This window comes from Nicotiana tabacum, chromosome 13 (assembly GCF_000715075.1).
Source record: "Nicotiana tabacum cultivar K326 chromosome 13, ASM71507v2, whole genome shotgun sequence".
Taxonomy (NCBI): Eukaryota; Viridiplantae; Streptophyta; class Magnoliopsida; order Solanales; family Solanaceae; genus Nicotiana; species Nicotiana tabacum.
The window spans coordinates 51265447-51409625 of record NC_134092.1 but is presented as its reverse complement, the minus strand read 5'-3'; positions in this window follow the sequence as shown (position 1 = coordinate 51409625).

The following is a 144179-nucleotide window of genomic DNA, read 5'->3' as shown; positions in this document are numbered from 1 at the left end:
ATTACATTAAATATGGCTATTTATTAAATTAATTCCAGCCCAAAACATACGCCCAATCCCACCTGACCTGGTCCGAAACTAACCCCTCTTGTCCACCTTGGCAATCCGCCCTAACCACTGAGAACCAATGAAATTGTGCCATGTAAACCACCCCACTCACTCGCAAAACAAACACACTCGATTTGGGCGTTGATCCAAATCATCGACGATCCACGTTTATTCTCCATTTTCCCTTTTATTTTAAACCCTGTGCTAGAGTATATCCCTACTGTTAGATAACACTGATCCAACAGTTCCCGATTTTCCTAAAAACTATATTTTTAAAATCTTAAGTCCTGAATTATCTGGGTCATTAATCAAATGATGCAACGGCCCATATCCCATCTCCTGTTTTTAACCAAAGGTCACCCCCAAAACCCTAATCATTCCCTCCCAGACCGGCCGCCTCTCTTTCCCAAATCCCTCTCATTTCTCTCATCCTCTCTGGAGCCATCAATCATGAAACTTGCACAAATCGGTGCAAGGTCACAAATACATACCCTATAACACCTAATTTGTTCCCTTATACCTGCGAATCAAGCCGATTTCACCATTTTTATCACTAAAATTCAAAATCCTAATCTGAAACCCTAGACCTAAAACATGTAACCTGGAATCCATCAATCCCTCGTATGTTCTTTCAAATCAGGCATGCATGGCCATCGATTCTCAGACTAATCATCATTATTCGTTGTCCAGAGGTCAAATGTAGTGACCTATGGACATTGAAGCTTTGACCGATGGTTTCTCTCCCTCAACGGTCGACTTCTCTCTTCTCAGGTAAAACTCGTTACTGATTTCCCCCTTTTTCCTTCTGATTTCACTCCCTCTCTATCGTCATCTACCATATTGTAACCTTTCACTACCAAATTTGAACTATCTGGAACCCTAAGGCTTCAACAAACCACTATAAATAGGAGCCTTAATTGCTTTCACCTAATAGACATAACAAAGATTGATAAATATCAATACACATACAAATACTAAGAAATCGAAAGTTCAAAACTTTCTTCTGCTACGTCTAAGTTTCATTAGTTTCTTCTCTAATTTCCTCTTTTCAATTTAAATTTATGGGCGAGTTCAATCACTATGGGAGAATTGGTGTGTGTTTTTGGGTTCAAATGGTTAAGAAAGAACTCTTTCTTGGTTTGCTACCCTGCAGAAGGTCAGTATACACTTACCCTCCCTCTTTCGTTGATTATTTGTGTTGTTTTCTATTTGCAATGTTTTCCCTAATACCTATCCTTGATTCATGATATATGTTGGCAGTTTGTGATTGTTTATTATGTTCTGTTGTTCTCATCGATTAAAGTAGATTGTTTTTCCTGATAATCTATGGTTGTTCTAGTACTACCGGTTAATCTTTGTTAATAATCCTCATGACTATACTGGATAAATAATTTCTATGATGAATGATGTGAATTTTGCTGAGCCTTTTTCATTATCTAGACGTCTTTTGATGATCTTATGTCTTCTCTGTCAGCTATGCTATTACATTTTGCTAGCTTAACTTAAGTTGTGTTCTTAGACTTTTCTTGATGTCCTATTGAGAGTTTATGTGTGCTACATCTGTGCTATATTGGTTCTTGGATTAGTAATGTTGTAGCTCCTATTAATGTACCTAAAATGATCTCCATCATCGTATCCATGTCATACACACTTAACTTGTCTGCTTGGACTAATTAATCTATTATTGAAACCATGTCTGCTCTACACATTTAAAAGTTCATATGTCCTTATGATCCGAACCTATGTAATGAATTCATTGGCCAAGTTATCATGCTATATGCTCATCTGATATATCATGTAATCATGTAACTCTTTTGAAACCTCATTGTGTATAGGTTTGAGTGATTTTTCCTAACCTCTATATTTGTGCTTGTTAAGTAGTGCGTGTGAATCCTTGCATGTGAGGAAGTTTTATACTTATACTACTATGTTCTTCAATTGAAACTGTCTTTGTCAAGAATGATATTGAGTCCTGCTAGCCTTAGTGACCCAATAGTTTAAATAATATAGAATCTGAGATTAGGGGTTTATTATTGCCACTTATACGCTCAAACCTATCCATTAATACTTGCTTATCCTATTAAAATTAACATTGTTCCATGCTTAGTTGATATCCTTGGCTATAAAGACTTAATTGTGAATCAGGACATTTTTGGAGAATCTAATAGGCTAAGAAACATGTTATTGAGTTTGAACTAGATTAAAACTAGCTTTCTTATTCATATGGATGCTTATGTTGATGTTGTTACCCTTTAGGGAATCTGAACAAAGATATAAGTACATGTATTTAGTAGAGTTAGGACTAAACCAAGTATAACAACCCAACCGGCCATTTAGAGCATTTGTACTTTGTTCGGTTGCTTGAGGGCATGAGTAGCTCCCTATGTTGTATTATGACTCGAGTGTATCGCCGGTTTTGGTTTGCGGGTGATTTAGAATTAGTTTGGAAGAATGATTTTTATGATCGAAGCTTTAAGTTGGAAGAGTAGAAAGTTTGATTTTTTAGTATTTTATCTCGTATCAGAGTTTTGATGGTTCGGTTAGGTCAGGATGGTGATTTTAGACTTGGACATATGGCCGGATTTGCATTTGGATATCTCTAGAAGGTTTCGGCACTAATTTGTGAAAGTTGAAAATTTGAAGGTTTGTAATGTTCATAAGTTTGACTGAGAGTTGACTTTGATTATATCGAGTTCGAATAGTTGTTTCGTGAGTTGGAATAGGTTCGTTATGTCATTTGGAACTTGTATGCAAAATTTGGGTTCATCCCGGATTGGTTTTGCTTGAATCAGATGCTTGGTTTGAAGTTTGAACTTTATGAACTCAAAAGATTGATCTTGATCAACGATTCATGGTTTTGATGTTGTTATGTGTGATTTGTGGCCTCGAATAGGTCTGTGTTATGTTTTTGGACTTGTTGGTATGTTCGGACGGGGTACCGAGGGGCTCGTGTGAGTTTCGGGGTGGTTTCAGATCATTTATAGGCCATTTTTAGTTTTTGGTTTTTGGCCACATGGGTGTGCATCGCGATCGCAGACATTGGGCACTGTGAATCGCGATCATGATCGCAGACATTGGCCAAATAGCAAATTTGCTGTTTGGGCACTGTGAATCGCGCTCGCGTAGAGGAAATTCTGTTGTCACTCACCCAACTTTGGAAGCTTATATTTTACAATATATAAGGCATTTTGGGATAATGCAAAAATTGTAGACCTTTGTGTGTAGTTTTCAAAAAATTAAATCGTCTACAATTTGAAGTTATATACAAAAAGTTATGGCTAATATACTACAGGCTGTCTGAGAAGAGATTGGGAAGGGTTAATGGAAGTTTGTTCATCGCGATCGCGTGGAAATGGCCACTATTGCATAGGTAAAAATTGTCCTGGAAAAATTTTGTAATTGCGTTCACGAGGTTTGTGACCGAGATCGCGACGGGTACCTCTGGAACAATGTATAAAGTACTCTATTACGAAGGTTTCAGACATTTTAGCATATTTTGAGCTATGGAGCTCGGATTGAGGCGATTATCATCACATGGATTAAGGTAAGTGTTTTATACTGGGTTTTGATTATATTTCATGAATGCATCTTTGATTTTGGCATTTGATTAATGATTTTGAAAGAGAAATTAAGGGTTTTTGTCTAAACTTTCATAAAGTGAATTTTTAAGTTTTGAACATCGATTCGGAGTTGGATTTGAGTAAAACTAGTATGGTTAGACTCGTAATTTAATTGGTTGACGGATTTTGTGTGTTTTGTCAAATTCCGAGGTGCGGTCTCGGTTTTGACTTTTTTGTTGACTTTGGGCTTTTTATTAAAGATTCCACCTTTATCGATTGGGTTTGTTTTCTTTTATATTATTTGATGTTCTTGAGTTCCTTTTAGCTAGTTTCGAGTCGTTCGGAGGTTGGTACGCGTGGGATGACATTCCTAGAGTATGGGTTGGCATGCTCGGTATTGGATTTGGCTTGTTCAAGGTAAGTAACATATTTAAACTTGGATTTGAGGGTATTTAACACTGGGAACTGGGTTATAAAAGATGTATTGAGGTGACGCACATGCTAGGTGATGAGCGTGTAGGCGTACACCGAGGAAATCATGATTTTAGTTGACTATTAGACTATGACCGAACTTGTTTTGATGTTATATCTTGTTACATCCATGTTCTCCTTACTTATTTGATTGTATGAGCTGTGAATTATGTTAGCAATCATGTTTAGGCAATATGCTTATTCCATTTGGACCCACTGAGGTCATCTCTATTGTTGTATTGTGACATTCGTGGCTGCACATGCACATTAACATGTAGGCATAGAGGTGTACTTTCCTCATGCTATGTGATAATGAAACATCTTATCTGTTGTTGAAAGTTTTTGGGAAAAATAACAGTTTTCTGATATACTCACATTTTGGTTATTTCGATGAAAGATTTGGGTTTTACTGTTATGCCTTAAAAGCATGTCTATTTTCCCGTAATTGTGAACGAGTTGAGAATCATATCTTTGTGTCATTACTTGTGCTACTTTTATTATATTGTTACGAGTTATTCTTGGCTATTGGTGTTGGATTCTGATCGTTGTCTAAGCTCGTCACTGCTTTCAACTTAAGGTTAGGTTTATTACTTATTGAGTACATGAGGTCGGTTGTACTCATACTACACTTCTGCACCTTACGTGTAGATTAGGGAGCTGATGTTGCTGTGTATGGCAGGAGTTGGAATTGAAGATGGAAGAGCTCGAAACACACACTTAAACTATTATCGCTAGTCAAAGATAGTATAGTATAATATTGTATCCACGGGGATTGGATTTAAATAGTATTTTCGTAGTTTCTAGCTTGATTGCTATCCAGGAGAATCGGCAATTGAGGTTTATATGATTTCAAACTAAAATTAACGAAGAGTCTAAACCTATTGACTAATGACCATCGCAACAAAGGTAAGCAAGGAATTTATCAGTGGGAGGAAATAGAGGTTGATAGGATAGGTGCGAGATAATTGTTTGGGATCTAACTCTAGATAATTCACTTATAATTTTCAAGTGAGTCTATCGAATTCACTCAGTTATTAGTTCAAACGTTCCGCAAAAACTCCTCTCTCGATTAAGTTTTAACCTCACAAGATGACCCAATTTAGGCACGTGAGAATGCGTAGTGGATTGGTCTTTAGGAGAACCTCTCTCGATTATCCTCCTAACTAGGTTTAATCAATGATTCAACTAGCCTCTTCCGATTACTAAGAAGAATTAATGAACTCAACCAAAAATATAATGCAAAGATATCACAAGTGCCTCTCTCGATTACATGAACCAGTGAATATAGAAGCAATAAATAAATCATCCAAAAATGCTTCATTATATAAAACTAGAGTTATAAGACATAAACAATCATCAATACACCAAATCCATCAAACCCTAAAGAGAACTACTCCATAGATATGGAGCAATTCATCACAAATAATATTAAAGTATAGGAAAACATAAATTCAATCCAAACTCGGGTCTTGAGTGAGGAAGGAATGATGAAATCCTTGTGCTTTTGCTCCTCCAACTCCTCTTTGGCTTCCTTAGGTCTAAAGTGTGTCAAAAGTCCAGAAAATAACGTTTTTTTTATGTATTTATACCAAGTAGGGTCGGGCCCAAACGAAATCCCCCTTTCCTAGCCGAAATAGGAAAACTTGCAAACTTATTGCTTTTCATGCGTCGCACTATGCATACCAGGGTGCATTGCATTAGTGCTTTTTCTTGTCAGACCACAGAAACCCAGCCTCTGAACTTTGTCCATTCCTCACACAAAATTACAATGTTGCATCGCTCAGTGCATTGCAAAGTGCATTTCTTCCGCTGTTGCTTCTTCCGTGATTTTTGACGTCCACAAGTGATCCTCGACCCCCGAACACAATCCCGGCTTAATCCTTTGGGCTTTTACTTAGACATCAAAGCTCCAAATAGCTCGAATTAGTTCCACAACATCTACATAACTCATAATCACTCATACAAGGCATAAAATACACAATAAGTTCAAAACACTAGCAATTAAAGCTCAACACACGTAAAGTACAGTGAATTAGAGTGCAATAAGCGACTAAAACACGAGATTATAGACTACCATCAACACCTCACACTTAAACCATTGCTCATTCTCGAGAAATCAAACGACACTTCATATAGACACGATATTTTTAAACAACTCTCCTAACTCATCACACCAAGAATATTTAAAAAGATTAAGTACAATATCGTAACATCCTCGCCTCAAGATTTGACTCAAAAGCATCATGCAATTTTCACAACCCGCTCACTTACTCTAACATAGAGGTCAACGACATTACCTTTCCTTTGTGAATTAGATTCCCTCACACAATAATAGATAGTAGTTCCACACATAATAGAAATAAAGAACAATCATGAACTCAAAATAAAAAACATTCACTCACTCTCAGAAACAACATTCATATGCCACAAATGACGTACCATAAGCTTGACTGTAGTGTACTACTCTACTAATAAGAGCCTCGAATCGATTAGGAGGAGGATATCCCTATTCATACTGCACCAGTTGGACCAGCTCAGGTCCCAGAGGGGTTCATAGCCACTCCCATACTTCAGGATGCTCTAGTCTGTCTGGTGGGCCTTATGGAGAGTGTGGCCCAAGATGGAGTATTTCCTATGGCACAAGTTGTCTCTCAGGCTGGGGGAGGAGCCCAAACTCACTCTACTCACACACCAGAGCATATGGCTCATGGATATCAGACTTCGGTGGTCCTAGCAGTTGGAGTAGTTCAGCATGTTATTGCTACTCAGCCAATAGAGAGGCCAGCTATGTCATCCGAGGGGCTGATGAGGTTTGAAAGTTCTCTAAGTTATTTCCTGTTCGCTTTGGTGGCACGCCTTCTAAGGACCCACAGGATTTTATAGACCGTTTCCATGAGGTGTTGCACAACATGGGTGTAGTGGGGTCCAATGGAGTTGACTTCGTGATATTTCAGATGCATGGCTTCACAAAGAGCTGATGGTAGAAGTATGTTCGGGTAGACCAGCAGATTCATTTCCACTCATATAGGATCAGTTCTTACAACTATTTCTGAAAAGTTAATTCCTTTTACTCTGAGAGAGGGCTATCGTAGCCAGTTTGAGCACCTCCAACATGGTAGCATGATTGTTACGCAGTATGAGACTAGGTTTATGGATTTATCTCACCATGTAGTTGTCTTCATCCCTACTAAGAGAGAGAGGGTGAGGAGATTTACTGATGGCCTTACTTATGGTATCAGTTTACAGACGGCCAGAGAATGAGGATGATATTCTTTCAATCAGGTTATAGAGATAGCTAGACGCATCAAGAGGTTTTGTGTTTAGGGTAGAAAGGCAACCTATGTAAAGAAGCCTCGTCATTTCGGTGATTTCAGTGGTCGTCCTTCTAGAGGCTTAGGTTCTTTTGGTAGAGATGTAACACCCTGGAAACTTTCGAAGTACTTAAGCTCTATTAAGAAAGTTGATGTGCGCTAATTATATTATTTTATGTGCGAATAAGGACTATTAATATGATGGATATCAATTGGATATGATAATAAGTGTACAAGGTATATTATAAGTGGTGTGGGCTCTAAGGAGAGCCCTATGTCTAAGTCAAGTTGGAAATTATTTGATAGACTAAAGGTTCAAATGAGTACGCACAAGACAAAACTTTGGACGTGCCTATATACTTATATATAAGGAGATATGTGATGAACAACCAATCAAATGAAAGATCTTCGAGTCTAGTTTCTAATACTAAAAACCGTTCGTCATTTGGACACTCCTACAAAAATTTGGCAGAATGGGACACTACCGCGCCGCCCCATGTGGCCGCCTATGGGGATTTCCAGAACACTTCGCAAAATCATTTTTGGGCACATTTGTCACTGCCGCGCGGCGCCCCATGCGTTGCGACTGTGCAATTTCTGGGTTTTTATAACCCGACCCCCCATTTCATTTATCTAATGTAAGGGTTCATTTTTGGGGGATTTTCTAGTGTTTTAGAGAGAGGGAAGGACGATTCTAGAGAGAGGAAAGGTAGGACTAATGATTTCACTACCTTACCTTGAATCAGACCTTGAAATTTCATCAAGGGGTTGCTAGGACTTCAAAGAAGTGAGAATTGCTTTCCCCAATCCTTCAATTTCGAAATTTAACTAAAAATGGGTAATTAGTAAGATAATTCTTGGGTATGTAAGTTAGCTATTTTGCATGCATGTGTTATCAAGGGGTGTAGGAAGATTGTTGAGCTAAAAAGGGTAAAGAATGGGTTGTGGGATGATGGAATCCTCCATGAAAGGACCTTGAAACCTTAAATGCACACCTAGTGTTTGATAAAATGCTCAAATGAGCTAGAACAGTGATCATCTTCCTCATATTGGTTCAATTTGTTATATTTCTAAAATAGATTGCAGTTGCTAAGAATTTCAGAACATTTTAGTGTTTAAGGAAGCTCAATTGAGGTATGCTGGCTAAACTCTTGTTTAAGAATTGAACCGCACATCACCTTTGTACTTTCAAAAATGTTTATCATAAATCGATTATTCTGAATAAGCTTGTGACAAAGATATATGTTCGATTCGTGTTTCAAGTGCTCTTATTATGTTGTACTATTTATTGAGGTATGTACCAACCGATGGATTTTGTATCTATATGTTGTGACTCCAATGACATATTTCATATAAAAGTTATTATGCCAAATTGTGTAAAGATTGTGATTGGGATTACACCTCCACCCGCATATATATTGGGGTGAGGCGGCAGGGCTGCTTTGTGTTGGATGTTTGTATTGTTGTTACACCACCACCCGCACATATTGGGGTGAGGCGGCAGATCCACTTTGTGTAGAGTTGTGGTATTGTGAGTACCCCTCCACCCGCATACATTGGGGTTAGGTGGCAGGGCCGCTTTGTGTAGGTTTTGGTCATGTGGTTCCACCTCCATCCGCATATATTAGGGTGAGGTGGCGGTGCCTCTTGAGTAGTGTTGTGGTATTGTGCTTGCACCTCCACCCGCACACATTGGGGGTGAGGCGGCAGGGCCGCTTTGCATAAAGATAGTTACAAAGGATCCCGTCTTACAATTTATATATGATATTGAAAGCTCTTGATAAATTTGCTTTGGCTTAAACTTCTATCTATGTTATTCCATTGTCACCCTGATTCATCATATTCATGTTGTATTTCCATGTTCTTGATTTGGTGTTTGGTTTTTATACTAGTACTATTCGATATGTACTGATGTCCCTTTTGCCGGGGGCTGCATCTTTAATGGATGCAGGTGGTTCTACTGCGGAGGATATTGACAAGTGATGCCGGTACTCATTTTTCCAAGCTGACGTGGTGAGCCCCATCTCATTCCGGGGTTATGTATCTTTGTTTCATATGTATTACTGTGTGGTATAGCTGGAGCCTTGTTGCCGACACTATCATTGATCTCTTTGGTATCTTTAGAGGCTCCGTTGACATAGCATGGGGTGTATATGGGTGTTGGGAATGTCAAACAAATTGTGTTGTGATTGAATCACTTGTTACACTTAGAACCATGGAGGTGTGTGTATGTTTTGAGACTTATTAAATGAAGTAATTAATGGTAATAAATTTGGTATTGTCTACATGATCTCCTTATTAGTTAATTAACAAAGTTATGTACACTCTTTAAATCATGGGTGAGTCGGGTGGAAAGTATTCAATAGGCTTGATTGACCAGGTCCACTCGGTTGAGCGCCGGTCGCGCTCCCCGAGTTTGGGGCGTGACAATAGGTCATCCTATTAGGCCGGTGCAGTCAGTATTTCAGGTATCACATGGAGCTTTGTGAAGTCGTGATTCTTATGGGTCCCGTCCTGAGCAGCTAGCCTAGGGTGCATCTTCAGTTCCCATTAGTGCACCATCGATTCAGATATATCACGGTGGTTATCCGGGTTAGTCCTCGATTGAACAGCCACACCAGCCAAGAAAGTGTTTTGAGTGTATAGGTAGAGGTCATTAAAGGAGGTCCTTTCCCAGACTTTAGAGCAGTGTGCAACAACATGGTTTGCATGCCATGATTATGGCACCAATTTCTCTATCATCCACTCAACCAGCTAGAGGCGAGGGTCAAGAAATGCGGGGTGGTGGTCAGGTTATTAGAGGTGGAAGCCAGCCAAGAAGAGGCCATCCGAGAGGTGGAGTTCATACTAGTGAGGCTCAGCCCTGTTTCTACGTATTTCCGGCTAGACCTGAGACAAAGTCATCTGATGTTGTCATCACATACATTATTTCGGTTTATCATAAAGATGCCTTAGTTTTATTTGATTCAGGTTTTACTTATTTGTATGTGTCATCATATTTTGCCCCATATTTGGATATGTTTTGTGATTAATTGAGTGCTCCTATTTGTGTGTCTACGCCTGTGGAAGATTCTATTTTGGTAAATCGTGTTTATCGCTCGTGTGTTGTCTTTATAGGGGGTTATGAGACTAGAGTAGACCTTCTTTTACTCAGCACGGTGGACTTTGATGTTATTTTTGGTATGGATTGGTTGTAACCATATCACGCTATTCTAGATTGTCATGCTAAGATCGTGACATTGGCGATGCCGGGATTGCCGCGATTAGAGTGGAGAGTTTCATTTGGTTATGTTTCCAGCAGAGTGGTGTCTTATTTGAAGGCACAACAGACGGTCAAGAAGGGATTTTTGTCATATTTAGCCTTTGTGAGGGATGTTAGTGCCGATACCCATACCGTTGAGTCGGTTCCGGTAGTGAGAGACTTTCTAGATGTGTTCCCACCAGATCTTTCACGTATGCCGCATAATTGGGACATCGATTTCAAACCACCTCACAACGCACATGGCACAATAGAGATTATATGGAATAGCTGATGACAGAAGTAACATCCAAGGCCCGAATACTCCTCCGTAAATAACGCTATGCTGAAATGAACCCATCCGACCTGATATAGAGCCCATATTCATATTTAGATCCATCCACAGACCTCAAGCCAATCTTGATCGCACCATACTAGGCTAATAACCTTTCAAGGATCTATAATAACCCTTTTTCCCATGACACACAAGAATAACCGTCAAATCCGGAACAAACATCCACAGTTCACAACCAAATGAATAGAGCGCCTTCCAGGCCTAAACTTTCACATTAGAGATAGTACCATAATCTCCATACATGGTTTCAATCTTCAATCAATCAAGTGACGATATGTCACACTTATACAATCTTCCCGTGGGACACGCCCCCATGACCTTCCGCACCAGGCAACGAGTCTGCACATCCATACCACCGGCCACACCAATGCTGTCAAGTAAATCAAGAATTTGCAATCAGTACGCAAAGCTTCTTACACAGGACACCGATCTCAAGTGACGCCCAAGACAATACCAGCTTACTCAGCCCATCTCTATTTTACCATATCGCATGGCACCAGTGTAATTGAAGGAATTAAAGGAACACCTTCATGAGTTTCTTTATAAGGGTTTCATCATACTGAGTATTTCGCCTTGTGGTGCACCAGTTCTATCTGTTAAAAAGAAAGATGGCACTATAAGGTTATGTATTGACTACAGGCAATTGAACAATGTTATAGTCAAAAACAAGTACCCACTACCGCGTATTGATGATTTGGTTGACCAACTTCAGGGTGCTAAGGTATTCTTGAAGATTGACCTGAGATCGGAATATCATTAGTTGAATATCCGGGATTCAGACATTCCAAATACGGCTTTTAGGACCCGCTATGGTCACTATGAGTTTTTGGTGATATCTTTTGGGCTGACCAATGCCCCATCAGCCTTTATGCACTTGATGAATAGTTTGTTCCACCAATATCTTGACTCTTTCATCATCGTGTTCATTGATGACATATTGGTGTATTGTCGTAGTCGGAATGATCAGAGCAGCACTTGAGGATCATGCTATAGATATTGAGGGAGAAGAAGCTATATGCTAAATTCTCCAAGTGTGAGTTTTGGATTGATTCAGTGGCATTCTTGTGTCATGTGTTGTATGGTGAAGGGATCAAGGTAGACTCGAAGAAGATTGAGGCAGTTCAAAACTGGCCTGGACCAGCATCAGCAATCGAGATTCCGAGCTTCTTGGGTTGGGCGGGTTATTATTGCCGTTTCGTGGAGAGTTTTTCATCCATTGTAGATTCTTTGACTAGATTAACCTAGAAAGGTTCTAATTTCAAATGGTTTTACGAGTGTGAGGTAAACTTTTGGAAACTCAAAACTGCATTAACTATATTGTTGCGTACCGGTTCGGGATCTTACACAGTGTATTATGATGCATTACGTATTGGACTTGGTGCGGTGCTATTGGAGGACGGTAGGGATATTGCCTATGCATCTCGTTAGTTTAAGGTTCATGAGATGAATTACCATGTGCATGATTTAGAGTTGGCAACAATTGCTCACGCGCTAAAAATTTGGAGGCACTATCTATACGGCATTCCATGTGAGGTCTTTACCGACCATTAGAGTGTCCATCACCTGTTCAAGCAGAAATATCTTAATTTGCGGTAACTGAGAATGGTTAGAGTTGCTAAAAGACTATGATATCACCATATTATATCGTCCGGGGTAGGCTAATGTAGTGGCTGATGAATTGAGGAGGAAGGCTGAGAGCATGGGCAATTTGGCATAATTACCGGTAGCAGAGAGGCCACTAGCAATAGAAGTTCGGGCTTTGGCAAATCGGTTTGTGAGATTGGATGTTTCGGAGCCTAGATGGGTTCTTGCTTGTATTGTGGAACAGTCATCGTTGTTGGAGTGTATCAAGGCTTGCTAGTTTGATGATTCTCACGTGTTGGTGTTGAAGGGTTCGGAGCAGCAGGGTGGTGCCAAGGAGGTTGTGATTTGGGATGATGGGGTTCTGCGGCTTCAAGGCCAGATTTGTGTTTCAAATGTTAATGGGTTGAGAGAGTTTATCCTTGAGGAGGCTCATAGTTCGCGCTATTCTATTCACCCAAGTGTCATTAAGATGTACTGTGACTTGAAACATCGCTATTAGTGGCGAAGAATGAAGAAAGATATTGTTGCTTATGTATCTTGGTGTTTGAATTGTCAACAGGTGAAGTACGAGCATCAGAAACTGGGAGGGTTGACTCAGAGATTGGAGATACCGAAGTAGAAGTGGGAGCGCATCATTATGGATTTTGTGGTAGGCTTACCATGGACCTTGAGAAAATATAACGCAGTTTGCATTATTGTGGACTGGTTGACTAGGTACGTATACTTCATACCGTTGTTGAATTCCTATTCTTCAGAGCAGTTGGCTCGAATTTACATCCAGGAGATTATCCGCCTGCATGGTGTGCCTATTTCCATAATTCCTGACCAAGGCACGCAGTTCACATAGCATTTTTTGAGATTCGTGCAGCCTGAGTTGGGCACACGGGTTGAGATGAGTACCGTGTTTCATCATCAGACATACGAATAGTCCGAGTGCACTATTCAGATCTTGGAGGACATGTTATGTGCCTATGTTATTGATTTCGGAAGTTCATAGGATCAGTTTCTACAGCTCGCAGAGTTTGCTTACAATAATAGCTACCAGTCGAACATCCATATGGCTCTATATGAGGCCATATATGATAGACGGTATCGTTCATCGATTTGTTGGTTTGACCTCAGAGAGGCTAGATTGTTGGGCACCGATTTGGTCTGCGATGCTATGGATAAAGTTAAGGTGATTCAAGAGTGACTTCGTACAACTCGGTCCAGGTAGAAGAGTTATAAGGATCGGAAGGTTCGAGATGTAGTTTATATGATGGGTGAGAAGGTTCTTCTCTGACTGTCGTCTATAAAGGCATGATGCGGTTTAGGAAGAAGTAAAGTTGAGCCCGAGGTTTATTGGCCCGTTTGAGATCATGGAGAGAGTTGGGGAGGTTGCTTACAAGCTTACATTGCCTCCTAGCCTAGCAGGGGTACATCCGATTTTTCACGTTTCCATGGTCCAAAGGTATCATGAGGACAAGTCACATGTTTTGGACTTCAGCACGTTGCATCTTGATGCGAATTTGGCCTACAAGGAGTCGTCGGTGGCTATTCTAGACCGACAGGTTCGAAAGTTGAGATCCAATAGTTTCCCTTCAATGAAAGAGCAATGGAGAGGTCAGCTGATTGAGGAGGCTACGTGGGAGTCTGAGTCTGCTATGCGTGCGTGGTCGTGTTACTTTTCGGAAAGTATTTACGTGAAAATTAAAGAACATGTGATTTTTAGCTTTAAAAATAACTTGAGTTGACCCTAGTCAATGTTCTTAGTAAACGATCTCAAATCGGTCTTTTGACGATTCCGGTAGGTTCTTATGACATTTTTGGACTTGCGCATGATTGGTTGGGCTCAGGGGTGACCTAAGTGTGTTTCGGCACATTATGTGGAAGATTGTAAAAATGAGTTTTCAAGTTGAAATCTTGAGTTTTGATAATTGATTCATGTTATTTGATGTTATTTTTATGATTTGAGGTAGCGAGCAAGTTTATATGATGTTATTACACTTGTGTGCATGTTCGGTTTGGAGCCCGAGGGGATCGGGTGAGTTTCATATTGGTTTCAAATTATTTTTGGACTTAGAGAACTACTGGTTTTTGCTTCTAGTATCTAGTGCTTCGCGATCGCGAAAAGGAAAAATTTGGGTTGGGGCTGGTACACTACACGAACGTGATAGGCGAATCACGAACGAGAGTGCCTGGGGTATTGCACTTTGCGAACGCGAATGGCCTCAGGCAAATACATAGCTTTGGTTGGCTGGGGGAAGGCATGGATTCCTTCTATCGCGAATTCGACCAGCGGGTCACGAACAAAGAGGCTTGTCTGGGGATGCCTCTTCAAACACGATAGGTCCTCCCTAACGTGAAGGCTAATGCTCCAGTGCTCTTCGCGAATGCGGCAGATGCTTCCCGAAAGTGAAGAACACCTGACGCCTAGTGATTTAGAGAGCCAAATGTCTGTATTTATTCATTCTACACCATTTTTGAAAGATAGAGCTCGTCTTAGAGAGGATTGTTAAGAGATTTTTAACCCTAATTGATTTGTTAGTTATTTGACGTATTTCCATAATCACCCATTGATTTTAACCTTTAATATATGAATTTCATGGTAGAAATTAGGGGTTTTGGAAGAATTTTAGGATTTTGCAAAATTGAGATTTCGACCGCAAATTGAGGGTGAATGGGTAGTCGGATTTTGGTCCGAATTTTGAATTTTGACCAAGCAAGATAGGGGTTGACTTTTGTTGACTTTTTTCAATTTCATTAAAGAATGAATCTTTTTCACTCGTGAGTAGTTTATAAAGATTATTTTGAATTGTTGAACTATATTTGGTTGGTTTGGAGGCTAATTCTAAAGGAAAAGCCGTTGTTGATCATTGATTTGGTTGCGAAAAGAGGTAAGTGTCATAGTTAACCTTACTTGAGGGAATTAAGACTTGGTTGATCTATTTGTTATATGATATGTGTGGGGATGGCATATATGCAAGGTGAAGAGTGTATATACGTAGTTATGGGTTAAGCATGCGGGTTGGGGTATTTATTTGTTGTCTTCAATTATTTTATACCTTAATTTAATTCATCTTAATACAAGTTAAATGATTTAATTGTTAATTGCTCTTACTTGTTAAATTCATGCCTTTATTCGTTATATGCTTTAATTGCTAATTGTTTCCATGTATTACATGCCTTAATTTTCTATTTGTTTTCATGTATCCGTGCATTTATTTATCGACTGTCTTTATTTGCTTTATGAATTTGTGTGTTGTTAGATAACTACTTTTATCCACTCTATGTCTTTAATTATGAAATCCATTATTGTGTTTTATTGTGAGATACATCGTAGTTGGTTGTAGTTTGTACATTTATTTTAATTTTCCTTTGGGATCGGGTTGTACGCTGCAACGGATGTTTATATAGTTGTGTGGGATTGTATTGAGAAAATTGAGCTTGTGATGTTATTTTGGGGCCCTCTATGCTGTATTTTCGGATTCCAGTTTTCATGTTATACTCGTTTTCTCTGTTCTGTTATTATTTCATTTATATCGTACAGGTTTATAGTGAGTGCCTTGTTATAGCATCGTAACTATTTCATCGAGGTTAGGCTCGGTTCTTACAGAGTACATGGGGTCGGTTGTACTCATACTACACTTCTGCACCTCTTGTACTGATTCTGGTGTTGGTCCTAGTAACAGTTAGTGGTGGCTCGCTTGGATTATCTTTTCACGGAAACTTGAGGTACACCTGCACGCCATTCGTAGACCCTGAAGTCCCCTTCTTATTTCTTGCACTGTTAGATCATTCAGACAGTTGTATTTTTATTTCAGACCTTGGTTGTAGTATCTTACTTTAGTAGCTCATGTACTTGTGACACCGGATTTTGGGAGATGATCAGACGGCATATTGGGAATTATTATATCTATTTTAAAATTCTACAGTCTTTATTTCTTATTTATCTGTTTTTTAAAATTGTTGAAATGAATAATGTGTAACTAATGTTGACTTGCCTAGCAAGGGAGCGTTAGGCTTCGTCACGGCCACGCTGTTTGGATTTCGGGTCGTGACATTTTATAACATGTGGGGACGGTTGGTTTGGTTCCGGAAAGGTTTTAGAGTGAATTGGAACACTTAATTCCATTGTTACAAGCTTAGGCTACAAAATAGTAATGACCCGGCCGGTCCTTGACTATTTTTGCGGTATTTCCCCTAGTTTATGCCTTACATATGTGTATTTCTGGTTACGTGACTTGCCGGGGTGGTTGGGTTGGCAATGGTGAGGTTTTGGAGTCAATTAGGATACTTAGTTCCAAGGTTGAATGCTTAAGTTTTAAGAGATAACCAGAGTTTCACTTCTGTGTAGACGACTCCGGAATGGTATTTTGATGGCGCCAATAGATTCATATGGTGATTTTGGACTTATTTGTATTTCTGTATTTGAATTTGGATGTTCCTAGGTTGATTCGGCTTGAATTGGAAAAAATTGGAAAGTTGAAGGTTGATAGGTTTGATTGAGAGTTGACTGATATTGGGTTCAGATTGTTGTTTCGGAAGTTGGAAAAGGTTTGTTGTGTCATTTGGGATTATGTGCAAAATTTGAGGCAACTCCGAGTTGATTTGATATAGTTCGGCATGAGTTTTTTGAAGTTGAAGTTTCTTAGTTCCTTAGGATTGAGTTAGGGCGCGATTCATAATTTTGACATTGTTTTGGGTGATTTGAGGCCTCGAGTAGGTTCGTGTTATTTTTTGGGATTGGTTGGTGTGATTGTACGGGGTTACGGGGGCCTCGGGTGTGTTTTGTATTAATTTTGGATCATTTTTGTACTTGGTTGCATTGTTGAAGATTTCTAGGCTTCTAGTGTTTTCGCATGTGCGGGGCGTTTGGCCATTGGTGTGGTCGTTGATGCGCGGGTGCGAGGCTGTTATGGCAATTGGGAAGTTCGCAGATGCGGATGGTTTCCACATAAGCGCTTTCACTTATGTGATAAGTGGCCGCAGAAGCGTAAGCGCAGGTGTGCTCGGTGAGTCGTAGAAGCAAAAGGTCTGGTGCTTAGAGGGGATTGTAGATGTCGTCCATTTACCGCAGAGGCGGCAACGCAGATGCAGTTAAATGTCCGCAGATGCGGAATCATTGGCAGATTTTATATTTCGAAGGATTTGGTTATTTTCTCATTTTGGGAGTTGTGGAGCCCGGCTAACGGCGATTTTTGCACAAACTCGAGTCAATAAGTAAGATCAGACACAACTAATGGCACATAGAAAACAACACAACAAAATGTAAAATGTATCACTCACACGAAGTAGGCACACTACTACACAAATATTATCAAAAACAATGCCCCCTACGCCATCACAATTCATCATAAATTATCCCCGACATAGCCCCCCTTATCTCCTGCACAACAATAAAGTAAATTTCCGCATTGTCTCGCCACACGCGTATAGTAATATTCCCGTCTTGTCTCGCCACACGCGCATAATAATATTTCCGTGCAAACACCCCGACAATTTTCTCAACAATATCTTGTGTGCCAAAAACATGATAGAACAATATAACAACTCGAACCACATATGCCCATATGCCAGAACATTTCCTCAAAACAGTTCCAATACAACAATCACACATAGCCCCTGGCTCAACAACGTTGAGTACAACAACAACAACATATAAGTTGTTTACACATTCGTCACCTTGTGTACACATCTTTCACGTAGTTCAGATCGTGCAAACAAACCAATCCCTATGTGGTATTTCCCCCACACAACGTTAGGCAAGACACTTACCTCAAAAGCCCTGAATAAATACTCTAAAATAGCTTTCCCTCTACAGTTCACCTCCGCTTTGCTCAAATCTAACCAAAATTGACTCAATAAAATCAAATAATGCCAGAGAAATAAATTCCAATAATTAAAGCTATGACCTTTACACAATTCCTCAAAAGTCAACCCCAGGCCCTCCCAGTCAAAACCCGGGTGTAAAGGTATATTATGACTACCCATAACCCCACGAGTCCATATATGTGTTTTGTTTCAAAATCCGAGTCCAAATCAACTCTCAAAACACAAATTCTCATTTTTTTCAAAACTTAGACAAAGTTTCTCATGATTTGATGCTAAAACACACATATAGTCATGAAAAATAGTCGGAAATTGAACAAAATCAAAATCCTACCGAGTCTAGGGTTCAAAGATGTGAAAATGAGACTAAAAATCCCGACCCTCGGCTTTTATGTCCAGTCGCAAATGCGAGGAAATTATCGTAAAAGTGAAACCCCTCCCATCCCTGCTGTCATCGCAAATGCGATGAATAGTTCGAAATTGCGAACATGGGACACTTCACAAATGCGACCGTCGAGATCGCAAATGCGAACACTAGATTTGCAAATATGAACCTAGAAGACTTAGCCTAATATCGCAAATGCAACGTATATCTCCCAAATGCGAGACCTGCAATACCTGATCACACCAGAAATTTCCAAAACTCTTTCAAACATTCCAAAACGCGTCTGAAACTCACTCGAGCCTCGGGGCTCCATACAAAACATCAACACAAGTCTAAAAACATAAGATGAACTTGCTCGCCTGAACAAATCATCAAAATAACTTCTAAAACCATGAATCGGATCTCCAAACACATGAAACTCAAGAACTTCTAAAAACACAACCGCGTGTCTGATTCTTATCAAATTAACTCGGAATAACGCCAAACTTTGCCGACAGGTTCCAAAATGACAAAAAGGACCTATTCCAAGTCTCGGAATATAAATCCAAACATGATAGCTATGAAGTTAACCTACGGTCAAATTTAAGAAAATTCTAATCCTTTAAATTGCCAACTTTCAGCAAAACAAAACAAACCAACCTACGGCCCTCCAAATTCGATTCGAAGCTTACTCCTAAGTCCCAAATCATGATACAAACCTATCGGAGCCATCAAAATACTGCTCTGAGGTCATTTCCACAAAAGTCAAACCTCGGTCAACATTTTCAACTTAAGCTTCGAAAGTGAGAATCACTCAACCAAATCATCTCGAAACATCTGTAAATCAAATCCGACCATGCATGCAAGTCACAATACACAATATGAAGCCATTCAAGACCTCAAACCACTGAACGGAACCTTAAAAGTCAAGACGACCAGTCGGGTCAGTACATTTTCCCCATCTGAAACAAACGTTCATCCTCGAACGTACCAAGAGTCTTTCCCAAGACATCAAATCACTGTATAAACCCACCATGCACATACACACAAGGTGATCCCACGTCACCCCAAACAACATAAGACCGACAAAATCATCTAAACCAAAGATTATTCCTTCTACTCATGCCGATAAGCCTTAAAATCAAATTTTCACATGTACCATGTGCCCTATTATCTCACAAACATACTGCTAAATCCTCAACTAGCTGCAAACGCCCATACATACACCCACAAGGTATAACCACATGACATAACACATCATCCATATGCCCATAGCAATAACGTTGACCACAATAGCTGCCTATTACCAAGCCCGGTACCATCCAATAGACTCATATCGACTAGAACCTTGTTCCATACCTTCACAACACTAACAATGATGCAAAAAACATGTGGAACTCATAACTACTCACCCGATCAATAATACACATCGAACGCCACTCGGGCACATACATCGCAATCTAAATCAAACAAGCACAGCTCAAATATGACTGAGTATGGAAAGAGGAACACGTGAGAGGACTATTAAACAAGCCAAACAGGCACAACTCCCCACCAATACCATACTACGGATCCAATCCACAAGGAAGAAGCAAGACACGTGCAATAACCACAACAATCTTACCTTAATATGACCTCAACGTGGCACATAGCCCAGCATAAAAACACATATCCACCAAGAACACTAGGTCCCCATCCTTAACTTGGAATCAAAAGTAAAATAAATATCTCATCAACTAAAACACTCTACTAAGTAAACCCCATAATACCAAAACCACGACACGGAGAAAACTTCTCATAACTGTAGAACACCCAGATAATAAATACTGGCCAAACCACCTAGAAATCACATCAAATCCTCTTGTATTGACTAACAAAAAGTTCGCCCAAACCTCAATAGCAACAAAACCAGGATGGTAGACATGGGCTATCATAATAGAATTCCCTAATTGGCATGAACACTTGAACATAATACAAGAATCGAAAAATACAAACATATTTGAGACAAGGTATGATGAATCTTATCATTCAATGGGACCGGATCGAAATAACACAAATACTTCTCCATAATCAATCGCAATCATACCTTTAATGACATTATCTAGCGCATTAGCCTCCTTAAACCAGGAAGAGCATAACAGTAGGCATGGCCTCCTCCTCTAGGTCGACCTCTACCAGCCTGACCTCCACCCCTAGCTGCCAGTGCATGTATAGTAGCAACTGGAGCAGAACTCATAGCCTTAATACCCCGATGTGACACATCTCCCCGAAAGCTGGGACAATCTCTCACCATATGTTTTGTATCTCCACACTCAAAGCAACCTCTCCGCTAATATGGTTGTAGAAGCTGTCCGGTATAGGTACTCTGGGACCCATGGATATATGAAACACTACGTGAAGCCTGAAATGCAAACTGAATAGGCTGACCCACAAAACCTCTACCATGACGTACCCTGCCTCCAAAATAGGGATCATTAGATTCTCCCGATCCACAAGGCCTCTTAGCCTCCCTGTCCTGTCTATCATGACCCCTCATACTCTCTAATCTGGGAGCGATCTCTATCACCTGCTGAAACAGAACATCTATCTCCAACTCCTGAGCCATGCTGAATTGGAACCATAAATGAGCCCCTCAATGAACCTGCGTACTCGCCCTCTAACTGTAGAAATCAAATTAGGTGCATGACGGGACAACTCGCTGAATCTGATGGCGTACTTTGATACTGTCACAGTGTCTTGATGCAACTGCTCGAACTTTGTATGTCATGTATCCCGGAGGTTCTAGGGAACAAACTCCCTCAAAAATATCTCTGAAAATTGATTCCAAGCGAGTGGCGCTGTATCCGCTGGCCTACCCTCTTAATAAACCTGCCACCACTTATATGTCCTTTTAGACAACTAAAATGTAGTAAAAGCAACTCTGCTCGTCTCCACAATAGTCATGGGATGGAGAATACAGTGGAAATTCTCTATAAAACCATGCGCATTCACGGTAGCTAAGCCACTGCAAGTAGGAGGACGATACTTCTGGAACCTCTCAAGTTTCAAGTGCTCCTCCTCAGATGCCCCTAACATGACCTCATGCTGAACCGAAATAATTGAATGTGCTGGCAAGACACCCGGAACCTGACCAATGTGGACCCGCTGCTCTCGAGTACGGGCAGTGGGAGTCTGAGCTCCTCCCCCAGACAGTGAAATAGTTGGTGCTACCGGAATCAACCGCGCTTGAGCCAATGTACCAAACATGCTCATGAACTGCATTAAAGTCTCCTAAAGTCCCGGGGAAGCAACAGGCGCATCCGTGCCTATCCCTCAACCGAAGCTATTGGTTGCTCCACCATTGTTGCTCTGGAAAGGCGCTCTATATGTAGCACGTGCTCCTTCTCGACCTCTGCCTCTACCTCTGCCCCAGCCCCTAGCAACACCGGCTTTGGGGGAAGCATCATTAGTAATTGCAGCTCGCGTTCTCACTATCTGTGAGAAAATAGAATGACAAAGGTTCAAACTATGAAATCAATAAACTCTCATGTTACGGATGAAAGAAATGAAGTTTCCTAATCATTTTGTATTCTCTCAAAGATAAGTACAGATATCTTCGTACCGATCCGCAAGACTCTACTAAACTTGCTTATGACTCGTAGCACCTGTGAACCTAGAACTCTGATACCAACTTATCATGACCCAAAATCCATCCTTATGAATCGTGATGGCACCTAGTCTCTAAGACTAGGTAAGCCTAACGCTTACTGAATTACTAACAAATTTAACCAAACAACTATTAAACATGAACCAGAATTTTCTATAATAAGCCAACAATCCCAAGTACAATATAGTATCCCAAAACCGATAGTATAAGTCATAAGCTTTACTAAGTTTGCTAGAGTAATCCCTAAGTACAACTACTCCGAAAAAGACATAAACAGTACAAGTAAATTTCAGAAGGTGATTTGAGGCCCGCGAACATGACATCAGGTATTCCTTGAAGTCTACACAGCAATACTCGATCCGCTATCTAATGACAAGCGCGCTGCGAAATACCTGGATCTACACAAAAATGTGCAGCATATCATTACCCAGTAAGTATCAAGACTAACCTCGGTGGAGTAGTGACGAGAAAAAGTCAAGACACCTACTAGACATTATAACCTATACAAGTATGAATTGAAACTAACAGTGAAACAATATAAAGCTACACATGGTAAAAATGATGTTACAATACTTGCAATAAGAACTAGAACGACAATTAACAAGAAGGAGAAACATGTAATAACGGCTTAAAGTAAGCAGAATACAGCTAAAGTCCGGTAAAACAAAGTAAAGGAATACAAGTAACAACTCGATAAAACAACCCGCTTTCACACAAGGTTTATACAAGAATTCGGTACCATACTTCATAATCACAAATGATGGGTCCCAAATCATGAACCCTAATAACTTGGCATCTTGTGCCCACATTACAAATCACGATCGCACAAACAACTCACGTGTTGCACGGACAACTATCGTCCCAATACTATTAATACCTCATAACTGCACGGACAATTCACGTGCTAAGAGAGTAACAATATCACACATCTGCACGTATAACTCACGCGCTAATAGTAAAACCATCTCATATCCGCACAGACAACTCATGTGCTAAAGGTGCAACTCACGCACAGAAGGAAGGTATACAAGAATACATGTAAACGATCAATAAACATCAGGGTTCATCTTCTTAGATTGATAATAGTGATTAATTATAGTGTATGATTGTGCAACTGTTCTATCATGACTCGAGTCAGCAAGTAAGATCAATGACAATGAATGGCACAAAGGAAACAACACAACAAAACGTAAAATGCATGGCTCAACAAAGTAGGCACCCCACTACACAAATATTATCAACAAAAATGACCCCAGGCCAGCACAAATCATCCCCGACATAGCCCCCCTCGTCTCGCCGTGTGTATAATAATAAAGTAAATGCGCACCTTTTCTCGCCACACACGCATAATAATATTCCCGCCTTGTCTCTCCACATGCACAACCCACATATATATAGCCCGTCTTGTCACGCCGCATGTGCAAATATCAATAATAACAATAGCACGGGCAACTCACACGCGAACACCCCGACAATCCTCTCAACAATACCACGTATGCCAAAAATATAAAAACACAATATAAAAACTTGCACCACATGTGCCCATATGCCACAACATTTTCTCAAAACAGTTCCAATACCACAGCCATGTATAGCCCTCGGCTCAACAATGCTGAATACAAGAGCAACAACGATAACACGAGAGTATGGCAAGTGAATAAACAAAAGAATTACTAAGCACCAAAAATGGAAGAACGGCTCACAATTAAAGACATAACAAGAAATAATGGTTTCAATCAAGAATAACTCAACAATGAGAGAGATAATGTGTGACAACGATATCAAATAAGAGTAACGCAACAATAGGAAAGATAACATATAACAATGATTTCAAATAAGAATAAGTCAACAATGGAAGAGATAACAATAACATTAATTAAGGATAATCTACTACGAAAGAGATAACATGGCAATAAAAGAGGCAACAACTTCAATTAAATCATATAAGAGTGTATTTGGCAACATAGGATAGAACATGAACCAGTCAACATCAAATAAGACATGTAAGGGTAAATTTAGCAATGGAAGATATAACATGATAAGCATTGTACACACTCGTCACCTCATGTACACGTCTTTCACATAGTTCAAATAGTGAAAACAAACCAATCCTTGCGGGGTAGTTCCCCTATACAACGTTAGGCAAGATACTTACCTCAAAGCCCTCAATCAATACTCTAAAACAACATTCCCTTTACACTTCACCTCTGCTCGGCTCAAATCTAACCAAAATAAACTCAATAACATCAAATAATGCAAGAGAAATCAATTCTAATAATTAAAGCTATGACCTTTACATAATTCCTCAAAAGTCAACAAAAGTCAACACCGGGCACGTCCGGTCAAAACTCGGGTCTAAGGGTAGATTCTGAATACCCATAACTCCACGAGTCCATATATGTGTTTTGTTTTCAAAATCCAAGTCCAAATCGACTCTCAAAACTCAAATTCTCATTTTTTCAAAACTTACACAAAGTTTCTCAAAATTTCACTTTGATTCTCATAATTTGATTGTAAAACTCACATATAATCATGAAAATAGTTGGAAATTAAACAAAATCACTTTCCCAATGATTGTATATGAAAATCCCTCTTCAAAATCGCCTCCTGCTGAGTCTAGGGTTCAAAAATGTGAAAATGAGATTAAAAATCCAATCACTCTGCTTTTATGTCTTGTCTCAGGTGTCACAAATGCGACCTGGGGTTCGCAAATACGAACCCTGATAATGCAAAGAAATTACCGCAAAAGAGAAACCCCTCCCATCCATTCTGTCATCGCAAATGCGATGAATAGTATGAAATTGCGAACATGGGACACTTCGCAAATGCGACCATCGAGATCGCAAATGTGAACCAGCTCACCAAGGCCACCCATCGCAAATGCGAACACTGGGTTCGCAATTTCGAACCTAGAAGACTTGGGCTAATCTTGCAAATGCGAGACCTACAATACCTGATCATACTAGAAATTTCCAAAACTCTTCCAAACATTCCAAACCGCGTCTGAAACTCACCTAAGCCCTCGGGGATCCAAACCAAACATCAACAAAGTCTAAAAAATCACATGGACTAGCTCGCATGATCAAATAATAAAAATAACATCTGAAACCATGAATCGAACATCCAAAACACATGAAATCAACATGACACTCAAGAACTTTTAAAAACACATCGACGCGTCCTATTCCTCTCAAATCAACTGGGAATGACGCCAAACTTTGTGGACAAGTTCCAAATGACAAAACAGACATATTCCAAGTGTCGAAACAGAATTCCAAACATGATATCTATGAAGTCAACCTACGATCAAACTTATCATAATTCTAAGCCTTTAAATTGCCAACTATCGACAAAATAACACATACCAACCTACGGACCTTCGAATTCGATTTCGGATATATGCCCAAGTCCAAAATCACGATTCGAAACTATCAAAGCCATCAAAACACCATTCCGGGGTAGTTTCCAAAAAAGTGAAATCTCGGTCAGTATTTTTAACTTAAGCTTCTAAAGTGAGAATCACTCATCCAAATTCATCCCCAAAACATCCGAAAATCAAATCCTACCACGCACGCAAGTCATAATACACAATATGAAGCCACTCAAGACCTCGAACAACTAAAGAAAATCTTAAAGCTCAAAACGACAGGTCGGGCCATTACATGATTACCATTAAATTATTACACATAATTTATATGAATTTAAGGTGGAATTTGATGGGTTTTACGACTATGATTTTGGAGAGGGAGAATTCATGATATGAGGTTCGATTTGAGGTTACAATTAGATGAAATAAAATATATTTGGACTCATATCGGAATTTTTGAGTTTTATCAGGTTCGGGGCGCGAGCCCGGGGTTGACTTTTGATTTTAGATAAAGATTGAAGATTTATTTTTTGGAATCGTTTCCTATGGGTTTTATTGATGATATTAAATTATTTTTGCTGATTTGATTCATCCCGAGGTTGATTCATGCGGGAAGGGATTCTTAGAGTACTTATTTAGCTTACTTGAGGTATGTATCTTATCTAAACTTGGTTGAGGCACTAGTCGCCTGAGTTATTAGTGATAGCTATGTGCTATGGGTGGTGTACATGTGTGGGGTTGAGCCCATGTGCATGCACCATGGTATTTATTTATGGCCGTGGTAGTGCTTATGCTACAATATGCCTTGAGTTGATTGCTAAGTTTTATGTTGTGATGTTCCTCCTATCTGTATACCTTTTGTGAACTATTTGTACCATGTTTGAGGTTACAGGAGGATAATCTCCTAATTAAACATGAAAAATTGCCACTTTTATGATGTAATTGCTTGATTGATCTGTTATAGCACACTTTGAACATGCATGCACCTTATCATGTCACTTATATCAATCCAGGACTATGAAATTTGATGTTTATTGATTATGTACATGTATTCTTGTGTATCTCCATTTTGTGTGATATGGATTGGACTGGTAGCTTGTGACCATGCCGGGCGGACTATGGACTAAGCATGTTACCATGTCGGGCAGATTGTAATATTGAGCTTGTGACCATTCTAGGAGGATTGTGATATTGGCACGTGAGTTGTCCGTGCGCATCCGAGATATCGATATTATTGGCACATGAGGTGTCCGTGCGATTGATATTATTGGCATGTGAGTTGTCCGTATAGCCTGTGAATATGGATCCATCCCCCTAGGGTCACCCACTTATGTTCCTTCTTGATAGTGTACACGCGGTTTAAGAAAACTGCTCATTGTTTTTGTTTGGTTATTGAAATACTGAGGAAAGGCTGGCCAGTGTTTGATTTGTTTAACCATTTCATCTTTACTTGCAATTTCCTTGGATGTTTACCTGCTTTGTTGCATATCTTCTTTATATACTGGATTGTTGACCAATCATAGTACGTTATGTTATTGTGTGCACCAAGGTGGTCTTATCGATGATTCATAACTTGATCATATTATTGTTCTGTACTTGTTAGAATTTATGAACAGTACAGATGATTAGCGGGTATCATTTATAATTCTTATTTCTATTACCTCGCCATAGTTAGTTATGATACATGTTAAGTATATGGGGTCATTTATATTCTTACTACACTCTGCAATTAATTGTGCAGATCCAACAACTGGACCAAGCAAAAGGTAGTTGAGACTTGTTGCTGAGTATCTTGGAGAGGCGAGGTAGAGCTGTATCTCGACACCAGTCTTGACGTCTCTTTTCATTTTGTATTGTTGTATTTCTTTCAGACAATATTGTTTGGTATTTTAGTCTTGTATGTCCATGTTAGAGATCATGACTCTATATTTACCAGTTCTTGGGGGATTTGTTATGTATCAAAACCTTTGTGTATGTTAATTTGACTTAAACTTGTACTATTTTTGTTAATTCAGTATCTTTATTTCGTTATTGTTATGTTGGCTTGCCTAGAAAGTGCGTTAGGAACCATCACGGTCAGTTGATGGTTTTGGGTCGTGAAAAGTTAGAATAAGAGCCCTAAAATCATAGGTTCGATAGGTCATGATCAAGTTTAGTAGAGTCTTGCATATCAATACAGAGACATTTGTACTTCTCTTCGAGAGGCTACCGAACTGTTAGAAAATATAATGGGGCTCAAAAATTAGCTAGAGAAATACTTGTGGAGCCATTATTTGCTCCAGTGGGGGAGCAGGTTCCGGATACTGTTGAGCTGGCGAGACCAGCTCAGACACCGACGGTACCTATTGTTATACCTGGTCTTCAAGAGGCCCTTGATCAGATCTTGACTATCTGAAACATCTTGGCTCAGGTGGGTATGGTCCCAGTTGCACCAGCTACATCACAGACAGGGGGAGGAGGCCAGACTCCTACCGCTTGTACACCAGAAAAGCTAGCTTAGGGTTATCAGACACTAAGGGTGTTACTGGTTCAGCCACTTGTTGCTGCTCGGGCTGAGGTTGGTCCACCTATGAAAAATGAGGAGCAGAAGAGGTTGGATCCATTTAAGAGGATTGATCCTCTCGAGTGTAGTGGAGGAGAGTCAGAAGATGCTTAGAGTTTCTAGATTGGTGTCATTGGATTCTTCACACAGCAGGTATAGTGGACATAAGTGGAGTTGTATTTATTACTTTTCAGCTAACAGGGGCAGCCTACAAATGGTGGTAGAATATGAGTCAGGAAGGTCGGCTGGTGCAGCACCACTTACATGGCATCAGTTCTTAGTTCTATTCTTAGAGATGTTTGTCCCACATACTCGCAGGGAGGAGTTGCGTAGGCATTTAGAGCAACTACAAAATGATTGTGACCTAGTACGAGATGACATTCGCATATTTGACATGTCATGCAGTATGGTTGGTTCCCACTGATATGGATACGATTAGAAGGCTCATTGATGGACTCAACTATGGTATACATTACACTTTGGATTGAGAGGCTGAGATGGATGCTAGGCTTGACTAGGTGGTTGACATTTCTAGGTGGTTGGGGCATTTTCGTAGTCTTGAGCAAGAGGAAAGGGAAGCAAAGAAGCCCCGTGGTTCAGGTGGTTTTAGCTGTTACGTGTCTGGAGGCCAGTCACATGACAGCAAAGGTCTTCCTTTTAGACACGCTCAGGCAGCTCGTCTTATTCCTCATGGTTCATCAGTTAGCCATAGCTCATATTGTGCTCGCCCGGTTTAGTCATCGTTTAGTGCATTGCCGGCACAGAGTTCTTACCATGCTTCATCTGCACTGTGTTCCACAGGCAATTATTCAGGTTATCAGGTTTAGCAGATTTGTTAGAAGAACGATTGCTTAGAGCGTGGAGACTTGAGTCATCTCTAGAGGGATTGCTCCAGACTTTTGAGTAAGGTCCCATAGCAGAGCTTGTAGTCTATAATTTCAGCACCAGTAGCTACACCATCCGTACAACCAGCTAGGGGGTGTGGCTCAGTAAGTTCGAGGTCACCCTAGAAGGGAAGGTCAGTCAGATGGTGGTCTGGCCACTTTCTATGCATTTCCCGCAAGGCTAGAGGAAGTTGCTTCCAACCCCGTGATCACATGTATTATTTCAATGTGCCACAGGGATGCTTCAGTGTTATTTGACCCTAGTTAACCTTACTCTTATATGTCATCATACCTTGCTCGTTATTTGGATATTCCTCATGATACTTTAGATTTACCTGTTCATGTATCTACAGCGGTTGTAATTCTAATGTGGTGGACCTTGTATATCGGTCTTGTGCGATGACCATTCGGGGTTATGAGACTAGAGTTGATCTCTTATTGCTCACCATGGTGGATTTTGATGTGATTTTTGGCATGGATTGGTTGTCATTCTATCATGCTATTCTAAATTTTCACGCTAAGACCATGAAGTTGGCTATGCGAGGTTGTTGAGGTTGGAGTTAAGAGGCCCCTTGGATAATGTTCCTAGTAGAGTGATTTCATATGGATCAATAGATGGTTGAGAAGGGGCATTTGGCTTATTTGGCGTTTGTGAGGGATGTTAGTGTTGATACTCCTATTGTTGAGTTAGTGCCAGTAGTGAGAGAGTTTCCAGATGCGTTCCCTACAAACTTGTCGGGCATCTCTATTCCACCATATCTCATGGCACTAGTAGAGTTGAAGTAGTTAAATGAATAGTTACATGAATTGATTGATAAAGGTTTCATCAGGCCCAGTGTGTCACCATTGGGTGCACGATACTATTTGTGAAGAAGAATGAGGGTTCTTTGAGTATGCGCATTGACTACAGGTAGTTAAACAAGGTTACTATCAAGAACAAGTACCCACTACTGCGTATTGATGGCTTTTTTAATAGGTTCAGGGTGCCAGGGTATTCTCGAAGATTTATTTGAGATCCGTGTACTATCAGTTGAAGATTCGGGCTTCAGATATTCCTTAGACGGCTTTCAAGAACCGCTATGGTCACTATGAGTTTCTAGTGATGTCGTTTGGGCTGACCAATGCCCCAGAAGCTTTTATGCACTTGATGAACATTGTATTTCAGCCCTATCTTGATTCCTTCATCATAGTTTTCATTGATGATATATTAGTGTATTCTCGCAGTCGAGAGGAACATGAGCAGCCTTTGAGGATCGTACTCCAGACTTTGAAGGAGAATAAGCTATATGCTAAATTCTCCAAGTGCAATTTTTGTTAGACTCACTGGCTTTCTTCAGCCACATTGTGTCCAGTGAGGGGATTAAGGTGGATACGAAGAAGATTAACGAAGTTCATAGTTGGCCTAGATCGTCTACTACTAATGAGATCCAGAGTTTCCTTGGGTTGGAGGGGTTTTCATCTATTGCATCCCCATTGACTAGATTGACGCAGAAGGGTGCCCCATGCAGGTGGTATGTTGAGTGTGACGAGAGATTTTAGAAGCTCAAGACTACCTTGACTGGAGCTTCAGATTTGGTTTTTCCTGCAGGATCGGTTCTTATACAGTCTATTATAATGCTTCATGGATTGGCATTCGATGTGTGTTGATGCAGGAGGGTAGAGTGAATTCTTATGCTTCACGTAAGTTGAAACCCCATGAGAAGAACTTCTCAGTACACGATTTGGAGTTGGCAACCATTGTTTACGTGCTCAAGATTTGGAAGTATTATCTTTATGTCATGTCTTGTGATGGGTTCACATATCACAGGAGTCTGCAACACTCATTCAAGAAAAAGGACTTGAACTTGAAGAATCGGATGTGGTTAGAGCTACAAAAGTACTATGATATCACCATTCATTATCATTTGGGGAAGGCCAATGTGGTGGTCGATGCATTAAGTAGGAAGGCTGAGAGTATGGGGAGCCTTGCTTATATTCCCGTGGGGAAGATACCATTAGCATTGGATGTTCAGGCTTTGGCCAATCGGTTCGTGAGGTTAGCTATTTCGGAATCTAGCAGAGTTCTTGCTTGTGTTGTATCACGATCTTCCTTGTTTGAGTGAATCAAGGTACGTTAGTATGATGATCCCCACTTTCTTTTCTTAAGGGACATAGTGTAGCACAGTGATGCCAAAGATGTTACAATTGGTAACGATAGTGTATTGAGGCTTCAAGGCCGGATCTGTGTTCCAAATGTGGATGGGTTGCGAGCGTTAAGTCTTAAGGAGGCCCATAGTTTTTGGTATTCCATTCATCCGGGGGCCGTGAATATGTACCATGCTTTCAGGCAGCACTATTGGTTGCGGAGGATAAAGACGGATATTGTTGAGTATGTTGCTTGGTGTTTAAACTGCCAACAGGTGAAGTACGAGCATCAAAGGCCGGGTGGTTTTTATCAAAGGCTTGATATTCCGGAGTGGAAGTAGGAGTGTATCACTATGGAGTTTTTAGTTAGGCTTCCACGAACCTTAAGGAGATTCAATGCAGTGTGGGTCATTATGGATAGACTGGCCACGTCTACACACTTCATTCTAGTCATGACTACCTACTCTTCGGAGCAGCTGGCTCGAAATTATATTTGGGAGATTGTTCACCTTTCTGGTGTGCCCGTGTCTATAATCTCGGATCAAGGCATGCAATTTTTATCTCATTTTTGGAGAGAAGTTCAGCGTGAGTTGCACACACATGTCGAGTTGAGTACGACATTTCATCCCCAGATGTACTGGCAGCTTGAGTGCACTATTGAAACTTTGGAGGACATATAACAAGCAAGTGCCATTAATTACGGAGGTTCATGGTATCAATTTCTACCATTATCATAGTTCGCCTACAACAATAGCTATCAGTCGAGTATCCACACGGCTCCTTATGAGGCCTTATATGGGAGGTGGAGTCATTTTTCGGCTGTTTGGTTTGAGCCTGAGAGGCTAGGTTGTTGGGCTATGATTTACTCCGTGATGCTTTAGAGAAGATGAAGTTGATTTAGGAGCGGCTTTGAATAGCGCAGCCCAGGCAGAAGAGTTATGCTGATAAGAAGGCTCGTGATGTTGCATACATGGTGGGTAAGAAGCTCCTACTCAGACTTTCACCCATAAAGGGTGTGATGAGGTTCGGGAAGAAGTGCGAGTTGATCCTTAGGTATATTGGTCCTTCTGAGGTGTTTGAGAGAGTTGGAGAGGAGGCCTACAGACTTTCCTTGCCACCTACTCTATCAGTAGTTCACCCCATGTTTTATGTTTCTGTGCTACGTAAGTATTTTGGGGATCCGTCACATATTTTGGATTTCAGCATGGTGCAGCTGAATGAGGATTTGACTTATGATGTGGAACCGGTGGTCATTTTGGATTGGTAGATTCGAAAGTTGAGGTCGAAGTATATAGCAAAAGTGAAGGTTCAGTAGAGAGGCTAGCCGGTCGAGAAGGCTACTTGGGAGACTGAGCAGGAGATGCAGAACAGATATCCTCACCATTTTGAGACTCCGGGTATGATTCTAGACTCGTTTGAGGACAAACATTTATTTAAGAGGGGGAGAAAGTAATAACTCGGATGGTCATTTTGAGTATGTATTCCCCGTTTCCCCTATTTAATGCTTTACATATATGTATTTTAGGCTGCGTGACTTGCCGGAGTAATTGGTTTTGTTTCAGAGAGCTTTTAGAGTGAATTAGGATACTTAGTCATAAGGTTGAATGCTTAAGTTGTAAGAGTTGATTGGAGTTTGACTTCTATGTAGACGGCTATAGAATAGTTTTTTGATGATTCTAATAGCTTCATATGGTAATTTTGAACTTAGGCGTATGTCTAGATTCGGATTTGGAGGTTCCTAGGTTTATTTCGCTTGAATTAGCGAAAGCTGGAAAGTAGAAGGTTCGGAAGGTTAATAGGTTTGATCGAAGGTTGACTTTGTTAATATAGGTTTCGAATTGGTGTTTCAAAACTTGGAAATGATCTGTTGTGTCATTTGGGGCTTATATGCAAAATTTGCGATCCTTAGGCTTAAATTGGGGTGCGATCCATAGCTTTGACATTGTTTTGAGTGATTTGAGGCATCAAGTAGGTTCGTGTTAGGTTTTGGGATTGGTTGGTGTGATTGTACAAGGTCTCGGGGCCTTAAGTGTGTTGAGAATTGATTTCGGATCACTTTTCGACTTGGTTGCATTGTTGAAGATTTCTGGCCTTCTAGTGTTTTCGCATCTACGGGGGGTTTGGTCACAGCTGTAGTCGTTGTTGCGCAGGTGCGAGGCTGGTCTAGCAAGGGGAAGTCCGCAGATGCGACCACATAACAGTTATGAGTGGCTACAGAAGCGCAAGTGCAGGTGCAATGGGTGAGCCGCAGAAGCGAAAGGTCGGGTTCTTAGAGGGGATTCTAGATGCGGTCCATTTACCACAAAAGTGGAACTGCAGATGCGGTCATGTGTTCGCAGATGTGGAATTACTCTAAGGTTTTATATTTCGAAGGGTTTGGTTATTTTCTCATTTTGGGAGTAGTGGAGCTCGGCTAGGGACGCTATTTGGGGGATTGAAGGGGTAAGTAATCCTTACTTGATTATGGTGTTATATATTGATTATCCATAGATTATTACATCTAATTTATATGAATTCAAGGTGGAATTTTGGGGGTTTTGCACTATGATATTGGAGAGTGGGACTTCTTGATTTTGAGTTTGGATGTAACACCCCGGAAAATTTCAAAGTACTTAAGTGTAAATTTTGCAAAGAAAATAATGTTTCGTGGTGCCGGACTAGGCTTTTGGGGTTGATATGCACCGGAAAGTAAAGGAAACATTTTGGCGGAACAGTGCATTTCTGCGGTCCATTATGCGACCGCATAATGGCCGCAGAGTGAGGTAGTTAATTGGGTCATTAGGAAGCAACTATGCGGTAGACTATACGACCGCATAACTGTTATGCAGTGCATTATGCGACCACATAACAGTTATGCGGAACGCATAGTGACCGCATACACAGACAATTCTTTTGGCTATTTTGTAACCAATTATGCGACCGATATGCGGTCCGCATATCGGTTATGCGATCACATACCTTGTTCCGGAGCTCCATTTTTGGGCTTTTAAAATCCGACCCTATTTCGTTAAATACACTCTTTGGGCCATTTTTGAGACATAATCTGATATTTTAGAGTGAGAGAGAGTGAGAAGGTGTTCTTCAATATTTTTTCTTCAATTCTTGCTCAAGTTTGGGAAGTTTAAGAAGGGAAGCTCACTAGGTCTTCATCCTAGAGGTAAGATTCTACACCCTAAACCCTAATTTCGAAATTTTCTGAAAATGGGCAACTAGCAAGATAATTTTTGGGCATGAGAGTTGTTTATTTTACATGCATGTGTTATCAAAGGGTATAGGAAGATTGTTGAGCTAAAAATGGTAAAGATTGGGTTGTGGGATGATGGAATTCTCCATAAAAGGGACATCGGAATCTTAATGCACACTTAGTGTTTGATAAAATGCTCAAATGAGCTTGAACCATGATCACCTTCCTAATTTTGATTCAATTTGTTATATTTCTACAATAGATTGAAGTTGCTAAGAATTCAGGAGCAATTAGAGTGTAAGGAAGCTCAAGTGAGGTATGTTAGCTAAACTCTTCTCTTAGAATTGAATCCCACAATATTTATGTAAATTATGTAAGTCCTGAGTGATTCATTATGAGACTAGCCATTCCGAGTAAGATTGGGTTGAAAGATATATATTCAACAAGCATCCTAAATGGTTTATTCATGTTATGTTACCAATTGAGGATGTGTTAAAATATAGGCTGTGCATTAATAATGTTTCGACTTTAAGTCAAGTTCAAATGAAGGCTATTATGCCAAATTTTGTGAAATATCTCTATGTGCCTTAGACTCTAAATTGCTCACATGTGTACTACACACCTTGATTTGAATTGTATTTGTTGTTGTTGATGATGATGATATTTGAAATTGAAAATGTGAGCATGAAATACTGGTTATGGCCAACGTGCCAAGAATGATCTTATAGTTATGGCCATTAGTGCCAAGGAAATGAAAAGATGTGAAAGTAATACGAAATGCGATGATTGATATAAAAAGGTTGATGTCTCAAATAAGACAGCCTAGCCGGTCGGGTCATGATCAGACACCATGCCGCACACATGGTGGTGATTGTGCTGGAAATTGTAATTGAAATGGTAATTGTGGTTGATGTCGTTAATGGATAGCCTAGCCGATCGGGTCATGATCGGACTCCGTGTTAAAGACGGTGGTATTGATATTGAGAGAAATTGTGGTTGATGTCTCTAATGAGATGGCCTAGCCGATCGGATCGTGATCGGACTCCGTGCTAAGAGTACGGTGGTACCGGTATTGTGAATAATGGTATTGTGGACAATGGTATATCGATACTAAGGTACCTGCGCTCACTGGGGGTGTGTACAGATTCCGGAGGGGATCCTTCATCCCAAATGCTATATCAAGCCAATCATGGCATAAATCAATGAGGCCATCAGCCTTATATCAAACATGCTGCAGCGTGCAGCCCAATCCCATAAATATCCTTACAAATCAGTCCCTCGGCCTCACTCAGCCATAAACCTCTCCAGCCTCTCGGGCTCTAAGAAACAAAGTATTTAGCCCAAACAACATTTATATGATGCATCAAAATAGAGTAATAGAGACTGAGTTATGCTGTAAATATGTATAAACATGACTGAGTATAGATTTTTAATGAAAAATAATGAAAGGATAGCAAGAAAAGACCTCTAAGTGTCCGTACAACACTGGCATAAGGCCTAAACATGTCATCCAGGAATGAATCTATTCACAATCAGTACTGAATCTATAGTACTGATTGTACCAAATTTACAATCGTTACTTACCTCAAACCGATCAAATCCCTACTCTGCGATGCTCCTGCCCCTCGATTCAGCCTCCAAATGCTCTGAATCTATTCACAATCAGTACAATACCATCAATTTAAGCTAAAGGAATGAATTCCACAAAAAAACTACCAATTTAGACCAAAACCCCGAAATTGGCTCAAACCCGGCCCCCGGGCCCACGTCTCGAAATCCAACAAAAGTTACAAAACATGAAAGCCCATTCACTCACGAGTCCATACATACAAAATTTATCAAAATCCAACATCATTTGGTCCCTCAAATCCTTAAGTTAAACTTTGCAAAAATCCCAAGCCCTAACCCCTCATTTTCACCCCTAATTTCCACTAATTAAATGATTAAACAACGGGAAATCACCATAGATAGGCGTATTAGATCTCAAGCAACTTACCTCAATGTAAACCCCATGAATCTCTCTTCAAAATCACTTCAAAAGCTCCAAAACCCGACTTGAAAATGGTGGAAATGAACCAAAATTCGCGAAGTGTTATTTTTATACTTTCTGCCCAGGGCTTTCACACCTGCAGCCAAATATGCACATCTGCGACCACGTAGGTGCGGAAAAGACCTCACACCTGAGGACGCCGCCTACTTCAACTCCGTCTGCACGTGCGAACTCCCGTGCGCACCTGCGACCTCACAGGTGCGGAAACTTCATCGCACCTGTGCCGTCTGCCCAGCTCCTCCAATCTCTCATCTGCGATCTGCCACGTGCTTCTGCGGGCTCGCACCTGCGATGAGACATCCGCAGGTGCGATTATGATAGCTGAGTTCAACTTCAACAATTCGTCCAATTTTTAAACTTGTTCTGTTAATCATCCGAAATCACCCCGAGGCCCTCGGGACCTCAACCAAACATACCAACATAACCCACAACATCATACGAACTTAGACAAATCATCAAATCGCACAAAACAACATCAAAATACCAAATTACCCCCGGATTCAAGCCTAAGAACTTCTAAACTTCTGAATTCCACCAACGATGTCGAAACTTACCAAACCACACTCAAATGACCTCAAATTTTGCACACGGGTCTGAAATGACGCCACGAACCTACTTCAAATTCCGAAAATCCAATCCGACCCCGATATCAAAATTTGCATTATCGGCCAAAATTGCTGAAATTCTAGCTTTCGCCAATTCAAGCCTAATTCTACCACAGACTTCCAAATCACATTCCAGATGCACTTCTAAGTCCAAAATCACCTAACGGAGCTAATGGAACCATTAAAATTCAAATCCAAGTTCGCTTACACATAGGTCAACATCTGGTTGACTTTTTCTAACTTAAGCTTCTACTTTAGAGACTAAGTATCTCAATCTACTCCGAAATCACTCCGGACCCGAACCAACTAACCCGGTATATCATAACATAGCTAAAAAGAACAAAAGGAAGTAGAAATAGGGGAAACGGGGCTATAACTCTCGAAACAACCGGCCGGGTCGTTACATCCTCCCCCTCTTAAACAACCATTCATCCTCGAACGGGTCTAGAAACATAACTGGAGTCTCGAATAGGTGTGGATATATGCTCCACGTCTCCCGCTCGGTCTCCCAAGTGGCCTCCCCCACAGGCTTACCTCTCCACTGCACCTTCACCGAAGCTATGTCCTTTGACCTCAACTTCCGAACCTGCCGATCCAAAATGGCCACCGGCTCCATATCATAAGTCATATCACCCTCCAACTGAACCATGAGGAAGTCCAAAACATTGGACGGATCACCAACATACTTCCGGAGCATGGAAACATGAAACACTTGATATACACTCGACAAGCTGGGTGGCAAGGCAAGATTATAAGCCACCTCCCCTATCCTCTAAAGCACCTCAAAAGGCCCAATAAATCGGGTGCTGAACTTGCCCCTCTTCCCAAACCTCATAACACCCTTCATGGGTGATACCTTTAGCAAAACCTTCTCCCCAACCATAAAAGACACATCACGGATCTTCCTGTCCGTGTAGCTCTTATTCCTAGACTACATCGTGCGAAGCCGCTCCTGAATCAATTTCACCTTATCTAATGCATCCTGGACTAAGTCTGTACCCAAGATCCTACTGGAAATCTACACCTCTTCCCATATAGAGCCTCATACGGAGCCATCTGAATACTCGACCGGTAATTGTTGTTATATACAAACTCCGCGAGCGGCAGAAACTGGTCCTATGAACCCCCAAAGTCATTGACACAAGCGCGCAGCATGTCCTCCAATATCTGAATAGTGCACTCGGACTGCTCTTCCGTCTTAGGGTGAAAAGTTGTGGTTAACTCAACCTGAGTACCTAACTCTCACTGCACGGCCCTCCAAAACTACGATGTAAATTGAGTGCCCCTATCTGAATTGATAGAAATTGGGACACCATGCAGGCAAACAATCTTTCGGATGTAAAGCTCAACCAACCTCTCTAAAGTGTAAGTAGTTCCAACTGGAATGAAGTGCGTAGACTTGGTCAGCCGATCCACAATCACCCAAATAGCATCGAACATCCTCGAAGTGCGTGGGAGCCCAACTACGAAGTCCATGGTTATTCACTCCCACTTCCACTCTGTGATCTCTAACCTCTGAAGCAAGCCACCCGGTCTCTGATGTTCATACTTAACTTGCTGATAGTTGAGACACCGAGCCAGAAACTCAACTATATCCTTCTTCATCTGCCTCCACCAATAGTGTTGCCTCAAATAATGGTACATCTTCGCGGCACCCGGATGGATGGAATACCGCGAGCTGTGGGCCTCATCAAGAATCACCTAGCGAAGCCCGTCTACATTAGGCACACATATCAGGCCATGTATCCTGAAGAACGAGCAAGTGGGGGTCAACATACTGACGCTCCCTAATATGTCCATAAAGAGAAGACCTAGAGACCACACAAGCCAACACCCGACTCGGCTCTAAAATATCCAATCTCACAAGCTGGCCCACTAAGGCCTGAACATCCAATGCCAAAGGTCTCTCTGTTGCAGGAAGATATGCTGAACTCCCCAAACTCTCCGCCCGGTGACTCAAAGCATCGGCCACCACATTGGCCTTCCCCTGATGGTACAAAATAGGGATAGCATAGTCCTTAAGAAGCTCCAACCATCTCCGCTGATGCAAATTAAGATCCTTCTGCTTAAATAGATGTTGCAGACTCCGGTGATTAGTATAGATCTCACAATAAACCCCATACAAATAATGACGCCAAATCTTCTAAGGCATGAACAATGGCTGCTAACTCAAGATCATGGACATGATAGTTTTTCTCATGGGTCTTCAACTGGCGCAAGGCATAGGCAATAACCCTACCCTCCTGTATCAGAACATAACCAATACCTACCCTCGAGGCATCACAATACACGTTGTAAGAACCTGAAGCTGATGGTAGAACTAACACTGGAGCTGTGGTCAAAGCAGTATTGAGCTTATGAAAGCTCCCGTCACACTCATCCCACAACCTGAATGGAGCACCCTTTTGGGTCAATCTGGTCAAGGGCGATGCAATAGATGAAAATCCCTCCACAAAGCGACGGTAATATCCCGCCAAACAAAGGAAGCTCCTAATCTCCGTGGCTGAGGACGGTCTAGGCCAACTCGGCGCCGCCCCTACCTTCTTCGGATCCACCTAAATACCCTCACTGGACACCACGTGCCCCAAGAATGCTACTGAACCGAGCCAAAACTCACACTTGGAGAACTTTGCATAAAGCTTCTCCTTCCTCAATCTCTGTAATACAATCCTCAAGTGCTGGGCATGCTCCTCCTAGCTACGAGAGTACACGAGGATGTCATCAATGAATACAATAACAAATGAGTCCAAATAGGGCTGGAATACACTGTTCATCAGATGCATGAACACTGCTGGGCATTGGTCAGCCCAAAATACATCGCCAAGAACTCAAAATGGCCATAATGGGTCTTGAAAGCTATCTTAAGAATATCCGAATCCCGAATCTTCAGCTGGTTATACTCGGACCTCAAATCAATCTTGGAGAACACCCTCGCTCCCTGAAGCTGGTCAAATAAATCATCAATACAAGGCAAAGCATACTTGTTCTTGACTGTGACCTTGTTCAACTGCCTGTAATCAATGATCATCCTCATGGAACCATCTTTCTTCTTTACAAATAGAACCGGTGCTCCCTAAGGTGACACATTCGGCCAAATAAACCCCTTATCAAGGAGTTCCAGAAGTTGTTCCTTCAACTCCTTCAACTCTGCTGGTGCTATACGATACGGTGGAATAGAAATAGGCTGAGTGCCCGCACCAAATAAATACCAAAGTCAATATCCTTGTCAGGCGGCATGCCCGGCAGGTCTGTAGGAAACACATTCGAAAAATCACGTACCACCGGAACAGAATCAATGGCAGGAGACTCTGCACTAACATCCCTCACAAAAGCCAAGTAGGATAGACAACCCTTCTCAACCATCCGCTGAGCCTTTAAATATGAGATCACCCTACTAGGTACATAGTCTACAGAACCACTCCACGCAACCCTCAAAAATCCCGGCATCGCCAACGTCACGATCTTAGCGTGATAATCTAGAACAGTATGACATGGAGATAACTAATCCATACCCCATATCACATCAAAGTCAACCATTCTAAGCAGCAAAAGGTCTACTCGGGTTTCCAGACCCCCAATAGTCACCACACATGACCGATATACGCGGTCCACAATAATAGTATCACCTACAGGAGTAGATACATGAATAGATGAAACTAAAGACTCATGGGGAATATCCATAAAATGAGCGAAATACGAGGAAACATATGAATAAGTGGAACTAGGGTCCAATAATACAGAGGCATCTCTATGACAAATGGAGACAATACCTGTAATCACAGCATCTGAAGCAGTAGCATCTGGTCTGGCAAGGAGGGCATAGAAATGGGCCTAGCCACCCCCTGATCTGCCTCCCCCTCTAGGGCGACCCCTAGCTGACTAACCTCTACCCCAAGCTCACTAGGCGGGTGGTGAAGTAACTGGTGCTGAAGTCGAAGGCTGACTCCTCTGCTGAGATAGACGTCCATGATGACGAGGACACTACCTCCACATATGCCCAAACTCCCTACACTCAAAATAACTCCTTGGTGCTGGTGGCGGGGACTGAAGGGAACCCCTAGCACCGGGATAACTGGTAGAAGAACTTGGCATGGAGAAGCCCTAAACTGATGGATCACGGGATGAACTCTGGGCTGGGAGGGCACTAAGTGATGATTGGCCCTAATGAGGGACTGAAGGGAACCCCTAGCACCGGGATAACTGGTTGTTTGATGTGATTTGACACTTCGAACGAGTTCGTATGATGTTTTAGGACTTGTTGGAATATTTGGCTGAGGTCCCAGGGGCCTCGAGTGGATTTTAGCTTTTAACGGATTGAAATGGGACATGGAGGATTGCTAAAGCCTGCTAGTGCGGAGTGTTCTGGTTTCCTTCTATACGATCGCGTGGATAGGTCCGCGATCGCAAAGGGTTTGTTGGTCACTGATGGAAATTTGTTCTATACGATTGCGAGGTGAGGTCTGCAATCGCGTTGCTGGAGCAGTTAATGTATCGGTAACGCATGGGCTAAGTGGCGTTCACGATGAGGAAATGAGGTAGGTGCTTGTCACGCACTTTGTTCTTCACGATCGCGTGAACAGGGTCGCAATCGTGTGGGTCTAAGTAGTAAGTGCATCGTGTTCATGTGGATATTTTCGCATTTGCGTAGAGTTAATTATATGGGAACTTAGTTTGTGCATCGCGATCGCGGGGCATTTTCTGCTATTGCGATTAAGGTCTTTTGGGCGGAATATTAAATCTAAAAAATGAGGGTTTGAGTTTATTTTATAATTTGATTTTGGGAGCTCGAATTGAGGCGATTCTTTAGGAGATTTTTAAAGGAATGATTGGGGTAAGTGATTCTAACTTGGTTTTGGTTAATTTACATGAATATATTCTTGATTTGATCATTTAATTAGTGATTTGGGTTGAAATTGTTGGAAAAAATGGAGAAACCTTCTTAAGCCGAATTTTGGGGATTTGAGTGGGATTTTGGTGTCGGATTTGAGTAATTTTGGTATGGTTGGACTCGTGGTTTAATGAGTGTTTGGATTTCATAAGTTTTATCGGATTCTGAGATGTGGGCCCGGGAGTTGACTTTTGAGTTGACTTTTTGACTTTTTATTAAGAACTTAGCATTTTCATATGGAATTTATTCCTATAGCTTGAGTTGATTGTATCGAATTGTTATGGCTGGATTTGAGGCATTCAGAGTCCGATTCGCAAGGCAAGGGCTTGTTGGCATAGAGATTTGTACGGTTTGAGGTCAGTAATACTTCTAAACTTGGCTATGAGGGTATGGATCCCTGAAATTACGTGCTATGTGATTCGTGTTGAGGTGACGCACATGCTAGATGACGGGCAAGTGGGCGTGCAATGTAGTAATTGTGATTTAGTCAATTCCGTGGAACCATGTAGCTATCTTATCTGAATATTATTACTGTAGCCTATGTGTTAGAGCACTTGAGCTGTGATTTATGTTAGAAATCATGCTTTGCCTATGTGTTGGTGCTATTGGGACACACTGTGGTTGTTCTTTGTTGTTGAGTTATTTGCTTAGTTGCAGTTATATACTCAGTCGCATTCGTCGTTGCATATCATATCTCAGTCTCTATTATCATACATTGTCACATCATGTATCATTGATTTGGGCTGCTTAGCATGAGTGTTGTGAGCCCGTGTGATTGGAGAAATTGATGATTGAGGGAGTCTGAGGGCCTGTTTTTGAGTGATATTTATGGGATCGGGATGCACGCCACAGAAGAATTTATTGATTTATGCCATGCTTGGCTTATTATAGAGCTTGGGCTGGATCTCCCCCTCCGGAGTCTTCACACCCATAGTGAGCGCAGTTGCTATTGATTCACGATGGGATCGGACTGCATGCCGCAGTATGAATTATTAGCGTTTGGGCTGGATTTTACCATATACAGTGCTAAGTGATTGAGTGTGATGAGTGAGATTTGAGACACTCAGGTTGAGTACTCTGAGAGTATGAGTACGCGTCGCTTTCATTATGTTGCATCACATACGACTTGCATATTAACATGTAGATATAGAGATGTAATATTCCTCATGTCATTCGGACTTAGCATATTTTACCTTTGTTAAGCTTAATTGTTAAACCTGGAAGCATGTCTACATTCATGTACTATAACCTGCAGATTATGAGTTCTCTGTGATATTATGGTCATATTTTCCGCAAAATTCCATACTGTTAATTTTGTGTGTGGTCTGTATTGTTCGAGCTCGTCACTACTTTCAGTCCAAAGGTCAGACCTGTTACTTACTACATTGGTTGTACTCACGTTACACCCTGCAGTTCGTGTGCAGATCCAGCTGATTCCGGGCACGTCAGTTTCTGATCTTGGAGTTTCAGTTGTTCGGAGATTATCGAGGTAGCTGCCTTGGTGTTCACATACCTTGACTCTCATTCCCTTATCTCTCCATTTTACTTATTATGTTCTACCTTCTTAGACAATGTATCAGACTTTGTTATCATATAGATGATCAGGTACTCAGTGACACCCAGGTTTTGGAAAATTCTGTATTGAGTTGCAGCGTCTTCATTTAGTTTTATGAGATTTTTACTACTTAAACATGTTTTTGTACATTTTGAATTTTTAAAAAAATATTGGTATGTGTGAGTTGTCGGCATGCCTAGTATCATGATAGGTGCCACCACGACATGTTGAATTTTGGGTCGTGACACATATACAACATGAGCATGTCAAAAAATATACAACTTGTAGCATGTGACAAAGAATATACGACTTGCAACACATGACTATGAATATACGAGTTGAAGCGCATGACAAAGAATACAAGATTTGGATCATATGACAAAGAATATACCGCTTAAAGCACAAAACAAAGAATAGACTACATGAAGCATGCGGCGAAGAATATATGACTTGAAGCAAAGAATATACAAAGTAAAGCAAAAAATATACAACTTGAAGTATGTGACATAAAGAATAGAAATTGAAATATTGGAGAACCTGTAATCCCCTAATGTAATTGATCAAATCTGTTGTGGTTAGAACCTGAAGTGTCCCTATCAGAGTTTCCATGCTGTTTCACCCGATTTTGTACAAGCAAAATTAACATACAACTTATAGTACTCTATAAGGTTATTTAGGGTTTAGAGTCGCCACCTAGTATTTAAGGTATACTATGACACCTATACTACAATATATAATATTCACTTGAATTATGGTCTGCGAAACTATAGAAATTGTGGGTAAGGATTCAAATTATCTTGAGGGGAAGGTGTTAGGCATCCATCAAGATCCACAAAATACGATTTTTTCACTATCTTTGTGGAAAAATCTTGAACAAAAGAATGATTGATTATGTGACAAGTAAATGAATAAAAATATAAATATTTATGTATATGTGTAGTAGTGGATGAATAAATAAAGTGTACAAAAGAGTATATTTTTTAATTAATGGGCAAGATCTAAAGAATCAATTTATATGGTATAACTTGATTTTTTGGGAGAAAGGAAAATAACGGGATAAGTAAATAATAAAATGATTAATATATAAAGATATTTGTCCAAAAATGACTGATTAAATAAATGTAAGAAAAAAAATATTATGGAAAGATCACAAGAAAATGTATTTAGCCGAAAGTATATTCGAATTATATTTTAAAAGAATTTTAATCACGTGGTATTAGAAAGACAACATGGAGATGAAATAAACGATGATATAAAATAATTACCATGTGAATAATAAACTAAGTTAAAGTATCTTAAGAGTATATACTTTATTGAAATTTTTTTATCTTTTTAATAAGTGCGACAAGTAAAATTTATAGAACATGTACCTAAAATTTAGGTGCAAAAGTGTAAGAAAGATATCAAGGATAACATGATACATAGTGTGAAGTGATGTATATATTTTAGTAGAAAAGATTGTATATCAACAAAATAAGAATTTGTATATGAACGTTACATTCACATATAAAGGATGGATACATTAACAATGAGATTACTAGTAAATTAGACTCGGCGGAATAAATGCATAGAAGAAGTCCGCCTAATATTTTATGTTAGCTAAATCAATAGCAAGTCACTCACAAATTGGCAAGTTCTATAAAAAAATCACGTAAGACCAATTGACAACTATTTACAAGTTTCCGTCTACTCAAGTTAAGTTAATTAACTCAAAATCCATTAGATATATAATAATAGAGTTAATCAAACAAATTATGAGAGCGAGTTCAAGGTTTAAGTATTAAAGTTTAGGCGATTAAATCAGTTATTACCTAAACATGATATTCTAGGTGTAAGGGATATCATAAATAAATAAATACGAAATGCTTCAAGTAAGGTACCTCGCAAAGGTACCTAAGAAGTGCGAAGCGGGGCGAGTTGGGGAATATGTATTTATCTTCAAGTTTATTCTTCGAAATGCTTCAAGTAAGGTACCTCGCAAAGAAAGAAGAAAACATGTTAGTAAAATCATATAAAGTGTAAATAAATCAGATATTACATATTTTAAAAATAATATTTATTTGATAATATTTTGGAAGTTTGTTTTTGAAAATGGTTTGTAAATGTTTTTGGAAAATTATTTTTGAAAAATAGTTTAAAAATATTATAGGAGGCTTGGAGCAGAAGCCATGCATCTAGTAAGGAGGTTGGTGGAGCAGTATAGGGAGAGAAAAAAGGATTTGCGTGTGATATTTATTGACTTATAAAAAGCCTACGATAAAGTCCTATGGAGGTTTTGCGGAGAAGTTTTGAGGTTAGCAGTGTTCCGATAGCGTACATTAGGGTGATTACGGACATGTACGATGGATCTAAGACTCGAGTGAGGGCTGTGGGAGGAGATTCAGATTTCTTCCTAGTGGTAATGGGGTTGCATCAAGGATCGACTCTTAGACCATTTTTATTTGCCCCGGTGATGAATGTGTTGACGCGTCACATTCAAAGAGAGGTGCCATATTGTTTATTATTTACAGATGACATAGTGCTGATTGACTAGATGCGTTGTCGAATTAATGGAAAGTTAGAGTTGTGGAGATAAACGCTGGAGTCTAAAGGTTTCAAGTTGAGCAGGACGAAGACAGAATACTTGGAGTATAAGTTTAGTGTTGGGGCTCATGAAGCAAAAGTGGACGTAAATATGGATACACAAATTATCCCCATGAGAGATAGTTTCAAATATCTTAAGTCTGTGATGCAAGGTAATAAGTTGGAGTAGGTCCGTTGTGTCATTTATGATTTATGTGTAAAATTTGTGGTAAATTAGACTTCATTTAATAAGTTTCGGCATCTCATGTAGAAGATAGAAATACATAAGTTCATTAGGTTTGAATCGATGCGCGATTCATGATTTTAGCGTTGTTTGATATGATTTGATGCTTCAAACGCGTTCGTATGATATTTTAAGACTTGTTGGTATATTTGGTTGAGGTCCCGGGGGCCTCGGGTAGATTTCGATTGTTTAACAGATTGAAATGGGACATGGAGGATTGCTGAAGCCTGCTAATGTGAAGTGTTCTGGTTTCCTCCTATGCGATAGCGTAGATAGGTTCGCGATCACGAAGGGTTTGCTGGTCACTGATGAAAATTTATTCTATGTGTTCGTGAGGTGAGGTGTGCGATCTCGTAGGTGGAGCAGTTAATGTATCGCGAACTCCTAGGCTAAGCCGTGTCCGCAAAGAGGAAATGAGACAGGAGTTGGTCATGCGCTTTGTTCTTCGCGATCGCGTATATAGGGTCGCGATCACGTGGGTCTGAGGAGTTAGTGCATCGCGTTCGTGTGGAGCTTTTCGCGTTTGCGTATAGTTAATTATAGGGCAGCTTAGTTTGTACTTCGCGATCGCGAGGCATTTTCCGCGATCGCGATTAAAGACTTTTGGGCTGAATATTAAATCTAAAAGGCAAGGGTTTGATTTTATTTCACAATTTGATTTTGAGAGCTCGGATTGAGGCGATTCTTGGAGAGATTTTCAAGGGAGTGATTAGGGTAAGTGATTCTAACTTGGTTTTGGTTAATTTACATGAATATATCCTTGATTTGATCATTTAATTAGTGATTCGGGTTGAAAATTTTGGGAAGAATGGAGAGAACGTCTTAGGCCGAAATTTGTGGATTTGAGCGGGATTTTGGTGTCGGATTTAAGTGATTTTGGTATGGTTGGACTCGTGGTTAAATGGGTATTCGAATTTTGTATGTTTCATCGGATTCCGAGATGTGGGCCCAGGGTTGACTTTTGAGTTGACTTTTTGACTTTTTATTAAGAACTTAGCATTTTTATATGTAATTGATTCATATAGCTTGAGTTGATTGTATCGAATTGTTTGTGGCTAGATTCGTGGCATTCGGAGGCCGATTCACAAGGCAAGGGCATGTTGGAGCAGTGATTTGCATGGTTTGAGGTAATTAATACTTCTAAACTTGGTTCTGAGGGTATGAATCCCTTAAATTACGTGCTCTGTGATCGGTGTTGAGGTGACACACATACTAGGTGACGGGCATGTGGGTGTGCACCATAGTAATTGTGATTTAGTCAATTCCGTGGAACTGTGTAGCTATCTTATCTGAATATTATTATTGTATCCTATGTGTTAGAACACTTGAGCTGTCATTTATATTAGAAATCATGTTTAGACTATGTGCTGGTGCTATTGGGACCCACAGTGATCGTTCATTGCTGTTGAGTTATTTGCTTAATTGCATTTATGTTCTCAGTCACATTCATCATTGTTTATCATATCTTAGTCTTTGTTATCAAACATTGTCACATCGCGTATCATTAATTTGGGTTGCTTAGCATGAGTGTTGTGAGCCTATGAGACTGGAGAGATTGATGACTGAGTGAGGCCGAGGGCCTGCTTGTGAGTGATATTTATGGGATCGGGTTGCACGCCGCAGTAAGATTTATTGATTCATGCCATGATTGGCTTATTATAGTGCTTGGGCTGGATCTTCCCCTCTGGAGTCTACACACCAATAGTGAGCGCATTTGCTATTGATTCACGATGGGATCGGGTTGCGCGCTCAACATGATTTATTAGAGATTGGGCTGGATCTACTCCTGTACAGTGCTAAGTGATTGAGTGTGATGAGTGATAATTAAGACAGTCAGGTTGAGTACTCTGAGAGGGTGAGTACGCCAGACTTTCATTGTGTTGCATCACATACGACTTGCATATTAGCATGTAGATATAGAGATGTCATATTCCTCATATCATTCAGACTTGGCATATTTTACATGTATTGATCTTAATTGTTAAACTTGGAAGCATGTCTACATTCCTGTACTGTTACCTGTAGATTATGAGTTATCTGTGATATTATGGTCATACTTTCCGCAAATTTCCGTATTGTTAATTCTGTATATGGTCTGTATTATTTGAGCTCATTACTACTTTTAGTCCAAAGATTAAACTTATTATTTATTGAGTTGGTTGTACTCACACTACACCCTGCTGTTCATGTACAGATCCAGGTTATTCCGGACACGTCGGTTGCTGATCTTGGAGTTTCAGCTGTTCGGAGATTATCGAGGTAGTTGCCTTGGCGTCCGCAGGCCGTGACTCCCCTTCCCCTATCTCTCAGTTTTACTTATTCAGTTCTACCTTCTTAGACAGTGTATCAGATTATGTTATCGTATAGATGATAATGTACTCCGTGACACCCAGGTTTTGGAAAATTCTGTATTTAGTTGAGTTGTTTTCATCCAGGTTTATGATAATTTTACTACTTAAACATGTTTCAGTACATTTTGAATTTTTAAAACGATGTTGATATGTGTGAGTTATCGGCTTACCTAGTATCATGATAGGCATCATCACGACATGATGTGTTTTGGGTCATGACAGATATACAACATGTGCATGTCAAAAAATATACAACTTGAAGCATGTGACATAGAATATACGACTTGCAACACATGACAAAGAATATTGTTTCCAAATAATTGGTCAAATCTGTTGTGGTTAGAACCTGAAGTGTCCCTATCGGAGTCTCCATATTGTTTCACTTGATTTTGTACAAGTAAAATTAACATACAACTTATAGTACTTTACAAGGTTACTTAGGATTTAGAGTCGCCACATAGTAGTTAAGGTATACTAGGACACCTATACTACACTATATAATATTGACTTGAATTATGGTCTGCGAAACTATTGAAATTATTGGTAAGGGTTCAAATTATCTCTAGGGAAAGGTGTTAGGCATCCATCAAGATCCACAAAATGTGGTTCCGGTGGACTCGATCAAATATACGAGGGATTAGGAAAAAGAAAGTTTTTTTCACTATCTTTATGGAAAAATCTTGAACAAAAGAATGATTGATTATGTGACAAGTAAATGAATAAAAATATAAATATTTATGTATATGTGTAGTAGTAGTGGGTCAATAAATAAAGTGTACAAAAAAAGTATATTTTTTATTAGCGGGCATGATCTAAAGATTCAATATATATGGTATAACTTGATTTTTTTGGAGAAAGGAAAATAATTGGCTAAGTAAATAATGAAATGATTAATATATAAAGATATTTGTCCAAAAATGACTGATTAAATAAATGTAAGAAAAACAATATTATGGAAAGATCACAAGAAAATGTATTTAGCCGAAAGTATATTCATATTAAGTTTTTAAAACAATTTTAATCAAGTGGTATTAGAAAGACAACATGGAGATGAAATAAACGATGATATAAAATAATTACCATGAGAATAATAAACTAAGTTAAAGTATTTTAAAAGTATGTACTTTATTGAAAAAGATATTTCTTTTTAATAAGTGCGACAAGTAAACTTTATAGAACATGTACCTAAAATTTAGGTGCAAAAGTGTAAGAAAGATATCAAAAATATGTATATGGAAGTTACATTAACATATAAAGGATGGATACATTAACAATGAGATTACTAATTAGACTCGGCAGAACAAATGCATAGAAGAAGTCCGCCTAATATTTTATGTTAGCTAAATCAATAGCAAGTCACTCACAAATTGGCAAGTTCTATAAAAAAATCACGTAAGACCAATTGACAACTATTTAGAAGTTTCAGTCTACTCAAGTTAAGTTGATTAACTCAAAATCCATTAGATATCTATTAATAGAGTTAATCAAACAGATTATGAGAGCGAGTTCAAGGTTTAAGTATTAAAGTTTAGGCGATTAAATCAGTTATTAATTAACACATGAATTCTAGGTGTAAGGGAAATAATAAATAAATAAATACGACATGCTAACTAATATTTTACTATACTTGTGATTTGAGTACATCCTAGAATAAGAAGTGCGAAGCGGGGCGAGCAGGGAATATGTGTTCATCTCCGAATTTATTCTTCGAAATGCTTCAAGTAAGGTACCTCGCAAAGAAAGAAGAAAAAATGTTAGTAAAATAATATAAAGTGAAAATAAATCAAATATTAAATATTTTAAAACTATTTTTTATTTGATAATATTTTGGAAGTTTGTTTTTGAAAATGGTTTGTAAATGTTTTTGGAAAATTATTTTTTAAAAATAATTTAAAAATATTATCGGAGGGTTGGAGCAGAAGCCATTCATCTAGTAAGGAGGTTGGTGGAGCAGTAAAGGGAGAGAAAGAAGGATTTGCGTATGATATTTATTGACTTAGAAAAAGCCTACGATTAAGTCCCTATGGAGGTTTTATGGAGATATTTGGAAGTTAGCAGTATTCCGGTAGTGTACATTAGGATGATTAAGGACATGTACGATGGATCTAAGACTCGAGTGAGGACTGTGGGAGGAGACTCGGATTACTTCCTAGTGGTAATGGGGTTGCATCAAGGATCAACTCTTAGCTCATTTTTATTTTTCCCTAGCGATGGATGTGTTGATGTGTCACATTCAAGGAGAGGTGCCATAGTGTTTGTTACTTGCAGATGATATAGTGCTGATTGACGAGACGCGTTGTCGGGGTAATGCAAGGTTAGAGGTGTGGAGACAGAACCTTAAGTCTAAAATTTTCAAGTTGAACAGGACGAAGACAGAATACACGGAGTGTAAGTTTAGTGTTGAGGCTCATGAAGTAAAAGTGGACGTGAAGTTGGATACACAAGTCATCCCCATGAGAGATAGTTTCAAATATCGTGGGTCTGTGATATAGGGTAATATGGAGATCGACGAGGATATCGCATATTGTATTGGAGAGAGATGGATGAAATAGAGGCTCGCTAATGGTGTTTTGTGTGACAACAATGTGCTACCTAGACTTAATGTCACGACCCCAATTTTCCTCCATAGGATATCTTGATGACACGTAGTCTCTACGACTATGTAAGCCTAATATTCAATATATCTTGACATGAATAATCAGCAAAATACTAAAATCAAGTTTGAATAACTGATATAAACTCCTGAAAATAGAATCAACAACAGCACACCTCCCCAAGACCGGTGGAACTGAGTCATAAACTCTATAGAGTCATACTAGAGTGTTTCCTGCATCACTTTCTGAATGAAAAATACAACAATAGTAAAAGTAAATGAAGGTGACTTCGAGGCCTGCGGATGCGAGCAGACGTACCTGGATCTGCACAAAAAGATGTGCAGAAGCGTAGTATCAGTACACCACAACGGTACCTAGTAAGTATCAAGACTAAACTCGGTAGAGTACTGACGAGGCCAGGTCAAGACACATACTAGGATATAAATAAACAATGTGAGAACGTGATAAGGATGAATAATGGAAAGCGGAGAAATAACTGATACGAAACAGTTAACAACATGAACTAATACCAGAATTGTAAGCACAGAAATAACACAAAGCAATCAGTTAGAGAGAACCACAATGATCATATAAAGATAATAACTGACAAAAACAAGGAAGTACAAAACAACAAGAGTCACAACAAGGTACCACCTTGAGTACAATAAGAATGACACCAAGGTACCGCCTCATTTATATATATAAGGGATTAGCACGGAGGTACTGCCGCGTATTCACAATCTCAATCACAATCTTTCCTTATACTGCTGCGTGAGCCTTAGATTTGAAATAGGTTTTGAAACCAGTTTTTTCGAAATAGCTACACGCACTTTAGCCTACCTTATGATGCTCCATGGCTTCACTTAGTTTCCTTACATGCAACACGCAGATAAGTTCTACCTTATATTGCCGCATCCACATTAACCCCAAGGCTTATACCGCTGCATGCGCGTAAATAACACATCACAATAGTAACTCGCACCACAAGTGCCCATATTTCACAACTTGCCAATAATTATCAATATCAATATTTTCAAAATAATAGCACATGGTTCCACCACAACGTGCACAAGAATATCGACCACAATAATGAATGTAAAATGCTCAACAAGGAAGATGTTTTAATAATAAAAATTTGGCCTCAAAGTGATAACGACTTTCACAACTTCAACACCAATAACTCAAAAGACAATGTATAACCACGATATAAAATAAGAATAACTCACAATGGAAGAGATATCGTGTATCAATGACGTAAAATAATGGAAATCATTAAGGAAAGGGATAACATAAACAATAACTTCATGTAATGATAATCAATAATGAAAGAAATAACATGAACAATAATTTCAAATAATGATAATCAACAATGAGAGAGATAACATGTAACATTATTAGAGGAAACAAGTTCAACTAAAGCATGAGAGCAATTTATCAATAAGAATGTAGAACAAGTGTTAACGAAATCATTTAAGGCATGTAAAGATAGACTAACACAAATAAGAATAGATTGACTTTGAGAATTTAGAACATGATACTATAATTCAATTAAAGAATGGAAATAGTCTAAGTAGCCTAAACCGATCAAATAACATGTACAACCCATGTACCCACTCGTCACCTTGTGTACACAACTTTCACATAGCACAAATGAATCAATTAATACCAGTCCTAAGGGGTAGTTCCCCCCCCCCTCCACAAAGTTAGGCAAAATACTTACCTCAACTAGGTCAGTTCAACCCTCGAAAATAGCTTTTCGCCTAAAATTCGCCGCAACACAGCTCAAATGTAACCAAAATCGACATTATATCAACAAACAATTCTAGGGAAATCAATTACAATAAATAAAGCTAAGATCTTTACACTTTTCCCAAAAAGTCAACCTGGGGCCCGCCTGGTCAAAACCCGGGTCCAATGGTAGATTCCGACTACCCATGATCCTACGAGTTCATATATGTGATTAGTTTTAAAATCCGAGTCCAAATCGACTCTCAATACTCAAATTCTTATTTTTCAAAAACTTGACAAGGTTTCACAAATTTTCACTTTGAATCACATGATTTTGATGTTAACATCTAAGATATATTGATGGAATATGATTAGAAATAGATTAGGATCACTTACCCAAAGTTTGTAGGTGAAAAGCCCCTCTCCAAGTTGCCTCATACAGAGTCTAGGGTTCATAAATGAGAGAATATTTTCAAAATGCCCGTCTCCAAGCACTTTGTACCAGTTGCAGATGTCGCATTTGTGGATCAGGGCTCATAATTGCGGACCAGGGCTAGCATTTGTAAACCCTGACATCCTGAGAAATCATCGTAATTGCGATAGAGGCTTCGCAATTGCGAGCTAGAGGGCATCGCCAAGGCGAACAAATGTTCGCAAATGCGAACAAAGGCAAAATCTGGCAATCTTCGCAACTGCGAAGGGGAATTCGCAATAACGACACCTAAGTCCCCACTGTCACCTTCGCAATTGCGATGCTGGTACTCGCACTTGTGATACATAAGCACTAGCAACACCAACAGTCCAATTTCAACTCAAAACCATTCCTAAACATGTACGAAACACATCTGAGCCCTCGGGCCCCAAACCAAATATCTACATAAGTCTAAACATATCATACGAACTCGCTCGCATGATAAAAACACAAAAATAATATTTAAACCTACGAATCGTATACCAAAATGCATGAATATCAAAGTAAAGTTCAAGAGTTTCTAAAGTTACAACTAAATATCGGAATCCTATCAAATCAACTCCAAATAAACTCCAAATGGTAAGTTCTAAATACCATAGCGGGCCTATTCTAAGTCACCAAAATCAAATCCCCAGCTCAATATCTAAAAGTCAACCTACAGGCAAACTTTTCCTACTTCAAATTGCCAAATTTCGGCAAATCAACACAAATCAACCTACGGACATCCGAAATCATTTTCGGGCATACATCCAAGCTATCTGAACCATCAAAATACAGTTCCAGGGTTATTTTCACAAAAGTCAAAGTTTGGTCAAAATTTTAATTTAAACTTCTATGTCAAGAATCTAAGGGTCCAAGTTAACCAAAACTAATCAACCCCGCAAGTCATAAAGTCATAAAGCCACATGTGTGAAGCATAAAAAGGGGTAACAGGGCGGAAGTACAAAAAATGACCGATCGGGTCTTTACGTTCTCCCTCTCTTAAAACAAACGTTCGTCCTCGAACATGCATAAGGACATACCTGAAGTTATGAATAGTTGAGGATAATGACTCCGCATGTCGTTTTCGGTCACCAAGGTTGCCTCCTCGACCGGATATCCTCTTTATTGAACCTTCACTGAAGCAATGATGGTTGTTCCTTATAAATCATGTATGTTTCTCGCCCATGGCAAATTGTGTATGTTTATCGCCCCGAGGAAGTGATGGTTGTTCCTTATAAAGGAGGAGAGGAGCAAACCGGACCTCAATTTTAACTTAACGTATTCCTCTCTATCTCATTCAATCTTCACCTCTTCTTAAGCCTCTTCTCACTCTTGAAAGAAATAATTCTTCTCTAAAATTCCTTGCCTTCATACTTTCATCGATACCATCTTGATGGATTCCCTTAACTGAACCCCTTCATTAGAGATGTATTCATCTTCATACATCATAATTTCACCGGAAAATATCCCCACCACCTCTAACGCCAGCGTGACCACGATGGAGCTGACGTCGCCATCGGTGAAGAAAAGGATGAGCGAGAAGGTCGAGTTGGTCCTTCAACCAGAACGGACTATTTCGGACATAGTGCAAAAATATTTGAGGAAGGATAGCGAGTTTAATGTCAAGGAGAATACTGAAAGGTAGGTCTCTGTGTACTATTTCCCAACCCTTATAACAAACCAGATCTGCCCTATTTTTCGAAAGCACTACGGGTGGGAGGGCTGATTGGACATTGTCCTTAGACTCCCTCGAGGGGAGAAGAGGATTACGCGTCACCGCCCTGGCCATTCGTTCATCAGTATGTATCCCTTATCTATGGGATTTCCCCTTCGGATGGACTAGTTCGTGGTGAAGTTTTACATCAACTACCAGTTGTGCCTGGAACAAATAAGCCCTCAAATATGGAGGCTGGTGACGGGCCTTCGACACTTAGATTCCAAGGCCGATGTCCCTTTTACTTACTAGAAATTTCTTTATTTGTATTCTCCCAAAATTTACCAAGGGGGAATGATAAATATGATGCAATAGGATTCAAAGGTTCCCATCTCGGACTGTGAGAGATAAATAGTCATCCAAACCAAATTCTTTTGTTGGATACCAAGATCCAATTTCTGGAGAAAATGGAACTTTTCTCATATGTCATTCTACCTTTTTCGCTTTCTTGGATTGAATTAGTGAGGACCATTTTATAACGCATTACATTATTCTACTATTACAATGGAGGTTGAAGATGTCCCAGACATAGGGGATTGAGTGTCTAATATCTTGGGGTTGTCCACCAATGTTCTGAGGACATGGAAGAACATCGCGGTCAAATTAGAAGATTTTCGAGCAAAGTATCACGGTGAGATTTTTTAAAGTTTTACAAATTAGATGTTATTCTTATTCTCGTTGGTTTTAACATATGTATATTCTCGTAGGTGTGGGTGTTGAGAAAAGCCCAAGCCTCGGGCTGGCTTAGTAGAAGAGGCGTGTCAGCTAAATCGAGAGTTGATTCCCATAGTTCTGAAGAGGGCGTATTCGAAACCATCTTCCTCTGGCTCATCGAATAGGAAGCGTGTTTTTGAGAAGAAGTCGTAACCATCTAGGTTTGGAGAGGGTGGCTCTCAGTTCATTCTCTCGGTTACGTAGGGCGGTGCTACTAGAGGGTCCACACACACCGACCCTATCTAGGTTGATTCCATAGAAGAAACCCTTATTCTTTCATCTATGGTGATTAGTTTAGAGGGATGTTTTGCGGTAGAGGCCACGACAGACATAACTCCATAAGAGGGTCTGCTGATAGGGCGAGTTGTCTTGCCTAAAGGGAGAGCTGAGGTTCCCCATGTTATCCCTTCCACCAAAGAGGAAAGTTCTGAGAAGGTGCTAATAAGGCGGTTACGCCGGCCCGTGAATGTCCCTCGTTCCAATGGAAAAAATTGTTGACTTTTGTCTTATTAATTTATTGGTTCCGAGTGGGATCAAAATATTCAAGGAGCCCCGGCACATGGCTGCTCATCTACCCCAGTTGGCGAGTTCCTAAGACTGGAAGCACATGTAGTCCATGAGCACTGATGCCTCAGTGACTCAAATAGCTTTTGAAGCTACAAGGGTACGTCTTTTTAAAACAACCATTCCCTATTAGTCTTTGTCGCATTGACATAAGTTATCTATTTTTGCAACTTGCGGTGCTTACTTCAAAGGCCTTCAATAAGGTCTGAGAGATACCTGTCAGGTCCAAGGAAGTAGTGAAGTATGATCAAGACTGAGAACATGAAGAGGAGTGCTAAAAAGGAAATAGCTGAGTTTTTAGAAAGTGAGGCAGCTCGAGTGGCTGAATGCGACATAGGCAATGATAGGCTTTTTGCTCTGAAGGCCGATCTGGTCCTAAAGGCCGATAAGGAGGTTCGGTTGAGGAAATAGTGTTCCCAGTTATCAGTTGAGGTTCAAATGCTATGGTCGGAGTTGGCCTTGGCTGACGAAATAGCTCGAGGAAACAATGTTGATCATGAGGTCCTTCAAGTGGACTTTGAGGACTTGCAAAAAGAAGCGTCAGTCACACGATCCTTGACCATCGTTGAAACCCGCTTGCATACTCTTCACGAGGTTCGCACTAGTCTAGTACATTTTAAGCTTGAGGTTCCCCAGCTAGAGGAAAAAGTGAGGACTCTAGTCTAGTACATGTTGAAGATGATGATGTAGAGGAAGTGTCTCTTTTCCCTTTTTAGGGCCTTATGGATAAATTTTTTATTTAATACGACTATTCTCCCTTTTCCGTCCCATCGAGTATTTTTTGCCTTAAGGACATTTTCTTGCAAATGTGTTCCTGGTCTATATTAACAATGTTGGCCATGAAAGCTTCGGAGCTTTTGAGCTTTGTTGCTTTAGGGATGGTAGCTCATTGCCTTGATATGACTCTTTTTTTGCGAGGAAGGATGATTTCTTATCCATACATGGGTGCAAGAGTGGGAGAATGGTCTCATGATAGTGAGAAGAAGATTAAAACTCTTGCTTTGTATAAAATCAGTCATTTTGCAATTATAACGAGCGCAAAACACACACTTAAATTATGCTCGCTAATTTAGACAGTATTCTCGTAGTTTCTAGCTTGATTGCTATCCAAGATGATCAACAGTTGAGATTTATAAGATGTCTAAATAAAATCGACTAAGAATCTAAAGCTTTTGACTAATGACAATCGAAATAAGGACTAAGCAAAGAAGGTTATCAATGGGAGAAGATATGGTTTTGATAGGATAGGTGCAAGATAATTGTTCGGGATCTAACTCTAAATAATTCATTTGTAATGTTCAAGTGAGTATCTCAAATTCACTCAATTATTAGTTCAAACGTTCAGCAAAATCTCCTCTCTCGATTAAGTCTTAACCGCACAAGATGAACCAATTTAATCACGTGAAGATATGCAAGAATGTGTAATGGATTGGTCTTTAGGAAAATCTCTTTCGATTATTCTCCTAACTAGGTTTAATTAATGATTCAACTAGCCTCTTACGATTACTTAGAAGAATCTATGAACTCAACCAACAATATAATAGAAAGATATCACAAGTTATGCCTCTCTCGATTACATGAACTAGTGAATATAGATGCAACAATTAAATTATCCAAAAATGCTTCAATATATAAAATTAGAGTTATAATCCCCAAACAATCATCAATACACCAAACCCATAAAACACTAATTGGAACTACTCTATAGATATGGATAAATTCATCACAAATAAAATTAAAGTATAGGAAAAGATAAATTCAATCCAAACTCGAGTCTTGAGTGAGGAAGGACTGATGAAATCCTTGTGCTCGTGTACTTCCAACTCTTCTTTATCCTCCTTAGGTCGAAAGTATGTCAAAAGTCCAGAAAATAACATTTTTCCATGTATTTATACCAAGTAGGGTCCGGCCCAGACGAAACCACCTTCTCCTAGCCGAAATACGACATTTGCTCTGTAAAGATTACACATGCGCGCCGCATGGGGCGACGAGCCATGTAGGGCTTTAGTGGGGAAATCCATAGAGCATCACGATTCACTAGGCTGCCCAACTACACTACTGCGGTGCACCACACGCCACAACATTGCGAATTTCTCAGGGTACGACTCCAAACTCGATTTTTGACGTCCAGACTTGGTCCTTGATCCCCAAAGTCGATCTTGGCTTAATCCCTTGGGATTTTACCCAGACATCAAATCTCCAAAAAGCTCGAATTCGCTCCATAACATAGACATCACTTGGAATCCCACATACAAGGCATAAAATACACAATAAATGCAAAACACTAGTAGTTAAAGCTCACAAACACTTAAAGTACAGTAAATCGTCCTCGAGCAATCTAACTACAGAGGTCAAATACATTACCATGACATCCTCGACTGAAGATATGACTCAAAATCACCACACATTATTAACAACCCTCTCACTTACTCTAACACAGAGGTCAAATACATTACCTTTCCTTCGTGCATCAAGTGCCCTCACACAATAATAGAGAGTCGTTCCACACACAATAAAATTTAAGAACAATTAGGAACTATTTATAGAAAGAATTCACTCACTCTCAAAAATAACATTCATATACCGTAAAAGACGTACCATAGGCTTGCCCGTATTGTACTGTCACGCCCCGACCACGGGGAGCGCGACTGACGCTCAACCAAGATTCCTCGACCGAGCAAGCCTGCTAGGTGCCTTCTACCCAACCTTGCCCATTAACAATATACGAATTAGTGCAAGTGATAGACATGAGAATCTTTTTCCATTACTAAAGGATATTCATTTATGATTTCCAAAATATTACAAGTTTATAGATATGATGAGAAACATGTTTTCCCAAATACAAACACTTACTAGTTTAATTCCCAACATCAAACACCACTCATAATCTGTCTACGGAGCCTCTAAGTACAACAGAAGAGAAGAATGGAAGTGCCCGCGACAAGGCCCCGACTATACCTCAAAACATAATGTACAACGTCAAATGACATGAAGCCCGGAACAGAGTAGGGCTCACTAAAATCTGCTGAATAGAGAGTAACTGCTAACGAGGATCAAAATCGCTCGCTGATGAACTACCTGCATCCATTGAAGATGCAGCGCCGCTGGCAAAAGGGATGTTAGTACATATGGAATAGTACTAGTATGTAAAGCTATATGTCCACTTTCAAAATAGAATGCCAATATCAGAATAGGAAAACCATAGAATTAGTGAGTCACAATCAACAATATCCAAATGACCAGTTAAAACATAGCAATTTTCAAGATACGAAAATAATATATATTTTTGGTTGGGAGATCATTAGCACCGATATACCACCGTGTTTATAGCACGGAGTCCGATCAAGCCCGATCAGCTAGGCCATCTCCTCACGAACAATGTGTTTTGACATGTGATGCGAAAAAAGTGTTACCAATAGTAGTACAGCCATGTTCACAACATGGCATCCGATCACCACCCGACCGGCTAGGTCGTCTCCCCACATATGTAGTCTAAGTCGACATTAAATCCAGGGTCATCAACAATCTCATCCCAATTAAGGGGAATAATTACAATCATATCAATATTTCAATCTCATCCTAAATAAGGGGAATAATCACAATCCACTCCTACACCGACACGTGTAGTTTCAGGTGTGGGGCTTACAATCCACCCTTACTCGGTCTGCTAATGATACTCCCAAAAATATTTTGTTTTGCACACAAGGGAAACAAAAGTACAAATATATTTTATATTTACCTTTTAACCTTTCACATTGTATATATAGCTTCGTTAGTACTTTCAACCATTCACAACAACATTATTTCCTTGGCTCTATTGGCCATACGTATGATTTTTCATTCATGGCACGGTGGCCGTATATCATCCTAAATATAAACAAATAGAATATTCCAGAAATCACAACGTTAGGTTTATTAGTAATGAAGACTTTAAACACAATGGATTGCTTTCCAAGAAATGGAGTAAAATGATTGGCAACCGAATCACAGGTTAAAATCATAAACGTGTAACACATAATTTGTTCTTGAAATACTTTTCCCCAACAAAGGGAAATACATAATTATAACTCATGAAGATATAAGAGCTCAGAACATATCGGACATACTTACAAAGCATAGCATTAGTTAAAACAACCACATTTGGGCATAACTTGAGTATATAAGCTTTTAGGCAAATCTATTTTCAAAGTAATTTTGGAATAGTTGAATCAAGGCCTATTTCATAACCTTTCGCACATCATTTTATTTCCTCGGCACCATTGACCACAAGTATAACTTTTATTCTTGGCACGTTGGCCACACTTTATATCTCCAACCCACTTCTTTCACTTTCAAGCATCCTTATAGATTATCAACAACAAGGTATTTCTACTCAAGACTTTAAATACACATTTGAGCAACTAACCAAATTAAGGGTCTTAGGCACATGTGATTTCTTACACAATTCGACATGCTAGTTTTCATTAGAATCAAGTTTTCAAATCATAACATATTAACACACAACCCATGCTTAATCACCTTCTCAAATGTTAACTCAACATACAAGAACATTTGAAATACAAATTGAACGCATAAATTTTTTTGACACAAGGCTTATTCGGAATAATCAATTTATAATGAGCAACACGGGACTTACAAGGACATTGTGGGGTTTAATTCTAAAAGAGGAGTTTAGCCAACATACCTTGTTTGAGCTTTCATCAAGTTACTACAATGTCCCAACACTTCTAGAAATAATAATCTATAGGAAGATAGAAGAAATCAGATAATAATTAGAAGGATTCTCACGGTGTAACTCTCTTAGGAATTTTATCAAACACCTAATATGCAAAATAGACTACAAAGTTCTTCAATGGTAATCCCTTCCTCCCTCAACCAATTTCAACAAAAATTACCCAAAATGGTTCTTTAACCCACTGATGATTAAAAAATGAGGTGATAGATGATGATCTGAATTATGAGAAAGACTATTTACTCGTTCAAAACAAGTAAATAATGATCCTGCACCAGTTCAATGAAAGTTATGAATCTATGATATCAAAAGAACGAATTTAGATCGAGAAGCGTGCTCTTGAAAGATCAAGAACTAAACAAGTTCCTATAGTCACCACTTGGAATCAATTAATGTGATAAAGAAACACCACACACAATTGAAAATAATATAAAGACTATCACCACCTTCATTAGAACCAAAAATAAGGATAAAGATGACAAAATAGAGAAAAACAATACATTGTAAAACTAGGCGAACTTTAAAAACATGAATTGCATTCTACAAGGCAAGAGAACCCTTTATATAGGCCTAGAGTATCTTCTTTGATGACTACAATTCCTATTCTAATAAGGAAATAAATTAACTAAAGACAAGGAAAGTAAAATCACTATTCTACGAGGAAAAGAAACTAGAATTCTACTAAAAGTAAAATCCTTATTCTAAAAGGAATAAAATAAATCCAATTTTAAGAAGGAAAAGGTCTTGGCTTCTTGAAATCAATCTTGGGCTTTTTGAACTTGAAGACACGTCCACACACCTATTCGTGGGTATATATGAACTTGTTTTTGGTGAGCTACATAATAAAAGGCTAATATAGCTTCTTGATTTGCATCTTTCTCCCCTCGTCCTCGAGTCTAAAGGCTCTATAAATGGCTCAAAGCCATTAACATTAAATATTGGTGACACCCCATAATCGTCCGGTAGATCCAATCTATAAGTATTGTCACCTAACTTTTGGTTGGTGACACCCCATAAATATTGCAACGTTGGATACTTTTGGTTAGGAAATCATTCTTTCCTCAAGTATACCTAGAATAAGTCTCCCACATTAAAGAATTGTTGTTTTCTCTTCTTGTCAACTTATTTCTTATATGCCTTTGTTTGTCTCTCAATCTCGTGTACTACTTTCTCATGCAACTTTTTTAATTGCTTAACCCTCTCATCAACATCTCCACTAAAATAATGAGTTTTAAGAAGAGGATATACGCTAATGGACCAAGAGGATTCTTACCATAAATCACTTCATAAGGACTTTTTCCAGTTGTTCGATTCACAGACTTGTTGAAAGCAAACTCAGCATGTGGGAGCAATGATTCCCATTCTCTTATGTTCTTCTTGATCAAACTTCTTAGCAATGCACCTAAATTTTGATTGACTACCTCTGTTTGTCCATTTGTTTGAGGGTGATAAGATGGGCTATACATCAACTCTGTACCAAGCTTAGCCCATAAAGTACGCCAAAAACGATTGAGAAACTTAGTGTCGCGATCAGAAACAATGCTTCTTAGAATGCTGTGTAACCTGACAATATTGTTAAAGAACAAAACAGCCACATGAGTTGCATCACTTGTCTTGTTACATGGGATAAACTGTGCCATCTTAGAGAATCTATCAACAAAAACGAAGATAGCATCCTTACCTCCTTGAGTCTTTGTCAATCCAAGCACAAAGTCCATGCTAATATGTTCCCACGGTGTTGTAGGAATTGGAAAAGGCTCATATAATCCCTTATTGCTCCCTTGCATTTTTTCCTTTCTACATGATTCACGACGCTCAATGAGCCTCAACACATCTTTGATCAATTTAGGAGAGTAGAAGTTTTCTTGAATCATCTTTAATGATTTAGAATGGCCAAAATGACCAGCTAATCCACCCATATGCGCTTCTCTCACAATGGACTCCCTTAAAGAGCTTTGTGGCATGCAAAGCTGCCTTCCATAGTAAAGAAACCCATCTCAAATTACAAACATTCTTTGTGGACCCTCCAAGTCTCTCTTACAAACATCTCCAGAGTCTGGATCAGCTTCAGAAAGCTCCTTGATATGGTCAAATCCAAATACACTAGTTAGCATCATAGAAAGTAAACATGGTCTTCTACTAAGAGCATCAATAACTTAATTGAGGTTTCAGTTTTGTGCTAAATTAGGAACTGAAATTTCTGAAGGAAATCTACCCATTTTCCATGCCTTGCGTTGAGATTTTGTTGGTGACTAAGATACTTTAGTGCCTCATGATCAGAATATAGCACAAAATCTCTTGGAAAGAAATAATGACTCCAATGCTGCAACACACGAACAATAACATAGAACTCTTTTTCATAGGTGGAGTACTTCAATTTAGATCCACTTAGCTTCTCGCTAAAATAAGCCGCGGGTTTACCTTCCTGGCTAAGAACTCCTCCAACAACAACACATGAACCATCACATTCTACTTCAAATAAATCATCAAAGTTAGGAAACCGAAGGATAGGAGCTTGTGTCATCTTCTTCTTTATCAATTCAAAACTCTTTTGAGCTTCTTCATTCCACTTGAACATTCCTCCTTTCAAACACTCAGTTATAGGGGCAACCAAAGTGCTGAAATTTCTGATCGATCGTCGATAGAAGGACACCATTCCATGTAAGCTCCGTATATCCGAAATTGGCCTAGGAATTGGCCAACTTATGATTGCCTCAATCTTGCTTGGGTCAGCTTGAACATCAGCTGTCACGACCTAAAATCAAATTAATCGTGATGGCACCTAACCCAACCCGCTAGGTAAGTCAACTAATAACTATTCAACTCCAATAATATTTTATAAGACAATTTAGTAAAAGAAATTATCTAAATCTTATACATTTCCTAAGGACTTGTAGTACAAAACATAATCTTCTAAAATTAGAATTTACAAACTGGTATGAAATAAATACATCATCTGTTCGAAATGTACATAAATAGATTTTTATGAATCTAATGATGCCATGAACAAGAGGCAGCTACAACGGGAACACAGGTACATCTTCAAATCCAGCTCACGTCGATCACAGCAACATCACCATCCAATATCTGCACGCAAGGTGCAGAAGTGTAGTATGAGTACAACCGACCCCATGTACTCAATAAGTAACAAACCTAACCTTAGGTTGAAAGTAGTGATGAGCGGGTACACAAGTCAAAGCCCAACACCAATAGCCGACAACAGCTAATAACAATATAATAAAAAAGGGTACCGAAAATAACTCAGAAATATAATGTTCAACTCGTTCACAATATCAGAAAATAGGCATGCTTTTCAAGTATATCAGTGAAAACCCAAATCTTTTACCGAAAGCACCAAAATATGAGTAAGTTTGCAAAATCGTGATTTTTCCTTCCAAAACTGTTTAACAGATAAATGTTTCATTAACAAATGACATGAGGAAAAGTACATCTCTATGCCTATATGTCAATGTGTATGTGAAATCATGAATGACGCAATACCGTATAACATGAGGAAAATGCATCTCTATGACTGTATGTCAAGTGTGCATGTCGATGCAATGCAACATAGTGAATAGCCATATGCATAATCTCAGAGTTTCAATCCACTCAGTCCTCCCAATCACACGGCACTCGCACTCAATAGGTACCTGCGCTCAAAATCAATATCTCAAAATCAGGCCCTCGGCCTTACTCAGTCATCAATCTCTCCTGTCTCTCAGGCTCACAATGTCATGAAACTAGCCCAAAATGATGATATGATGTATCAATAAATAAGAACAGAGACTGAGATATGATATACAATGAATGAACATGACTGAGTATGAACATGCAATGTAAGCAAATAACTTAATAGCAATAATGACCACAGTGGGTTCCAATAAGATAAGTATATATAGTCTAGACATGGTTTCTAACATGAATCACAGCTCGATAACTCTAGTACGTAGAGATTTCATGATTACAGATAAGCTTAGGTAACTACACAGTACCACAGAAATAATGGAGTCACAGTTCACACGGTGCATGCCCACACGCATGTCGCCTAGCATATGCGTCACCTCAACACCAAACACATAACACGTATAATCAGGGTTCATACTCTCAGCTTCAAGATTAGAAGAGTTACTTACCTCGAAAAAGCCGAGCTCAATATCGAGCAAGCTAAAAAATACTCTAGAAATTCCATTCTGTGCGTATCAACATCCGAACGGCTCGAATCTAGCCAAAAACAACTCAAATACATCAAATAATGCCAAAGGGTACAAGCCCATCGATAAATGTTGAATCTTTAATCAAAAGCAGAAAATCATCCAAATAATCCAACCCGGGCCCGCCCCTGGGAACCCAAAAAAACACAAAAAATCTGACAACGCATTCAATTATGAGTCCAAAACTCAAAAATTCACATTATGAAACTTTAGGCTAAAACCCCCAATTTCTCTTTAAAATTCATCAACCAATTTTCAAAAATGAAGATAGATTCATGAAATAAGATCAAAATCAAGTGTAGGATACTTACCCCAATCCTTGTGACGAAAATTGCTCCAAATATTGCCTCAATCCAAGTCTCACATCTCCAAATATGAAGAATGAACCATAACCTCAATTTTATAGCTTCTGCCCAGCATTTTTGCATATGCGGCCCAAATTTCCGCTTCTCCAGACACGCACATGCGGGTAACTCTTCGCTTCTGCGAAGAAACCAACTCAGTAGCCATCGCTTATGCGGAACATCACTTTGCACCTGCACGCACAAAGATGCGGTTGTACCATTGCACCAAACCTCGCTCCTTCTCTCCAAGGCACCGCTTCGGCAGGTGCGGTCCATTTCTCGCTTCTGCGGAGACCTTCCCCCAGTTCCTCTTCCCTCTTGTGACTCTTTTGCCGCTTTAGGGTTTCCACACCTGCGCCCATAGCTCCTCATGTGCGGTCATACCAAAACCAGCAATGAAATCATGAAGAAAAATAATCTGAAATCAATCTGAAGCACGCCCGAGCCACTCGGGTGTCACGCCCCAACCTTCGGAGGCGTGACCATTGCTCAACTGAGTGAACCCGGTCAAGCAAGCCATTTAGATACTTTCTACCCAACTCACCCATGATAAGAAAAGGCATGTTTTCATTAGCAATCCAGTAGAAAGACCATATGCATAGATATTACCAAACCATTTCATTTAGCTACTTCCTATTAAGTTTCAAAAAGGCATACATTTTGTGATTTAGTGAGACAAACATCCAAAAATACAACATAATCCGTTTGACCTTTCTAGTACTCATGCACAACCCACATAGCGTCTACAGAGCCTCTAAAGATATAAAAGAGAGTCAAGATGGTGCCGGCAATAAGGCCTCGACTATACCTCAAAAGTGACCACAATATAAACAAAAGGTACAATACATGCCCCCGGAATAAAATGGGGCTCATCGAGTCCGCTGAGAAGAGGATGCAACACTATCTGTGATCAATATTGTCTGCTCTATAACCACCTGCATCCATTTAAAGATGCAGCGCCCCCGGCAAAAGGGACATTAGTACCGTCGAATAGCACTAGTATGTAAAGCTAAACACCAACTCAACAAAATGAATAATAATACAAGAGGAACAGTCAAGAATCCAATAAGGGCTTCAAATAATATTAAAACAACAAGCTAAGGATCATATGCGTTTTAAAGTCAATTTTCATATTATTAAGTTGGGTGATCTTTAGTACCGATTTTCCACAATTCACAATACCTCCGTATTCTCACACAGAGTCCGATCTCGACCTGATCGGCTAGGTCATCTCATTTGAGACATTACCACAATTTTATCATAATTTCCATCACAGTACCACCATGTGTGCGGCATGGCATCTGACCACGGCCCGATCGGCTACGCCATCTTATTTGATATATTACCACAATTTCATCCACAATAACATCGTGTTCTTACACGGAGTCCAATCTCAGCCCGATCGGCTAGTCCACCTCATTTGAGACATTACCTTTTTCAGTCAATCATCTCACATTGTACGTCTTAACAATTACAAAGTCATTCTTGGCGATTGACCGTATTTCATAGTACCAGTTCCCTTCTCCACGTTCAAATATCATTATCATTATCAACATTAATAGGGCTTCCCATTCAAGACATTAATTCACATACGAGCAATTTAGTAAATCTTAGGCACATAGAGGCCTTTCACACAATTCGGCATAACAACCTTTATTTTGGTCTTAACATGAAATTTTAACATTCCTAACACATATTCCAAATTTTTAACATATTCTAAAATGATAAGATGACATGATGAAGGACTTAGAATAAACATTGAACAAACATCCTTCACACAACCACATTAGAAAAAGCCAATTTAATAATGATCAAGGACTTACTACAATTACATGAACACCGTGAGATTCGATTCTAAGAAGAAGGGGGTTTAGCCAACATACCTCAATTGAGCTTCTCAACTCTAAAATGATCCGTAATTCTTAGCAACTTCAATCTATTTTACAAATATAACAAGTTGAACCAAAAATTAGGAAGATGATCATTGTTTTAGCTCATTTGAGCATTTTATCAAACACTAGGTGTGCATTTTTTATATAATTTCGAAATTGAGAGCTAGGACATAGATTCTTACCTTTAGAGTGAACACTTTCTTTGTTATTCCTCGATGATTGAGCAAGAATTGATGGGTAATTGTTAAATATTGCTCATACTCTAAGAACTCTCCCTCCCACTCTAAATTATCAGAAATGTGCTCAAAATGGTCTATGGGTGTGTTTTAACGGAATTGGCTCAAAATGAAGTTCTAGAACGGGTTCTGCGGTCACATATGCGACCGCATAATGGTTATGCGGTCCGCGAAATGACCGCGAAACTGGGTGCCAAAACTAGAAAAAACACTTACCTAGTAAGCGGTCACTATGCGGCCCGCAGACCAGTTCTACGGTCGCATAATGCACCACAGAATAGTTATGCGGTCGCATGGTGCACCACACAACCTCCCTCCAAAAACTCCCAAGGCGGGATATACGATAAGAATGCGGCCCGCGAAATGGTTATGTGGTCGCATAATGGCCGCAAAATTATGCATCAAAAATGCCCCAGAAATCTGCCCCACTCTGCGACCAGTCTGTTGTCCGCAGAGTGGTTCTGCGGTCCACAGAGTGGTTCTGCGGCCGCAGAAATGCGCACTTCTGCCCAACGTTTTCCTTCAACTCCCCAACGTTTTCCTTCAACTCCCCGAAATCGGGTTTTTAGGAAAAATTTGACGGGGCCTTACATCCTCCCCCACTTAAGATTATTCGTCCTCGAATGAAGATCAGGGTCCATTATTAGCACCTTAAGCAACTCAGTTATCATACCCTACACAAGTAACCCCAAATTTAACTAACTCCCTAAATTTTCAAAAATATTTCTAGAGTTCCCTTTGTAACTAGGCCTATCTACCTACCAGAGAGCCCTAGAAACACATCTTACAAACATATGCACAACTCAATGACGTAACAAACTTATAACAGTACCAACCGTGGCCTCATAAGCAACACATAATCAAAAGGAACACCTTTACATTAACTGAACAAGTGATACTAAATTCATAGGTGACAAGTTCATAAAAAGAAAGGATTACACAGCTATTCAAACAAGTAAGGATACTTCTTCTTCATTTCTTCTTCGGCCTCCCACGTGGCCTCTTCAACCTCCTGGTTTCTCCATGATATTTTCACGGAGGCAGTTTCTTTATTCCTCAACTTTCGGACTTGCCTATCAAGAATGGCAACTGGAATTTCTTCATGTGACAATTCTTTATTAACCTCAATGGTCTCAACCGACACAATAGCTAACGGATCTCCAACTACCTTTTTCAACATAGACACATGGAATACCAGGTGGACTAATGACATTTCGGGTGGTAGCTCAAGATCTTACGCCACCTAGCCAATTCTCTGAATGATTTTGTATGGCCCGAAATACCTCAGATTCAATTTCCCCTTTTTCCCAAATCGCATAATACCCTTCATGGGGGAAATCTTTAAGAATACCCAATCATCTTCTTTGAACTTTAAGTCTCTGTAACAAACATCCGAATAGGATTTTTGACGACTCTGAGCAGTTTTCAACCGCTCCTTTATGATCTTACCTTTATCCATAACTTGATGTACAAGGTCTGGCCCTATCAACTATGCTTCCCCAATCTCGAACCACCCAATAGGAGATCTACATCTCGTACCATATAATGCCTCAAATGGTGCCATCTGAATAGTAGCATGAAAGCTATTGTTATAAGCAAACTCTATGAGTGGCAAATTATCATCCCATCTACCCTTGAAGTCAAGAACACAAGCACACAACATGTCCTCAAGCATCTGAATAGTCCGCTCTGATTTCCCTTCGGTCTGTGGATCGAAAGCTGTACTAAGATTCACCTGAGTTCCCAAACCGTGCTGAAATTTCTTCCAAATATTGGCTGTGAGCTGAGCCCCTCGATCGAAAATGATAGAAACTGGAGTACTATGTAGCCTGACTATTTCCTTGATATATAACTGGGCATACTGTTCTGCTGTGTAGGTAGATTAAACTGGCAATAAATGAGTTGATTTTTTGAGTCGGTCCACAATCACCTAAATTGAGTCAAACTTGCGCGGAGTGCGAGGTAATACTAACACAAAGTCCATATTAATCATTTCCCACTTCCACATTGGAATTTCTATATTTTGTGACAACCCACCAGGCCATTGATGTTCGTCCTTCACTTGTTGACAATTCGGACACCTTGCCACAAAGTCCGCCACATTCCTTTTCATGTCATTCCACCAATAGACTTCTTTGAGGTGGTGATACATCTTTGTAGAACATGGATGCACGGAATACCTAGAAGCATGAGCCTCGGTCATGATTCTTTCCCGGAAACCATCTACATTCGGAACACATAGTCTCCCTTGGTACCTTAGTGTACCATCATCCATGCCAAGAGCAAAAGCCATAGTTTTATGTTTTTGAATCCCCTCCTTCAATTGCACCAAAGATGAATTGTTGTATTGCTTCTCTTTGACTTCCACAACAAGCGATGATTCGGCCCTATTTTGCACAATTACACTAGAGTCCACAATTCGAACTCCTAAACTAGCTAAACGATGGACTTCCTTGGACAATGGCCTTTGATATACCTCCAAGTGTGCTAAACTACCCATAGATTTCTAGCTAAGAGCATCCGCCATAACATTGGCTTTCCCCGGGTGATATAGAATATCGATGTCGTAATCCATGAGTAACTCAACCATCTTCTCTATCTCAAATTCAACTCCTTTTGTTTGAAAATATATTGAAGACTCTTGTGGTCCGTGAATACATCCACATGAACCCCATACAAATAGTGATTCCAAATTTTCAATGTAAAAACTACCGCCGCAAGTTCTAAGGCATGTGTTGGATAATTCTTTTCATGATTCCTGAGTTGCCTAGACGCATATGGTATAACTTTGCCGTGTTGCATTAACACACACCCAAGCCCAATTATTGAAGCATCACAATATACCATAAATTCATTTGTACCCTCTGGCAAGGTCAACACCGGCGTTGTAGTCAATCTCGATTTCAACTCCTGGAAGCTCATTTCACAATCATCGGACCATTGGAACTTAACTTCTTTTTGAGTCAATTTAGTCAACGGAGAGGCAAGAGTAGAGAACACCTCCACAAACATCCTGTAATACCCTGCTAAGCCCAAGAAACTGCGAATCTCGGTTGGCGTTGTAGGTCTAGGCCAATTCTTTACTGCTGAAATCTTTTGAGGATCAACCTTGATTCCTTCTCTAGAGACAATATGACCCAATAGTGTAACAGATTCGAGCCAAAATTCACACTTTGAAAATTTCGCATATAATTGGTGCTGATGAAGAGTCTGTAACACTGCCCTGAGATGATCGGCACGGTCCTCCCGACCTCATGAATACACAAGAATATCGTCAATGAACATTATCACAAAAGAGTCGAGGAAAGGCTTGAAAACCCGATTCATAAGATCCATGAAAGCTGCTGGGGCATTTTTTAGCCCAAAGACCACCACCAAAAATTAAAAATGCCCATACTGGGTCCTAAAAGCTATTTTCGGAATATCCTGCTCCCTGATATTCAGTTGGTGATACCCGGTTCGTAAATCAATTTTGGAGAAGTATCTAGCACCCTATAACTGATCAAACAAATTATCTATTCTTGGCAGTGGGTATTTATTTTTGATTGTGACTTTGTTGAGCTGCCGGTAGTCAATACACATCCTCAATGTTCCATCTATCTTCCTCACAAAGAGAACCGGTGCGCCCCATGGTGACACACTCGGTCGGATGAAACCCTTTTCTAACAAATCCTTCAATTGTTCCTTTAGTTCCTTCAATGCTGCTGGTGTCATTCTGAAGAGCGAAATATATATAGGTTGCGTGCCTTATGACCACACACCGTGACAACGCATTCCCTATAAACCCGTACGACCACAATAGACTCGCCAACCGGAGTAGATATAGAGAATGGCTTAGGAAGCTGTTTCGGTTCTATCCCAAATTCCATAGCAACAAAAGGGGTAACATAGGACAAGGTGGATCCGGGATCAATAAAATCATATACATCATGAGTTTGGACAGTTAATATACATGTGATGACATTTGGAGAAGCCTCTGCACTCTAGCGACCACTCATAGCATAGAAACAGCTGGGTCCTCTTGAACTCCGTGCGCCACCCCTAGCTGCACCACGCCCTGTTGGTGCCGGAGGGCCTCGAACTGGAGGGGTGCTGAAGATGTAGCAGCTGCCAGACTGGATGGCTGTGTTGTGCCCCTGCCAGGACCCTAGCGGGATGAATGGCACTCCCTCTGAATATGACCCCTCAATCCGCACTCGTAATATATAGGTAAGTCCATGTAGCAGATCCCCGAGTGCATCTTCCCACACCTGGGGCATGAGGGCCTCTACTGCTACGGGAATCACCCTCCTGATCAGCCCTGATGGTGGGGTCCCCTGCTGCCCTTATTGTGCCTGAAGGGACTCTCCTGCTGCTGACTGTGCCCCGCTGGTTGTGCACTAGCTGAAATCTGAGCATGAGACTAGGTTGGCCCTGATGACCCTCCCCTAAAAGTTGATCTTCCCCTATCAAATGACTCCCAAACGTTGCCCGCCGATCGGGCCTTACTGGAACCCTCTCGCTCCCTTCTGTTCTTCAACTTATGGTCTTCTGAAGCTTGAGAAAATGATACCATCTTCCCATAGTTCATGTATGAATTCAAGGCAGTTGTAGCAGCCTCATTGATAACCAAGGGGCTAAGGCCCTACACAAACCGACGCACTCTAGCCTCAATAGTAGGTAACATGTGAATAGCATATTTTGATAGGCGCGCGAACTCTATGAGATACTCCCACACACTCCTACTCACTTGTTTAAGATTCTCAAACTCTGCGGCATGGGCTTCCCTAGTCTTGACAGGCAAGAAATGCTCTATAAAGGCATCTCGCTGGAGGGCTCCCCTCCTCCCGAGAGTCCTCCTATAGCTCAAACCAATAATATGCCAACCCTTTCAGGCGGTAGGTGACCAACTCAACTCCCTCCGTCTTAGTAGCGCGCATAGCCCGGAGAGTCTTATGCATCTTATCAATAAAGTCCTATGGGTACTCCTCGGGATTAGCACCAGTGAACACCGAAGGATCCAACTGATGAAACCTGTACACCTTGGAACCGCTAGAATCCCCTTGTTGGCTAGACGAAGTGGGTACAACATTTGATCTCTGGGCTTGAGAATCCACTATCCGTGTTAGCATCTGAATAGCACCCATAAGATCCCCATCAAGAATACTAGAACCGAAAGTTGGGGCTGGTGGTGGAATCGGAATATCGATTGAAGGAACCAATGCACCCTCAATAGGTGCATGAACTGTTGTGGCCTGAACATGTGTAGTGAAATTAGGTAGTGTAGCAGTCGGGGGATTATCCTCACCCCTCGGGTATTCACCCGCCTCTCGAAGTAAAGGGTCAACTGCCACTCCCAAGGCGGCATTGGCTCCTTGGCTAGTTCTTGCTTTCTTCTTAGGTGCCATATACTGAAAGTTAAAGGAATGTAGGAGTTAGAAGAGGAACAGTTGCACAATTAGTTTCATCGCATGATCCAGAATATCAAAGAAGGGTATTATTCCTAAATGTCCATGTAGCCTCCAACTTATTGATGTGGTCGACAACAATCCGATAAGAAGGACTCTACTAGACATGGCTCCGAGACATCCTATGACACTTTAAAACCTTAGGCTCTGATACCAAGTTTGTCATGCCCCAACCTCGAGAGGCGCGACCGACGCTCAACCAAGTGAACCCGGCCGAGCAAGCCTGTTAGATACTTTCTACCCAACTCACCCATCATAAGAAAAGGCATGTTTTTATTAGCAATCTAGTAGAAGGACCATATGTATTGATATTACCAAACCATTTCATTTTGCTACTTCCTGTTAAGTTTCAAAAAGGCATACATTTTGTGATTTAGTGGGACAAAAACCCAAAAATACAACATAACCCGTTTGAACTTTTTAGTACCCATGCATAACCCACATAGCGTCTACGGAGCCTCTAAAGATACATAAGAGAGTCAAGATGGTGGCGGCAATAAGGCCCCGACTATACCTGAAAAGTGACCAGAATATAAACAAAAGGTACAATACATTACCCCGGAATGAAATGGGGCTCACCGAGTTCGCTGAGAAGAGGATGCAACACTATCTGTGATCAACATTGTCTGCTATGTAATCACCTGCATCCATTTAAAGATGCAGCGCCCCGGCAAAAAGGATGTTAATACCGTCGAATAACACTAGTATGTAAAGCTAAACAACAACTCAATAGAATGAATAATAATACAAAAGGAACAGTCAAGAATCCAATAAGGGCTTCAAATGATATTAAAACAACAAGTTAAGGATCATATACGTTTTCATGTCAATTTCCATGTTATTAGGTTGGGTGATCTTTAGTACCGATATTCCTCAATTCATAATACCTTCGTATTCTTCCACGGAGTCCGATCTTGACTCGATCGGCTAGGTCGTCTCATTTGATACAATACCACAACTTCATTATAATTTCCAACACAGTACCGCCATGTGTGCGGCATAGTGTCCGATCACGGCCCAATCAGCTAGGCCATCTCATTTGAGACATTACCACAATTTCATCCACAATACCACTGTGTTCTTACACGGAGTCTGATCTCGGCCCGATCGGCTAGGCCATCTCATTTGAGACATTATCTTCTTCAGTCAATCATCTCAAATCATACTTCTTAACAATAACAAAGTCATTCTTGGCACTTGGCTGTATTTCATAGTTCCAGTTCCCTTTTTCACATTCAAATATCATTATCATTATCAATATCAATAGGGCTTCCCATTCAAGACATTAATTCACATATGAGCAATTTAGGAAATCTTAGGCACATAGAGGACTTTCACACAATTTGGAATAACAACCTTTATTTCGGTCTTGACATGAAGTTTTAACATTCCTAACACATATTCCACATTTTTGAACATATTCTCAAATGGCAAGATGACATGATGAAGCATTTAGAATAAACATTGAACAAACATCCTTCACACAACCACATTAGGAAAAGCCAATTTAATAATGATCAAGGACTTACTCCAATTACAAGAACACTGTGGGATCCGATTCTAAGAAGAAGGGGGTTTAGCCAACATATCTCTATTGAGCTTCTCAACTCTAAAATGATCTGGAATTCTTAGTTCATTTGAGCATTTTATCAAACACTAGGTGTGCATTAAGGTTCTACGGATCTTTTGTGGAAGATTCCATTATTTCCCAATCCACTCTCTACCATTTTTAGCTCACAATCTTCCCACATACTTCAAGGATACATGCATGCAAGACAACAACCCCCCACACCCAATAATTGCCTTTCTAATTACCCCATTTTTACAAATTTTCGAAATTGTGAGCTAGGACATAGATTCTTACCGTTAGGGTGACGACTTCATTTGTTAATCACCAATGATTGAGAAAGAATTGATGGGTAATGGTTAATGATTTCTCCCCCACTCTAAGAATTCTCCCTCTCACTCTAAAATATCAGAAATGTGCTCAAAATGGTCTATGGTGTGTGTTTTAACGGAATTGGGTCGGGTTTAAAAGCCACAAAAATGAAGCTCCGGAACGGGTTCTGTGGTCGCATATGCGACCCTATAATGGTTATGCGGTGCGCAAAATGACCGCGAAACTGGGTGCCAAAACTTGAAAAAAAACTAACCTGGTCTGCGGTCACTATACGGCCCGTAGACTAGTTTTGCGGGCGCATAATGCACCGCAGAACGGTTCTGCGGTCGCATTGTGCACGGCAGAACCTCCCTCTGAAAAATCCCAAGGCGGGATATGCGACAAGAATGTAGCCCGCGAAATGGTTATGCCGTCCGCAAAGTGGTTCTGTGGCCGCAGAGTGGGCCGCAGAAATGTGTACTTCTACCCAATATTTCCCTAAACTCCCCAACGCACTCTTCAATCCAAAAAGTCCGAACCGGGTTTTTAGGAAATATTTTATGGGGCCTTACATCGAGACCTCGTCAAAATGTACCGACAAGTCCCATAAAATAACATGGACCTAATCGAGGACTCAAATCACACCTAACACCATCGAAGTGACAAATCACACCTCTATACAAACTTGATGAACTTTGAACCTTTCAACTTCCATAACTAGTGCCAAAACATAGCAAATCAATCCGGAATGAACACAATTTTTGCATACAAGTCCCAAATGACATAACAAAGCTATTCCCAATTCCCGAAACCACAATCCGAATCCGATATCAAAAAGTCCACTCCCGGTCAAACTTTTCGAAAATCCAACTATCGCCATTTCAAGCCAAATTAAACTACGGACTTCCAAATTACAATCCGGAAACGCTCCTAAGTCCAAAATCACCCAATAGAGCTAACGAAACTATCAAAACTCCAATTCAAGATCAAATACTAAAATGTCAAACTTGGTCAACTCTTCCAATTAAAAGTTTCCTAGTTAAGAATCATTCTCCCAAATCATTTCCGAATAACCTGAAAAACCAAGACATATGATTCACATAAGTCATAATACATCATACGGAGCTACGCGTCCCATAGACTACCGAGCGAAGTGCAATTGCTCAAAACGATCGATCGGGTCGTTACACCAGCACTAGTTACTATGTAACCAAGAAAGCAAACATTGTTAGTATAAAAGATGCACTCCTTGAGTTGTGCATATAGCTTATATCTCCTTAAGGTTTAAAAAACCTTCTCCAAATGATTTCCATGTTCAATTTCCTCTTTGCTATAAATTAGGATATCATCAAAATAGACAACAACAAACTTCCCAATGAATGGTCTAAACACATGAGTCATAAGCCTCATGAATTTGCTAGGAACATTCGACAAACCAAAAGGTATTACTAACCATTCATACAAGCCTTGGCTAGTCTTGAAGGCAGTCTTCCATTCATCACCTTCTCTCATACGAATCTAGTGGTACCTACTCTTCAAATAAATCTTTGAACAATGTAATTGGTCAAATAGATCATCTAACCTTGGGATTGGGAAACAATATTTGATAGTGATCTTGTTGATTGCTCGACTATCAACACACATCTTCAAAGTGCCATTTTTCTTAGAAACAAGCAAAGAAGGTACGGCACATGGACTAAGGCTCTCCCTTATTAAACCCTGCTCCAATAGCTCTTCGACTTGCCTTTGGAGTTCAGCTTGTTGTGTAGGATTCATCCTATAAGCTACTTTGTTTGGCAATGATATTCTGGGTATAAGGTCAATTTGATGTTGAATATCGCACATGGATGGAAGTTCTAACGGAACATCTTCAAAGATCACATCATCAAACTTAGAAAATAACTTCTTGGCTTGTGTATCTAACTCATGATCCTCATCTTGGGAGTCTTCCATGGCTACTACTATGTACAATGGATCTCCTTTATTGATGTGGACAATAATCTGTGATATGGTCATTAGCGTATCAGACACGGTTATTGCCCTATTGGAAAGTTCTTTCGGGTGCAATGGCGTCAAAATGATCTTACGTCCATCAATTATGAATGAATAGGTATTGCGGTATCCATTATGAAAAGCACGCTTACCATATTGCCATGGTCTTCCAAGTAATAAATAGCAAGCATCCATCTTTGCCACATCACACCAAATTTTGTCTTTTTAGATCTTACCAATAGAATAAGAGACCAAGCATCATTTAGTGACTTTCATACCTCTACTATATTATAGCTACCCTACTTTGTAAGGTTTGGTGTGTACCTCAGTCTGCAAACTCAATTTAGTCACAATCTCTTCCAAAACATCATTAGTTTAACTTCCACCATCGATAATCACTGAACATACCTTGCCATGTGATGTACACCTCGTGCAGAACAGGGCCTCCCGTTGCGATGATTCTTCTTCTTCATGTTTAGTATGTAAGATCATTGAATAACAAGCATATCACCTTCATAAGGTTCTACATAGGCATCTTCAATTTCTTCATTAACTTTCTCAATTGGCTGGTTGTCTTTATGATTGGAATCATCTCCTTCATCAACCAACATAAAAGCCTTTCAGTTGGAACAATTAGCTTTCACATGCCCAAAACCTTGGCACTTAAAACATCTTCTCCTAGTCATATCCCCCTGAGGTTTCTTTTCATCACCCTTTTGTCACACCCCGAACTCGGGGGGAGCTCAGCTGAGATACCCCAGCCGAGCAAGACTGCATAATACCTTCTACCCAACTCGCCCATGATTAAAGAGAAGATACATTTATATTATTAATTAAACATCAAGAGGTCATGTGAATAACACTAGTTCACTTCCATTAGTTATGTTATTAACAAGTCCCCAAAAAAGTACACTATATATTCGTAGTTAAAGTGGGACAGATACTACACTTACAACAAGTTTAGTTCAACCTTCTCAAAATAGGAAACAATCCACACTATGTTTACGGAGCCTCTAAAAGAAACAAAAGAGTACTATTACAATGCCGGCAACAAGGCCTCGGCTTTACGTCAAAACACTATGTACATGGACCAAGAGATACAGGACCCCAGAATGAAGTGGGGCTTACCAAGTTAGCTCAGGAGAAGGTATGATGCTATCACTGATCAATACCACCTGATATGTAACCAACTGCATCAATTAAAGATGCAGTGGCCCCGGCAAAAGGGACGTTAGTACATGTCGAATAGTAGTAGTATGAAAACCAAACACCTATGCAAGGACTTGAAAATACAACATGAATATGATGAATCATGGTAACAATAAGAGGCTTAGTTAGCAGTTAAAGCCATAGCAAATTTATTAAGTGCTTTCCATAGAATTTATAAATTACAAAGTCGGGGATCCTCCATAACTACCTTTACACAAAGCGGCCATGCTAACTCACCCCAACGTATGCGGGTGGAGGTGCAATCACAATACCAGAAACTCTACACAAAGCGGTCTTGCCGATTCACCCCAATGTATGCGGGTGGAGGTGTATTCACAATGCCACAAACTCTGCACAAAGCAGCTTCACTGCCGCACCCCGATGTATGTGGGTGGAGGTATATTAACTATACCACAACTCTACACAAAGCGGCCCCGCCGCCTTACCCCCAATGTATGCGGGTGGAGGTGTGTTCATAATGCCACTTCTCGGATTCCCAAAATAATATTAGTTTGTACAAAAGAGTTTCCTTTTTAAATCAACCATTTGACACCTTTGGCCTTAGCACGTGTAAGTTCACAAGGTCTCATCATTTCAGAAATGAGTGTTTAATCACATTGAGTTCATACATGATCTTCTTCCCAAAAAAGGGTATAACATAATTAAGTCCAAAAATAGAGAATCATTAACACATGAGGGTTCCAACACGTTATGCGAATAGGGAATCAATTTTACTAGTTTTAATACCCCACGTCAATAGCATTTCAATTTTGACTACACATGATAGAATTTTATAATGATTCAGGAATTCCGATACTAGAAGAAGTGTTTAGCCTTCATACCTCAAAAAAGCTTTTCGTAGTGCCACAATAATGTCCCAACACTCCTAACAATGCTAATCTATAGAGGAGGAGAGAATTATAAGCACGGTTAGAGGAATTCGCATGGCAAGGGTTGTTACGATTATGACCCGACCTTTCCCTCAATTAATTTAAGAACAAAATCACCCAAGATTGTTCAAGAACCTCCCCACATTCTCTATTAGCTCATGCATGTGATAACTATTCCATCGTCACCCATAATCAACCAAAACCTAAAATTGAAGAATTGGGGGAAGAAATTCTTACCTTTTTGAAGCCCTAGCAAGTTCCCTTTGATGGAATTCCAAGGTTTGATCAAAGTAGAGTAGTGAAATCCTTAGTCCTCCCTTCCCACTCTCTAGAATAGCTCTCTCCTCTCTCTAAAATGTCAGGCCATCCCCCAAAAATGAACCCTTAGGCTAGATAAATAAAGTGGGGGTCGGGTTATAAAACCAGAAAATTGAAGCCTCGACACAAATATGCGGTCCCATAGGCGACTGCATAATGCTTATGCGGTCCACAAAATGGGCCGCATAATGGCCCTCCAAAACTGGGCACCCCTGCCTCACTTTGCGATCGATCAGCATTCTGCAGACTTATTCTGCTGTTGCATAATGCACTAGAGATCTGTCCTCCAGAAATTTTTGTGTTGGGTCTGCGATGGGTTATGCATCCCGCAAAGTGATTATGCGGTAGCATAATGGATCGCATAATTATCCAAAAATTTCTCAGATTTTCTGCCTCAGTCTGCGGAAGATCTGTGGTCCGTAGATCAGTTCTACGATAGCTCTACGGTCCGCATAATGGTCCAAAAACTCCCCAATTCACTGTTCAAAACTCGTTTGAGCTTGTGTCATCTTATTCTTTATCAATTCAAAACTCTTTTGAGCTTCTTCATTCCACTTGATCATTTCTCCTTTCAAACACTCAGTTATAGGGGCAACTAATGTGCTGAAATTTTGGATAAATCGTTGATAGAAGGACAATATTTCATGAAAGCTCCGTATATCCGAAATTGACCTAGGAATTGGCCAATTTATGATTGCCTCAATCTTGCTTGGGTCAGCTTGAATACCAGCACTAGTTACTGTGTAACCAAGAAAGATAACATTGTTAGTATAAAAGATGAACTTCTTGAGTTGTGCATATAGCTTCTCTCTCCTTAAGGTTTCAAAAACCTTCTCCAAATGATTTCCATGTTTAACTTTCCTCTTTGCTATAAATTAGGATATCGTCAAACTAGACAACAACAAACTTCCTAATTAATGGTCTAAACACATGAGTCATAAGCCTCCTGAATTTGCTAGGAGCATTCGACAAACCAAAAGGCATTACCAACCATTCATACAAGCCTTGGCTAGTCTTGAAGGTAGTCTTCCATTCATCACCTTCTTTCATAGGAATATGGTGGTACCCACTCTTCAAATAAATGTTTGAAAAGATCTTAGAACTATATAATTTGTCAAATAGATTATCTAACCTTCGGATTGGGAAGTGATATTTGATAGTGATCTTGTTGATTGCTCGGCTGTCAACACAAATCCTCTAAGTGCCATTTTTCTTAGGAACAAGCAAAGCAGGTACGACACATGGATTAAGGCTCTCCTTTATTAAACCCCTCTCCAATAGCTCTTCGACTTGCCTTTGGAGTTCAACTTGTTGTGTAGGAATCATCGTATAAGCTTCTTTATTTTGCAATGATACTCCGGGTATAAGGTCAATTTGATGTTGAAAATCACACATGGTTGGAAGTTCTAACGGAACATCTTTAGAGAACATATCATCAAACTTAGAAAATAACTTCTTGGCTCGTGTATCTAACTCATGCTCCTCATCTTGGGAGTCTTCCATGGCTACTACTATGTACAATGGATCTCCTTTATTGATGTGGCCAATAATGTGTGATCTAGTCATTAGCGTATCAGACATGGTCTTTGCCCTCTTGGAAAATACTTTTGGGAGCTATGGCATCAAAACGATCTTATGTCCATCAAATATGAATGAATAGGTGTTACAATATCCACCACGAAAAGCACGCTTATCACATTTCCATGGTCTTCTAAGTAATAAATAGCAAGCATCCATCTTTACAACATCAAACCAAATTTGGTCTTTATAGATCTTACCAATAGAATAAGAGACCAAGCATATTTTAGTGACTTTCATACCTCCACCATATTGTAGCCACCCGATTTTGTAAGGTTTGGGGTGTACCTTAGTCTCCAAACTCAATTTAGTCACAATCTTTTCCAAAACAGCATTAGTTCAACTTCCACCATCAATAATCACTGAACATACCTTGCCATGTGATGTATACCTTGTGTGGAAAAGGGCTTCTCGTTGTGATGATTTTTCATCTTCATGTTCAACATGTAAGATCCTCTGAATAACAAGCATATCACCTTCATCAGGTTCTACATAGGCATCCTCATCTTCCTCGTTAACTTCCTTAATTGGTTGGTTGTCTTCATGATTGGAATCATCTTCTTCATCAACCAACATAACAACCTTTCGGTTGGAACAATCACCTTGCACATGCCCAAAACCTTGGCACTTAAAATATCTTCTCCTAGTCATATCCCCCTAAGGTTTCTTTTCATCACCCTTTGAAGATGAATTCGAAGAATTACCTCTATAAATTGCCTTGGAATTTCCACCACTACCACTAATACTCCCCTAGTTGAAGTAATTCTTCTTGGAGTATAATTTCTTTGGCTCCTTTTGTTGTTGTTCGATGTTGATGGAAAGATTTCATACATCATTGAATATCCAATAAGGTTTTAGGTAAATTACATCGGAGATGGCACACCTTATGCTACTAATATATCTTGATATAGTATGTTCCTCAAGTTCTCGGGTATCACACTTAATCATGAGGTATTCAAACTCTCAACTATAGTCTTCCACGGTCTAGTCTCCTGGGCGAAAGTTATGAAATTTAAGATAATTCTCTTAATTATACATATCAAGAAGAAAGCGTCTTTGAAGTTCTCTCGTCATCTTCTCCCAAGTTCAATTCTTACCAAGACCTTCTCTTTCACTTTCTCACTTCAAATATGTCCCACCAAAGTGAAGCATATCCCTTAAACATGATGGCAGTGATCTTATCCCTTTTCTCCTCTAAAAAATCCATGAACTCAAAGATTCGTTATACGGTCAATAACCACTCCATAAACATATCCCCTTGTGCTTTTCCATCAAAATCAAGAACATCAACCTTCACATCATCCCTTTTCTCCTGAGTATGGTTCCTCCTTCTCCTTGGGGGATTGCAGTCATTGTCTCATTGACTCCTAGGATGATCCAAATTTTCACTAAAGTCATCACCATCAGCCATATGAAATGGGTTAATATCAAAGTCCCCTTCATCGTCTTCCTTAGGCTTTCTACATCGTTCTGGCCTTTCATAGTGTTGGAGTTGCCTCTCTAGTTTTTCTATTGACCTTCTCATCACTTACATCTCCATGTCACGATTGACTATTCTTCCTTCGCCTTCTTGAACCCAACGATATTTACTTGTTTGCATATTTGGTTCACCACCTGCTGCTCTGATACCAAATTGATGTGATTCTTCGAGTTAACAGAGAACCAACCGACCAGGATCAAGATCTTGAAACAAAACGTGGTTTGTGAGTTGATTTGATGAAACAACGTATCTCAAGTTTTAGGACACAGAATCTGATGATTTAAAAACGAGATAAAAGATGACGATCAGAATTATAAGAAAGACTATTTACTCATTCAATACAAGTAAATAATGATGTTGCACCAGTTCAATGAAAGTTATGAATCTATGATATCAAAAGAACGAGCTTAGATCAAGAAACATGTTCTTGAAAGATCAAAAACTAAACAAGTTCCTAAAGTCACCACCAAGAATCGATTAACGTGATAGAGAAAAACCACACGCAATTGAAAACAAGATAAACACTATCACCATCTTGTTTGGAATAAAAAAAAAGGATAAAGAAGATAAAATAGAGAAAACACTCTATTGTAAAACCAGGCAAACCTTGAAAACATGAATTGCCTTCTATAAGGCAAGAGAACCCTTTATATAGGCATAGAGAATCTTCTTTGTTGACTACAATTCCTATTCTAATAAGGAAATAAAGCAACTAAAGACAAGGAAAGTATAATCCCTATTCTACAAGGAAAAGAAACTAGAATCCTACTAAAAGGAAAATTCTTATTCTAAAATGAATAAAATAAATCCTATTTTAAGAAGGAAAGGGTCTTGGCTTCTTGAAATCAATCTTGGGCTTTTTGAACTTGAAGACACGTCCACACACCTATTCGTGGACATATATGAACTTGTTTTTGGTGAGCTAAATATCAAAAAGGCTAATATAGCTTCTTGATTTGCATCTTTCTCCCCTCGTCCTTGAGTCTAAAGGCTCTATAAATGGCTCAAGGCCATCAACATTAAATATTGGTGACACCCCATAATCGTTCGGTTGATCCAATCTGTAAGCATTGTCACCTAAATTTTGAACAACTTGAAATGGACCATCAGCTTTTGGTTGCAACTTTGGATACTTTTGGTTAGGAAATCTTTCTTTTCTCAAGTATACCGGGACTATGTCTCCCACAATAAAGAATTGTTATTTTCTCTTCTTATCAACTTGTTTCTTATATGCCTTTGTTTGCCTCTCAATTTCTTATACTAATTTCTCATGTAATTTTTTCAATTGCTTAACCCTCTCATCAGCATCTCCACTAAAATAATGAGTTTTAAGAAGAGAGGACAAGTCTAATGGACAAAGAGGATTCTTACCATAAACCACTTCAGAAGGACTTTATCCAGTTGTTCGATTCACAGACTTGTTGAAAGCAAACTTAGCATATGGTAGCAAGGATTCCAATTCTCTTATGTTCTTCTTGATCAAAATTCATAGAAATTCACCTAAACTTCGATTGACTACCTCTTTTTGTCCATCTGTCTGAGGGTGATAAGATGAGCTATACATCAACTCCGTACCAAGCCTAGCCCATAAAGTACGCCAAAAATGACTGAGAAACTTAGTGTCGTGATTTGAAACAATGCTACTTCGAATGCCGTATAACTTGACAATATTGTTAAAGAATAAAATAGCCACATGAGTTTCATCACTTGTCTTGTTACATGAAATAAAGTGTGTCATCTTAGAGAATCCATCAACAACAATGAAGATATCATCCTTAACTCCTTGAGTCCTTGGCAATCCAAGCACAAAGTTCATGCTAATATGTTCCCACGATGTTGTATGAATTGACAATGGCTCATATAATTCCTTATTGCTCCCATGCATTTTTGCTTTTCTACATGTTTCACAACGCTCAATTAGCCTCACCGCATGTTTTATCTTTTTTCAATTTAGGCAGGTAGAAGTTTTCTTGAATCATCTTCTATGTTTTAGAATGACCAAAATGACCAGCTAATCCACCCTCATGTGCTTCACTCACAATGGACTCCCCTAAAGAGCTTTGTGGTATTAAAAGCTACTTTCCATAGTAAAGAAACCCATCTCGAATTATAAACATTATTTGTGGACCATACAAGCATCTTTTCCAAACATCTCCATAGTCTGGATCAGCTTCATAAAGCTCCTTGATATGGTCGAATCAAAATATATTAGTTTGCATCATAGAAAGTAAACATAGTCTTCTACTAAGAGCATCAACAACTTGATTGCGGTTTCCATCTTTATGCTTAATTACGAACTGAAAATTCGGAAGGAACTCTACCCATTTTTTCATGCCTTGCGTTGAGCTTTTGTTGGTGACTAAAATACTTTAGTGCCTCATGATCAGAATATAGCACAAATTCGCTTGGTAATAAATAATGACTCTATTGCTACAACACACGAACAACAACATAGAACTCTTTTTCATAAGTGGAGTACTTCAATTTAGATCCACTTAGCTTCTCTCTAAAATAAGCCATGAGTTTACCTTCCTGGCAATGAACTCCTCCAACACCAACACCTGAAGCATCACATTCTACTACAAATAAAACATACAAGTTAGGCAACCAAAGCATAGGAGCTTGTGTTATCTTCTTATTTATCAATTCAAAACTCTTTTGAGCTTCTCCATTACACTAGAACATTCCTCCTTTCAAACACTCAACAATAGGGGTAACCAAAGTGCTAAAATTTCTGATAAATCGTCGATAGTAGGACACCATTCCACGAAAGCTCCTTATATCCAAAATTGACCTAGGATTTGGCCGACTTATGATTGCCTCAATGTTGCTTGGGTCAACTTGAATACCAGCATTAGTTACTATGTAACCAAGAAAGCAATCATTGTTAGTATAAAAGATGCACTTCTTGAGTTATGCATATAGCTTCTCTCTCCTTAAGGTATCAAAAACCTTCTCCAATTGATATCCAACGTTCAAATTCATGTTTCCTATAAATTAAGATATCGTCAAATTAGACAATAACAAACATCCCAATGAATGGTCTAAACACACGAGTCAGAAGCCACATGAATGTGCTAGGAGAATTTGACAAACCAAAAGGCATTACCAACCATTCATATGAGCCGTGGCAAGTCTTGAAGGCAGTCTTCCATTCATCACCTTCTCTTATATGAATTTGGTCATACCCACTCTTCAAATCAATCCATAAAAAGATCTTAGAACCATGTAATTGGTCAAATAGATCATCTAACCTTGGGATTGGGAAGCGATGTTTGATAGTGATCTTGTTGATTGCTCTACTGTCAACACACATCCTCCAAGTGTCCATTTTTCTTAGGAACAAGCAAAGCAATTACGGCACATGGACTAAGGCTCTCCCTTATTAAACCCCTCTCCAATAGCTTTTCCACTTGCCTTTGGAGTTCAGCTTGTTGTGTAGGATTCATCCTATAAGCTGCTTTGTTTGGCAACTATGCTCCGGGTATAAGGTCAATTTGATGTTGAATATCGCGCATGGGTGGAAGTTCTAACGGAACATCTTCAGAGATCACATCATTAAACTTCACAAGTAACATCTTGGCTCGTGTATCTAACTCATGCTCCTTATCTTGTGAGTCTTCCATGGCTACTACTATGTACAATGGCTCTCCTTTATTGATGTGGCCAATAATATGTGATCTGGTCATTAGCATATCAGACACACTTCCTTCTTTGAAAGTTCTTTTGGGTGCAATGGCGTCAAAATGATCTTACGTCCATCAATTATGAATGAATAGGTGTTTCGGTATCCATCATGAAAAGCACACTTATCATATTTCCATGCTCTTCCAAGTAATAAATGGCAAGCATCCATCTTTACCACATCACACAAAATTTGGTCTTTATAGATCTTACCAATAGAAAAAGAGACCAAGCATCTTTTAGTGACTTTCATACCTCCACCATATTGTAGCCACCCGACTTTATAAGGTTTGGGGTGTACCTAAGTCTCAAAACTCAATTTAGTCACAATCTATTCCAAAAAAGTATTAGTGCAACTTCCACGATCAATAAACACTATACATACTCTGCCACGTGATGTACACCCCGTGTGGATCATGGCCTCTTGTTGCGATGATTCTTCATCTTCATGTTCAGAATGTAAGATCCTCTAAATAACAAACATATCACCTTCATCAGGTTCTACATAGGCATCCTCATTTTCCTCATTAACTTCCTCAATTGGGTGGTTGTCTTCATGATTGGAATCATCTTCTTTGTCAACCAACATAACAACCTTTCGGTTGGAACAATAAGCAAAACATGCCCAAACCCATGGCACTTAAAACATCTTCTCCTAGTAATATCCCCCTGAGGTTTCTTTTCATCACCATTTGAAGATGAATTAGAAGAATTACCCTTATAAATTGCCTTGGAATTTCCACCACTACAACTAATACTCCCCTAGTTGAAGTAATTTTTCTTGGAGTATAATTTCTTTGGCTCCTTTTGTTGTTGTTCGATGTTGATGGCAATCGTTCATACATTGTTGAATGTCCCATAAGGTTATAGGCGAATAACATCGGAGATGGCATGCCTTAAGCCACTAATATATCTCGCTATAGTCTGTTCCTCAGGTTCTCGAGTATCACACTTAATCATAAGGTATTCAAACTCTCGACTACAGTCTTCCATGGTCTGGTCTCCTTGGCAAAAGTTATGAAATTTAAGATAATTCTCTTATCTGTACATAGTAGGAAGAAAACCTCTTTAATGTTCTCTCTTCATCTTCTCCCAAGTTCGAATCTTACCACGACCATCTCTTTCTCTTTCTCGCATTAAATTGTCCCACCAAAGTGAAGCATATCCCTTAAACTTGATGGCAGCAATCCTAACGACATTCCCTTGTGCTTTTCCATCAAAATCAAGAATATGCCCTTGTGCTTTTCCATCAAAATCAAGAACATCAACCTTCACATCATCCCTTTTCTTCCAATTATGGTTCCTCCTTCTCCTTGGGCGTTCACAGTTATCGTCTGGTTGTATCCTAAGATGATCCAAAATTTCACAAGAATCATCTCCATCAGCCATATGATAGGGGTTAATATCAAAGTCCCCTTCATCGTCTTCCTTGGGCCTTCTACATCATTTTTTCCTTTCGTATTGTTGGAGTTGCCTCTGTAGTTATTCTATTGTCCTTCTCATCACTTCCTTCTCCATGTCATGATCGGTTGTTCTTCCTTCACCTTCTTGAACCCAACGAAATTTTGTTGCTTGCATATTAGGTTCACCACCTACTGCTCTAATGCCAAATTGATGTGATTCTTCGAGTTAACAAAGAACCAACCGCCATGATCAAGATTTTGAAATGAAAACGTGGTTTGTGGGTTGATTTTATGAAGAAACGTACCTTAAGTTTTAGGGCTCGGAATCTGATTATTCAAAAATGAGGTGAAAGATGACGATCTGAATTATAAGAAAGACTATTTACTTGTTCAAAACAAGTAAGTAATGATGTTGCACTAGTTCAATGAAAGTTACGAAGTCAAAAGAAAGAATTTACATTAAGAAACGTGTTCTTGAAAGATCAAGAACTAAACAAGTTCCTAAAGTCATCACTAGGAATCAATTAACGTGATAAAGAAACACCACACGCAATTGAAAATAAAATAAAGACTATCACCACCTTGCTTGGAACCAAAAACAACGATAAAGAAGAGAAAATAGAGAAAAACAATCTATTGTAAAACTAGGCAAACCTTAAAAACGTGAATTGCATTCTAAAGGCAAGAGAACCCTTTATATAGGCCTAGAGTCTCTTCTTTGACGACTACAATTCCTATTCTAATAAGGAAATAAAATAACTAAAGACAAGGAATGTAAAATCCCTATTCTACAAGGAAATGAAACTAGAATCCTACTAAAAGAAAAATCCTTATTGGAAAAGGAATAAAATAAATTCTATTTTAAGAAGGAAAGGGTCTTGGCTTCTTCAAATCAATCTTGGGCTTTTTGAACATGAAGACACACCCACACACCTATTCGTGAGCATATAAGAACTTGTTTTTGGCAAGCTACATAACAAAAGGCTAATATAGCTTCTTGATTTGCATCAGGTAGATCCGAACACCGCGTTACATAGATATATTTGACTGCCTTAATTGGGCTTTATATTGACGAATACAATATGCTCAAGAGATCATTTATCATAAAGTTCTAGGAATACATGAATGATTTTCGAATTGAGTGTCCTAGTATCACGACCCAAATCCCTCCTTAGGAGTCGTGATGGAAATTAGTCTCCAAACTAGGTAACCCAATCACTTAACATTATTTAGAATAATAAAAGCATGATTTAAGGAAAACAGAATTTAAAATAAATGCAGAAATAGGAGTAATACATGCCAAAGCGGCAATACTCAACATAACTTCCTAGAACTAGGTGGTACAGAGTCACAAGCTCTAACTAAATACACGAGAATATCTCAAAAATACGGTACAGTCTGAAATACAAATATTGTAGAAATGAAAAAAGAGCGTGACTCCGAGGCATGCAGTACCTTGAAGTCTCTGGTGTATCAAATGCCTCACTGCCGATCAGTCCGGTCCGAAGTACCTGGAAGTGCACAAAAATATGTAGGATCATAGTTTGAGTATACCACAATAAGTACCTAGTAAGTATGAAGACTAACTTTGGTGGATTAGTGACGAGGTTCAACTCGCTTGATACTCACTGTGTAATAAATATATAGAAGAAAAATGATAACATAAAACCGTAACAACAACCCCCTTGGAGCATGCGATAACAACTCAAAATAATAAGCCCATTATTGATCCCAAAACATCAAATAGAAGCGAGGCATGTGATAACATGTCAAATGCAATCGTTAACTAAAAAATGGATAAAAAAGAAGCGTTTAGAAACAATTATGAAATGAAATTAAGAACCCCGTCTCAACACAATCACAACACAATAAGGACACCCTGAAACATCACATAACATTATCAACAATGCAACCCTTATTATGTTGCATGATCAACTAAAAATGATATGCCACCCTTATTTTGCCACATGCGCATATAGCCACCCTTATTTTACCACGTTGGCAGCTCGCGATAATTCCACCCATATTTCGCCCCACGCTCACAACAATAGACAAAATCACACGTTAAAACCCTCGAGTTGACACCCCCAATCAATCCGCTCAACATGTCCACAAGTGCCACAACATCTCAAAACAATAATACCAAGTGCCACAATATCGCAAACAATGATACCAAAGTTCCAGCATGATGTAAGCTCACAACTTTCAACAACAGTGCACGTGGACAAAACAATAATCATAATGTGGCGGGGTGTACAATAAATATAGCATGAAAATGGCTAAGTAAATGTAATGATCATAATCAAATAGTCATAAAAGGATCGCAACATTTTTCATATAAAATGCATTATCACAATAAGGCATATTAATAGCCTATAGTCTATTGCAGTCAAACTCACAAATAGTACTCGTATACACGCTCGTCACCTCATGTACATGTCACATCCACATCATAGAAATCAACATAGCAGGACTAGAACCTAAGGAATATTCCCCCATAGAAGGTTAGGCATGATACTTACCTCAAAGAAGCTAAATCAATACTCTAAGAAGCCCTTCCTGCGTGTAACATCCTCCGAACGGCTCGAATCTAGCCATAATAACTTAATATAATAAATAAAAGCCATATAAAATGATTTAAAATAATAAAGCTTCAATCTTTAACTAAAATCAAAAGGTCAACTCAATAAGTGAAACCCCGGGCTCGCACCCCGGAACCAGACAAAACTCTCAAATTCCGAACATCCACTCCAATGCGAGTGCAACCTTAACAATTTTATCCAATTCTAACCTCTATTCGGCCTTCAAATCATCAAGTTATGTTTTAGATAAGCTTTTACTAAAATCCCTAATTTTTTCAATTTCACTCATTAAACAATCGCTAGATTCAAGGTTGGAATCATGAAAATAAAAAAACATTCGAGTCAAAATACTTACTCCAATAGAAATCGTGAAAATCCCCTAAAAAATCGCTCGAATCCGAACTCTATAACTCAAATTGTGATAAAATAACAAAAGCCCACAAAATAGAGTATTAAATTGGTCTGCCCAGGTATACACATGGCGATCGCGGTAATACCTTCGTGATCGCGAAAAATAAACTCAACCCAGCTGCCAATTCTTCTTCGCGAATGCGACATCCCAATCGCGAACATGATGCCCATATAAACTATGCCTACGCGAATGCGACCTAGTCCCCGCGAACGAGGAGACCTGCTCGTGATCGTGAAGCACTACCTCCCCAATGATCCGTGAACACAAGCCTCTCTTCATGAATGTGAAAAACAAATATTCCTTCCTCCCAAAAATACTTCCACGAATGCAACACCTTAGTCACGATCGCAATGAAGAAACACCACAAACAACAATTCAAAACATAAGAAAATGGCCCGTAGCCCATCCGTAACACACCCGAGACCACCAGGACCCCGTCCAAACACACCAACAAATCTCAAAACATAACACAAACCTACTCGAGGCCTCAAATCACACCAAACAATAAGAAAACTATGAATCACACCTTAATTCAAGCCTAATGAACTAATGAACTTTAAACTTTTAAAACGCATGCCGAACCATGTCAAATCAACTCGAAATGGCCTCAAATATTTCATGCAAGTCCCAAATAATACAATGGACCTATACCAACTCCCTGAACTACAATCCAAATAGATATCAACAAAAATCTACCATCTGTCAAACCTAACAATCTTCCAAACCTTCAACTTTCCAACTGTCGCTAATTCAAGCCAAAACAACCTACGAAGATCTAAATTTAAATCCGGACATATGCCTAAGTCCAAAATCACAATACAAATCTATTAGAACCCTCAAAATATCAGTCCAAAGTCATGTACATAAAATTAAAACTCCGATTAACTCTTATAACTTAAGCCTCCGACCAATGGACTAACAGTTCTGAATCAATCCAAAACTCTCCCAAAGCTAACCAATCATCCCGACAAATCACGTAACCACAAATACACATATGTAAAGCATCAAATAAGAAAAATGGAGTTGCAATACTCAAAACGACCGGCCGGGTCATTACACCTAGATTGATCATATATTTTATGTTTAATATCTCTTTGTAAACTTAAAAAATTGATCATAAAAATTGATCTTTATGGACTTTACATTCAAAATGGGATGTTGCATCCAGTCTTCATAGACCTTGCTTTTGCCTATGGCATATAGTCCCCCCCCCCCTAGTGTTGGGTACGAAGCACCGATGATGATTAAAATATCCCTCAAGGGTCCTGTTCCTACAAAAGGAAGCGAAGGGACGAGGGAGTATACTATTTTTAGTTGAAGTCGGTAACCATACTCGGTTTGATCACATGGTTTGACCTTGCCATAGAACCACGAAGGTTCATATGTTTTACTAAAAAGGTTAGTATGGTCATCATCCAAGACCGGCCGATTTATTTCCTATCATCTAAAAATGTTAGTAGAGAATAATAAATTCTTAAAATAATTTCAAGTAATGAAATAAAACTGCTAAGGTTTATTAAGAAGTAGAACTGTTTGAGGTGTGCGATGTTCCAATTTTCCTTCACATGCATGTCATCCATTTCTTCAAGTTTATACAATCCTTTTTGTGTTACTTCGTCGATCCGGTAATGTCATTCCTAATTGGGTCCATGTTTTCCCACGTTTGGTTCTTGAGATGCAGAAAATACGCTTTAGAGCACGTAGTCACCTACTTTGAAACAGTGGAGATTGGCTTTCTTGTTCTGATACTTCTTGATTCATTGCTTGTGTGCATGTATTTGAACCAAGGCCATCTATCTACGCCCTTCCACTAAATCCAAGCTGCAAGCTACTGCTTCTTTATTTTAACTGGGACGAGAGCCTCATATCTATATTTCAGAGAGAGGGGAGTTTCTCCGGTGCTTGATTTTGTCGTTGTGTGTTAGCCTCTATCCATTTTCCTTTTGCTGCATCAAATCTCTTTTTTGGTAGTTGAGGAGGGCATTGTTTGAAGATTCAACTTGTCCATTAGCCCCCATATTATATGCAGTAGAGGTGACTCTTTTGACCTGCCATTCTTCAAAGAATATAGTGACCTTTGCTCCAAAATATTGCGGTATGTTGTCTCATGCAATTTCCTTTGGTGCCCTAAATATGCATATATTGTTCGCCCGACTGATGTAATTGGTGTGAGAATCGTTGACACTTACCGCATCATTTGATGAATCCGGTTGTGTCGTGTTCCATTCAGGGCAAGTAGTACCTGACCCTAATCAATTATGTTAAAGGTGCCCTGTCTTTGGAATGGTTTCCACAATGCCGTTCATGGACTTATTTCATCACATATTCTGCATCAAGCGGTCCCAAGCAGTTGGCTAACAGGACATTAAAAATTATCCGGTACAAATGCCCTTCAATTAGCCAATATCTTGCTTCCCTAAATCTGAGCCGCCCATATAGTCCCAAAAGTTTATTACCAAAATCATCCCGCTAGTCTAACCCCTAGCGATATGTATCCTCCTTAGGAAGAAGTCCTTGAATATATCAAAATGATCAGATCTGGTGATCCATATATCCTAGATCAGAAGAAGATCGACCAATAATGGTCTCATCCTGATAACGTACCTAAAAGAAAATGGTATGTTGCTACATATTCTCTTGAACAGAGAAAAGACTTCAGAAATTGCTGGATATCAGACATGAAAAGAATGAGATATGAAATCGATTTCTTTAAGTGGTTTGAAATATCTGGCAAATACGAACATCAGAAGGACTGCTTGCAAGTCCTTGTTAACAAATGGTATACATCCAACAACAAAGTTGTTGAATCTATCACTCCTCCTCTAGAAGGAATAAAAATCCCAGTTTCAAACGTTGTGATCTCTGCTTCCCCTTTCAAAATCAAAAGCGAGAAATCAACAAATATAGTTGCTTGTTCTGATCTCGATAGAGTTATTGAACAAAATAATTACTCTAATCAACTCATTCATGTCATTTCTAGACAAATAGAAGACTCTAAAGAAAAGTCTTTATTCAGTGGAAAGCCAACCTTTTCACAACCAAGTTCTAGTCAGAACATTGAATCAACGCCATTCTTCAAAATCACTGAGTTTTCTAAGGACAAATATCCAAAACTCAAAGATACCTTTGAAGTCAGTGGTAATGTTCTTGACAAAATCAACAAACAGTTGGCTGATCTTAATATTTCTAAGGAGATACCCAAAGATGGTAAAATATCCACCATCCAGGAAAAGGAAGATCTCCTCCATAGACTTACAAATGAACGCTTTCATAATTACAAATATTATCATAAGCGTCCCTCGTTTCCAGATATCCAATACGAGAAAAATTATTTTCTGGCCTCTACTTCTCACGAAGGAAGAAGCATAATCGAATGGAATATTGATGCTCTTGCAGAGCACCAAATATACCATAAACTCCATAAAATGGGAGTTTGCATTACAGCTTACAAGATAAGAGGATCTTCTGATAAAGAAGCCGCCTCTATGATTGTAGCTGGATTCACGGGCATGTTAAAACATTGGTGGGATAATTATTTCACTGATGATAATAGACAAGCTATCTATTCTGCTACGGCTGTTGAAACCGTAGTTAAAACAGAAGGAACTACCTCCACTGCTATGGTTATAGGTGGGACTGTTACCCCTATGGAAACTACCTCACAAATAACTAGAGAAGATGTCTGTGCTACCCTTCTCTACCACATAGCAAAACATTTCATCGGAGAGCCAAAACTCTTCCAAGACAGGAGTTTACAAATTCTGAATAATCTATCATGTCCATCTTTAGATGACTTTATCTGGTATAAAAACCAATTCATTAGCAAAGTTATGATTAGACCTGACTGTCATCTAGATTTCTGGAAAGAACGCTTCATCAGCGGTCTTCCTCCTTTATTCGCTAGCAAAGTCCGAACCAAAATCCAGGATCGTTGTGAAGGTAAAATTCCTTACCATCAGATGACCTATGGTGACATTGTTAGCATCATCATCGTTGTAGGGCTCGAACTCTGCATGGCCAACCAGTGCAAATCAGACAGGAAAAAGAAGAAAATCAGTCTTCTAGAAATCAGCAAAGATACCAAAAAGGAACTCTTCTCTATCTTAGAAGAACCCAATTCAGATTCTTCTCCTGACTATTCCTCAGATGAGTATAGCGATGAAGATGATATCAATATCGCCTATAACTCTGACTCAAGCCAATCTGGCAGTGAATGCCATTGTTCTGGAGCTTTTTGTACCTGCGATAAAACCCAGGCTTCTATCAAGGTACTGTCAGATAGCTCCAAAGAAGCTCTGTTTGATGTTGTTCAACACATCGCACATGATGAGTCTAGGAAGAAATACTTGTTTGAACTCAAGAATATTATTCTCACTCATCAGAATGAAATACCTAAGCCTAGGTCAGTTGTTGAACCATTCATCATGAAGCAAGTCATGGCTCGCTTCGATAAACCAGCTGAACCTTCAATCTCAGATCGGAGGCACGATGTCTCAGAACTAAAAGGAGAAATCAAAGATGTTAAATCTAGACTTGGAAAAGTTGAGGTTGATATCTTAACAGAACAGGTTCTCAAACAAGCTAAGACTTATGAATATAAGTCAGAAAATGAAGAAGAACCTAGTCCTCATCAAAGTGAATGTCATTCTAAAAATGAAGATTCTATTGACCTTTGTCTTACCAAAGATAAGATTTCCTCATCTCAAGCTCCAGGTCTTACGGTTATTACCAGTGTAAAACTCCAGAGCTGCCATATTCCTATCAAAATTGTTATTAGCAAACACTTCGCTATTAACAAAATCGCTTTGCTTGATAGTGGTGCAGATCGTAACTGCATCATGAAAGGCATTGTTCCCACTCAGTACTTAGAAAAAAGTACTTCTAAATTATACTCAGCTACGGGAGAACAACTTCGTATTAATTATAAGCTTTCAAAGGCTCACATTTTTAATAATGGTATTTGCTTGACAAATGATTTTATTATTACTGAAGATATTAATGAAGATAGCATTCTTGGAATTCCTTTTATCACTTTGATAAAACCTTTCATTACTGGCTTAGACGGTATTTCTACTCATATATTAGGAAAAGAATTACATTTTCCTTTTGTAAAAAGCCTTTCACAAGATGAAAGCAATTTCATTAGAAAAAACACTGTTTATCGTATAAACAAACTATCTCAGCATATCACCTTTTTAAAGGATGAAATAAATGTTAAGAAAATCGAGCAGATTTTAAAAACCACGGAGATAGTTACTAAAATAGCTAATCTTCAAAACATTTTTGAAAAAGAAATATGCTCTGATTTTCCTAACGCTTTTTGGGAAAGAAAAAAGCATTTGGTTGAACTCCCCTACATTGAAGGATTCAATGAACAGATCATCTCTCTCAAGGCAAGACCTATTCAAATGAATCATGAAATGATGGAAATCTGCAAAAATGAGATTTCAAATCTCCTCAAAAACAACATTATTCGCCCCTCTAAATCTCCTTGGAGTTGCTCTGTATTTTATGTTAACAAAAGTGCAGAGAAAGAGAGAGGTGCCCCACAATTAGTTATAAATTGTAAACCATTGAATGCTGTCCTTAAATGGATAAGATATCCCATCTCCAACAAAAGGGATCTCTTAAAAAGAATTTACAAAGCCAATATTTACAGTACGATCGATATGAAATCTGGTTTCTGGCAAATTCAAGTGGCTGAGAAAGACAGATACAAAACGCCTTTTAATGTTCCTTTCGGTCAATACGAATGGAATGTAATGACATTTGGGCTCAAGAATGCCCCATCTGAGTTTTAGAATATCATGAACTCCATTTTTATTGATTACAGTTATATGTCTATTGTTTATATAGATGATGTTCTTATATTTTCTGATAACATAGATTCTCATTTCAAGCATCTCAACACCTTCCTGAAAGTGGTTAAGAGAAATGGTTTGGTAGTTAGTGCTCAGAAGTTTAAGCTCTTCCAAACCTCTATTAGATTCTTAGGTCACGACCTTTACCAACGATCTTATAAGCCTATTTGCAGAGCCATCGAGTTCTCTTCTAAGTTCCCTGATGTAATCACTGATAAAATTCAACTACAGAGATTCTTAGGAAGCCTCAATTACGTTGCTAATTTTATCCCTAACATTAGATAGGTCTGTTAACCTTTTTACAAACGACTTAGGAAGAATCCTATCCCTTGGAGTCAGGAACAAACTCAGTCTGTCATCCAAGTCAAAAAACTTGTGCAAAACCTTCCTTGTTTAGGAATCCCTAACCCAGAAGCTTCTATGATAGTTGAAACAGATGCTTCAGATGTAGGTTACGGAGGTATCCTTAAACAAAAGATTTCCATTGAGTCTTCTGAACAATTGGTTCGTTTTACTTCAGGAATCTGGAATTCCGCTCAGAAAACTTATTCGACTGTTAAAAAGGAAGTCTTGTCTATAGTGCTATGTATCACTAAATTTCAGGATGATCTTATTAACAAAGAATTTTTGGTCAGAGTAGATTGTAAATTTGCTAAAGAAATTCTTCAAAAAGATGTTAAAAATCTTGTTTCTAAACAAATATTTGCTAGATGGCAAGCTCTACTGTCTAGCTTTGATTTTAAAATCGATTTTATCAAAGGAAAAGAAAACTCTTTACCTGATTTTCTAACAAGAGAATTCTTACAGGGAAAAAATGAGGCCCTTCAGTCCTAACGCCCCTTCCAAAGGAAAGGAGATCAGCAAACCTCAAATGGCCAGACCATTTGTCCCTCTTTCCATTACTCCTACCAAGATATCAGCCCCTCAAAGGCCACAACATTCTTTCCAAAACAGGTATACAGCTCTAGCTGAGTACCCAATATTACCAGCAACAATCCCAGTTCCCTCAGAGAAACTTACCAACCCCCAACCAAAGCCTTTAGAAAAAGGATCAGCATCTAGCTCTACAGTTCAAACAAAAGAGAGCTACGCCATGAAAGTCCCAGAGACTTTTCTAGAAGCAGTCAATCCTTCAGTCAGAAAGACACCGCAAGAAGATCTTCTTAAAGAAGAAAGGTTCGAGTATATTACCCTCCAAGTATTACCTATATTAGCTCTAGATAAGGAGTATGAAGGTCTTAGACTAGAAGACCTAATCAAACCATGTTAACACGGATTTCAATTATGTGGATACTGAAAGTCCATACAAAACGAGGAGATTTTACGAAGCCATCCTCATTGATACAGACTCCATTGAAGTAGAACATACTTTATGTCAAAATAGACCAGGATTTATTAATTATTCTAGGTTCACGATTAAGAAAATCTTATCACCTTTTGAGTGGTTTATAGATCATTTGCACACCCCAGTTGCACTCACCATGACACATCGTCCCAAGACTTATTGTTGGCATGATTACAAAGTAGCATGGTTTAATTTTATGTATCTTAGACAGGACATACTTGGTTTGTCAAGTATAGCTTAGATATTACTAAAGCTATATTTCCTAGATGGTTCTACGAGTGGTGGAACTTATTCGGAGGAAATAGAGAAATCCTCCCTCAACAATTCCTCAACAGGTTTGATGATTTTCAAACCAAGGAAGCCATTTCTACTCTACTAGAGCACATTAAAATGTGCAAATACTTTATCCAGAAGCGAATATCCTTCATTGTTAGGTGGAACTTCATTAAGGCAGAATTTGATAGAATCAAATATCTATCTAAAGAAGTCAAGATCAAGGGATGGACTCCTAAATAACAAGTCCCCAAAGTTCAAAAGCTCGTTCAACAAAGCTTCCAGAAAGCTTCACCTTCCAAGGCAGCCCTCTTAGAAAAGCTAAAACAAGCTTTACAAAACATAGACGACTTTAAAGAAAACCAAATCATGCAATTGATTAAATGCTGCTTCCACAGGAGAAAGCAGTAATGGTGACATGTGCGATCCAAAGGGAATTGCTTTGGCGTACATGGACCCAAATTACGACTAAGTCTGCACCGATAGAGTCTCCATCAGCAAAGACCGACAGAGTCTCCTTCAGCAAGGACCGACAGAGTCCCTACAGCAAAGGAATTCTATCCTTCCACTGTTCACCTTTTAAAAAGAAGACAACTTTTCACTGTTTGCTTTTAAAAAGATTGGACCACTCATTTCTGATTGTCGACCACTTTAGATTGGCGATTAAATCAGACCGCACAATTGAAGGCCTAAGACAAAAGGCATCTTTCCTTAGTCTATTTAAGACTCCCATCTCCCCTTGTAAGAGGCATTAGAAAATTCTCCAATTTTCAAAAGACATCTCCCCTTTGTTTTATTCTCTTATCTTCCGTTGCAATTTTTTTAATGTTCATTCAATCAATCTCTTGTAAGTTTTATATTAAGGGCTTTTTTAATACTATCTTTAATTAATTTTATACTGCACTTCGTTCCGTCTCCAGTTGGTAGGAAGTGTCATTCATCACTTGTGAGTATGTCATTCCAATTAAGGAGTCTAGGAATAAATACCATGCTATGGTCAGTATTTTCTTCCATAAGCATAGTGACTCCTTTGACACTTTCAGCTCGAGCTCTAGGTGCAAGAGTAGTGTCCATGAATCTGTAATAGACTCTGTGAATGGTAGCAACTTCACGATTATTAATTTTTCTATTCATGTTCTTGGTTTTGACGTTTAAGGTCAAAGTATCCATGACGTTAGGGTCATTGGGTAGAGATGACCTGTTCATTGAATCCTTCAATGTAGGGGAGTTCAACCAAATGCTTTTTTCTTTCCCAAAAAGCGTTAGGAAAATCAGAGCATATTTCTTTTTCAAAAATATTTTTAAGATTAGCTACTTTAGTAACTATCTCCGTGATTTTTTAAATCTGCTCGATTTTCTTAACTTTTATTTCATCCTTTAAAAAGGTGATATGCTGGGATAGTTTGTTTATACGAAAAACAGTGTTTATTCTAATGAAATTGCTTTCATCTTGTGAAAGGGTTTTTACAAAAAGAAAATATAATTCTTTTCCTAATATTTGAGTAGAAATACCGTCTAAGCCAGTAATGAAAGGTTTTATCTGAGTGATAAAAGGAATTCCAAGAATGATATCTTCATTAATATCTTCAGTAATAATAAAATCATTTGTAAAGCAAATACCATTATTACAAATGTGAGCCTTTGAAAGCTTATGATTAATACGAAGTTGTTCTCTCGTAGCTGAGTATAATTTAAAAGTACTTTTTTCCAAGTACTGAGTGGGAACAATACCTTTCATGATGCAGTTACGATCTGCACCACTATCAAGCAAAGCGATTTTTTTAATAGCGAAGTGTTTGCTAATAACAATTTTGATAGGAATATGGCAGCTCTGGGGTTTTACACTGGTAATAACCGTAAGACCTGGAGCTTGAGATGAGGAAGTCTTATCTTTGGTAAGATGAATGACAATAGAATCTTCATTTTCAGAATGACATTCACTTTGATGAGGACTAGGTTCTTCTTCATTTTCTGACTTATATTCATAAGTCTTAGCTTGTTTGAGAACCTGTGCTGTTAAGATATCAGCCTCAACTTTTCCAAGTCTAGATTTAATATCTTTGATTTCTCCTTTTAGTTCTGAGACTTCGTGCCTCAGATCTGAGATTGAATGTTCAGCTGGTTTATCGAAGCGAGCCATGACTTGCTTCATGCTGAATGGTTCAACAACTGCCCTAGGCTTAGGTCTGTCATTCTGATGAGTAAGAATAATATTCTTGAGTTTAATCAAGTATTTCTTCCTAGACTCATCATCTGCGATGTGTTGAACAACATCAAACAGAGCTTCTTTGGAGCTATCTGACAGTACCTTGATAGAAGCCTGGGTTTTATCGCAGGTACAAAAAGCTCCAGAACAATGGCATTCACTGCCAGATTGGCTTGAGTCAGAGTTATAGGCGATATTGATATCATCTTCATCGCTATACTCATCTAAGGAATAGTCAGGAGAAGAATCTGAATTGGGTTCTTCTAAGATAGAGAAGAGTTCCTTTTTGGTATCTTTGCTGATTTCTAGAAGACTGATTTTCTTCTTTTTCCTGTCTGATTTGCACTGGTTGGCCATGCAGAGTTCGAGCCCTACAACATCCTTGGTTTTGGAAGACTTTGAAGGTCTTCGAAATTTAGATTTCTTTCTAGGAGGATCATCAAAATTTCTCCTAGATTTATGGTGACGGATCTTTTTGGAAGACCTGCAAGCCTTGTCCTTTTTGGAAGAATGAGTAGAAGGAGCGACAATGTTGGTGTATCTGAAGTCTTGACAGAAACTTCCTAATTCCTTTCTTGAAGAGTGTTGCTCTTTTTTGAGCTAATTGTTTAGCTTAATGTCTGTGCAGAGTTCGAGCCCTACAATGTTGATGATGCTAACAATGTCACCATAGGTCATCTGATGGTAAGGAATTTTACCTTCACAACGATCCTGGATTTTGGTTCGGACTTTGCTAGCGAATAAAGGAGGAAGACCGCTGATGAAGCGTTCTTTCCAGAAATTTAGATGACAGTCAGGTCTAATCATAACCTTGCTAATGAGTTGGTTTTTATACCAGATAAAGTCATCTAAAGATGGACAAGATAGATTATTTAGAATTTGTAAACTCCTGTCTTGGAAGAGTTTTGGCTCTCCGATGAAATATTTTGCTATGTGGTAGAGAAGGGTAGCACAGGCATCTTCTCTAGTTATTTGTGAGGTAGTTTCCATAGGGGTAATAGTCCCACCTATAACCATAGCAGTGGAGGTAGTTCCTTCTGTTTTAACTATGGTTTCAACAGCCATAACAGAATAGATAGCGTGTCTAATATCATCAGTGAAATAATTATCCCACCAATATTTTAACATACCCGCGAATCCAGCTACAATCACAGAGGCAGCTTCTTTATCAGAGTATCCTCTTATCTTGTAAGTGGTATCTTCCATTCAATTATGCTTCTTCCTTCGTGAGAAGTAGAGGCCAAAAAATGATTTTCCTTGTATTGGATATCTGGAAACGAGGGACGCTTATTATAATTTTTGTAATTATGAAAGCGTTCATTTGTAAGTCTATGGAGGAGATCTTCCTTTTCCTGATGGTGGATATTTTACCATCTTTGGATATCTCCTTAGAAATATTAAGATCAGCCAATTGTTTGTTGATTTTGTTAAGAACACTACCACTCACTTCAAAGGTATCTTTGAGTTTTGGATATTTGTCCTTAGAAAACTCAGTGATTTTGAAGCCTGGGTTTAATTCAATGTTCTGACTAGAACTGGGTTGTGAAAAGGTTGGCTTTCCACTAAATAAAGACTTTTTTTAGAGTCTTCTATTTGTCGAGAAATGACATGAAGTAGTTGATTCGAGTAATTGTTTTGTTCAATAACTCTATCGAGATCAGAACAAGCAACTATATTTGTTGGTTTCTCGCTTTTGATATTGAAAGGGGAAGCAGAGATAACAACGTTCGAAACTGGGAGTTTTATTCCTTCTAGATGAGGAGTGACAGATTTAACAGCTTTGTTGTTGGCTGTATACCATTTGTTAATAAGGACTTCTAAGCAGTCCTTCTGATGTTCGTATTTGCCAGATATTTCAAACCACTTAAAAAAATCGATTTCATATCTCATTCTTTTCATGTCTGATATCCAGCAATTTTTGAAGTCTTTTCTCTGTTCAAGAGAATATGTAGCAACATACCATTTTCTTTTAGGTACATTATCAGGATGAGACCATTGTTGGTCGTTCTTCTTCTGATCTAGGATATATGGATCACCAGATCTGATCATTTTGATATATTCAGGGACTTCTTCCTAAAGAGGATACATATCGCTAGGGGTTGGACTAGCGGGATGATTTTGGTAATAAACTTTTGGGACTGTATTGGAGAAATCTACTCCCGTAACTTTCCCTTTGTTGTTACCAGTAGTTGGAACGGAAGTTGCGACATTTTCAAAATTTACGTCTTCTTCCGATTCTTTTTCAATCGGACGTGGCACGGATGTGGCAAGGATTGGGGCGTGATGGCCTTGCTGTTGGCCTATGCGGGAGCAAAACGATCATGCGGGACAATGGACGAGAAATATTGTCATGAGAACAAGTATTGGCCAAGGTCTTGAGACAGGCAAGATGGACTTGGCAAAGGCTTGATGAGGCAGTGCAGGCAAGTTTGGGCGACATGAAGCGGCATGCGCGCCAAAGACAAAGGTACGGGCAGTTCAAGTTGTGGGAGCACCAAGTACAAGCAAAGCTAAATTGCGGAGGAACGGAATGATGCCAAAGGGTTTCAATAGCTAAGGCAAAGCTATGTGAGACAAAAGACAAGCAATGGCATGGATGAAACAAGTGATGACAAAGACAAGGCAGAAATACGGCTAAGGTAATGTGCGGCCGACAGGTGTCAGGCGTGTGCAGTAAAATCATGGACAGCAGGCTGCGGACGAGACATTGGCGTGAAGCAATGTCAGAATCAGCCAAGCCTGGGTGCAATGCCAGACTTGGAGCGTGCAATAGCTGACCAAGAAAAAGGGCACATGTAGTGCACATGCCAAAGCAGTGGGCCGTTGTATTTTTGTAATGACTTGTATCCATGTCTGTTTAGTGCTTGTAGCTAATGTCATTTCGTGTAAGATAATGGCCTATGTAGTTGGGGGATGTCAACTACAAGATAGGATCAGATTTAGTAATGCTGTGTGTAAAGGCTTGGTTCAGTGGGAAGTGGGACCAGTGCTCCACCAGTGGGCTAAGTGCTCCACCAGAAGAGCTGAGTGTTCCACCATGAAGGCTGAGTGCTCCACAAATAGAAATAAGTGCTGGAGAGGGCCATTTCGTGGGTGAGTGCCTCATTAAATGGTTAAGTGCTTATCAGTGCTTTGACTGGGCAAAGCACAATGATGGAATTACCCCTTTGTATGTTGTCCCTTAATATCTGCCAGTGGAAGCCCCTATATCTATATATATGGGGGCATTTCGTGAAGAAAAGGCATCAAGACTAAGAGGGTCTTGTATCAGAAATCAAGACTGAAAAAGGGTCTTGTATCAAGGATCAAGACTGAGAGAGTCTTGCATCAGGCATCAAGTCTATGTCTTGAGCAGAAGGAGAGGGTCTTCAAATGAAGAAGAGGGTCTCCGAGACGAAGACGAAGATGAAGTGGTACTAAGGCTGGGCATGGGCAGGTCTTAGTGTGTCAAGATCGGCTTGTGATCTTGACTAAGTGGGCTATGAACGACTTGTGTTCATAGCAAAGAAACGAAAATAGGTTAGGAAGGTGATTCTTTTGAAGTGTTTCAAAAGTTGGGCTAGGGCTTGGCATGGGCAGGACTTAGTGAGCAAAGATCGACTTGTGATCTTTGCCAAGTGGGAAAACAAGAGAGAAACGTGAGGGTTTCTAAGTGTTTTCAAAAGTGGGCTAGGGCTTGGCATGGGCAGGTCTTAGTAGTTATGAACAACTTGTGTTCATAGCAAAATGGGAACCAAGAGGGAAACATGAGGGTTTCTAAGTGTTTCCAGAAGTGGGCTAAGGCTGGAGCGTTGGCAGGTCTTAGTGTGACAACATCTATTTATGATCTTGGCCGGACGAAGTGGGCTGTGAACGGTTTGTGTTCATGGCAAAGAGAGGTCCTTTGTATATTTTGTTATTAATACAAAGGTTGGGTTTTTCCCGTAAATGTTGGTGTTCTCTTTATGTTGCTGCTAAATCTTGTGCGAAGCCAAACTTGATGAAAAGTTGGCTAAGTGTTGGAAAAGGTTGAGTAACTTGAGTGTCAGGTTGCTGCCGCGCGGTGTCAAGTTGGGCGCGAAAAATTTGCCCAAAATGGCCCCGTGATAACTCTGCCCAATGCCCAGCCTTATAAAATTAATTAAAGACAGTATTAAAAAGGCCCTTAATATATAAAACTTAAAAGAGTTTATTGAATGAACATTAAAAACATTGCAACGGAAGATAATAGAATAAAACAGAGGGGAGAGGTCTTTTGAAAATTGGAGAATTTTCTGATGCCTCTTACAAGGGGAGATGGGAGTCTTAAATAGACTAAGGAAAATATGCCTTTTATCTTAGGCGTTCAATTGTGCGGTCTAATTTAATCGACAATCTAAAGTGGTCGACAATCAGAAATGAGTGGTCCAATCTTTTTAAAAGCAAACAGTGAAAAGTTGTCTTCTTTTTAAAAGGTGAACAGTGGAAGGATAGAATTCCTTTGCTGGTGGGGACTCTGTCGGTCTTTGCTGAAGGAGACTCTGTCGGTCTTTACTGATGGAGACTCTGTCGGTGCAGACTTAGTCATAATTTGGGTCCATGTACGCCAAAGCAATTCCCCTTGGATCGGACATGTTACCATTACTGCTTTCTCCTGTGGAAGCAGCATCTTCAATCAATTGTATAATTTGGTTTTCTTCGTAGTCTTCTATGTTTTGTAAAGCTTGTTTTAGCTTTTCTTTGAGGGCTGCCTTGGAAGGTGAAGCTTTCTGGAAGCTTTGTTTAACGAGTTTTTGAACTTTGGGGACTTGTTGTTTAGGAGTCCATCCCTTGATCTTGACTTCTTTAAATAGATATTTGATTCTATCAAATTCTACCTTAATGAATTTCCAGCTGACAATGAAGGATATTCGCTTCTGGATAAAGTATTTGCACATTTTAATGTGCTCTAGTAGAGTATAAATGGCTTCCTTGGTTTGAAAATCATCAAACCTGTTGAGGAATTGTTGAGGGAGGTTTCTCTATTTCCTCCGAATAAGTTCCACCACTCGTAGAACCATCTAGGAATTACATCTTTAGTAATATCTAAGCTATACATGACAAACCAAGTATGTCCTGGTCTAAGATACATAAAATTAAACCATGCTGCTTTGTAATCATGCCAACAATAAGTCTGGGGACGATGTGTCATGGTGAGTGCAACTAGGGTGTGCAAATGATATGTAAACCACTTAAAAGGTGATAAGATTTTCTTAATCGTGAACCTAGAATAATTAATAAATCCTGGTCTATTTTGACATAAAGTATGTTCTACTTCAATGGAGTCTGTATCAATGAGGATGGCTTCGTAAAATCTCCTCGTTTTGTATGGACTTTCAGTATCCACATAACTGAAATCCGTGTAACATGGTTTGATTAGGTCTTCTAGTCTGAGACCTTCATACTCCTTATCTAGAGCTAATATAGGTAATACCTGGAGGGTAATATACTCGAACTTTTCTTCTTTAAGAAGATCTTCTTGCGGTGTCTTTCTGACTGAAGGATTGACTGCTTCTACAAAAGTCTCTGGGACTTTCATGGCGTAGCTCTCTTCTGTTTGAACTGTAGAGCTAGATGCTGATCCTTTTTCTAAAGGCTTTGGTTGGGGGTTGGTAAGTTTCTCAGAGGGAACTGGGATTGGTGCTGGTAATTTTGGGTACTCAGCTAGAGCTGTATAACTGTTTTGGAAAGAAAGTTGTGGCCTTTGAAGGGCTGATGTCTTGGTAGGAGTAACGGTAAGAGGGACAAATGGTCTGGACATTTGAGGTTTGCAGATCTCCTTTCCTTTGGAAGGAGCGTTAGGTCTGAAGGGCCTCATTTTTTCCCTATAAGAATTCTCTTGTTAGAAAATCAGGTAAAGAGTTTTCTTCTCCTTTGATAAAATCGATTTTAAAATCAAAGCTAGACAGTAGAGCTTGCCATCTAGCAAATATTTGTTTAGAAACAAGATTTTTAACATCTTTTTGAAGAATTTCTTTAGCAGGTTTACAATCTACTCTGACCAAAAATTCTTTGTTAATAATATCATCCTAAATTTTAGTGATACATAGCACTATAGACAAGACTTCCTTTTTAACAGTCGAATAATTTTTCTGAGCAGAATTCCAGATTCCTGAAGTAAAATGAACCAATTGTTCAGAAGACTCAATGGAAATCTTTTGTTTAAGGATACCTCCGTAACCTACATCTGAAGCATCTGTTTCAACTATCATAGAAGCTTCTGGGTTAGGGATTCCTAAACAAGGAAGGTTTTGCAAAAGTTTTTTGACTTGGATGACAGACTGAGTTTGTTCCTGACTCCAAGGGAAAGGATTCTTCCTAAGTCGTTTGTAAAGAGGTTCAAAGACCTGTCTAATGTTAGGGATAAAATCAGAAACATAATTGAGGCTTCCTAAGAATCTCTGTAGTTGAGTTTTATCAGTGATTACATCAGGGAACTTAGATGAGAACTCAATGGCTCTGCAAATATGCTTATAAGATCCTTGGTAAAAATCGTGACTTAAGAATCTAATAAAGGTAATAGAGGTTTGGAAGAGCTTAATCTTCTGAGCACTAACTACCAAACCATTTCTCTTAACCACTTTCAGGAAGGTGTTGAGATGCTTGAAATGAGAATCTATGTTATCAGAAAATAAAAGAACATCATCTATATAAACAATAGACATATAACTGTAATCATTAAAGATGGAGTTCATGATATTCTGAAACTCAGATGGGGCATTCTTGAGCCCAAATGGCATTACATTCCATTCGTATTGACCGAAAGGAACATTAAAAGCCTTTTTGTATCTGTCTTTTTCAACTACTTGAATTTGACAGAAACCATATTTCATATCGAACTTACTGTAAATATTGGCTTTGTAAGTTCTTTTTAAGAGATACCTTTGTTGGGGATGGGATATCATATCCATTTAAGGACAACATTCAATGTTTTATAGTTTATAACTAATCGTGGGGCACCTCTCTCTTTCTCTGCACTTTTGTTAACATAAAATACAGAGCAACTCCAAAGATTTAGAGGGATGAATAATGTTGTTTTTAAGGAGATTTGAAATCTCATTTTTTGCAGATTTCCATCACTTCATGATTCATTTGAATAGTTCTTGCCTTGGTAGAGATGACCTGTTCATTGAATCCTTCAATGTAGGGGAGTTCGACCAAATGCTTTTTTCTTTCCCAAAAAGCATTAGGAAAATCAGAGAATATTTCTTTTTCAAAAATGTTTTGAAGATTAGATATTTTAGTAACTATCTCCGGGGTTTTTAAAATCTGCTCGATTTTCTTAACTTTTATTTCATCCTTTAAAAAGGTGATATGCTGGGATAGTTTGTTTATACGAAAAACAGTGTTTCTTCTAATGAAATTGCTTTCATCTTGTGAAAGGGTTTTTACAAAAGGAAAATATAATTCTTTTCCTAATATTTGAGTAGAAATACCGTCTAAGCCAGTAATGACAGGTTTTATCTGAGTGATAAAAGGAATTCCAAGAATGATATCTTCATTAATATCTTCAGTAATAATAAAATCATTTGTCAAGCAAATACCATTATTACAAATGTGAGCCTTTGAAAGCTTATAATTAATACGAAATTGTTCTCCCGTAGCTGAGTATAATTTAGAAGTACTTTTTTCTAAGTACTGAGTGGGAACAATATCTTTCATGATGAAGTTACGATCTACACCACTATCAAGCAAAGCGATTTTGTTAATAGCGAAGTGTTTGCTAATAACAATTTTGATAGGAATATGGCTGCTCTGGGGTTTTACACTGGTAATAACCGTAAGACCTGGAGCTTGAGATGAGGAAGTCTTATCTTTGGTAAGACGAAGGTCAATAGAATCTTCATTTTCAGAATGACATTCACTTTGATGAGGACTAGGTTCTTCTTCATTTTTTGACTTATATTCATAAGTCTTAGCTTGTTTGAGAACCTGTTCTGTTAAGATATCAACCTCAACTTTTCCAAGTCTAGATTTAATATCTTTGATTTCTCCTTTTAGTTTTGAGACTTCGTGCCTCAGATCTGAGATTGAAGGTTCAGCTGGTTTATCGAAGCGAGCCATGACTTGCTTCGTGCTGAATGGTTCAATAACTGACCTAGGCTTAGGTCTGTCATTCTGATGAGTGAGAATAATATTCTTGAGTTCAATCAAGTATTTCTTCCTAGACTCATCATCTGCGATGTGTTGAACAACATCAAACACAGCTACTTTGGAGCTATCTGACAGTACCTTGATAGAAGCCTGGGTTTTATTGCAGGTACAAAAAGCTCCAGAACAATGGCATTCACTGCCAGATTGGCTTGAGTCAGAGTTATAGGCGATATTGATATCATATTCATCACTATACTCATTTGAGGAATAGTCAGGAGAAGAATCTGAATTGGGTTCTTCTAAGATAGAGAAGAGTTCCTTTTTGGTATCTTCGCTGATTTCTAGAAGATTGATTTTCTCCTTTTTCCTGTCTGATTTGCACTAGTTAGCCTTGTGACCAGTTTTTCCGCAGTTCCAACAGATATCCTTGGTTTTGGAGGACTTTGAAGGTCTTCGGAATTTAGATTTCTTTCTAGGAGGATCATCAAAATTTCTCCTAGATTTGTGGCGACGGGTCTTTTTGGAAGACCTGTAAGCCTTGTCCTTCTTGGAAGAATGAGTAGATGGAGCGAAAATGTTGGTTTATCCCGAGTCTTGACATAAACTTCCTAATTCCTTTCTAGAAGAGTGTTGCTCTTTTTGAGCTGATTTTCGAGCTTAATGTCCGTGCAGAGTTCGAGCCCTACAACGTTGATGATGCTAACAAGGTCACCATAGGTCATCTGATGGTAAGGAATTTTACCTTCACAACGATCCTGGATTTTGGTTCGGACTTTGCTAGCGAATAAAGGAGGAAGACCGCTGATGAAACGTTCTTTCCAGAAATCTAGATGACAGCCAGGTCTAATCATAACCTTGCTAATGAATTGGTTTTTATACCAGATAATGTCATCTAAAGATGGACAGGATAGATTATTTAGAATTTGTAAACTCTTGTCTTGGAAGAGTTTTGGCTCTTCGATGAAATGTTTTGCTATGTGGTAGAGAAGGGTAGCACATGCATCTTCTCTAGTTATTTGTGAGGTAGTTTCCATAGGGGTAACAGTCCCACCTATAACCATAGCAGTGGAGGAAGTTCCTTCTGTTTTAACTATGGTTTCAACAGCCATAGCAGAATAGATAGCTTGTCTAATATCATTAGTGAAATAATTATCCCACCAATGTTTTAACATGCCCGTGAATCCAGCTACAATCATAGAGGCGGCTTCTTTATTAGAAGATCCTCTTATCTTGTAAGCTGTAATGCAAACTCCCATTTCATGGAGTTTATGGTATATTTGGTGCTCTGCAAGAGCATCAATGTTCCATTCGATTATGCTTCTTCCTTCGTGAGAAGTAGAGGCCAGAAAATGATTTTTCTCGTATTGGATATCTGGAAACGAGGGACGCTTATGATAATTTTTGTAATTATAAAAGCGTTCATTTGTAAGTCTATGGAGGAGATCTTCCTTTTCCTGGATGGTGGATATTTTACCATCTTTGGGTATCTCCTTAGAAATATTAAGATCAGCCAACTGTTTGTTGATTTTGTCAAGAACATTACCACTGACTTCAAAGGTATCTTTGAGTTTTGGATATTTGTCCTTAGAAAACTCAGTGATTTTGAAGTCTGGGTTTGATTCAATGTTCTGACTAGAATTGGGTTGTGAAAAGGTTGGCTTTCCACTGAATAAAGACTTTTCTTTAGAGTCTTCTATTTGTCTAGAAATGACATGAAGGAGTTGATTCGAGTAATTATTTTGTTCAATAACTCTATCGAGATCAGAACAAGCAACTATATTTGTTGGTTTCTCGCTTTTGAATTTGAAAGGGGAAGCAGAGATAACAACGTTTGAAACTGGGATTTTTATTCCTTCTAGAGGAGGAGTGACAGATTCAACAACTTTGTTGTTGGCTGTATACCATTTGTTAATAAGGACTTGTAAGCAGTCCTTCTGATGTTCGTATTTTCCAGATATTTCAAACCACTTAAAGAAATCGATTTCATATCTCATTGTTTTCATGTCTAATATCCAGCAATTTCTTAAGTCTTTTCTCTGTTCAAGAGAATATGTTGCAACATACCATTTTCTTTTAGGTACGTTATCAGGATGAGACCATTGTTGGTCGATCTTCTTTTGATCTAGGATATATGGATCACCAGATCTGATCATTTTGATATATTCAGGGACTTCTTCCTGAGGAGGATACATATCGCTAGGGGTTGGACTAGCGGGATGATTTTGGTAATAAACTTTTGGGACTGTATGGGAGAAATCTACTCCCGTAACTTTCCCTTTGTTGTTACCAGTAGTTGGAACGGAAGTTTCGACATTTTCAGTTACGTCTTCCTCCGGGGGTTTAGAAGAAGTTGGCAGTATGCGTACTTAGTATGAGCAGCTAAGTACATATACTGTCTAGGGCATGGCAAAAATACTTTCATATATGTTATTTTAAACTATATATATGTATATCTTACATACAGTTCTTTTATCTCTGGTTTTAATTGCTTCAAAGTTTTAGTATGAGGTGGTTACTTTCTCTATAAGTATGAAGTCACCGATTAATATCCGGTTCAGACGTTGGCAAGACTGATTGAGATAGGTCGTTGTTGCCGAAGCAGGCGTTTAGACCTTGCTAGCTGTTCCCGTCGCTAAGATGACTTTAGAGAAAAGGATGTAAAACCAAGAAGACATTACTGAAAAACCATTAGATCTAAGAGACTAAGGTACTGTATTCTGATATGCATATATACTGTTTAAATATATGTATTGAATAGTTATTTTTAGCCATATAAGCCCCTAGACTGTATTTTCAAAAAATATGAACTCAAACCAGCATGTTTTAAATAGTGTTAATTTATCTTCTGCAGCAACTAAGATTGCTAAATTAGAAACTGATTTACAAAATTGAAACATCCCCAGTGAAACTTTTAAAAAGATTTATGAATTAGGAAATTTCAGTTTCATTAAGAAGCATAACATTAAGACCTGTGAGTCCACTATTGCTATTAATAATTCTTTAGAAATTATTAAATTATTTTCTGAGCATGATTTAAATAGATATAGAAGTCAATTCAATTACTTGCATATTGGTCTTGTTCAGATTGCTGTCAAACCTCTCTTCAGGAAAGGTTTAGACGTACCCATCTGCGTCCTTCTAAGAGATGCTCGTCTCCTGAATTTTGACGATTCTCTCTTAGGAGTTCTTCAAAGTAACTTAGCTAATGGCCCGATATACTTTAATTGCTATCCTAATTTCTCGGTAGATATCAATGACCCTAACATCATGGATACTTTGACCGTAAACGTCAAAACCAAGAACATGAATAGCAAAATTAATACTCCTGAAGTAGCTAGAATTCACAGAGTCTATTACATACTCATGGACACTACTCTTGCACCTAGAGCTCGAGTTGAAAGTGTCAAAGGAGTCACTATGCTTATGGAAGCAAATACTGACCATAGCACGGTATTTGTTCCTAGACTCCTTATCTAGAATGACATACTCACAAGTGATGAATGACACTTCCATGCCATAACCCAACCTTCTACTTCGAATAATGAAAGATCTCAGATAGAACAGGTAATTCAATTCCTTGATGGATCTATTGATCTAAAATTCCTAGGATCAAGTTCTAATCTCTCAAGCAGAACTAGTTCCTTTAGAAGAAGGACTACTGTTCCTTCCGTACCTTCTTCTTTTAAACCCCTAGAACATAAGCACATAGCCTAAACATTATTTATAGCATAAATAATAGCTCAAGTAGTCATAGAGGTAGACAAAACACGGATATAATGAGGCATGATAGCAAAACAAGGCACATAATAGCTCATGGTCTACCTGAATAAGGAATAACCCAGGTGTACTCACATACGCATGTCACATAGCACGTGCGTCACCCCAACGTATCTCAAATATCATCATCGATGGGGAAATCATCCTCGAACCAAGTTTAAACATGCTCCTTACCTCAAAGCGCATGAATAAATACTCCAAAAAGCCCCTTCTATGCGAATCGACTCCAAACGACTCGAATCTCGTAAGAAACAATTCAATAACATCAAACACGACTATAAACATTTACTCCAAGTAATAAGGCTCCAATCTTTATCAAATTGTAAAAATCAGCTCAGGCCCACTTTCCAAAACAGGATAAAGTCACAAATTCTGACTACCCATTAAAATACGAGTCCAAGTCGATCAAGTTTCATCCAAATCCGACTCCGAAAGAGGGTTCAAATTCCATTTAATTATTCTCCAAAATTACTCACAAAAATCCCATTTTTGTCGTTTAGATTTCATCAACCAAAAGCCAAAATCGAAGATAAAATCCTGAATAATTGTCAAATCCAAGTTAATAACATTTACTAAATCCAAGTGAGTGAAAATCGCCTAAAACATCACCTCAATCCGAGCTCCCAATCTAAAAATATGATTAAATAAGCCAAACCCTCAGTTATAAGTGTTCCGCCTAGCGATTATCGCTTTTGCCGTCCAAATGTGGCTTCTGCGACACTACATCTGCGGACCTTGTAGTGCATTTGCACATGGTCCTTGTAGCGCTAACTTACCGCTATTGTGGAGCCACTTCTACGGACCTTGTAGTGCATTTGCACATGTGCATCTACGCAAGAGCCACAATATCTGCCAGCACCCCTAATCCCAGCCAATGTTGTATCTAGGACCTTATGTCCACTTCCGCAGACTTGCACCTGTGGACCACAACTTTCATGTGCGAAGACAACAGATCAGACTGCCTTTAAATATCAAAACATTCCGAAACTCATATGAAAGACACCCGAAGACCTTGGGACCCCGCACAATGATACCAACTAATCCCAATACATAACACGAACCTACTCGAGGAATCAAATCACACTTGGTAATATCAAACTACAAGCTCCACCTCAATTCAAGCTTAAAAAACCAATCAACTTCCAACTTTCCAAAACACATGCCATACCACGTCTAATAAACTCGGAATGACCTCAATTTTTTCACACATCCCAAATAACATAACGAACTTATTCCAACTTTTGGAACAACAATCCGAACTCGATAGCCTCAAAGTCAACTCCCGGTAAAGCCTATGAACGTTCCAGACCTTCAACTTTCAAACTTTCTCCAATTAGAGACAAACCAACCTAGGAACCTTCAAATTCCAATCCATACATACGCCTAGGTGTTAAATAACAATATGAACGTATTGGAACCATCAAATCACTTCTGAGCTCATTTCCACACAATCAAACCTTGGTAAACTCTTATAACTTTATCTTCCAACCATGGAACTAAGTTTTCCAATTCACTCCAAAATATTCCCCAAACCAAGCCAACCATCCCCGCAAGTAATATAATAACAAATACACATACGGGAAGCATCATATAGGGTATCATGGCTCAAATATACAAAATGACCAGCCAGATCGTTACATTATCTCCCTCTTGTCAATTTAGCTATCATTCCAACTCCAACACATTAATACGAACTTCATGTACCATTAAACATGAGGGATCAATCACAACCCGGTGCCTTTATAATAAATAAACATGCAAGAATCAAGAGTATCGCAGTAAATCATCAAGTATATCAAATCTCAGTACATGTATAGTGTCAGGCAAAATTGCCCCTTAATGAAAACACAAGACTATAATCAGCAATACACGGGTAGATGACACAAGTCCCTCACCAAAGCACATATATGACCATGTGCCTGCGCACATAGTTAATACCTAACTTCGGAGGAGCGGCTTCTTGTCCAAGCGCTGATCCAATCAAAGTTAACGATTAATATAAGTTAGCCCAATATGGGGCCTGGGGCACACGTCACCTCACAATCAATACCACTAAGCTAATTTTGGGGCTCGGCATACATGTCAACTCATAGTCAATACAAAATCGGCTCTATGGCCCAAGCTCAGTCATCGACCGCACAAGTCTCAAAGATTAAAATCTCACAGCGCTCAGCACAAACTATGTCACACATATAAGAGCATCGACATCATGCAAGATAACATATTGGAATGCATAGAGACAAAGATATAATACACGATTATACTATCATGACTAAGAGTATAAATACAATCAAGGCAAACGACTCAATATAGCAAGTATCATGTCTCAAACACATAAGCAAGTAGTCTAAACATTATTTATAGCATAAATAATAGCTCAAGTAGTCATAGAGGTAGACAAAACACGGATATAATAAGGCATGATAGCAAAACAAGGCACATAATAGCCCATGGTCTACCTGAATAAGGAATAACCCCGGTGTACTCACATACGCCTGTCATCTAGCATGTGCGTCACCCCAACGTATCTCAAATATCATCGTCGATGGGGAAATCATCCTCGAACCAAGTTTAAACATGCTCCTTACCTCAAAGCGCATGAATAAATACTCCAAAAATCCCTTTCCATGCGAATCGACTCCAAACGACTCGAATCTCATAAGAAATAACTCAATAACATCAAACACGACTATAAACATTTACTCCAAATAATAAGGCTCCAACCTTTATCAAATTGTAAAAATCAGCACAGGCCCACTTTGCAAAACACGATAAAGTCACAAATTCTGACTACCCATTAAAATACGAGTCCAAGTATATCAAGTTTCATCCAAATCCGACTCCGAAACAGGGTTGAAATCCAATTTAATTATTCTCCAAAATTTCTCACAAAAATCAAAATTTTGTCGTTTAGATTCCATCAACCAAATGCCAAAATCGAAGATAAAATCATGAATAATTGTCAAATCCAAGTTAATAATATTTACCAAATCCAAGTGGGTGAAAATCTCCTAAAACATCACCTAATCCGAGCTCCCAATCTCAAAATATGATTAAATAAGCCAAACCCTCTGTTATAAGTGTTCCGCCCAGCGATAATCGCTTCTGCCGTCCAAATTTCGCTTCTGCGATACTACATCTGCGAAAACTACCTCGCAGATGCGAAAATAACTCAAAGCACCAACTTACCGCTTATGTGGAGCCACTTCAACGGACCTTGTAGCGCATTTGCACATATGCATCTACGCAAGAGCCACCATATCTGCCAGCATCCCTGATCCCAGCCAATGTCGTATCTAGGACTTTATGTCCACTTCCGCAGACTTGCACCTGTGGACCACACCTTTCATGTACGAAAACACCAGATCAGACTGCCTTTAAATATCAAGACATTCTGAAACTCATATGAAATACACCCGAAGACCCTGGGACCCCGTACAATCATACCAACTAATCCCAAAACATAGCACGAACCTACTCGATGTCTCAAATCACACTTGGTAATATCAAACTACGAGCTCTGCCTCAATTCAAGCTTAATAAACCAACCAACTTCCAAATTTCCAAAACACATGCCATACCACGTCTAATCAGCTCGGAATGACCTCAATTTTTTCACACATCCCAAATAACATAACGAACTTATTCCAACTTTTGGAACAACAATCTGAACTCGATAGCCTCAAAGTCAACTCCCGGCAACACTTCCTGACATGCCCAACTATCCACTCTCATAGCTACCTTTGACTAAAAATGACAGCATGGCCTGAGTCGGACCCCGTGAACCAGAATAACCACTAGAAGAACCCAGTAACGATAAACCCTAAACTGATGGAGCATTGTAAGAGCTCTGAGCTGAGACTGCACTAAATGAAGGCTGCACTGAAGCTGGTTGACTAGATGGTGGTAAATGATAAATTGGCCTGCTAGACTGGCCTACCCTCTAAATCGGCCTCATCCTCCAGAAAAGGAACCAATGAAACTACTTGAAATTAGGAACTCATTTCCCTACCCGGCATCATCTCTCTTGTCTTGATGTGGATGCGCTCCACACAATGCGTTATCTCAACCACCTAATGAAATAGTGTCTTGGCCTCGGTCTGTCTAGTAATAGCAAGGCAAATGCTAGGGTGAAGACCCTCCATGAATCTCTTAACTCACTTCTCCTTAGTAGGAATCGAAGAAATAGAATGACGGGACAGCTCTGTAAATCACATCTCATTGTTAGTAACTACCTCCTCAGCTCCTCTCTCATGGTGCATGGCACAAACTGCTCCAAAAAGAATCAGAAGAACAAAACCAATATAAGAGGATGTGATCTTACAGGTCGACCAATCTCATAAACTTGCCACTACTTTGTAGGCGGACCGTGCATCTGGAAGGCGGTGAAGTCAAATCCATTTGGACTCAACTATTCCCAAGTTACGCAAAATTTCATGACAACAATCCAAGAATCCCTGAGCATACACTGAAGGTGTACCACTAAAGTGAGGAGGATGCAACTTAGTATCTAACCTCTTAAATTCATCAGCTGACATCGCGTGCCTATCCTTAGGTTGTGCAGCAATAATAAGCTAAACTCCCCCCACCAGTAACACTACAAGAGTCTGATAACCATCAGCCACCTGCTCTTGGGTATGAATAGTTGGAGTCTGCGCTCCGCCCCCTGCCTGAGAAGTAGCTGGTACAGTGGAAAATACTCTGGCTTGAGCCAAACTCTCAAAAAAAGTAACCATGTGAATCAAGGCATCATAAACAGTTTGCGAGATAAATAATCCTCGAGTAGACTTAGCTAGTACCTCTACCTCCGCATAATCATGCACCTTCTCCTCAATAGGAGCTATTGGTGGCTCAATAGCAGCTGCATAAGCAGGGGCACTAGTTGTGGCATGTGCTTCACCCCTACCTCTGCCTCGATCCCGGACTCTCATGGCCCTAGCATGGGTTACTGGTGCCTGATCAGCTGCACCCGACGATCATCTCCTCACCATATGTGAGAGAATAGAAAATCAAGGATTCAGACTTAAGGATAAAAAATCACATAATAGAGAATGAACGAAAGAGAAGTTTCCGAAAAGCGTTATAGCCTCTCGAAGATACGTACAAATGTCTCCATACCGATCCACAAGTCTCTACTAGACTTCATCATGACTCGTGATACCTGAGCAACCTAGGACTCTAATACCAACTATTCACGATCCCATATCCCGTAAAAGGTGTGACGGCGCCTAACACTACGTCATACGCAATCCAACATACATTAAGCAGGAATAACTTAAATATCATAAATAATTTGTCTCAACAACTAAATAATCATAAATAACTGAAGCCAAAAGCAACAATACAACAAAAACTATCACATGATCTGGTATCAATAGGTACATGAGCGCTACAGAATTTCAAATACAAAGCATGATCCTAAAATACAAAACAGTCTATAAGATAGAACAGTAATAACATGATCTTAGAGAAAAGGGGCTTCAAGCCGTGCGAACTTAACAACAGCTACCTCAAATCTCCCAAAGCTGGTACTGTCACCATACCTTAGTGGTCATCCCTCTCCACAACACCTAGATCTGCACATAAAGTGCAGAGTATAGTATGAGTACAACCGACACCATCTATTCAATAAGTTACAAACCTAACCTCGGGCTTAAAGCAGTGATGAGCGTGGTAGATGCATATTATTCAATACCAATAGCCAATGACATCAATACTAGAAATATAACGGTAAAGGAAAGTATCTCGAGCAATAGTAAATTCAACATTTTCACAAATATAAGGAAAGTACGCATGCTTTCAAGAATAGCAGTTATGGCATAAATTCTTACACGTAAGTCATCTAAACATGTTTTTTTAATCAATTTCGCAGTGATTCCAAGTCCAACACATTAATAAGAACATTCAAGTACCATTAAGCATGAGGGAAGAATCATAACCCGGTACTTGTATGACACGTAAACCTGCCAGAATCAACAATATCACAGCAAATCATCAAGTATATTAAATCTCACCAAATGTATAGTGCCTGGCACAATTTCCCTTCAACCATCACACATAACCACACTCAGAATTGTGAGGGTGCCTGACACAAATCCCTCACCCAAGCACATATATGATCATGTGCATGTGCCCACGTTTAATCTCTGACTCTGAAGGGTCAGGTCCTTGCCTATGTGCTGATCGAATCTTAGTCAATGATTAATATCACTTAGCCTAGTATGGGGCCTGGTGCACGCTTCACCTCATAATTAATACCACTCAATCCAATGCGGGGCCTGACGTATGTGTCACCTCATAATTAATACAAAATAAGCTCCATGGCCCAAGCTCGGCCATAAATCGCACAAGTCTAAAATATTCGCATCTCACAGTACTCAACTCAAACCATGTCACAAATATAAGAGCATCAAAATCATGTGAGATAACATATAAGGAATGCATAAAGATAGAGATATATTATGCGAGTGTAGTATCATGACTGAACGTATGACCACAATGAAGGAAAACAGTTCAATATAGAAAGAATTGTCCTATCATGCCTCAAACGGGCAAACATGTAGCCTAAACATGTTTTATAGCATAAAAAATAGCTCAAGTAGTCCTATAAGTATAAAAACCACGGATATAATGAGACATGATAGCAAAACATGTCATATAATAGCCTAAGGTCTACTTGGATCATGAATAGCCTTGGTGTACGAAAATATGCTCGTCGCCTAGAACATGCATCACCCCGAATGTATCTCAAATGTCATGGCCAATGGGGAAACTAATCACAAACTAAATTTTGACATGTTACTTACCTCAAAGCGCGTGAATAAATACACCAAAAATCCCTACACACTTGAATCGACCTCCAAACATCTCGAATCTAGTCAAAAAGACCTCAATAACGTCAAACACGGCTATCGAAATAGACTCCAAGTAATAAAGCTCCAATTTTTATCAAGTGGTAAAAATAAAGCAAAAATTCAATCAGGGTCCACTTCTCTAAATTCGACAAAAGTCATAAATTCGGAGACCCATTCGAATACGAATCCAAATATACTAGTTTCAACCAATTCTGACTTCTAATCGATGTACAAATCCCATTTAATTATTCCCCAAAATTTCTAACAAAACCCCCAATTTTATCCTTTAGTTTCTATTAGGCAACAGCCAAAATCAAAGATAAAATCATTAATAATAGTCAAGTCCGAGATATGAACACTTACCCAATCCTAGTGGGTGACAATTTCCTCATTAATCACCCTAATCCGAGTTCCCATTCTCAAAATATGATAAACTAAGCCAAACCCTAGATTATACCTGTTCTGCTCAGCGATTATCGCTTCTACGGTCTAAATGTTGCTTTTGCAACACCACATATATGGAAAATACCTCGCATAAGCAAAAATAACCTAAGGCACCGACCTGCCACTTCTACAGACCTTGTACTACATCTGCACATACAAAATCTGCGCAAGAGCCACCGCATATGTGGACACCCCTGATCCCATATGTGACCTTATGTATGCTTTTGCGGACTTGCACATGTGGACCAAACCGGTGCGAAAACACCAGAATCAGACACCCTTCAAGCTTCAAAACATTTTGAAACTCAGTCCCATATGACATAACGAACCTATTCTAACTTTCAGAAAAACAATCCTAATCTGATAGCCTCAAAGTCAACTCTCGGTCAAACCGAACCTTCCAAACCGTCAACTTTCAACCTTTCGCCAATTAGAGCCAAACCAACCTAAAAATCTCCAAATTCCAATCCAAAAATATGCATATTTCCGAAATCACCATATGAACCTATTGAAACCATCAAATCACCAAAACGGGGTTGTTTTCACAAAAGTTAAATCTTGGTCAACTATTATAACATAAACTTCCAACCATGGAACTAAGTGTTTCAATTCACTCCAAAATATTCTCAAAATCAAACCAACCATCCCTGCAACTCACATAATAATATATACACACACGGTAAGCATCATATAGGAGAACGTGGCTCAAATATATAAAATGACTGACCGAGTCGTTACACTTTAGGTATTTGTGTAATTCTGCAAATAGTCAACAAATTTATTGCGCCAATCCCAAATAAAATTAGTTATTTCCACCTCCTCTTAATTTTGATCGATCATTGAGTGGAATGGATGGATGACCAAGTACACTTTGGATTCAGCGATGTCTGCGGCAGATCCCAGATAGCTAGCACGTCTACTTCAATGTTCTATTCGCGGTGTATTTTAATGGCCTTCCACTCCTAGAACTGGCTTAAGAGTTATGTTACTCTTGTGAAGTATTGTTGCATACGGGCCTCCTGAGCTATAAAAGTTCTGTACACTTGATTGATGACCAGATATGAGTCATATTTTTATTTATCCCCTCGGCCTTGAATCCTCGGGCTAGCTCGAGCCTTGCAACAACAGCCCCGTACTCAACTTCATTATTAGTTATTGAATAACACTTGATTGATTGTCAAACAGTTTCACTAGTCGAGGAGAAGAATAGTAGTCCTTGTTCGGATCCCTAGACATTGGATGAGTCGTCCGTGAATAGGGTCTAGGTTTTCGACACATTTTTGGATGCGATTATCGCCTCCTTTTCCGCCTCAAAAAGTATATTAGCGCTAAAATTGGCAATGAAGGCTGATAGGACTTGTGATTTTATACCCCTTCGATGTTGATATGTAATACCAAATTCACTCAACTCGATCGCCCTTTTTGCAAGTAGACACAAAAGCTCTGGCTTGTGAATAATACTCCTCAACGGAAAAGTTGAGACCATGGAAGTGGGATATCATTGAAGATATGGTCTCAATGTTTTAGCAACTAATACAAGTTCTAGTGTAAGTTTCTCTAAGTGTGGATACAGAGTTTCGACATCTACTAGTGCCCTTCTTATATAGTAAATTGGAGATTACGTACCTGTTTTTCTCTCGGACCATCACAGCACTTACAACGGTCTCCGATATGGCCAGGTACACTAAAAGTCGTTCTCATAATTCAGGTTTTGAAAATAATGGAGGGTTGGATAGTAACTTTTTAAGTTTCACAGAGCTTGCTGGCATTCGGGGGTCTGCTCGAAGGTTTTGTTCATTTTTAGTGCTACAAATATCTTATGGCTACTTTTCGGAGAAGCAGTATATGAACCGTCCGCGCGCAGCTATCCTTCTGGTCAGCCTCATCACTTCATTTTGGCTCGTCAACACCACTGGTATATCCTCAATTTCATTTATCGGCAGGGGATTAACTTTTACACCTCTATTTGATACTAGAAAATCAAGAAATTTACTAGAGCGAACTCCAAAGGCGCATTTTAGTGGATAGAGCTTCATTTTATACTTTTGGAGGACTTCGAAGGCTTCCTTTTAGTGGTCTAGGTGATTTTCCACTTGGACTGATTTCACTAACATGATCAATGTAGACTTTCATGCATTTACAATGTAATCTTTAAACATTCTAGTAACTGGTCTTTGATATGTGGCTCCGGAATTTTTCAGTATGAATGGCATGATATTATAGTGGTAAGTGTTACACCCCATGTTTTCGTACGTGAAAGTATGCCATAAGTAAGTTGATGGAAGTTCGGGAATGAGATTATAAGTATTATGCTATTTCAAACAAGTGATGAATACATTCGTGAAGGTGGGAGGGTGAGCAAATCGAAGAAAATGAATTCCGTCGAAGTTTGACATTTTGGGATAAAATACGGTCCAAGCTAAAATACCCGGTATTTATGGACTAGTACCATACAAGGTATCACCTAACCATGATAGTAAGATGTATAAAGTGTATTAAAAGTAAGTAGTAATTTGGGATAATTCTTATTATGTGGATAAATGGCTAATTATTGATTTAAGTGGATTAGTGTAAAGGTTATTTTATCCATGTGGGACCAAGACAATTAAAGTAAAGTATGACTAATGTGTATGAAGGAGGTGGTGTCATATTTTGGGAATAAGCATGCTTGCTAAGAATTAAAGTGTGTTTAGGTGGCAAGATTTAAGGATATATGGACCAAACTTATCTTGTTTTTGTTAAAGAAGGCTAATGAAGAAGGCAAAAGATGGAACGGCATTCATGGACTCCTTTCTTGTAGTAAGCAACATTCCATTCATAATTAGTGATATTGTTCATTAGTTTTAAAGTGGGATGCTAGAAATTTGCTAAGTTACGGATGAAAGTCTCAAAACAAGAATTCATATGACTCTTTTACAAAGTATGATAGGTTGACGTGATTTTGCTTCGGCAAAGATGATTTTGTAGTAGTAGCGTGAGTTGTTTCAACAACATTCATAGGAGACTTCTTAGCATAATAGCAACAGGATTTTGTAATTCTAAGGGAGTACGGTGCAATCTTTCTCAAGAATATCATACGGATTTTCCCCTACTTCGATCCGCCGTTACGTGTTGTCGCAATTGACGTGTGTTAGATGGATTGTCAAGAGAATGGGCTCAGGTATGTTAAGGTCATCCCTTTTTCTTTTGGCATAATCTATACAACACAAATGAAACAAGCAAATGCACAACTTTCATAAATGACTCTTTTCATAGAAATGCTAGAGATGCTTATATTCTTGATTCCCCACATGTGTTATTATTCTATTATATGTTCATGGGTCTCACAATATACGTAAGTTCGTAAAGTTTATTTCATGATATTAATCAGAGGCATAATGGTCTTATGACAATTCCGAGAGATTTTATTGACGTACTTCTTATGCATTGCATTCATGTACATTGACACATGACCAGATGGCGTTATATACGCGTAGATATGTATATTATATATATATATGGAATATGGAAAAAGGTTACGGCGTTATATACGCACCACCACTGATCAGCTTGTATACGTTGATGATTTGCCCACAGTGGCCAAGATGATATGATGGGATGCCCTTAGAGGCTTGATAATATTATGTACGCATATACCTATGTATGGTATGATATTTATACGCATGCATATGCATGACATTGTAAATATTAACAATTCACATAGTTATTCAGACATACATGTAGAGTCTTTTAGTCCATATTTTTCTCATGTCTATTGTTTATTGATTTACATTCCTTACATACTTTGTACATTATTTGTACTGACGTCCCTTTTGCCTGGGGATGCTGCGTTTCATGCCTGCAGGCCCCGATAAACAGGTCGAGAGTCTTCCATGTAGGCTATCAGCTCAGCGGAAGGAGTTGTTATTGGTCAGTATGATTACGACATGTGCTGAATTGTATGGCGGGACTATGTTCAGTGTACGATGGCTCATTGTTGCTTTATAGGCCCGTATGTCAAATGTCAGATTGGGTCGTCTTATATTGAGTATTCCCTTATGTATATTCTGGTTTGCCCATGACGGCCCGTTTGGCCATTTTCCAATGACAGTACGAGAAGAAGGACATGTAACGTTGGTACTCGGTTGAGTACGCGGCCCATCGGTTTGAGTCGTGACAAAAGTGGTATCAGAGCAGTTCTATCCTAAGGAGTCTACAAGCCTTGTCTAGTAGAGTCTTGTTTATGGGTGTGTTATGTACCACACTTATAAGCAGGAGGCTACAGGGCATTTAGGACTGTCACTCTTTCTTCTTACTTTAGATCGTGTGGTAGAACTCAGTTGTAAGAACTCAATTTCCTAAACTCTGTCTTATTCGAAATACGACCATGCCTACATCTAGAAAGATGGTTGGTAAGAGATTGAATATGGCTAAGGAAGAGTTGAGTCAGAGGAACTCAATTTTTGCATCATGCTTATGATGGATAAATATGAGGTATTCAGCAGATCATGTGTGTACTAGGATGTGTAAACTTCTTGATAAGGATCGCTAATGTAAGAATGTCTATCCACTCTTACGGTAAAAAATGAATAAGAGAGTCGGAAGGTAGATACAAATTTCAGCAGGTAAAAGAAGCAAGATGAAAAAGGGTACGAGCTACTCAGCTAATGAAGATTATCGCAGAGGAATATAAGACTTTTGGGTTACCTTAAAAAATAAAAGAGGTATGTACAATTGGCCACACCTATCTCATTTATGCCTTATGGGGGCTAACAAAAGTAGTATAAGAGAAGGACGGATATCAGAATCCGTCTGGGGTTAGAATAACCCAAGATGATGGATGGATTGTTTGCGATAGTTGACATTTCCGAATGATATTACAAATGTGCTAATAGATCTCCTTGTGAGGCACCCAAATGGTGCACTCTAGAACATTACAATTAGATGTGAATACAAGCATAATCAAAAAAATTCAGAAGATAGGCGCTGAAAGCCTGGAAGGGATAAATATTACCTTAGTTTGACTTGCGTCCCTAGTATAATGAGAACGTTAGGAAACCCAAAGAGCCATTGGATGGAGCAAAGGGGAGCTGAAAGTAAAAGAATGTCCTGTTCGAGTTTTCAGAACAAAGTGATAGACATAAATGTTAGCAAGAAAATAAGAAGAGAGTTAATGAAGCATTATCAGTAAGATGTGATACATGGATGACAACGGTAGATCAAAAAGATGACAGTATTACAGAGTCTATAGTCAAGTGAAGGAAAAGATGAGAGGTGACAAGCCTTGAGACAACAAAAGAATATAGGCCATAAAGTCATGTCCTCATTTTGAAAGATAAGTTTGTGACTCTAACGTGATTACCAAAACGAAAAGTTAGACCCCAGAGTAATAGAAATCAGTATGGACTGGTGAACAAGGTAAACTAAACATGAATTAGGGATTGAGTGATTTGACAATGATCGACATCATGAGAATTTCAGATTTTATTCTGGCAATAACATAGTAGACAACAGATGAAGATTCATGAGAAATTTAGAGAATGGTCATTCAGGAAGACGCTTCCCTAAAATAAGCAATATGAGTAAACTTAAGCTTAAGGGACTGTATGTGCCAGTTATACTAAGTGTTACCCTCACGAGTAAGAAATTTTGTTATCCTTGGTACAAAAGGATTACCGCAAGGCGGGTAAGGGTCATAGATGATGTGAAAAGATGCCAAACATAAAGAGGTAAAACATCTATACGTAGATCATCGTAGCCAAAATCTTAAGTACTCCCCTAAAGGGGGAAATATGGAGTGATGTGACATTAAGTCAGAATTAAGTGGTTTTAGTAATTATGGAATGGTAAAGGAAGAATGGGACAAAAATGAAAAAGGGATGAGCTTGCACTTACCCAAATCCTACAGATATGCTACGATTCCAGAACATTATACAAGCACGACGTCAAAGAGAGGAAGTAATGGTTTCTTCCCGAGATGTTATTGATAAATAAGGAGCTTGTGCGAGACATAAGTTAAGACAAAGGAAATAACCCAAGAAAGATTACGCGGAATGTTGATATGAGAATGGGCCAACGAATAGTTAGCAGTTGATTCAGAAAGAGCCTAGTCATGCTAGACAAGAGGTTACAGACAAATCAACAGATCGTACAAGATGAACATGGTAAAATCCCACCATGGAAGATGTGATATCTTGACCCTTGAAAAATATTTAGATAGGAGTTGGGGTAGTTAAAGGTACCGTATGAGTGTTACAGAAATAAAAGGGAGTGCCACTAGGAAGACAGTTAAAATTTCCATTTAGAAGCAACCCTACGAGCTCAAGGGCGCGAAGGTAAGTTACTAGGGATAATTGTAGGAGAGGAAAGACATCAAAATTTTTTTCGAGTATACGATGTAATAGACTCGCAGCTTTACAAGAGTCATAGGATCCTCCCTAAAGTACTACAATAAAAAACTAGCTGAGGAAATAAGGAAGAAGGCTTTAACCTAAGCTCAGTGTCCTAAAGAGAAAATGGTTTGTATGCACTCCATAAGAAAGTGGCACCTATCGTGACTAATGAACAAGAAGTAAGTAATATTTGAGACCATATGAGTTAAATAAAAAAAAACTCCGGCATGCGTGGGAACAAAGATAAGCTAAGTATGCACGCAACAAGGGGCAGAAAGACCAGGAAAAGTAATTGTTTACGTTTAAAGAAAACTGAGAAGGAACAAAAGGAATTATTCGATAAATGACCCAGAGTTAGTAACGTTATGAACACACTTAAGATTTCGTAGTATTATCCATGCAGCATATATGTTGACAATTATACAGCCGTAGAAGACTTCGGTATATGTTAAAAGAAAGAATTGAGCCCAGGGTATAGGCAAAGGATTGAATTGTGTCATGGATTTTCCATAGCGCCCATGAAAGGCTAAAGAAATAAATAATACCAAGAGTCGCATATCAGAAGATAGCTTAAGCCTACATGAAGGCTGATCAGAAGGAAGAGGAAACTAAAGAGTTACATCAACTCAGTAAATCAGGAGTCTGATTATTGGACCAAGAAAATTTTAGACCTCGTGATTGAGAACATTGTAGGATCACTCTTAAATACAAGAGAGATAGTACAATAGGCATATTCTATAACGGCTCTCCGATAATGACAGTTATAAGAGTACCAACCTCATAAGAAGTCAGTATAAAGCTCTCACCGAATTATGTATGCACCATAGGTGTAAGTATTACAATAGAGCATCAAGTTGTCGATGTGAGTTATACCTCTATTGAAGGGAGGTCACGAAAGAGATAGAAGATGTGATGTGAGATTTTAAGGTAAGTAAGATAAAGATGAACAATGTACGAGATACTCAAATATAGAAGGTGGTGAATAGTCCATACCTCAGATAAAAGGCTAGAAGCATTGGGATTCAATATCCAGGAAGGATAGCGGTGTCATTAGCGGCCTATCTTGTAGCCTATGGTTTCTAGGTATCAAGAGGTCTAGTTAAAAGAGTAAAGAAAAGTTAGAGATGATGTGATGTCTCGCTTGATGTTCCATAATGACATAAGAAAATCTATGATGCAAGCAACTTGAAGGAAGGTTGCGAGTAGTATAAATAGATATGTGTAGGTCGCAAGCTAAAGTATGGTAAAGCGATAAGGTTTTAAGAAGATATTATAAGGAAATGCGAGTGAGAAGGGGACGAGAAGGGATAATTCAAGCCTATGAAAACAAAAAGAGCTGATGGTTAGTCTAAGTTATAGAAAGCTCAGTATAGCCTGAATATACTCAAAGGAGTCTAAGACTAGTAGAATTTAAAAGAGATGGAATGCTGCCCTGGTAATAGAATAAGGGTGTAATTGTGATAGATAAAGGATGAAATTACCCTCGTAAGGAGAATCACATTGGGATGCTAAGAAATATGCTTGTTAAAGTATAGTATCGCTACTAGGTGGATTAGGCAAGCCACTTCAGATATTCCCTGATGAGACGTAAGTCCTAGTGGCAATATATTACGTAAGAAATTTTAAGGTATCAGTGGTAGATTGTAGATCAACATTGAGGTAGATCAACAATAGATGGATAAAGTTCCAACGTATGGTAGGAGATAAGGTTGCCATCCTTTAGATGAACAGTAATAAGGAAGCATGGAAGGACTTTGATTTATACATCTATAATAAGAAGCGAGAAGCTAACATGGAGTTCGGTAGCAAACCCCAGTAACGATAAATCGAAGTAAGAGTTATGGCAGTAAAGTTATACGAATGGATAACTGGTTCTATAGATGCCCAGAGAGACATCTTATCAAGTTCTATATATGTTCACAAAGTGAGGCCTAGAGATTGGCTAAAAGCAAAACGGAGAGTAGAGTCGTATAGGCCCACATACAAGGGCAAAGTCGTACAGGCTGCGTGATAAAAGGTAGCACCAGTTACGAGATTGGAAGGATTCCGACCACAAGTCGTGGTGTGAGCAAGAGGCCTAAATGGGGGGAATGCCCTGGCCTTTGGAATTATTAACAAAACAGTTGTCGAGATGGCAATTAGAGTATTACAGTATTCGGAAGATATAAGTTGTGAAAATGATAAGTGCATCAGTCAACATTTGAGGACGAATGTTCCAAAGGAGAGAATGATGTTACACCCCATGTTTTCGTACGTGAAAGTACGCCATAAGTAAATTGATGAAAGTTCGGGAATAAGATTATTTTGAGATTATAAGCATTATGCTATTTCAAACAAGTGATGAATAAATTCGTGAAGGTGGGAGGGTGTGCAAATCGAAGAAAATGAATTCCGTCGAAATTTGATATTTTGTGATAAAATATGGCCCGAACTAAAATATCCGGTATTTATGGACTAGTACCATATAAGGTATCACATGGCCATAATAGTAAGATGTATAAAGTGTATTAAAAGTAAGTAGTAGTTTGAGATAATTCTTATTATGTGGGTAAATGGTTAATTATTGATTAAGTGAATAAGTGTAAAAGTTATTTTATCCATGTGGGACCAAGACAATTAAAGTAAAGTATGACTAATGTGTATGAAGGAGGTGGTGTCACATTTTGGTAATAAACATGCTTGCTAAGCATCAAAGTATGTTTAGGTGGCAAGATTTAAGGATATATGCACCAAACTTATCTTGTTTTTGTTAAAGAAGGTTAATGAAGAAGGCAAAAGATGGAACGGCATTCATTGACTCCTTTCTTGTAGTAAGCAACATTCCATTCATAATTAGTAATACTGTTCATGAGTTTTAAAGTGGGATGCTATATATTTGCTAAGTTACGGATGAAAGTCTCAAAACAAGAATGCATATGACTCTTTTACAAAGTAAGATAGGTTGACGTGACTTTGCTTCGGCAAAGATGATTTTGCAGTAGTAACGTGAGTTGTTTCAACAAAATTCATACGAGACTTCTTAGCATAATAGCAATGGGATTTTGCGATTCTAAGGTAGTACGGTGAAATCTTTCTCAAGAATATCATACGGATTTTCTCCTACTTCGATCTGACGTTACGTGTTGTCGCAATTGACGTGTGTTAGAGGGATTGTCAAGAGAACCAGCTCAGGTATGTTAAGTCTATCCCTTCTTTCCTTTTGATATGATCTATATGAAACGAGCAAATGCACAACTTCCATAAATGACTCTGTTCATAGAAATGCTAGAGATGCTTATGTTTTTGATTCCCCATATATCTTATTATTCTATCGTCTGTTCATGGGTCTCAGAAAATACGTAAATTCATAAAGTTTATTTCATGATATTAATCAGAGGCATAATGGTCTTATGACAATTCCGAGAGATTTTATTGACGTACTTTTCATGCATTTATACATATACATTGACCCATGACCAGATGGCATTATATACGTATATATATGTATATTATATATATATATATATGGAATATAGGGAAAGGTTACGGCGTTATATACGCACCACCACCTGATTAGATGGTATACATTGATTATTTGCCCACAGTTGCCAAGATGATATGATGAGATGCCCTCGGAGGCTTGATGATGTTATGTACGCATATACCTATACATGGTATGACATTTATACGTATGCATATGCATGATAATGTAAATATTAATGATTTACAGAGTTATTCAGACATACATGTCAAGTCTTTTACTCCATATTTTTCTCATGTCTATTATTTACTGATTTACATTCCTTACATCGGTTTGGGTCATGACAGTAAGTCCCCCTATCGATGATGAACGTAGTTTTCTCTTAATCTTTCTGATCCATCTTAATTTGGTTTTATCCAAAATACGCAACCAGGAAACTTAATAGCTTGTGACCAATCGTGCAATCTATGAGCTGGTCGATGTTTGGTACATGAAAATAATCCTCTTGGTGAGCTTTGTTTAGGTCTTTGTAATCAACGCATACGTTCCACTTCACATTCTTTTTGGGTACCACCACGACATTTGCAAAACACTCCTTGTATTTCACTTTACGGATGAAGCCATTGTTCAACAATTTAATAACCTCTTCCTCCGCCACTCGGGTATAATGACCTGACCGGTTGTTTTGTGTATTTAAGCCTCATTCCCCTATTTGATTCTGATCATGTGTGTATTTGTTGGTTTTGACTTGCGGGGATGGTAGGTTTGGCTTCAGCAAGGTTCGGCAGTAATTTGGAACACTTAGCATTATTTATAGAAGCTTAAGTTATAAGAGTTGACTAATGTTTGACTTTTGTATAAACGACCTTAGATTCATATTTTGATGGTTCCAATAGGCTTATATGATGATTTTGGACTTAGGGGTATGTTCAGAATTTGATTTGGAGGTTCCTAGGGTGTTTTGGTTATATTTATCAAAAGTTTGTAATTTGGAGGTTTGGAGAGTTCATAAGTTTGATTGTGAGTTTACATTGAGTTTACCGGATTTGAATTGTAGTTCCAGGAATTGTAATAGGTGTGTTTTGTCATTTGGAACTTGTGCTCAAAGGTGGGGTTTATTGCAGAACGTTTAAGCTTAAATCGGACGTTTGGTTCAAGGTGGAAGTTAATAAAATTTAGAGATTTATCTTGATCGACGAGTCACTATTTTGATGTTAATTACGGTGTGTTGAGACCTTTTATAGATTTGGATGGTTTATTTGAACTTGTTGGTATAGTTGGACGGTGTCCCAGAGGGCTCTAGTCTATTTAGTATTAGTTTCAGACCATTTGGAAATTATTAGCAAGCCTGGTACTGGTGCATCTTACCAGTGGAGATTGGTCGCACGTGTGAGAAAGGAGTGAACAGATGCGAAGTGGAGGTTGGTTGAGCAGTTGTCGCTTTTGCGATGTTTGGCCTCTTGTGCGGGGGCTTCTTCTGTGATGAAGGTCCGCAGATGGGGAGTTCGTTTTTGCAAAAAAGTTCCGCACCTGCGTGGTTTGGTCGGTTGAGCGTAGAGCGCATATGCAAAGTTTTCAAAGCACCTGCGGGCTCACAAATGCCGATATCGCTGGGCAGTTTATTATTTCAAAGGGTTAGCTCATTATTCATTATTTTGAGATTTGAAGCTCAGCTAGAGGCGACCTTTGGAGGGATTTTTATCACACTTTGGACGGTTTGTAAACTCTACTTGATTTTGATGTTAGATCTTATTTTCCATGGATTATTACACCTAGTCTATGCGATTTGAAAGAGAAATTTGGGTGCTTTTTAACTATGATTTTGGAGAGTAAACATTTGGGATTTGGGGACAGAATTGAAGTCTGATTTGGACAAAACTTGTATATTTGGACTCGTAACGGAATGGGTGCTTGGGATTTGTGTGTATTGTCGGGTTATGGTAGGCATTCCCGGTTGAGTTTTTGATTGACTTTGTGTATTTCATTAAAGATTCAATCTCTATTGTTTGGGCTCAACTTATATGGCTTTGTTTGATGTTATTGGGTTGTATTTGATTAGATTTGTGCCGTTTGGAGTTGGATTTTTGAGGATTCCACAATATTTTGTGATTTTTAGGCTACTGGTTGGAGGTAAGTCTGTTGGCTAACCTTGTTAAGAAGCAAATCCCTAGGATTTGACTTGTTTGTTATGTGTTAAAGCATTGGGGGTGCAGTTTATATGTGGTGGTGAGCGTATGTGCATTTTTCGAGTCTATATCATGACCGATGTTAGAATTTGAATATTTTATGCTTTTTTGGACTATGTGCTCATTTTAGTCATGATTTATTTTACTTATGTGACTACGTTTGCTCTCTTATTCATGCTAGAAATCATGCCTAGGTTTATGATTAATTATGAAGGCATGGGAACTTATTCTTGATATGTTGAATTGCTTAAATTATCCGTAGTCACATAGAGATTTTATGAGCACATATTCGTATGATTTTAATGTACTTGTGCACCTTTTATCTATAATTCTTGAGCATATGCATGCCTTTGAATAAGGATACTTGATTTGGACTGAGGATTTTGGCACGAAAGGTAAAGCATGCGGATTGAATACAGTTATGGCACACAAGACATGATGATCGGATATTGATTTATGAGTGATGCTATTATGCTCCTTTTTGCACAAGGATTTAGATCCGTCTCTCCGGAGTCAGGTGATTAACCATGTTACCTTGAGCCCCGTGAGCATGGTTGGTACATGGATTTTTTACCGGGTAGATACATCAATTTTGTATTAGGTTATGTTGATACATTTATTGTCTATCGCGACACATGGATCTTGTGTCATTTTGAGCATGTATTCATATTATTGAGTCATTTAGAAGTATTCATTTAACTGTTAATTATTACTTGACATCCTTATGTGCTAGTTGGAGTCTCGGCTCCGTGAGTTGAGCATGCCATCTTTTATTTTATAATTTGAGCAGCGTTATGGTAATTTCTATACAAGAAAAGCATGCTTAATACCTTTTAGCTGATGGTACCAGTGGTTCTTGTTATTCGTGAAATTATCTACTATTTTTCTTTTTAATTCTATTATTATATCAGTATGGTAAGTAATCAGAAGAATCTAGCATCGCCACTATTTCTTCGAAGTTAGATTTGATACTTACTAGTTATCGATTATGGTCTACTCATACTACGCTTCTGCACTTCTCTTTGTGCTGATCCTCATGTCGGTCCTAGCATATCTTCCTAATTGAACTTAGGAGACCACATGGAGACTTAGGGTGAGCTGCACCCCTACAGTTCCCAAGTCCTTGTTCCATACATATTTCCTATCTACTTGTATTTCAGATAGCTTGTTATGTATACAGACTTGTTCTATTTCATAGTTTGCTCATGTACTTGTTCTACTTAGTCTTGGGGGTTGTATGGTATTGGTCGTGTTTCGGCTGTTATGACTTTATTATATATTGTTACTGTTTTTGGATTATTACCGTATTTACTTATGCTATATCAATGTTAAATAAGTGAAAAGAACTTTATTTTGTAAATTGTGAGTTGGCTTGCTTAGCAAGTTCGACTAGGGGCCATCACAGCATCGAGGTGGGATTTGGATTCGTGGCATCGGTTAGGTTTGATTTTTGAGAGGTTCCAGATTGATTTAGAAGAGAATTTCTCAATTTGGAAGCTTTAAGTTGGAAGAGTTGTCCGAGATTTTACTTTTTAGTGAACAACCTTAAAATCAGGATTTGATGATTTTGACAGCTTCATATGGTAATTTTGGACTTGGGCGCATATTTAGATTTGATTTTTTATGTTCCTCTAAGATTTTTCCTCTATTGTCGAAAGTTCGCATTTGAAGAATTGGGGAGTTTATAGGTTTTATAGGAAGTTGACTTTGGTGTTATCGGGCCCCAATTATGATTTTGAGACCGTTGATAGGTCCTAATCCTTGATATAAACTTGTGTGCAAAGGTTTGGTGTAATTCGAAATGTCAAAGGGTGATTCCGACACAATCGGTGAAGTTTGGATGTTAGATATTTAAGAGGTGGATTTGATCATCGATTCGTGGTTTTGTCATTTTTTTTATGTTTGGAGCCTTAGAATAAGTGTGGATAACGTATTTGGACCTGTTGGTATGATTAGTTGTGAACCTATGGGGCTCTGCGTGTTTCGGGGTGGTTTTGGACTATTTAGAATGTCACGACCCGAAATCCCACCTCGAGGCAGTGATGGTGCCTAGCCTATCTTGCTAATAAAGCCTACTCATAATCCACGAAATAAAGTCCATTCATTTTAATTAACAACGATAAAATAATAACCAAAACAGTAATAATATCTGATAAACTCATAACACAGCCAACACCATACAACCCTCAAGACTAGGTTACACAAGTACACGAGAATATTACGGAAATGAGATCTAGTCGGTATACATAACAATTGTCTGAAATACAATAGACATGGATAATAAAGGAATGGAGACTCAGGAACTGCGAAGTAAATCTATGAAGTGGAACTCACCCTAAGTCTCCGTGTAGACTCCTAGCTCAACCAGCAAGCTCTGCTTCCAGTAAGTAATATGAGTATACCACAATCGGTACCCAGTAAGTATAAAGTCTTACCTGGAAGAAATGGCAGTGAGCCTAGATGCTTCCAGATACTTCTCACACAAGTATATGTACTAAAGCAGTAAGTAATATCATGAATAACAAAAGTCAAAGATATCAACATTTGTGAAGTATCGAGCATGCAGTTCCTAGTTCAAAAATAACCATAACGCTCCTCAAGTATAGAAATAAAATATAGCATGCTTAGTAAACAGAGTCGGGACTCCCAACTAGCATATAAGAATGTCAAGTAACAATTAACAATGAAAGGAATACTTCTAAATGAATCGGTAATATGAATGCATGCTCAAACCGGTTCAAGATCCAAGTACCACGACACACAATCCATGTATCAACATATCCCGATTAGAAAGCCATGTATCGACCCGGTACAACATCCATGTACTAACCATGCTCACAGGGCACAAGGTAACATGGGTAATCACCTGACTCTGGATGGACTGATCAAAATCAAAGAGCTAAGAAGGGCATAATAGAATTTCTCATAAATCGATATCTGATCATCATGTCCAATGTGCCATAACTGTATCACACCCGCACACTTACCCTTCGTGCCAAAATTCTTAGTCCAAATCACGTATCAATAATTCAACATGTATGTATATACTCAAGAATTAAAGATAAAGTGTGAACAATTACTTAATAAATATCATACGAATATGTACTCATTAAATCTCTACGTGACTACGGCTAATTAAGAAATTTAACTTATCAAGAAAAGTTCCCATGCCTTCGAAGTTAATCACAAACCTAGGCATGATTTCTAACTTTAATAAGAGGGAAAACATAGTAACATAGGTCAAATAAATCATTAATCAAATGAGAATGCAGACGAAACAAGGCATACAATAATTCAATTATACCCCGGTCATGATATAAACTTGGTAAATGCATATACGCTCGCCACCACATATATACACTACCCCAATACCCTAAACACATAGCAAACAAGTCAAATCCTAGGGGTTACCCTCTTATAAGGATGGCCAATAGACTTACCTCCACCTGGTAGCCTAAAATTTGTGAAGAATGCCAAATCCTCACAAATGAAACTCAAAATGGCTCGAATCTAGTCAAATACAACTCAATAACGTCAATAAAGCCATATAAATCTAACCCAATCAATAAAGATTGAATTTTTAATGAAAAACACAAAGTCAACCAAAGAGTCAACCAGGGCCTGCCTCTACGAATCCGACAAAACTTGCAAATCCCACACACCCATTCTGATACGAGCCGAAATATACAAGTGTCATCCAAAACTAACTCCAAATCGGGGTTCAAATAACAATTATTCGCTTTCCACTAGTTTCTTATATAAAACTCTTATCCCTTAGATTTTAATAACCAAAAGCCAAAATCAAGGATAAAATCATGAATAATAAATAAAACGGAATTAAAAATGCTTACCCATTGTAAGTGGGTGAAAATCACCTCAAAAGACGCCCCAGTCTGAGCTCCCAATCGCAAAATATGATAAATGAGGCCAAATGCTGGATTAAAAGTGCTTTGCCAGCGATTCTCGCACCTGCGAGCCCAAAGGATGCTTCTGCGACACCGATTCTTCCGTCCACACCTCGCTTCTGTGAGGTCACTTAAGTCCCGACCTCTCACACTATGGAATTTATCTTTGCTTCTGCGACACCGCAAGTGCAAACTAAACCCCCACTTCTGCGTAAAATCCCAAAGCCTGCTTTCCAATATGCGCTTATGCGCTCAAAAGCTCTGCATACACGGACTCGCAGATACGAACAAAACTCTGCATCTGTAGACCATCCAATGCCAAATTCCCCTTGATTTTGTGGACCTTTGTACGCTTTTGCAGACTTGCACCTGCAGACAAAACCTCGCAAGTGTGACTCACCATCCCCAAAATTGCCAACCAACCTCGAAATGATCTGAAACCTATTTGAAACACACCCGAGCCCCTGAGGACCCTATCCGATAATGCCAACAAGTCACAAATACATAATCCAAACCTATTAAAATTCTCAAAACACAACTAATACCACCACAGCCAAGAATGAATGATCAAAACACATGTTAAGCTTCTTTTAGGTTTATAAACTTCCAAAATATCGAACCAAGCGGTTGATTCAAGCCTAACCAATTCAAATTAAACCCAAACTTTACAGACAAGTACCAAATGACCAAAAACCCCATTCCAACTTGCGGAACCAAAATATGAATCTGATAATCTCAAATTCAATCCCTAGTAAAACGTATGCACTCTCTAATCCTACAAATTTCAAACTTTCGGCAAATAGCACCAAGACATCATAGGAGCGTATAAATCCAATTTCAAACATACTCTTATGTCCAACATCACCATATGAATCTACTGGAACCATAAAAATACCAATTTATGTTGGAAGAGTTGTCCGAGATTTTACTTTTTAGTGAACAACCTTAAAATCAGGATTTGAAGATTTTGACAGCTTCATATGGTAATTTTGGACTTGGTCGCATGTTTAGATTTGATTTTTTATGTTCCTCTAAGATTTTTCCTCTATTGTCGAAAGTTCGCATTTGAAGAATTGGGGAGTTTATAGGTTTTATCGGGCCCCGATTACGATTTTGAGACCGTTGATAGGTCCTAATGCTTGATATGAACTTGTGTGCAAAGGTTTGGTGTAATTCGAAATGTCAAATGGTGATTCCGACACAATCGGTGAAGTTGGGATGTTAGATATTTAAGAGGTGAATTTGATCATCGATTCGTGGTTTTGTCATTTTTTTTATGTTTGGAGCCTTAGAATAAGTGTGGATAAAGTATTTGGACCTATTGGTATGATTAGTTGTGAACCTATGGGGCTCTGCGTGTTTCGGGGTGGTTTTGGACTATTTAGAATGTCACGACCCGAAATCCCACCTCGAGGCCGTGATGGCGCCTAGCCTATCTTGCTAATAAAGCCTACTCATAATCCACGAAATAAAGTCCATTCATTTTAATTAACAACGATAAAATAATAACCAAAACAGTAATAATATCCGATAAACTCATAACACAGCCAACACCATACAACCCTCAAGACTAGGTGGCACAAGTACACGAGAATACTACGGAAATGAGATCTAGTCGGTATACATAACAATTGTCTGAAATACAATAGACATGGATAATAAAGGAATGGGGACTCAGGAACTGCGAAGTAAATCCATGAAGTGCAACTCACCCTAAGTCTCCGTGTAGACTCCTAGCTCAACCAGCAAACTCTGCTAGGATCCACCTTAGGATCTACACAAAAAGATGTGCAGAAACGTAGTATGAGTACACCACAATCAGTACCCAGTAAGTATAAAGTCTTACCTGAAAGAAATGGCAGTGAGCCTAGATGCTTCTAGATACTTCTCACACAAGTATATGTACTAAAGCAGTAAGTAATATCATGAATAACAAAAGTCAAAGATATCAACATTTGTGAAGTATCGAGCATGCGTTTTCTAGTTCAAAAATAACCATAACGCTCCTCAAGTATAGAAATAAAATATAGCATGCTCAGTAAACAAAGTCGGGACTCCCAACTAGCATATAAGAATGTCAAGTAACAATTAACAATGAAAGGAATACTTCTAAATGAATCGGTAATATGAATGCATGCTCAAACCGGTTCAAGATCCAAGTACCACGACACACAATCCATGTATCAACATATCCCGATTAGAAAGCCATGTATCGACCCGGTACAACATCCATGTACTAACCATGATCACAGGGCACAAGGTAACATGGGTAATCACCTGACTCTGGATGGACTGATCAAAATCAAAGAGCTAAGAAGGGCATAATAGAATTTCTCATAAATCGATATCTGATCATCATGTCCAATGTGCCATAACTGTATCACATCCGCACACTTACCCTTCGTGCCAAAATTCTTAGTCCAAATCACGTATCAATTATTCAACATGTATGTATATGCCCAAGAATTAAAGATAATGTGTGAACAATTACTTAATAAATATCATACGAATATGTACTCATTAAATCTCTACGTGACTACGGCTAATTAAGAAATTTAACTTATCAAGAAAAGTTCCCATGCCTTCGAAGTTAATCACAAACCTAGGCATGATTTCTAACTTTAATAAGAGGGAAAACATAGTAACATAGGTCAAATAAATCATTAATCAAATGAGAATGCAGACGAAACAAGGCATACAATAATTCAATTATACCCCGGTCATGATATAAACTTGGTAAATGCATATACGCTCGCCACCACATATATACACTACCCCAATACCCTAAACACATAGCAAACAAGTCAAATCCTAGGGGTTACCCTCTTATAAAAGATGGCCAATAGACTTACCTCCACCAGGTAGCCTAAAATTTGTGAAGAATGCCAAATCCTCACATATGAAACTCAAAATGGCTCGAATCTAGTCAAATACAACTCAATAACGTCAATAAAGCCATATAAATCTAACCCAATCAATAAAGATTGAATTTTTAATGAAATACACAAAGTCAACCAAAGAGTCAACCAGGGCCCGCCTCTACGAATCCGACAAAACTTGCAAATCCCACACACTCATTCTGATACGAGCCGAAATATACAAGTGTCATCCAAAACTAACTCCAAATCGGGGTTCAAATAATAATTTTCGCTTTCCACTAGTTTCTTATAGAAAACTCTTATCCCTTAGATTTTAATAACCAAAAGCCAAAATCAAGGATAAAATCATGAATAATAAATAAAACGGAATTAAAAATGCTTACCCATTGTAAGTGGGTGAAAATCACCTCAAAAGATGCCCCAGTCTGAGCTCCCAATCGCAAATTATGATAATTGAGGCCAAATGCTGGATTAAAAGTGCTTTGCCAGCGATTCTCACACCTGCGAGCCCAAAGGATGCTTCTGCGACACTGATTCTTCTGTCCATACCTCGCTTATGTGAGGTCACTTAAGTCCCGACCTCTCACACTATGGAATTTATCTCTGCTTCTGCGACATCGCAAGTGCAAACTAAACCCCCACTTCTGCGTAAAATCCCAAAGCCTGCTTTCCAATATGCGCTTATGCGCCCAAAAGCTCTGCATACGCGGACTCACATATACGAACAAAACTCTGCATCCATAGACCATCTAATGCCAACTTCCCCTTGATTTTGTGGACCTTTGTACGCTTTTGCAGACTTGCACCTGCCGACAAAACCTCGCAATTGTGACTCACCGTCCCCAAAATTGCCAACCAACCTCGAAATGATCTGAAACCTATTCGAAACACACCCGAGCCCCTGAGGACCCCATCCAATAATGCCAACAAGTCACAAATACATAATCCAAACGTATTAAAATTCTCAAAACACAACTAATACCACCACAGCCAAGAATGAACGATCAAAACACATGTTAAGCTTCTCTTAGGTTTATAAACTTCCAAAATATCGAACCAAGCGGTTGATTCAATCCTAACCAATTCGAATTAAACCCAAACTTTACAGACAAGTACCAAATGACCAAAAACCCCATTCCAACTTGCGGAACCAAAATATGAATATGATAATCTCAAATTCAATCCCTAGTAAAACGTATGCACTCTCTAATCCTACAAATTTCAAACTTTCGGCAAATAGCACCAAGACATCATAGGAGCGTATAAATCCAATTTCAAACATACTCCTATGTCCAACATCACCATATGAATCTACTGGAACCATAAAAATACCAATTCAAGGTCCTTTCTACAAAAGTCAAACATCAGTCAACTCTTACAACTTATACTTCCAAAAAGGACACTAAGTGATCCAAATCACTACCGAACCTTCTAGAAATCAACCAAACCATCCCCTCAGGTTATTTCTTTGCATATTTAGTCATATTCGCGTTGTGCTTATTAGGTTTTAGCTTACAAGGCGTGTGCCCAGGTGGTATTAGTTGTGACTTGTAGATTCATGTGAATGGTTATGAGGTCTTCATGTTTTTTGCATCATTGTAAGTTTTATGAAGGTTTGGAATAGGGTTCAGGTTATATGAGGTTCATTGTCGGTGCTAGATTTTATTATTGGCAGCTATTGCGATCAGAGATGTAGTTATGGGCATATGTGTGATGTGTTACGTCGTGTGGTTGTACCTGGTAGTTTTAGGCATGAGCTGTTGCAGGTGGTTGAGGCTGATATCGTGTGTTGATGTGGGAATCGGGTCTATTGTAAATGATCGGATGGTGAGAAATATGGTTCTATGGTTTACCAGTATGGGTGGAAGGAATAATTTTTAGTTGAGATGGTGTTGTTGGACCTATGTGGATTGGGGTGATGTGGGCTCACCCAAAAGTATCTGTATGGTAAGTTCATTCAGTGATTTGATGACTTTGGAATGGCTCTTGGCACGTTCGAAGAAGAACGTTTGTTTAAGAGAGGGAGAATGTAAATCGATCTATTTGAGAATTAGCGTCCCATTTGGTGGCTTAAGGACTCGACGTTGAATGTAAATCGGTCATTCGGATGATTCGAGATTGATTTGGATGAATAATTCTTATTTAGAAGCTTAAGTGAAAAGAGTTGACCGGAATTTTGACTTTTGAGTAGATGACTCTGAAATGGTGGTTTGACGATTCCAATAGCTTTGTATGGTGATTTTAGACTTAGGCGTATGCCCGAATTTTGATTTGGAGGTCCGTAGGTTGATTTGATGCATTTTGGAGAAAATTGGAAGGTTGGAGGTTTGGAAGGTTGAGAGGTTTGACCGGGAGTTGACTTTCTTCATATCAGGTTTGGAATTCAAACTTTCGAGATGGTATAGGCTCGCTGTGTCATTTAGTATTTTTATGCAAAATTTGACATCATTCCGTGTTGATTTGATATGATTCGCCGTGAGTTGTAGAACTTAAAAGTTCATAAGTTCATTAAGTTCGATTTGAGGTGTGAATTCATAGCTTTGACATTGTTTGATGTCATTTGAGGCCTCGAGCAGGTCCGCGTTATGTTATAAAACTTGTTGGTATGTTTCGATGGGGTCCCGAGTGTGTTTCGGATGGGTTTCAGACCATTTGGATGATGTTGACTGAAGCTGATGTGGGCAGAGCAGCGCAGTTGGCACAAAAGTGCATTTTGGGCAGGCCAGGTATGTCTGCAAAAGCAGATTATGAGGCACAAAACCGAAGGAGTCTCGCAGAAGCGGAAGGTTCATCGTGCCTGCGATGTCGCATAAGCGAATATTTTTTCCGCATGAGCGATGGTCGGGCTTTGGTGGCTTTTCAAAGAATCAAGTTTGTGGTCACAAAAATGACGCCGCAGAAGCGGCTAATGTTTCACAGATGCAAAAAGGTCTCGGCAGAAGCATATATTCAAGGGTTTGATGATTTATTCGCATTTTGAGTTGGGGAGCTCGGTTTTGAGTGATTTTGGAAGGGTTCTTCACGTGTTGGGTGGGGTGAAGTGTTCTTTATCTGAAATTGATTGTATTGCATGATTCTATAATTATTTTTATCATTATATTAGTGAATTGAATGAAAGAAAAAATGGCGATCTTATATCGGAATTTGATAATTTTGGTATGGTTGCACTCGTATCGGAATGGGTGTTAGGATTTTTGAATTTGGTCAGGTTTCGAGGTGTGGGCATGGGATTGACTTTTAGGTTGACTTTTTAATATTAAATAAATATCGAAGCTTTATTATCCGGAAATTAAGTTGTTTTGGCTAGATTAGAGTCATCTGGATGTTGTTTCACTCAAGAAGCTCATTTTAGAGTATTTGTTTAGCTTCTTTGAGGTAAGTATCTTGCCTTACTTTGTGTGGAGAAAATACCCCTTATGATTTGAGTCTTTTGCACTATTTGTGTCATATGAAAGTCGTGTACACTTGATGACAAGTACGTATTCGAGTTTATATGTGGAAATTTACCGGTTTAGACCCTTAGGCATCATTTATGTGCTTATTTGGAATTTTTGGCACATGTTATATCTTTTATTCGTCATGTCTACTATCGCATGCTTTATTTGAAGTTGTCATTACATGTCACATTCTTTACTTATTGAGTTTGCTCTTATATGCTTTATTTGGAGTTGTTACCACTTTTACCATTACGTGAATTCTTTTATCGTTTATTTTCTCTTCGTTGAGATTATTGTTGCATGTTATTCCTTGTTGCCAGTTTAGTCTCATGCCTTTAGACATAGTACTAGCTCGTGTCATCTCTTTCATTGTTAGCTTAATTCATACACTAGAATTCGTAGTTACCATTTCAAGGAGACATTTTCACTATTGAGTTTATCCTAAAACAAATAATTCGGAATAATGTTATCGACAGTCATTAATCTATTTTAATTTAAGTTTTGTTTAAAGGAGGTGTTGTTCCCTATTGAGTTACTTTTCCATTCATTTTGTTGTTATTGAGATTCTATATATGTTGTATTGAGTCGTGGGCTATTTGTTGTGAAATTTTTTGTATCGTTGAATCCTTGTAATGGTTGTAGCCTACGAGCACTTGTGATACGAGTGATTTGTTGTGCTATTATGATGATAGTACGTGTGAATTGTTCTGTGGTTTTGTTGTTGTTATGCGGAGTATAAGGGTGGCATTTTACCGTTGTTGTTATACGAGGCATAAGGGTGGCATCTCACTGTTGTTGAATGTACGTAGTGATAGGGTTGGCTATTATGTTAATGTCCCGACGGAGTGATAAGGGTGGCTATTACACGGAGTGATAATGGTGGCTATTACACGGAGAAATATGGGTGGCTATTACATGGAGTGATAAGTGTGGCTATTATGTGGAACGATACGGGTGGCTATTATACAAAATGATACGGGTGGCTATCAGAGAGATAAGAGTGGATAATGATAATGTCATGGCAAAGTGATACGGGTGGCTATCGTAGAGATAAGGGTGGCAATGTCAGGGATGATGTGTGATGGTTTGGAGACATTGTGTTGGTGATTTTCGTGTGATGGTGAGCTTTTCCTTGTGTTTGTCACACACCTTGCGTGAATTGTTTTGTTGTTTCGATGAGCTACTCGGTGTCTTTAATATTACTTGTTGACTTGGGATGCAGTGGTACACTCGCACAAGCATACACCGTATAATGCCACTTATACTAGCTCAGGAGTATGAATCTTGATGTTTATCGGTTATGCCCATGTGTTCTTGTACTATCTGTTTCCATGTTGATATTGAGCCTGTGACTACGCCAGGTGGATTGTGATTGTGATTCTGTGACTATGCCGGACATATTTGTGATTTTGGCACATGAGTTTTCCGTGCGGTTATAATTAGAGATGTGGCACGAGATTCCACGAGTAAATGATGGTGGGTTGAGACCTGAGACTTGTGACTATGATATGAGGTATCACTGAGTGATTTCGTTGTGAAACTTATGTTAGAACGATTTGATTAATTGGTTGTCCTTTGTATTCCTTATTTGGTTTTAATGGTACATCACGGTGTTCTTATTGCTTTACTGTTTATATCACATGTTGATTTTGTTACCATTTACTGATTTATACTTTCCATTATTAGCTTTATACTTCTATAGTGCACAAGTTATTTTGTCTAGTGAGTGTCTTGACTTGTACCTCGTCAGTACTCCGCCGAGGTTAGTCTTGATACTTACTGGGTACCGATCGTGGTGTACTCATACTACACTTCAGCACATTTTTATCTAGAGCCAGGTATTGGAGATATCGGACCCTGCAGAGTTAGCTGGTTGATCGCGAGTATTCAAGGTAGAGTTGCTTGGTTGTGACGGTCTATTGGAGTCTCTTCCTTACATTGTACTATCAGTTTGCCATTTGAAAAGTATTGTATTTCGATCCTTGAGATCATTCTATGTATTCAACTAGAGTTCGTGACTCTATACCACCAGTCTTGGGAAGTTATTCTGATTATTGATGCATAGGCTTATTCTGCTTTTGTCTCGGCACTTATATTAAACTATGTTTCAAGTTATCATTGTTAAGAACCAGCTTAATCATTGTTAGTAATCGGCTTACCTAGTCTTAGAGACTAGGTGCCATTACTATATCCTACGGAGAGAAATTAGGGTCGTGACATTGAATTGTGAGCAAGTGAAGTATGAGCATCAAAGACCTAATGCTTTTCTTCAGAGACTTAAGATTCTGG